The sequence below is a fragment of the Athene noctua genome, chromosome 3 (genome assembly GCF_965140245.1).
Source record: "Athene noctua chromosome 3, bAthNoc1.hap1.1, whole genome shotgun sequence".
In the NCBI taxonomy this organism is placed as follows: Eukaryota; Metazoa; Chordata; class Aves; order Strigiformes; family Strigidae; genus Athene; species Athene noctua.
Genome location: NC_134039.1, coordinates 60,810,214 through 60,952,472, shown reverse-complemented (window position 1 = coordinate 60,952,472; position 142,259 = coordinate 60,810,214). Strand labels below are relative to the sequence as shown.

General features: G+C 44.8%; 1 protein-coding gene and 2 long non-coding RNA genes across 7 annotated transcripts; all 3 read left to right on the top strand.

Annotated features, from left to right (window-relative positions):
• Positions 1-19,618: 19,618 nt before the first annotated feature.
• LOC141958694 (uncharacterized) lies at positions 19,619-23,217 on the top strand. Of its 2 annotated transcripts, XR_012633311.1 has the most exons (3): positions 20,476-20,576; positions 21,905-22,117; positions 22,337-23,217. It is a non-coding gene; the product is annotated as an uncharacterized LOC141958694 (long non-coding RNA). The 2 variants fall into 2 exon arrangements; XR_012633310.1 differs by lacking the exon at positions 22,337-23,217 and having other exon boundaries at positions 19,619-20,576; positions 21,905-22,182.
• Positions 23,218-46,861: 23,644 nt separating this feature from the next.
• Positions 46,862-50,460, top strand: LOC141958693 (uncharacterized). 2 transcript variants are annotated; one of them, XR_012633309.1, is made up of 3 exons: positions 47,719-47,819; positions 49,148-49,360; positions 49,580-50,460. It is a non-coding gene; the product is annotated as an uncharacterized LOC141958693 (long non-coding RNA). The 2 variants fall into 2 exon arrangements; XR_012633308.1 differs by lacking the exon at positions 49,580-50,460 and having other exon boundaries at positions 46,862-47,819; positions 49,148-49,425.
• Positions 50,461-73,772: 23,312 nt separating this feature from the next.
• ANKRD26 (ankyrin repeat domain containing 26) lies at positions 73,773-135,748 on the top strand. Of its 3 annotated transcripts, XR_012633430.1 has the most exons (39): positions 73,773-74,160; positions 78,155-78,269; positions 78,512-78,685; positions 78,792-78,898; positions 79,410-79,547; positions 80,324-80,472; positions 84,054-84,104; positions 87,767-87,800; positions 87,880-87,952; positions 89,224-89,284; positions 89,637-90,631; positions 91,361-91,502; positions 93,655-93,716; positions 94,822-94,933; positions 96,501-96,529; positions 96,631-96,697; positions 96,789-96,833; positions 101,943-102,028; positions 105,258-105,496; positions 106,391-106,540; positions 107,471-107,504; positions 107,714-107,852; positions 109,253-109,466; positions 111,574-111,757; positions 112,230-112,376; positions 113,589-114,542; positions 116,466-116,618; positions 117,579-117,754; positions 117,957-118,050; positions 119,127-119,201; positions 120,317-120,442; positions 120,611-120,723; positions 121,139-121,280; positions 122,810-123,091; positions 123,803-124,038; positions 124,807-125,053; positions 129,883-129,898; positions 132,663-132,708; positions 134,184-134,250. XR_012633430.1 is itself a non-coding variant. In XM_074903150.1 (38 exons), exons 1-38 carry the CDS (start codon positions 73,958-73,960, stop codon positions 134,330-134,332), a joined length of 6,543 nt encoding a protein of 2,180 aa, XP_074759251.1. In that variant the 5' UTR covers positions 73,773-73,957; the 3' UTR covers positions 134,333-135,748. The 3 variants fall into 3 exon arrangements, 1 of the variants encoding a protein (XP_074759251.1); XM_074903150.1 differs by lacking the exon at positions 129,883-129,898 and having other exon boundaries at positions 134,184-135,748; XR_012633431.1 differs by lacking the exons at positions 123,803-124,038; positions 124,807-125,053.
• Positions 135,749-142,259: the final 6,511 nt, after the last annotated feature.

Sequence of the window (142,259 nt, the reverse complement as noted above, 5' to 3'; positions counted from 1 at the left end):
AAATACCCGAAGGGAGGCCCCATAGCGTCTTTCAGTGATGCGCAGTGACAGGACGAGGGGCAATGGGCACAAACTGTAACACGGGAAGTTCCCTCTGAGCATCAGGAAACACGTTTTGACTGAGAGTGGCAGCACTGGCACCACTTGCCTGGGAAGGCTGGGGCATCTCCATGCTGGCAGATACTCAAAAGCTGGTTGGACGTTGTCCTGGAACACCGTTGCTAGGTAACCCTGCCCAAACAGAGGGCCTGGACAAAAGCTGGCTGGACGTTGTCCTGGAACACCGTTGCTAAGTAACCCTGCCCAAACAGAGGGCCTGGACAGAGGACCTTAGCCACTTTGTGGTTCTGTGCAGGGGGTGAGCAGCCGTCGCCAGCACGGTGAGACGGGACCCTCGATTTTCGCCACACTGCAGGAAATTCAGGCCGCCTTTTTGTCAGAGGCAAGCGCCAGGCAGGAGCAGCCAAGGCCCCTGCCTCGGGGCGCCCTGTCACTGTCCCTATTGGGGCACAGCCCCCTCTCCCCAGGGCCCCTGGGAGCCTTCCTCTTCCTCCTCCTCCTCCTCCTCCTCCTCCTCGTCCTCGCCCAGGGCTCGACAGAATCCACCAGGTGCCTCCGGCTGCCGGTCGCTCCCAGCGGTGCTGTGCCCACACTGCAGCATGTACCGCAGCGTGCACCACAGCGTGGAGAGGGTCGTGGGCCTCTTCAGCAAGAAGCGGCAGGAGTCGCCCTCCGGCAGCACTCTGCGGCAGCCCTGCGCCAGCGCCACCAGTGCCTATGAGCTCCAGGAGAAGGACCTGGGCAGGCTGCACCGCATGGCTGCCCGTGGTGACCTGGCCTGGCTGAGGCGGTGGCGCTGGTGGCTGAAGAGAGTTGGCTTCGACAGGCAAGACAAGGAGAATCGGTGAGGGCTGTGGGCTGCTGATGGGATGCCTTGGCTGCTTCTGGCAGGTGTGGCTACGGGAGGTTCTGAGCTACGCTCTGCCAGTCCTTGGCACCTCTCTCTCAAGCACAAGGAGTGTGTTAAAACGCAGAGCCTACTGATCCCACAGGAGCATCAGCATGGCGCAAACAACCCCCTCCCTCCCCTGGCAGCTTTTGGGTGCCACGTGGAAGCGTCCCCCCTTAAGGCTTTGTGCGGGATCCCATCCAAGCTCATGGCTTGGAAAGTGAGCTTTGCCCTGTCCACTGGGAGGGCGCACACCAGAGCTTTTTCATTGCTTGTAGCTGCCGGGTCAGCTCGAGTGCTGTTGGAAGTGCGTGCTACTGACTGACCTGCTGCTGGGTCATGGTCTCCCTGCAGGGTGGTTTTGCAGCTGTTCAGGTATCAGCAGTTCTCTTCTGCCCTGTGGGTGGTCACTGCAGGACTGCAGCAGCAGCAAGCGGGAGGAGCAGAGCCTGGGCAGAGGGTCCCCAGGGCTGGGTGGCGACACAGCTCTGGTTCTTTCATTGTCTCGTTTAAGCTTGTGTTTAATTTTTAGGACACCTCTGCATCTCGCTTGTGCAAACGGCCATGCAGATGTCGTCAGATTCCTAGTGCAAGAGAACTGCCAGCTGAACCTTGTTGACAATTTCGGGAGATCGCCACTGATGAAGGTATGTGGAATATGTTATGCTCTTGAAAGCAGGGCTTATCGACTGTCCAGTCAGTGAGAGGTGTCTGGCAGGATACTTTGCACGGACCTGTGTAGAAACAGGCATGTTGTGATCGACGTGGAATAGGCAAATGCTTGCTAGTCTTTGAAGATGCTCTTCTTTGCCAGCGTTCAGAAGCTAGGCGAGTTGTGGCAGAGTGAAACGTAAATGTTGGCAGTCTTTCCCTTTTTGTGTGTTGCTCCCAGGCAGCAGAGTGCCAGCAAGAAGAATGTGTGGCTATTCTACTAGAACATGGTGCCGACCCAAATGTGGCAGACGCTGACGGCAACACTGCCCTTCACCTGGCTGCTAATACAGCTGTAGCAGGGCTGCTACTTGAGTATCATGCCAATGCTGATGCTCAGAACCAGGTAACCTTGGCGTTTGGGTAAAGCTGCTCTTTCGAGAAGGTGCTGAACTTGGCAGTGTTTTTCTGACCAAGGTTCTTTCTCCTTTCAGGAGGGATATACCCCCCTTCATCTTGCTCTCTCCAAATACCAGGAGAAGGTGGAAAGGCTTCGTCAGAAAAAAGGAGCTGACGGGCATGCTCGAGAGCAGCGTGAAAGGTGAGGGCTTTGTCAAAACGGCACATAGGTCTCCCTAGTTGTCTGCAAGTGTGACTGATGAGAGGCGTGTGAATGAGTTTCGAAAAATAAGGAGCCAGCGGGGCTGAAGTGCTTCACAGATACCAATATGCATGTAGAGAATGAATGTGCCTGCAGCAAGTATTTCCTCGTGTAATAGCAGTGCACGAGTACCGCGACACGAGGGGTGTGTGGGGGTGGGTGTGTGTGTTACCATTTCTCAGTTGGCATCGAAAATGGAGAGGCTGGGAAAGGAATGGCTGTTGCTGTCCTAGTCAAGCGTGTATGCAAAGATGTGGTTGTTTTTACCGACTCTATCTCCTCTCTTTGTGTATATATCTTCAGCAAGCTACTGCTGGAAACAACGGATGGCAAAAACACGGAAGAATCTTCTGCAGGTGGTGCAGAAGACAAGTCAGTTCTCAGCAGCCCCTACCCTGTGAGGACTGTTGACCCTACCCGGGCTGCCCTTGCTCAGGACAGAGGAGGTAGGATCCTTAACTGTGGAAGAGACAGTGAGGAGAATTGCAATGACCTGTAGTAGAACCCTTCCCCGTCTTTTGGATGCTGGGCCTGGATGATGGGAAATAGCACAGTGAGGTAAACACTCACAGTGTGTCGCTTCTCCCCTCTTTTGTAGGTGCCATGCCAGCGGGACGGCCAGAGCGAGAGGAAGATGAAGAATCGTCTGGGGATTTTGAGGTCCTTTCTGTGAGAGATGCGGTGGGGTCCCCCTTGGTTCACTCCCCTTTGGGCTTACTTGCCTATGGGCTCGTTGACCTCTTCTGCCGCTCCCGCCACACATTTGTCACTGGGGGCCCTTGAAATGCTTGTGCTCTAGGCCACTTTTTCATTTAGGACGGGGACAAAGGCAGGTCAAGCTAATGACCTGGGTCTCACAGCGACTGGCCTCTGAGCTTCATTTCCCATATAGCACAGAAGCAGTGAAGTTGCCCCTGCTTCCCCTGTAGCCTGGAGGTGCTCAGCTGAGAAAGATGGACAGGGCTCATCAGTTTTGCAGGTGCCTGCTGGTGACGGGCAACATTTCTGTTCTTTGAATTCACCTGGAATGACCTAACTACGTAACCTGAGAAGTAAAAGCACACCTCATATTCTCATGTTCTCATCAAATTCTTTGCGCTCACGTATCAACATTTCTTTAGGACTGGGTCGCACGGCAGCAGCAGGAGCTTCCTGATGCTCTTGAAAATCAATCAGTGTCAGAAGCTTCCTTGGACGTTACTACACAGGGCTACAGTGGTCTGGAGGAAGACAACCTGCACTTGCAGAAGGAATTGGACAGAGTTAAAGCTGAGGTATGGAAAGCCTGTCACTATAGGAATAAACCTGTGGGTGACTGTTTCTTCCTGTACATCGTCAAAAAGGACAAAAGAGTATTCTGGGAGCCAGTAGCAAAGAGGTCTAAGGAAGTTAACAAGGATTGCCTGACATTGTTCATGCAGCCAGTGAAACCTTCAGGCCGGTGGCCTCGTCTTCCCCTTCCAGTGTGCAAGATAGTGTTACCTGAACCATCAAAAAAGCCGGCTGGCTTCTGTGGCAAGTAGGAGACAGTCTTGCTCCTCAAGCCCACAGCAGAAGCTCTTGTTCAGGCTCTGGGGTAGTATTGCAGCAATGTCCCTTCTCTTCCCTTCTTCCTCAACTCCCCTGGTGATAAACACAGCTGGCCCTTCGGGGAACTGCTCACAAGCTGGAGAGGCAAGGCGGTGTGTTAGGAGCAGCCTTCTGGTGGCTAGGTATGAACAGAGCAGTTTGTTCTCTCAGAAATCGCCTCTGCTCTGAGGCACGATTTCCCTGGTCAGGATATTGCATTCTTTCTTTATCGTGCCCTGTACACAACAGATGATCCTGAGTTGTAGCTTGCTAAATACGTGTGAGGTCATTGTCTCTGCTTTGGGTGCACAGTGTGTAGCACACTGGGGACCTTCTTCATGGTTGAAGGAACTTCTAAAGAGTTGTTAGGGTTTGGGTTTTGGGGGTTTTGAATAGTACAGGTGACAGAACCATCTGGATTGAACTAAGCAAGAAGCAGAGCTCATTTGCAGGTGAGATGTTTGCACTGTATATGCAAAGCAGCATCTCAGCATCTTTTTTCCCCCTTCCTTGGCCCTGCAGTTATTTGCCTGCCTTAAGCAGCTTTATTGCAAGTGGCCTGTAAGCTACTTTCTGAGGCGGGGACCACCTTTTGCAGTGTTCTTACAAAAACCGAAGTATAGAGGCCTCAGAGCTCAGAAAGAAAAATCATCTTCACCTCCCTGTGAGGGAGGCGGGAAGTCACCTTAGGAGAAGGATGAACTTTTTAATTTGTGTCTTCATGGAGGAGCAAACAGGTGGATACAAGGAGTGTCACGAGTCACTGAAAGGGTGGCAGGGCCGTGTCGGTGCTTAGAGCCGTGCTGTAGCGCCCACGGCAGGGATGGCAGAGGCCAGTATAAAGGCTGATGCAGTAACACAGTTTGTCTTCGTTTGCTAGTAGGAGTGAGGGTTTGAACGGACTTGAAATGATTGCATTACGTTGGGTTGCAGCTATGCACAGCTATATGCAGTACTTGAATTCTGCAGCAGCAGGTGACTCCTCTCTAGAAAAGCTCACCTCATGACTGCAGACTCCTGCTGTGATTTTACAGTTGCAGGAGCTGGAAGAACAGCATCTGCAGTCTGAGCATTTTGTTTGCGACTTGAAGACGGCCTTGGATAATAAGGAAAGGGAAGTCATCGCTTCTTCCCAGGAACTGCAGGACCTCCTGTTGGCATCTTCTAGGAATAATGCTACTATAAAACAACTGGAAGAGCATGTACAACGGTAAGAGAGTAGCGCAGTGAAGCAAGGTGTCTGTCGCTTTCTGGGATTGTGTGAGAGCGACAGGGTAGCCTTGTTGCCTCACAGCGAGTTAATACACGACTCTGAAGGATGCTTTTGTCTTAGATTATGTTATTTCACGCTGTTTTTTTCAGAACTGCTGCTCTGGTAGATTTCCACATTAAGACCTGTATTTCTTTTTAAGCCTAGAAATTGAAAATGCCAGGTTGGAAGCCACAGTCCAGCAAGAGAGCACTAGGATTGAAGCCCTTCAGAGAGACCTGCAAGCCTCTGCCTCAGTAAGCTGATCACAAGCTTCCCTTTTTGTCAGCCTAGTTACCTATTTCTGTGGGGAAATTTTAAGATGAGGTTTTCCAGGAGAGCCTCGGGGAACTTGGTTCCTGCGTCTCCTGAACATAGGCTGAAGCAGGCTGCTTTCCTGGCCCGTTCCCCGGCTTTCTGGTTTTGAGCGTTTTCCCACACTCCTATAGCAGCTTAATGCTCTAAAAGGTAAGGATCTGACACTAATACGCTGCTGTAACTACTGTCTGCTTTAGACCCGTCGTGACATCAGATGCTACTTCAGACACTTGTTGAGGTGTGATTTACACTCCGCATTAGCCTCACCTGCAGGTCTTGGACGGGGAGAGGAGAGCTCAGGCCTGTTTCCATTTCAGTTACTGCTTTCTACCGCAGCGCTGTCTTTCCGGTCACCTTAGCTTTTTCTTTTGCCACTGTTGCTTTCACAGATGCAAAAGCAAGCTGTGACATCCAAGGACTTGCACAGCATGTGGGAAGAGCAGTTGAAGTCAAGATCCCACCTTGAGGAGCGTGTTGCTCAGCTTGCCAGGGAAAAGGCTGAGCTCTTGGAACAGGTGAGCCCAGAAAACTCTCCAGGCACCTAGCCAATACCCAGGAGAAACGGGTCCACCTTTTTGTCGAGATGTACTGCAGCTTCTCTGTGGAGAACGCTAGATGCACGTACTGCATGGAGACACTGTTCCTATGCTCTCTGTGTCACCTATCTTTTCTGTTTTGAAAGTGTGAGAGTGAAAGAAAGAGAGTGAAGAAGCTGGTAGAGTTGAAACTCCCAGTCGAACTGCGTCTGGATCAAGAAATGAAAAGAAACACTGAACTGCAGAAGGACTGTAAGAGGTATGGCTGTTTAGTGTGGTGAAGAGGTATCCCTGAGCCCAAGCCAAGCTTTATTGCAGTTCAGTGTAAAACTAGGGGCACGTAACCCTGAGCAAATTCAAGCCCCCTGAATTAGTTCTTGCAAGGTGCTTCTGTACACACCTGTAGTTTTCAGTAGTGACTAAAGAACTGCAAATGCAGATTGCCCTGTGGCTTTCCTGGGAGGGAAGGAAGCCTTTTATTCCCCTTTTCAGGTGACATTTGGACCCTACAAGTGACTTGTGGTGTGGGAATACTGTTTTTTCTCAGTAATTCCTGGTGTGTCAAGCACATTAAAGATGAAGGCAGGCACGTCTGCACTGTTTACTTGAGAACATGTGAAACAGGCCCATTGTTCCTTTGCTTCATTGTTTTCTTGACCCATTTGCTGTGCAGGTTGAAGACGCTTCTGAACAGAGCTATGAAGAAACTCAGGGTGTATGAGGAGAGAGAGGCAGAGTCCCAGCTTCATTTGCAGGGAGAAATGAAGAACAGTGATTCTGAAACGGTCAATGAAATTGGTAGATTAAGAACAAAGGTGAGCACGGCTTTGTTTGAGGTTTGGCGGTGGTGGTGCTTTCTCTTTTGAAACCTGTGTTACTCTTTCCTTATACTTCTTTTCCTGTTGCTGATTTATTTTCTTGGCTGTATTTTGGAACTGACTGACCTTTCTGGATGCTCCTTCTACTGTCACCGTAGTAGATGACTATAACTCATCCTGGTGGGCATATCCTTACGGGCAAAGATGAAAACATTATGTGCAAAGCAGTATCTGTGCAGCGCACATCAAGGGCAAGCTGTCCTGTAGAGGAAGAGAGAGCCGAGAGTCGCAGCAAGGCTGGCGGGGTGCGTGACGTCACGGGCCAGGGAGCAGTCCCACAGGCCCTCTCCAAGAAGAGCAGAACAGGTCCGGTGACGGTGAGCGGGGTCAGCCAAGAGTGCAGATCACCAGGCCAGTCCATAGGGATGCGCAGGTCTGCTGTCGAACCAGGACATCGTGGCCATGCGGTGAGGGCCAGGGCTGAGAGCAACGTGGCCTGGCACGGGCCTGGCTGCAGCCTGAGGCAGTGGCAGCATCTTCTAGGGCCGACAGATGAATTCCTGCTCGGGAAGAGAGGGACGGAACACCGCCGTAACTCGGAACAACTGTACAAAGTTGGCTTTTGCCCAAGATCACCCCTTGAGCCCCACCTTGGGCGTGAGATGAGCAGGAGGCAGTGCAGGTTTTGCTTTTCTAAATGGTGTCGTTGCTTCCCAGGGCACGATGCAGTGAGGTGACGCAGAAAAACTGCTGTAACTTATTGTGGACTGGTATCTGTCTCAGCCCATCTTGACCTTGTCACGGGGACCCAGAAGGAGAGTTCCCAGCAGTGCTTTTGAGGTTGCTCTGGCTGTTCGGTAACCTTTAACTACTTCTCTGCTTGTTACTCAGCTTTGCTGCCAGAGCAGCCATGGTTCAGAGCTAGGTTCGTATTGAGAAGGTACTGTAGAATGAGTCAGATGCCTTTGCAGTGGCTCATCTTCGGTCCAGAAGTTAGTAGCGTTTTTTTGTTTCTGTTGGAAGAGTTATTCTGAATGATGGGGAAGCACGTTACATTTAGGTGGTTCTAAATCAGTCTAAAGTTTCTGCTTGCTGTTAGAGAGTTTTTCAAGTGCTTATTATGCTAGGTTCCTCCCTTTTCTTTTAATAAAAGACGGGACATGGTGGTTTATGTTCCACAGGTATAGAAAAGGTGTCTTTCTGGAGGGGGAAGAGGAGGACAGAGCTGTAGTGCCCACTGGGGCTTCATAAAAGTCTGATACTCCCTGCAAATTTTTGAAAATAAACTGCAGCTTTGATCTAGAGAAATCTGTGATCTAGAGAAAAAGGTGGTCTTCCTCCACCACTGCTGTAAACGCTGTGTTCTGCACCACTATTTACAAATCCTTCAACGTAATCTTTACAATGTAAGAGTATCTGTTTCTTACAGTTCTGTAATGAAGCTTTGACTGTGTTGACAGCGTGTACAAAATCCCGTCAAGCATGATACACGTGGTTTTGGATGAAACCAGAAGGTGGCTGGGTATGGGCATGTTTGATTTCCCGTGACCATAAGAGCAGCTCACCGAGGAATAGCCCTAGTGCTTTTCAGCCGAGCTCCATGGGTGAAATGCTGCTAGTTTGGTACCTCTTGGCCTGTGACCTACTGCGGAAGAACTGAGCAAGGCTGGAATCCTGAGGAATCCTATCAGAAAAGATGTCCAAGCTGTTCTTGTTTTAAAAGAAGAGCCTGGTTTCACTTTGGTTTTAATACTGAGTTAGCAGATGACAAATACGGTCTCCATGGCCAGCCCCTTGAAGGATTTTCACAGAATTGACTAATTTTAGATGCCTCTGAGTGCCTTTTAATATTTTTATTTTTCTGTCTGCAGGTTGGTGAACTTTCCCTGCAGCTGGAGATCGAGTCTAAAAAATGCATGGAGCTGGAAGCACAAAATCAGGTTTTGCGAGAAGAGTTGTCCACTATGCGTGGGAACCATGAAAAACTGGAGAAGAGCAAATGCCAGCTGAAAGAAGAGCTGGCTAATCTGAAACACCATTTGGAGACTAACATGGTGGATCATAGCCAAATAGAACAATATAAAAAAGAGATAGAAGAACGAGCTGGCCAAGAACTAAGACAAAAACTGCAAGAAGTCAATCTGATTTTGCAGGTAAGTGATTTTCTCATTTGTGTCTGTAGTGTCTGTCATATCCTTTTGTTATCGTCGTCATTTTCTCATATTTTGGTTTTGGTGCCTGATTCTGTGTGTTAGTGCTGTGCCTCTGACTTCCCTGAAGGGCAGCGGGAGAAGCGAATGTGGTTGGGCAGGAGCGCTTTCCCCTGGGTGTGTAATGTGCCTGCAGGTGCCCGAATCAAAAGCGTGCCCGAGGTAGATTTCCTTTTGCAGCTCTTGAGAGGTATCGCTGCCCGCTGGTCTTGTTCTCGCTGTTCACCCTTGCATGGGTGCTGCAACTTCATGTTTGTCATGGCCAGACATACAGTCCTGCTTTGTCATGGTACGGGGGAAAGCGCTCAGGACAAAGTCACTCAGGCTGCGGCGGGGGAGGTGGAGGGTGGCTGGAGGTGAGGGATCCTCATCATTTCTTTGAGGAATCCTTTTCTATATGCCCTGTCCCACAGACACAGTGTTCTTTCATTGGTAGCTCTGATGACTAAGAGGGCTAAGAGCGGGGTTCCTTCTGCATGAAGAGACTTATTTAACACAGTACTTCCAGGGTTCGGCCTTGATTGCTGATGGTGGTGAGGAGGCACAGTTGCCTCGCTGAGTAAAGCCGGGCCCTTGATATTGGGTATGTGCAAGTGACCGCCCCGAGAGTTCTCTTTTTCTCTGCCGTGGTTGAAAGTGCATTATCTGCTTCAGGCACAGGCAGCCTCCCAGGACAGACAGGAACAAATCAGAGCCAGTCATCATGCCTCCCTGACAAATGAGCTAAACCAAAGAATTCGAGATCTCGAATGTGAATTGGACAGGATACAAAACACCCAACAAGACAGTATTTTTCAGAAAGAATCCACACAGGCAGAAGCGGAAAGGTACAAAGAGCTGCATCTGGAGGAAGTAAAAATTAGAAGACGCCTAGAAGATAAACTGGAAAGGTAAGTCCATGCTTTTTTGGACTGGTAATAAGATACTACTTTTTCCTCATGCATTTTCCTCCTAAAATCCCTCTTCTGCATCTGGTCAGCATTATGTATGTAAGCATAAAATGGCATATTTGTGAGGAAAGGGCCTTAAGACCCTTCCGCTTCCTTAGAACTGTCTTCCTTTCTCTTTAGTGTTCCAGCAGCCGCAGCAGCACCACTAATCATGCCATTCATAGGGTATTTTTAAACTTGATGGTGTTTTAACAGGCAGCCTTTTTGCCCGTCTCTAATAATCTCCTCCTCTTGTTCTGCGTATGGCAGAAAAGATAAATTTCATGTCCTTTGCTGCTTGAATAAGGGTAGGCCCTTCAGAGAACACAACTCGATTCTGTGAAGCCAAAAAAAAAACCATCTTTGTTGGCTTCCATTTTAGCGGTGTGCCTGAAGTTTGCACTTTCCTTGGGAAAGGGAGGGTAGCCCAGAGTTCTTACGCAGGTGACGTACCTTTCAGAAGAGGCTAGGTAAACACATGGCACTCACAGATTGCTTTGGAGCCCTAATGCTGAGCAGTCCTAAGCGTTGCTAACGCCTGCTGCTCCCTGCAGGTAGGGTGACTTCTTAGAAACAGGCTCTCCAAAAAATACTCAGACCAAATTATGTTCTCATTTTGGATGCCCTTAATCCCTTCCACTTTCATAAGTCAGGTAACAGTCAAAGACCTGCAGGGTAACTATAAAACAACTGGAAGGGCACGTGCGACGGTAAGAGAGTAGCGCAGTGAAGCAAGGCGTCTGTCGCTTTCTGGGATTGTGTGAGAGCGACAGGGTAGCCTTGTTGCCTCACAGCGTGTTAATACACGACTCTGAAGGATGCTTTTGTCTTAGATTATGTTATTTCACGCTGATTTTTCAGAACTGCTGCTCTGGTAGATTTCCACATTAAGACCTGTATTTCTTTTTAAGCCTAGAAATTGAAAATGCCAGGTTGGAAGCCACAGTCCAGCAAGAGAGCACTAGGATTGAAGCCCTTCAGAGAGACCTGCAAGCCTCTGCCTCAGTAAGCTGATCACAAGCTTCCCTTTTTGTCAGCCTAGTTACCTATTTCTGTGGGGAAATTTTAAGATGAGGTTTTCCGGGAGAGCCTCGGGGAGCTTGGTTCCTGCGTTCTCCTGAACATAGCCTGAAGCAGGCTGCTTTCCTGGCCCGTTCCCCGGCTTTCTGGCTTTGAGCGTTTTCCCACACTCCTATAGCAGGTCCCACTTAATGCTCTAAAAGGTAAGGATCTGACACTAATACGCTGCTGTAACTACTGTCTGCTTTAGACCCGTCGTGACATCAGATGCTACTTCAGACGCTTGTTGCAATGTGTGTCATTAAAGGTATTCATCGAGTTAACTTGTGGAAAATCCACAGGGGATATTGATGCCAAGCGCTTCATGTTGGAGGCCGGTCTGGCATCATCAGGCTGGAGCAAAAACTCCACAGAGCCTTTGCTGTGCAGAATTGCTTTTCCTTTGGCCACTTGCTGTGTGATTGCTTTGGTGAAACAGTGAACAGGAATGTATGTGGTATCATTTGCAGCACTGAGTGTGAGCCTTGGAATTGCCACTGCCTCTGCGCAGTGGTTAATTTTGGCTCAGGTGAGGTGTTCGTCTGTGGCCTGTATGAAGCAAATTATTTTTGTATGGTAACCAGTGAACTAGGGTTCTTGTTATGACTGGAGTTGTTAATTAGTGCTGAAGAGATTTTGAAAATAACTCCATATGAAAGTTGAACTTTGATGTACTGACACCGACAAGAGAAGAGGGAAGGCAGTCACAGCGCTGGTCCTTCCCCTTTGCTTAACAGGCCATGGTTTTCAGGTGTACTGTGAAAAGCTGCTCCTTCCTGTTTCCATGGGAGATGCTTTGTATCCCGCATGGTGCTCTCTCTCCCTGAAATAAATGGCAGAGGGGATGATTGCTGACAATGTTGCAGTGGCATCAAACTAAGGCTGTTTTGATCATTGGTGCTGGGTGTAAATACTACAGGAATGAAGAGGTGAAGAAGCGTGTGTAATACTTATTTTTTGTAATGAGGTGTAAACTTCCATCTGGCAAGTCACAGTGCATCTTCTTGCTTTTTTCAATGCTTCTGTAGGTTCATAACCGCCTGGAAGACTTGATAACTGGCTTACGGACAACACAAGCAGCTGCAGAGGACCACCAGCAGCAGGTATGTCACTGGCTGCCGTGAATGACTGTTGTAGTCTTTGAATTTCTTGTGTGCAGGTAACTGATGAAAAGATCAGGTGGGCTGTGCAGGCACAGTTCAGCTGGCAAATACCTTTCTGGTTTTAGAGCAAGGTACCCTCAGGGGAAAAGACTGTAAATCTCCTTGTTCCCTGCTGCTGTGTTTTGTATCTGTGTGGTGGTGTACAAGATACTCGTGCTCATCAGCACCATTTGGCTGACAATTTCTCTCCCACATCCCACCGGGAAGGAGTGAGCAAGTGGCTGTGTGGTGCTTAGCTGTCTACTGGAGTTAAACCATGGCACACGATGGATGTTGTGGGCAGGAGGGAGGTCTGTGGCTGAAAGCTGAGAGAGGAGACCGGACTTGGGAGATCCGTGTTACCTTTGCAGCTTTGTCACAGCTTGCGCTTGAGACCGTGTTAGCTTCTGTTGTAAGACCCAGCGTTACACCTCCTCTGTAAGGACACTAGAGAAGGTTGTATAGCCCGAGGTGAGGATTTTTTGTCTAAGCCTTTGTCCTGAGGTTTTCATGACTTTCTGTAGATCTGTACAGAGTGCCACTAAAAACATCTAGTCACCTTGCATTCTTTGTACTTGAACAAAGTCAGCAAGTTCCGTTCCGCTCAGATCCATCTGTTAGGCAAGTCTTTGTCCCTTTGGGTAGAAGCATAAATAGTATTGCCGATTTGAAAACATTGCCTTGCTCTGAGGAGATGTACAGCTGTTACAGAGGCCGAGAGGGGAGGGTATCTTCTGTGGTGGGCACTGGAGGAATTTTTCTCAAGTACGTATCTTCATGACCTTCAGAGGACCTTTAGAAGAAAGCGGTAGGGTGGCTGTGTGTGTGCGTGTCATCTCCCAAAGGTTCAACCTCGTCTTGTTGCTTCTGGAGCGTTCATTCTTTCCACCAGCTTCAACTGCTGTTCTTGGTTGTGTTTCCTGAGGTGTGATTTACACTCCACATTAGCCTCACCTGCAGGTCTTGGACGGGGAGAGGAGAGCTCAGGCCTGTTTCCATTTCAGTTACTGCTTTCTACCGCAGCGCTGTCTTTCCGGTCACCTTAGCTTTTTCTTTTGCCACTGTTGCTTTCACAGATGCAAAAGCAAGCTGTGACATCCAAGGACTTGCACAGCATGTGGGAAGAGCAGTTGAAGTTCAGATCCCACCTTGAGGAGCGTGTTGCTCAGCTTGCCAGGGAAAAGGCTGAGCTCTTGGAACAGGTGAGCCCAGAAAACTCTCCAGGCACCTAGCCAATACCCAGGAGAAACGGGTCCACCTTTTTGTCAAGATGTACTTCAGCTTCTCTGTGGAGAACGCTAGATGCACGTACTGCATGGAGACACTGTTCCTATGCTCTCTGTGTCACCTATCTTTTCTGTTTTGAAAGTGTGAGAGTGAAAGAAAGAGAGTGAAGAAGCTGGTAGAGTTGAAACGCCCAGTCAAACTGCGTCTGGATCAAGAAATGAAAAGAAACATTAAACTGCAGAAGGACTGTAAGAGGTATGGCTGATTAGTGTGGTGAAGAGGCATCCCTGAGCCCAAGCCAAGCTTTATTGCAGTTCAGTGTAAAACTAGGGGCACGTAACCCTGAGCAAATTCAAGCCCCCTGAATTAGTTCTTGCAAGGTGCTTCTGTACACACCTGTAGTTTTCAGTAGTGACTAAAGAACTGCAAATGCAGATTGCCCTGTGGCTTTCCTGGGAGGGAAGGAAGCCTTTTATTCCCCTTTTCAGGTGACATTTGGACCCTACAAGTGACTTGTGGTGTGGGAATGCTGGTTTTTCTCAGTAATTCCTGGTGTGTCAAGCACATTAAAGATGAAGGCAGGCACGTCTGCACTGTTTACTTGAGAACATGTGAAACAGGCCCGTTGTTCCTTCATTGTTTTCTTGACCCATTTGCTGTGCAGGTTGAAGATGCTTCTGAACAGAGCTATGAAGAAACTCAGGGTGTATGAGGAGAGAGAGGCAGAGTCCCAGCTTCATTTGCAGGGAGAAATGATGAACAGATATTCTGAAACAGTCAATGAAATTGGTAGATTAAGAACAAAGGTGAGCACGGCTTTGTTTGAGGTTTGGCGGTGGTGGTGCTTTCTCTTTTGAAACCTGTGTTACTCTTTCCTTATACTTCTTTTCCTGTTGCTGATTTATTTTCTTGGCTGTATTTTGGAACTGACTGACCTTTCTGGATGCTCCTTCTACTGTCACCGTAGTAGATGACTATAACTCATCCTGGTGGGCATATCCTTACGGGCAAAGATGAAAACATTATGTGCAAAGCAGTATCTGTGCAGCGCACATCAAGGGCAAGCTGTCCTGTAGAGGAAGAGAGAGCCGAGAGTCGCAGCAAGGCTGGCGGGGTGCGTGACGTCACGGGCCAGGGAGCAGTCCCACAGGCCCTCTCCAAGAAGAGCAGAACAGGTCCGGTGACGGTGAGCGGGGTCAGCCAAGAGTGCAGATCACCAGGCCAGTCCATAGGGATGCGCAGGTCTGCTGTCGAACCAGGACATCATGGCCATGCGGTGAGGGCCAGGGCTGAGAGCAACGTGGCCTGGCACGGGCCTGGCTGCAGCCTGAGGCAGTGGCAGCATCTTCTAGGGCCGACAGATGAATTCCTGCTCGGGAAGAGAGGGACGGAACACCGCCGTAACTCGGAACAACTGTACAAAGTTGGCTTTTGCCCAAGATCACCCCTTGAGCCCCACCTTGGGCGTGAGATGAGCAGGAGGCAGTGCAGGTTTTGCTTTTCTAAATGGTGTCGTTGCTTCCCAGGGCACGATGCAGTGAGGTGACGCAGAAAAACTGCTGTAACTTATTGTGGACTGGTATCTGTCTCAGCCCATCTTGACCTTGTCACGGGGACCCAGAAGGAGAGTTCCCAGCAGTGCTTTTGAGGTTGCTCTGGCTGTTCGGTAACCTTTAACTACTTCTCTGCTTGTTACTCAGCTTTGCTGCCAGAGCAGCCATGGTTCAGAGCTAGGTTCGTATTGAGAAGGTACTGTAGAATGAGTCAGATGCCTTTGCAGTGGCTCATCTTCGGTCCAGAAGTTAGTAGCGTTTTTTTGTTTCTGTTGGAAGAGTTATTCTGAATGATGGGGAAGCGCGTTACATTTAGGTGGTTCTAAATCAGTCTAAAGTTTCTGCTTGCTGTTAGAGAGTTTTTCAAGTGCTTATTATGCTAGGTTCCTCCCTTTTCTTTTAATAAAAGACGGGACATGGTGGTTTATGTTCCACAGGTATAGAAAAGGTGTCTTTCTGGAGGGGGAAGAGGAGGACAGAGCTGTAGTGCCCACTGGGGCTTCATAAAAGTCTGATACTCCCTGCAAATTTTTGAAAATAAACTGCAGCTTTGATCTAGAGAAATCTGTGATCTAGAGAAAAAGTGGTCTTCCTCCACCACTGCTGTAAACGCTGTGTTCTGCACCACTATTTACAAATCCTTCAACGTAATCTTTACAATGTAAGAGTATCTGTTTCTTACAGTTCTGTAATGAAGCTTTGACTGTGTTGACAGCGTGTACAAAATCCCGTCAAGCATGATACACGTGGTTTTGGATGAAACCAGAAGGTGGCTGGGTATGGGCATGTTTGATTTCCCGTGACCATAAGAGCAGCTCACCGAGGAATAGCCCTAGTGCTTTTCAGCCGAGCTCCATGGGTGAAATGCTGCTAGTTTGGTACCTCTTGGCCTGTGACCTACTGCGGAAGAACTGAGCAAGGCTGGAATCCTGAGGAATCCTATCAGAAAAGATGTCCAAGCTGTTCTTGTTTTAAAAGAAGAGCCTGGTTTCACTTTGGTTTTAATACTGAGTTAGCAGATGACAAATACGGTCTCCATGGCCAGCCCCTTGAAGGATTTTCACAGAATTGACTCATTTTAGATGCTCTGAGTGCCTTTTAATATTTTTTTTTTTCCTGTCTGCAGGTTGGTGAACTTTCCCTGCAGCTGGAGATCGAGTCTAAAAAATGCATGGAGCTGGAAGCACAAAATCAGGTTTTGCGAGAAGAGTTGTCCACTATGCGTGGGAACCATGAAAAACTGGAGAAGAGCAAATGCCAGCTGAAAGAAGAGCTGGCTAATCTGAAACACCATTTGGAGACTAACATGGTGGATCATAGCCAAATAGAACAATATAAAAAAGAGATAGAAGAACGAGCTGGCCAAGAACTAAGACAAAAACTGCAAGAAGTCAATCTGATTTTGCAGGTAAGTGATTTTCTCATTTGTGTCTGTAGTGTCTGTCATATCCTTTTGTTATCGTCGTCATTTTCTCATATTTTGGTTTTGGTGCCTGATTCTGTGTGTTAGTGCTGTGCCTCTGACTTTCCTGAAGGGCAGCGGGAGAAGCGAATGTGGTTGGGCAGGAGCGCTTTCCCCTGGGTGTGTAATGTGCCTGCAGGTGCCCGAATCAAAAGCGTGCCCGAGGTAGATTTCCTTTTGCAGCTCTTGAGAGGTATCGCTGCCCGCTGGTCTTGTTCTCGCTGTTCACCCTTGCATGGGTGCTGCAACTTCATGTTTGTCATGGCCAGACATACAGTCCTGCTTTGTCATGGTACGGGGGAAAGCGCTCAGGACAAAGTCACTCAGGCTGCGGCGGGGGAGGTGGAGGGTGGCTGGAGGTGAGGGATCCTCATAATTTCTTTGAGGAATCCTTTTCTATATGCCCTGTCCCACAGACACAGTGTTCTTTCATTGGTAGCTCTGATGACTAAGAGGGCTAAGAGCGGGGTTCCTTCTGCATGAAGAGACTTATTTAACACAGTACTTCCAGGGTTCGGCCTTGATTGCTGATGGTGGTGAGGAGGCACAGTTGCCTCGCTGAGTAAAGCCGGGCCCTTGATATTGGGTATGTGCAAGTGACCGCCCCGAGAGTTCTCTTTTTCTCTGCCGTGGTTGAAAGTGCATTATCTGCTTCAGGCACAGGCAGCCTCCCAGGACAGACAGGAACAAATCAGAGCCAGTCATCATGCTTCTCTGAGAAACGAGCTAAAGCAAAGAATTCGAGATCTCGAATGTGAATTGGACAGGATAAAAAACACCCAACAAGAAAGTGTTTTTCAGAAAGAATCCACACAGGCAGAAGCGGAAAGGTACAAAGAGCTGTATCTGGAGGAAGTAAAAATTAGAAGACGCCTAGAAGATAAACTGGAAAGGTAAGTCCATGCTTTTTTGGACTGGTAATAAGATACTACTTTTTCCTCATGCATTTTCCTCCTAAAATCCCTCTTCTGCATCTGGTCAGCATTATGTATGTAAGCATAAAATGGCATATTTGTGAGGAAAGGGCCTTAAGACCCTTCCGCTTCCTTAGAACTGTCTTCCTTTCTCTTTAGTGTTCCAGCAGCCGCAGCAGCACCACTAATCATGCCATTCATAGGGTATTTTTAAACTTGATGGTGTTTTAACAGGCAGCCTTTTTGCCCGTCTCTAATAATCTCCTCCTCTTATTCTGCGTATGGCAGAAAAGATAAATTTCATGTCCTTTGCTGCTTGAATAAGGGTAGGCCCTTCAGAGAACACAACTCGATTCTGTGAAGCCAAAAAAAAAACCATCTTTGTTGGCTTCCATTTTAGCGGTGTGCCTGAAGTTTGCACTTTCCTTGGGAAAGGGAGGGTAGCCCAGAGTTCTTACGCAGGTGACGTACCTTTCAGAAGAGGCTAGGTAAACACATGGCACTCACAGATTGCTTTGGAGCCCTAATGCTGAGCAGTCCTAAGCGTTGCTAACGCCTGCTGCTCCTTGCAGGTAGGGTGACTTCTTAGAAACAGGCTCTCCAAAAAAAACTCAGACCTAATTATGTTCTCATTTTGGGTGCCCTTAATCCCTTCCACTTTCAGAAATCAGGTAAAAGACCTTCAGGATAGCTTTGCGAAAGTGCTACTACCAAAGGTAATTCTCTGTATGCTTCTGAACGTTTCAGAGCTAATGAGAGACTAGCAGAATCCAACGCTAAGCTCCTGCAGGAGCGCCACAGAAGCAAATCTTTAATCACCAACAGCACTGTCAGTGGAGGCCTGGCTGCAAGTCCAGTTCTGTATTCAACTGAACTGGGACAGCTTGGCAACAGTTTGGCACTGAACAGAAGTCTGAGCCTAGGAGGAAGCTGCCTAAGCCCAGCTGGGAACCCTTTATCATCAAGTAAAAGGGTTGAAGACTTTGTGGCTAAGGTAAGTGTTTTGAAATCCCCTTCTCAACTGCTGCTAAAGGGTATCCATGGAACTTTGTGCCTTTTTTAGCCTAAAGTTAGAATCCATACATCGCTCCAAACCATATGGTCTAACATGTCAAAGCAATTGCTAATCATCAAACCAGTACACAACTAGCTGAGGTACAGGTGAAGACTGCTGGTCATCGGGGTTGAACAAATTTCCAGGGTTCCATGACAAAAAGACCAAAAAATGCTGACATCTAAGTAATGAACTGTGTAATTGCGTTCTTCTACAAGAGAAACTCTTCCCTACAAAAGAACACCGTTCCCAGTTAAGGTCTTCATTAAATTTTAACGTACAGTACGTCTGGCCTATTTAAAAGGGCTAACTTTATGATGAATGCAAAGCTCCATCAGGCATCTTTGTTTGAGACACCTTTTCCTTCTTCACTGTTCCTCATTTTAGCAGTTTCTTCACTGCAACTTGTTTTAGTACATTCGTACCAACACAGGGATGCTTCAAAAATAGCATGATGTGAACGGGATCGCATTAACTTCTCACTTTATACTTCACTGAGGGACATACACTATGTGTAGGGGATTTGTTTTTGAGTTCCCGCTTGTGTGTTATTACGTGAAAAGCTAAGGTTAACTGCTCCTCAGGAACTCTTCACAGCTTTCAATTGCCCAGCAGTGCTGCAACCTCTGCATTACCTCTGGTCAAATTATGCCCTGTAATTAGCAGTTGGTGTGATAGCCCATCCCTCACCGAATGGTGAACATTGTAACGTTATACCATGAGATTTGGAAACCAGATGTCAGTAGTTGTGATCTGCTTCCCACCTAGCATAGGCCTGAGGCTTGGAGGAGCTTCTCTATTCAAGTCAGTGTTCTATCCCTCATGTATTCTGCTGGTTGAACAAAATGTGAGAAGGATTTGTTCACTTCTAAGTCCCTCATATGTCTCGCATTTTGTGACGGATCGCTGTGCTGGGGAATGCTTTTAGGTTTCGGTGCTGGTTTTTGAGGCCTCACTTTGAAGATCTGAAAAAACAGAACCAAAAAATACCCCTCAGCCTTGAGCAGGCTCTCAAGGAAGTTGAAGAACAATTAGGTTTGACATTGCCCCGGTCTCCAATTACGGATGTCAGCTGGGGTTTTGTTTGTAGTTTGGGGGCATTTTTATATACCTGCATTTCTCCTGCCTAGTGCAGTTTTGTCAGTAGGACTTAGTCCCCTCAAGTCCTCTCTGGTCTTGTTTACAACCGACAGAGACTTTTAGTTTGTTGTTGACAGAGAAGCAGAGGATAATTCACCCTTTTTCATGGATTTTACCAAGGTGAGAGAAGGTGCCAGGCTGGGAGACTCGACTCTATTCTCTACTCCAGTAAAGAAACAGTCGCAGCTCTCTCAGCCTTTCCACACAGCTCACGGGCTCCAAGCCCTTCAGCATCTTCGTGGCCATCACAGGCCTGGAAGATGTAAAGCATCTCTTTTGAAATTCACTTCTGTGGGTCACAGACTTGATGGAAAAAAACGTAGGAGTCACAAGTATCATCAAATGTGAACAGCAGCATATAGTGCTTGGACTTTGTAGTAATCTAAGCTGATTTCTGTTACGTAACAAAACCCACAGCACTTGCTGTGTAGCTGTTGCTATCTTTTCGTAGTCCAAAGTTTGCAAGAAAATACTGCGTGTGATTTTGTATTTTTATATACACGTGTCAGGGTATTTGCAATGACAAGAAAGAAAAGTCTTGGCGTGATCTGTAGGAGTTCTTTCAATTTTCCATCTTAAGGTGGAGGGGAAAATACTGGCGCAGGCTTTTTTCTATACAGTGGCGTATGTCAGTCCTGCAGTAGCTACTTCTGCACCTCTTCTCTTGTGACGCTGCAGAAGCCAGTCTCAGGTGGATTTGTCCCTATGAATGACATTTGTGTGTCGCAGCACGTAGCTGACATTCTGCTCATGTATTTGGCGAGGGACTTTAGCCATACCTTCACTGTAATAACTCCACTGTGCCTTCTTCCTGTGTAGTTTTAAATGCCCAGTTATAATCCAGCTGGTGAGTTACAGAGTGTTTTGGGCTACAGCTAATGCTGATCAGCCATAAGAATGTTACAGCCTGGCTGACCAGGAGTTTCTCTTCGTCAAAACTAAAACCCCAAACCAAGATGTCTCTATTTGGGATGGTGCCTTTAGATTTTGTCACATGCTCTGTGTGGGTTTTAAGAATGTTTTAGGCTTTTAATTTTACAAAAATGTAACTGTTGAAATATTAACTGTGTATTTTCTCTATAATTCTAGATACGGCGGGAACTGGATGAAAAAATCACAAAAGAACTTGAAGAGGGTAATGTGTCATTATGTTAGGAGCATTATTAAGGAAAAAGATGACTGTTCCTAGTTCGAAAACATCGACTCGAAAGCCGTCAAGTTCCTGTGCTAAGCGCAGGGTTTTTTCTGCTAGCTCTCCAGTTTAGACTCAGAAGCAAAAACTTCCTGCTTACCAAAACATTGTGGACAAGATTTTTATAGACCTCAGCCATTGCTTCTCCTCCCACCTACATCAACTGCATTCCACACTAGACCATACCACACACCTCCTCTATTGTTGGTTCTTCCTTTTGCTGTGTCTCATATTCATTGCTTGTATTTGTATCTGATATGTTGCAGTCGTCTTTGAATAAGCAAGAATCGAGTGGGTGACTAAAGATATCCCTTCTTTAGGAAAAGAGCATTCAGTAGTGTTTCGGCAAACATAAGATGAGTTGAATGCTTGTAATGCATAGCTTAAAGCATCTTCTAGAATATGAGGCCAGGTGTCCAAAGAGGAATTCCACCTGTTTCACCATCATCGTTCATCCACAGTCACTGCTTTGCCAGTGACTGGTGCTATTTCAAAGCAGGTAGCCCCTGGGAGCATTTCCTTCTGTTCCCTTATGCTTTTAACCGTACAGGGCGTTCAGCTGTAGCTTCATAGCTCTTTCCACGTGTCCAAAGGGACACAAGGCCGCTGCCCTGCCCCCACGCGCGTTTTGAACATAAGTGCGCATCTGCGAGGAGTCGTAGAGTCTGGTTGGTTTGGGGACCTTGTCTGGAAAAGGGTGGCTGGAGAAAGATGGCAAAGGTGGGTTTCCTTCCATTCAATACGTATTTTTATGGAGGTAAAAGGGTTATGCCAGGGTGAGAGAAGGTGCCAGGCTGGGAGACTTGTCCCGCCCTGACCGCAGTGCAAAGTGGGTTTGCCTCTTCACAGGCAGATTCCCTCAAAGTTTTCACAGCAAACGCAGAAGCTGGTTTTTAGGAGTGGTGTTCCAGCACATCACTGGTTTGAAGCTTAAGGAAAACAGACCCCTGAGGTTGAAGAGTTCTGCGGAGGGCTAAATTTAGCACTGGCGTAGGCAGGAGTCATTTGTGGGTTCCATGAAGATGTTCAATGGGTAGCCTCTGGAATGTCTTTCACTAGCTTTAGAAATACTGTTGCCTGATAAGCAAATGTGGAAAAAATGTGCTTCTTCCTTTGTGCCTAGCCCCTTCACTGTTCTGTTCCCTTGGAAGTTTTTCAATCTCTTTCTGGACTGTTGCCTCTCCAGCCACCCGTAATGTTTTTAACAGGGACTTATCTGGGCCTGTCTACTGTAAAAGTAACACCAGGAATCTTGTGTCTTTTCTCCCCAGCCACTGCTGGACTTGAAACTGGATCTGCCGGAGCTTCTCCCATGGTACCCACTGGTGGATCTTCAAAACATTTCCACGTTGACCAGGATCCCCTTAGCAGGGCAATACAGGAGTACCGTGACGTTTTAACCAAAAATTATCTGATTTGAATAAAAGGCTCTGGAAATTACTTTGTTCGTGTTGTACGTCAGTGGTTTCCCGTCCACGGTTCAGGTGTGAAAACATGTTCACTGAAGTCTGAATATAAATTCTAAGTCTATTAAAAGGATCTCTGAGCACATTGCACTTGCCTGTTGGTTTATTGATGCATAGTTGCTTTGTTTGGAGCTCACAGTTAGAACTTGTTACGGAGGCGCTCATATAAACAACCAAAAATTAAAAATTCATTATTAACACAATTAACAGAATTAACTAGCTCTCCATACATTACAGGTTTGAATGTCTGTGAGGTGAGAACAGAACAACGTCCTAGGGTTTAACGACAAACCAAAACGCTCTGCCACTCACCTGACAAGTGAGGGCTCTCAACCTCGTGGACCTGCTCAGGGCAGCATCCCAACCCAAGGCCCCTCGAGGAGTTTCCTTGGGCAACGTCCTGACCCAAGGGGAGACTCCTCGCTTGCAGCTGCTGCTCCAGGGGACGAACTCAAAATGGTTCCCCAGAGGACTCCATTTATACCCATGCCGAATCTGACCTGTAGTCAACAGTGGCTCCCATTGGACAAAGGCCCCAACTACCGTGAAGCCCCGAGAGCAAAGGCAGTCAGGAGCTGCTACACTTCAGCAGCCAAGAAGCCCTATTCTCATTGGGCGGTGTGAAGTGAGGAACCTTAACAAAATGGATGCAGGACACCTAAGAGAGATGCTGGACAGGCAGGATAATGCAATAAAAGGGTGGGCTCTCAGCAGGAGGGGCTCTCGAGATAAGGAAGGAGCTGCAACTCTTGAGTCCCAAGATAAGGAATTGGGACTCAACGAATGCTGAGTTGTCATGACTATGGAAATGCTGAAAAGACCTAACTGGGTGAAAAGTCATGAGAGGAAGAGGAGGAATCTCCAATCCTCATCCTGAAGACCCCCGCCCAAGACCACCAGGAGCCACTGCGCAGGCACAACAGAGAGGGACTTGGGGCGGGATTTATGTTAATGATTTCTCAAAACTGATTGTAATATCTCTCCCTATTCTCGAATTATAATGCATATGTAAACGCTTTGCACCATAGAAAGGAGCTGCTTTTTGTTCCAAGGTGTGCACGCTTGTGGAGGAGCGATCCCCCGTGCCACCAGTGCTGCAATAAAGAATGCCTGCTTTCTAATACTCTGATTCTGAGTCTTAGCGAGTTCTTCCTTGACCGGCTTTTCGGTATCAGGTGCACCTGCCACACAATCCACCCCGTGACTACAGTCACGATTCGGCTGGTTTCCTTCAAGTGGTGGTGCAGTCACCTCTTGCCTCCAAGGTTAAAAGGGAGTGCGGTCCCGGTGAGTCTCTATACTCGTGGACTGTCATTCTTAGATGATTATACAATCAAATCTTAAAAAAAACCCTCCAACCAGACAATGTATTACAATCAAAACTGAAGGAAGCTGATTGACCATTCTAACAACGAAGATTCAAACATACCCAGTTAACTAAGTCTGTTGCCACTTTCTTCAATGTTGACCTAAAGTGGCATTAACACAAAAGCACCAAGATCAATCACTTTCTTCTGAATGATGCCAGTTTCACAGGATTCATTTGCCACCGTGCTGTCGTCCAAGTCTTGGTTGTCCATACGGGTCACCATTGCCAATCAGGATGCCAGAGTCATCTGCTCTGCCAAGATCCTAACAAAACCAGAACTAGGCCTTGGATCAGAAGCCGGGCATCAAGTTAAAAATTAGCAATTATCCATTGGGCACTAATACAGTGAGTTTTTCCACCTTTGCCTAAGGCTTCCCAAGCATGTCGACAATGCCCATTAGCCTGAGAATAGTATGGGGTGTGCAAACCCACTGTATGCCTTGTGTGCCCACTCCTGGATCACCCTGGCAGTAAAGCGGCTCCCGCTCCCTGATTAAATTGTTTTGGGTGTTTCCTTCGCTACCTGCCGCGTGTGGCAATAATGATCCAACTGCACATAGCGCCTCCCTGCAGTTTCTCACTGCCAGACTGCGGCAGGAGGGGTGGGGGGCTGGGGGGTGTTTCCAGAGATCTTAACCCCTTCCTCGGGCGTGGTTTTAGCGAGCTTTGAGCAAGTGCATAGCAAGCAATTGCCTGCGAGTGCCGCCTTCCCACGTCGGAGCAAAGCGATCTCTCTTTGCTTCCGACAAAGGCCCCACAAAGAGCCCGTCCCAGACCTGGCCAGCGCACTCCTGCAGGGCTGCGCCCAGCCCAGACAGGCCCTGCAGCTGACAAAAGGCCCGGATGGGCATTCAGCCGCCCATAATCGCCTGTTAATTGCCAGCTTTTGTTTGGTTTGCCGGCTGGCCGCACCGGAGAACTGTAAGGGGAATGTGTAAGATTTATCATCTTTTTTCAGTATCATTAATCACCTCAAAAAGGCCCTGTTTGGCAGCAGTTGGCAAGGCATATTGAGAGACACAGGTTACCTTCTCTCCCCCTAACTGCAAAACTCCACACTCTGCATCTGGTAAACACCACTGTTGACCTGCCAAAACATCAAACCCCAGTATTTTTCCTTTGTTCTCCAGTTCTGCCCTCAGGGCGGAGTTTCAGCAACCAGATCCTGCAACACTTCTGCCGGCGTTAACACCTGCACGGGAAGGGCCGGGGCGGGGGGCGGTCCGCTGGCTGCAATCAATAGCTGTTTGCACCCTTTCTCTTAAGGGACTGGACATGTATCTTTGGGGCAGCCGGGAGCCCTCTAATAACAGCTCTAGGAAGGTGGCTGGGATCCATCCACCTGCGCAGCAAGCGCTATTCCTGTACCGCCTCCTCTCACCCATCGCCTGAACGCCAGCCTCCTTTTGTACTCCCTCCGCCAGCTCCGACAGTCCCTTCACCTTAACGGTAACAGGTTCCCCCCTCTCCTTAGGGTCCACCCCCCCTGCCCAGTAAGCCACTCGAGATGTTACCGACTGGTTACCGCTGCTCCGTCACTTAAAAACACTCCCGGAGCCCAGAATACTTTAATGAGTATTTAATTAATTTAATAAAGAATACTTAAATACTTAATAATTACACAAATACTCCGTTTCAGTTTCACCCGGCTTACGCGAATGTTTAACCTGAAGTTCACTAAGCTCAGGTCCTGTCCAGGGGGTTGTACGGACCGTGGTTCAGGGGTTCCCACCTTGTGGACCTCTTTGCCTTTCTGTTTTCATGAGAGATGGCACATTTCTTTCCCCCAATTCCTCTGTTTCCTCCAAGCCACTTTCATCAGACTCTCCCCAAATACCTCCAATGCCACCCCTCAAGATCTACACTTGTAATTCACTTTGGAACCTGAACCACACTAGGAGGCTTTTTTGCTTGTGCCAACATAATTTCCGTGTTTTATTTTCTAATAACCGCCTTCACTATCTTTCTGGTCACACTTCTGTCTTCAAATAATCAATTTCCCACCGCTCCTCTAAGGTATCTTTCTCCACTGCTATGAAATAATCCTGTGCTTGAATCAAGCAGGCACCTAAAATGGCGCACGGTCACGTACTAAATTAGCAGCTGCGGCTCGGGGCCTGTTGTTCAGGCCTCAGTACTGCAACACCTCAGCACTTTTTACGTCAGCAGAGGTGGTTTGTTACAACCTAGCACCACACCTACTAGCACAATGGTTATGGGTTATAAAATATACAGGATTCATCCCTAGGTCAGCTCTGGCTTGGGCCTGTTGTCCAGGCCTAGCACTGCAACCGCTGCAGCAGTACAATATTGAGAACGATTCCCAACTGTATCTGTATTACAATATCTATCCCAAAGCTGTGACCTGTCTTTTGACTTCTGTACCATGTTTTCGTACAGTCAGCGTGCGTGTGTTTGTACTCTTTCGTGGCGGTGCCAACTCCGCCACATTTACCGGAAAGTAACTTTCTGGTTCTGTCATGGGTAAGGCACGATGTCTGAGGTCCCCCCCCATCCCGTTTCCTACTACATAGACCCCTGCTGTTTGCTCCTTTGGCATCCATTCACCCAAGCCAAATAACAGCCCTCAAGCAGCACTGCTAAACAAACGAACACGAATTTCATCGGAGACTTCGAAAACGACACGAATTTCATCGGAGACTTATTTTGTCGGGAACTCTCTGACGAGATTTTCTCGTTCTGCACTAAATGCACTGGGTCTGCGCAATCTGCTTTCAGAGCAAACTATGCTGAGCTGAAAAGAAACCAACAGGGAGCCTCACAGAAGGAGCTATTTCTGTGTGACTTGTGAAGGCAGGTCTGGAGGTGGCTGCTGCCATAGCTCAGTGGACGCTTCCTGCATTGAGGATTGCAAGAAGGCACTGTCTGTGATGGCCCTTCTGTCAGGAAACGTGCCCTTAGCTCAGCAGCACTGCCTCAACTCAAAAAACCATCTCCCGCGTAGCAGCATAGTTTGTATGTAAGTGTTGTCTACGTGGAAGCTTTGTCTGATTCGATTGTTTTGATTGCCTTTCCCATGTTATTGTTGCTCTTAATGAAACTGCTTTTTCTTTCTTTCATTCTAAAGTAATGGGGGAAAATACTTTTTTTGGAGAGCAAGTAGGCATAACAATAATGACAGGGTCTGTGTGAAATGATGTTTTTCATATCAAATTTTTAATGTTTCAGAACCCCACTTATGACATACGGAAGTCCACGTGCCCTGACCGGATGCACTCATGGGTGCCAAGGGAACTGGCTGGTGTCATTGTGAAGCCACTCTCAATAATCTTTGCTCAGTCCTGGTGACTGACAGAAGTGCCCAAAGACGGAAGGAAAGAAAAGGTCACTCTCATCTTCAAGGGCGGCAAGAAGGAGGACCCAGGGAACTACAGGCCAATCAGCCTCATCTCCACCCCTGGGAAGGGGATGGAGCAGCTAATCCTGGAAAACTTTTCCAGGCACAGGACAGACAAGAAAAGCATCGGGAGTAGTCGGAATGGCTCCAACAAGGGGAAGACACGCTTGACGACTTGATAAACTTCTACAGCAAGGGAGGAGATACTTGCGCTCTACTCAGCCCTAGTGAGGGGAGTATGGTGTCCAGTTCTGGGCTCCTCACTACAAGGCAGACATGCCCATACAAGGACCACTAAGCTGATTAAGGGACTGGAACGTCTCACATGAGGAAAGGCTGAGAGAGCTGGGACTGGTCAGCCTGGAGAAGAGAAAGCTCACGGGAAATCTCATCAGTGTCCAGAAATACCCGAAGGGAGGCCCCATAGCGTCTTTCAGTGATGCGCAGTGACAGGACGAGGGGCAATGGGCACAAACTGTAACACGGGAAGTTCCCTCTGAGCATCAGGAAACACGTTTTGACTGAGAGTGGCAGCACTGGCACCACTTGCCTGGGAAGGCTGGGGCATCTCCATGCTGGCAGATACTCAAAAGCTGGTTGGACGTTGTCCTGGAACACCGTTGCTAGGTAACCCTGCCCAAACAGAGGGCCTGGACAAAAGCTGGCTGGACGTTGTCCTGGAACACCGTTGCTAAGTAACCCTGCCCAAACAGAGGGCCTGGACAGAGGACCTTAGCCACTTTGTGGTTCTGTGCAGGGGGTGAGCAGCCGTCGCCAGCACGGTGAGACGGGACCCTCGATTTTCGCCACACTGCAGGAAATTCAGGCTGCCTTTTTGTCAGAGGCAAGCGCCAGGCAGGAGCAGCCAAGGCCCCTGCCTCGGGGCGCCCTGTCACTGTCCCTATTGGGGCACAGCCCCCTCTCCCCAGGGCCCCTGGGAGCCTTCCTCTTCCTCCTCCTCCTCCTCCTCCTCCTCCTCGTCCTCGCCCAGGGCTCGACAGAATCCACCAGGTGCCTCCGGCTGCCGGTCGCTCCCAGCGGTGCTGTGCCCACACTGCAGCATGTACCGCAGCGTGCACCACAGCGTGGAGAGGGTCGTGGGCCTCTTCAACAAGAAGCGGCAGGAGTCGCCCTCCGGCAGCACTCTGCGGCAGCCCTGCGCCAGCGCCACCAGTGCCTATGAGCTCCAGGAGAAGGACCTGGGCAGGCTGCACCGCATGGCTGCCCGTGGTGACCTGGCCTGGCTGAGGCGGTGGCGCTGGTGGCTGAAGAGAGTTGGCTTCGACAGGCAAGACAAGGAGAATCGGTGAGGGCTGTGGGCTGCTGATGGGATGCCTTGGCTGCTTCTGGCAGGTGTGGCTACGGGAGGTTCTGAGCTACGCTCTGCCAGTCCTTGGCACCTCTCTCTCAAGCACAAGGAGTGTGTTAAAACGCAGAGCCTACTGATCCCACAGGAGCATCAGCATGGCGCAAACAACCCCCTCCCTCCCCTGGCAGCTTTTGGGTGCCACGTGGAAGCGTCCCCCCTTAAGGCTTTGTGCGGGATCCCATCCAAGCTCATGGCTTGGAAAGTGAGCTTTGCCCTGTCCACTGGGAGGGCGCACACCAGAGCTTTTTCATTGCTTGTAGCTGCCGGGTCAGCTCGAGTGCTGTTGGAAGTGCGTGCTACTGACTGACCTGCTGCTGGGTCATGGTCTCCCTGCAGGGTGGTTTTGCAGCTGTTCAGGTATCAGCAGTTCTCTTCTGCCCTGTGGGTGGTCACTGCAGGACTGCAGCAGCAGCAAGCGGGAGGAGCAGAGCCTGGGCAGAGGGTCCCCAGGGCTGGGTGGCGACACAGCTCTGGTTCTTTCATTGTCTCGTTTAAGCTTGTGTTTAATTTTTAGGACACCTCTGCATCTCGCTTGTGCAAACGGCCATGCAGATGTCGTCAGATTCCTAGTGCAAGAGAACTGCCAGCTGAACCTTGTTGACAATTTCGGGAGATCGCCACTGATGAAGGTATGTGGAATATGTTATGCTCTTGAAAGCAGGGCTTATCGACTGTCCAGTCAGTGAGAGGTGTCTGGCAGGATACTTTGCACGGACCTGTGTAGAAACAGGCATGTTGTGATCGACGTGGAATAGGCAAATGCTTGCTAGTCTTTGAAGATGCTCTTCTTTGCCAGCGTTCAGAAGCTAGGCGAGTTGTGGCAGAGTGAAACGTAAATGTTGGCAGTCTTTCCCTTTTTGTGTGTTGCTCCCAGGCAGCAGAGTGCCAGCAAGAAGAATGTGTGGCTATTCTACTAGAACATGGTGCCGACCCAAATGTGGCAGACGCTGACGGCAACACTGCCCTTCACCTGGCTGCTAATACAGCTGTAGCAGGGCTGCTACTTGAGTATCATGCCAATGCTGATGCTCAGAACCAGGTAACCTTGGCGTTTGGGTAAAGCTGCTCTTTCGAGAAGGTGCTGAACTTGGCAGTGTTTTTCTGACCAAGGTTCTTTCTCCTTTCAGGAGGGATATACCCCCCTTCATCTTGCTCTCTCCAAATACCAGGAGAAGGTGGAAAGGCTTCGTCAGAAAAAAGGAGCTGACGGGCATGCTCGAGAGCAGCGTGAAAGGTGAGGGCTTTGTCAAAACGGCACATAGGTCTCCCTAGTTGTCTGCAAGTGTGACTGATGAGAGGCGTGCGAATGAGTTTCGAAAAATAAGGAGCCAGCGGGGCTGAAGTGCTTCACAGATACCAATATGCATGTAGAGAATGAATGTGCCTGCAGCAAGTATTTCCTCGTGTAATAGCAGTGCACGAGTACCGCGACACGAGGGGTGTGTGGGGGTGGGTGTGTGTGTTACCATTTCTCAGTTGGCATCGAAAATGGAGAGGCTGGGAAAGGAATGGCTGTTGCTGTCCTAGTCAAGCGTGTATGCAAAGATGTGGTTGTTTTTACCGACTCTATCTCCTCTCTTTGTGTATATATCTTCAGCAAGCTACTGCTGGAAACAACGGATGGCAAAAACACGGAAGAATCTTCTGCAGGTGGTGCAGAAGACAAGTCAGTTCTCAGCAGCCCCTACCCTGTGAGGACTGTTGACCCTACCCGGGCTGCCCTTGCTCAGGACAGAGGAGGTAGGATCCTTAACTGTGGAAGAGACAGTGAGGAGAATTGCAATGACCTGTAGTAGAACCCTTCCCCGTCTTTTGGATGCTGGGCCTGGATGATGGGAAATAGCACAGTGAGGTAAACACTCACAGTGTGTCGCTTCTCCCCTCTTTTGTAGGTGCCATGCCAGCGGGACGGCCAGAGCGAGAGGAAGATGAAGAATCGTCTGGGGATTTTGAGGTCCTTTCTGTGAGAGATGCGGTGGGGTCCCCCTTGGTTCACTCCCCTTTGGGCTTACTTGCCTATGGGCTCGTTGACCTCTTCTGCCGCTCCCGCCACACATTTGTCACTGGGGGCCCTTGAAATGCTTGTGCTCTAGGCCACTTTTTCATTTAGGACGGGGACAAAGGCAGGTCAAGCTAATGACCTGGGTCTCACAGCGACTGGCCTCTGAGCTTCATTTCCCATATAGCACAGAAGCAGTGAAGTTGCCCCTGCTTCCCCTGTAGCCTGGAGGTGCTCAGCTGAGAAAGATGGACAGGGCTCATCAGTTTTGCAGGTGCCTGCTGGTGACGGGCAACATTTCTGTTCTTTGAATTCACCTGGAATGACCTAACTACGTAACCTGAGAAGTAAAAGCACACCTCATATTCTCATGTTCTCATCAAATTCTTTGCGCTCACGTATCAACATTTCTTTAGGACTGGGTCGCACGGCAGCAGCAGGAGCTTCCTGATGCTCTTGAAAATCAATCAGTGTCAGAAGCTTCCTTGGACGTTACTACACAGGGCTACAGTGGTCTGGAGGAAGACAACCTGCACTTGCAGAAGGAATTGGACAGAGTTAAAGCTGAGGTATGGAAAGCCTGTCACTATAGGAATAAACCTGTGGGTGACTGTTTCTTCCTGTACATCGTCAAAAAGGACAAAAGAGTATTCTGGGAGCCAGTAGCAAAGAGGTCTAAGGAAGTTAACAAGGATTGCCTGACATTGTTCATGCAGCCAGTGAAACCTTCAGGCCGGTGGCCTCGTCTTCCCCTTCCAGTGTGCAAGATAGTGTTACCTGAACCATCAAAAAAGCCGGCTGGCTTCTGTGGCAAGTAGGAGACAGTCTTGCTCCTCAAGCCCACAGCAGAAGCTCTTGTTCAGGCTCTGGGGTAGTATTGCAGCAATGTCCCTTCTCTTCCCTTCTTCCTCAACTCCCCTGGTGATAAACACAGCTGGCCCTTCGGGGAACTGCTCACAAGCTGGAGAGGCAAGGCGGTGTGTTAGGAGCAGCCTTCTGGTGGCTAGGTATGAACAGAGCAGTTTGTTCTCTCAGAAATCGCCTCTGCTCTGAGGCACGATTTCCCTGGTCAGGATATTGCATTCTTTCTTTATCGTGCCCTGTACACAACAGATGATCCTGAGTTGTAGCTTGCTAAATACGTGTGAGGTCATTGTCTCTGCTTTGGGTGCACAGTGTGTAGCACACTGGGGACCTTCTTCATGGTTGAAGGAACTTCTAAAGAGTTGTTAGGGTTTGGGTTTTGGGGGTTTTGAATAGTACAGGTGACAGAACCATCTGGATTGAACTAAGCAAGAAGCAGAGCTCATTTGCAGGTGAGATGTTTGCACTGTATATGCAAAGCAGCATCTCAGCATCTTTTTTCCCCCTTCCTTGGCCCTGCAGTTATTTGCCTGCCTTAAGCAGCTTTATTGCAAGTGGCCTGTAAGCTACTTTCTGAGGCGGGGACCACCTTTTGCAGTGTTCTTACAAAAACCGAAGTATAGAGGCCTCAGAGCTCAGAAAGAAAAATCATCTTCACCTCCCTGTGAGGGAGGCGGGAAGTCACCTTAGGAGAAGGATGAACTTTTTAATTTGTGTCTTCATGGAGGAGCAAACAGGTGGATACAAGGAGTGTCACGAGTCACTGAAAGGGTGGCAGGGCCGTGTCGGTGCTTAGAGCCGTGCTGTAGCGCCCACGGCAGGGATGGCAGAGGCCAGTATAAAGGCTGATGCAGTAACACAGTTTGTCTTCGTTTGCTAGTAGGAGTGAGGGTTTGAACGGACTTGAAATGATTGCATTACGTTGGGTTGCAGCTATGCACAGCTATATGCAGTACTTGAATTCTGCAGCAGCAGGTGACTCCTCTCTAGAAAAGCTCACCTCATGACTGCAGACTCCTGCTGTGATTTTACAGTTGCAGGAGCTGGAAGAACAGCATCTGCAGTCTGAGCATTTTGTTTGCGACTTGAAGACGGCCTTGGATAATAAGGAAAGGGAAGTCATCGCTTCTTCCCAGGAACTGCAGGACCTCCTGTTGGCATCTTCTAGGAATAATGCTACTATAAAACAACTGGAAGAGCATGTACAACGGTAAGAGAGTAGCGCAGTGAAGCAAGGTGTCTGTCGCTTTCTGGGATTGTGTGAGAGCGACAGGGTAGCCTTGTTGCCTCACAGCGAGTTAATACACGACTCTGAAGGATGCTTTTGTCTTAGATTATGTTATTTCACGCTGTTTTTTTCAGAACTGCTGCTCTGGTAGATTTCCACATTAAGACCTGTATTTCTTTTTAAGCCTAGAAATTGAAAATGCCAGGTTGGAAGCCACAGTCCAGCAAGAGAGCACTAAGATTGAAGCCCTTCAGAGAGACCTGCAAGCCTCTGCCTCAGTAAGCTGATCACAAGCTTCCCTTTTTGTCAGCCTAGTTACCTATTTCTGTGGGGAAATTTTAAGATGAGGTTTTCCGGGAGAGCCTCGGGGAACTTGGTTCCTGCGTCTCCTGAACATAGGCTGAAGCAGGCTGCTTTCCTGGCCCGTTCCCCGGCTTTCTGGTTTTGAGCATTTTCCCACATTCCTATAGCAGCTTAATGCTCTAAAAGGTAAGGATCTGACACTAATACGCTGCTGTAACTACTGTCTGCTTTAGACCCGTCGTGACATCAGATGCTACTTCAGACACTTGTTGAGGTGTGATTTACACTCCGCATTAGCCTCACCTGCAGGTCTTGGACGGGGAGAGGAGAGCTCAGGCCTGTTTCCATTTCAGTTACTGCTTTCTACCGCAGCGCTGTCTTTCCGGTCACCTTAGCTTTTTCTTTTGCCACTGTTGCTTTCACAGATGCAAAAGCAAGCTGTGACATCCAAGGACTTGCACAGCATGTGGGAAGAGCAGTTGAAGTCAAGATCCCACCTTGAGGAGCGTGTTGCTCAGCTTGCCAGGGAAAAGGCTGAGCTCTTGGAACAGGTGAGCCCAGAAAACTCTCCAGGCACCTAGCCAATACCCAGGAGAAACGGGTCCACCTTTTTGTCGAGATGTACTGCAGCTTCTCTGTGGAGAACGCTAGATGCACGTACTGCATGGAGACACTGTTCCTATGCTCTCTGTGTCACCTATCTTTTCTGTTTTGAAAGTGTGAGAGTGAAAGAAAGAGAGTGAAGAAGCTGGTAGAGTTGAAACTCCCAGTCGAACTGCGTCTGGATCAAGAAATGAAAAGAAACACTGAACTGCAGAAGGATTGTAAGAGGTATGGCTGTTTAGTGTGGTGAAGAGGTATCCCTGAGCCCAAGCCAAGCTTTATTGCAGTTCAGTGTAAAACTAGGGGCACGTAACCCTGAGCAAATTCAAGCCCCCTGAATTAGTTCTTGCAAGGTGCTTCTGTACACACCTGTAGTTTTCAGTAGTTGACAAAAGAACTGCAAATGCAGATTGCCCTGTGGCTTTCCTGGGAGGGAAGGAAGCCTTTTATTCCCCTTTTCAGGTGACATTTGGACCCTACAAGTGACTTGTGGTGTGGGAATGCTGGTTTGTCTCAGTAATTCCTGGTATGTCAAGCACATTAAAGATGAAGGCAGGCACGTCTGCACTGTTTACTTGAGAACATGTGAAACAGGCCCATTATTCCTTTGCTTCATTGTTTTCTTGACCCATTTGCTGTGCAGGTTGAAGACGCTTCTGGACAGAGCTATGAAGAAACTCAGGGTGTATGAGGAGAGAGAGGCAGAGTCCCAGCTTCATTTGCAGGGAGAAATGAAGAACGGCGATTCTGAAACGGTCAATGAAATTGGTAGATTAAGAACAAAGGTGAGCACGGCTTTGTTTGAGGTTTGGCGGTGGTGGTGCTTTCTCTTTTGAAACCTGTTATTCTATACTTCTTTTCCTGTTGCTGATTTATTTTCTTGGCTGTATTTTGGAACTGACTGACCTTTCTGGATGCTCCTTCTACTGTCACCGTAGCAGATGACTATAACTCATCCTGGTGGGCATATCCTTACGGGCAAAGATGAAAACATTATGTGCAAAGCAGTATCTGTGCAGCGCACATCAAGGGCAAGCTGTCCTGTAGAGGAAGAGAGAGCCGAGAGTCGCAGCAAGGCTGGCGGGGTGCGTGACATCACGGGCCAGGGAGCAGTCCCACAGGCCCTCTCCAAGAAGAGCAGAACAGGTCCGGTGACGGTGAGCGGCGTCAGCCAAGAGTGCAGATCACCAGGCCAGTCCATAGGGATGCGCAGGTCTGCTGTCGAACCAGGACATCGTGGCCATGCGGTGAGGGCCAGGGCTGAGAGCAACGTGGCCTGGCACGGGCCTGGCTGCAGCCTGAGGCAGTGGCAGCATCTTCTAGGGCCGACAGATGAATTCCTGCTCGGGAAGAGAGGGACGGAACACCGCCGTAACTCGGAACAACTGTACAAAGTTGGCTTTTGCCCAAGATCACCCCTTGAGCCCCACCTTGGGCGTGAGATGAGCAGGAGGCAGTGCAGGTTTTGCTTTTCTAAATGGTGTCGTTGCTTCCCAGGGCACGATGCAGTGAGGTGACGCAGAAAAACTGCTGTAACTTATTGTGGACTGGTATCTGTCTCAGCCCATCTTGACCTTGTCACGGGGACCCAGAAGGAGAGTTCCCAGCAGTGCTTTTGAGGTTGCTCTGGCTGTTCGGTAGCACGTAACCTTTTAACTACTTCTCTGCTTGTTACTCAGCTTTGCTGCCAGAGCAGCCATGGTTCAGAGCTAGGTTCGTATTGAGAAGGTACTGTAGAATGAGTCAGATGCCTTTGCAGTGGCTCATCTTCGGTCCAGAAGTTAGTAGCGTTTTTTTGTTTCTGTTGGAAGAGTTATTCTGAATGATGGGGAAGCGCGTTACATTTAGGTGGTTCTAAATCAGTCTAAAGTTTCTGCTTGCTGTTAGAGAGTTTTTCAAGTGCTTATTATGCTAGGTTCCTCCCTTTTCTTTTAATAAAAGACGGGACATGGTGGTTTATGTTCCACAGGTATAGAAAAGGTGTCTTTCTGGAGGGGGAAGAGGAGGACAGAGCTGTAGTGCCCACTGGGGCTTCATAAAAGTCTGATACTCCCTGCAAATTTTTGAAAATAAACTGCAGCTTTGATCTAGAGAAATCTGTGATCTAGAGAAAAAGGTGGTCTTCCTCCACCACTGCTGTAAACGCTGTGTTCTGCACCACTATTTACAAATCCTTCAACGTAATCTTTACAATGTAAGAGTATCTGTTTCTTACAGTTCTGTAATGAAGCTTTGACTGTGTTGACAGCGTGTACAAAATCCCGTCAAGCATGATACACGTGGTTTTGGATGAAACCAGAAGGTGGCTGGGTATGGGCATGTTTGATTTCCCGTGACCATAAGAGCAGCTCACCGAGGAATAGCCCTAGTGCTTTTCAGCCGAGCTCCATGGGTGAAATGCTGCTAGTTTGGTACCTCTTGGCCTGTGACCTACTGCGGAAGAACTGAGCAAGGCTGGAATCCTGAGGAATCCTATCAGAAAAGATGTCCAAGCTGTTCTTGTTTTAAAAGAAGAGCCTGGTTTCACTTTGGTTTTAATACTGAGTCAGCAGATGACAAATACGGTCTCCATGGCCAGCCCCTTGAAGGATTTTCACAGAATTGACTAATTTTAGATGCCTCTGAGTGCCTTTTAATATTTTTATTTTTCTGTCTGCAGGTTGGTGAACTTTCCCTGCAGCTGGAGATCGAGTCTAAAAAATGCATGGAGCTGGAAGCACAAAATCAGGTTTTGCGAGAAGAGTTGTCCACTATGCGTGGGAACCATGAAAAACTGGAGAAGAGCAAATGCCAGCTGAAAGAAGAGCTGGCTAATCTGAAACACCATTTGGAGACTAACATGGTGGATCATAGCCAAATAGAACAATATAAAAAAGAGATAGAAGAACGAGCTGGCCAAGAACTAAGACAAAAACTGCAAGAAGTCAATCTGATTTTGCAGGTAAGTGATTTTCTCATTTGTGTCTGTAGTGTCTGTCATATCCTTTTGTTATCGTCGTCATTTTCTCATATTTTGGTTTTGGTGCCTGATTCTGTGTGTTAGTGCTGTGCCTCTGACTTTCCTGAAGGGCAGCGGGAGAAGCGAATGTGGTTGGGCAGGAGCGCTTTCCCCTGGGTGTGTAATGTGCCTGCAGGTGCCCGAATCAAAAGCGTGCCCGAGGTAGATTTCCTTTTGCAGCTCTTGAGAGGTATCGCTGCCCGCTGGTCTTGTTCTCGCTGTTCACCCTTGCATGGGTGCTGCAACTTCATGTTTGTCATGGCCAGACATACAGTCCTGCTTTGTCATGGTACGGGGGAAAGCGCTCAGGACAAAGTCACTCAGGCTGCGGCGGGGGAGGTGGAGGGTGGCTGGAGGTGAGGGATCCTCATAATTTCTTTGAGGAATCCTTTTCTATATGCCCTGTCCCACAGACACAGTGTTCTTTCATTGGTAGCTCTGATGACTAAGAGGGCTAAGAGCGGGGTTCCTTCTGCATGAAGAGACTTATTTAACACAGTACTTCCAGGGTTCGGCCTTGATTGCTGATGGTGGTGAGGAGGCACAGTTGCCTCGCTGAGTAAAGCCGGGCCCTTGATATTGGGTATGTGCAAGTGACCGCCCCGAGAGTTCTCTTTTTCTCTGCCGTGGTTGAAAGTGCATTATCTGCTTCAGGCACAGGCAGCCTCCCAGGACAGACAGGAACAAATCAGAGCCAGTCATCATGCCTCCCTGACAAATGAGCTAAACCAAAGAATTCGAGATCTCGAATGTGAATTGGACAGGATACAAAACACCCAACAAGACAGTATTTTTCAGAAAGAATCCACACAGGCAGAAGCGGAAAGGTACAAAGAGCTGCATCTGGAGGAAGTAAAAATTAGAAGACGCCTAGAAGATAAACTGGAAAGGTAAGTCCATGCTTTTTTGGACTGGTAATAAGATACTACTTTTTCCTCATGCATTTTCCTCCTAAAATCCCTCTTCTGCATCTGGTCAGCATTATGTATGTAAGCATAAAATGGCATATTTGTGAGGAAAGGGCCTTAAGACCCTTCCGCTTCCTTAGAACTGTCTTCCTTTCTCTTTAGTGTTCCAGCAGCCGCAGCAGCACCACTAATCATGCCATTCATAGGGTATTTTTAAACTTGATGGTGTTTTAACAGGCAGCCTTTTTGCCCGTCTCTAATAATCTCCTCCTCTTGTTCTGCGTATGGCAGAAAAGATAAATTTCATGTCCTTTGCTGCTTGAATAAGGGTAGGCCCTTCAGAGAACACAACTCGATTCTGTGAAGCCAAAAAAAAAACCATCTTTGTTGGCTTCCATTTTAGCGGTGTGCCTGAAGTTTGCACTTTCCTTGGGAAAGGGAGGGTAGCCCAGAGTTCTTACGCAGGTGACGTACCTTTCAGAAGAGGCTAGGTAAACACATGGCACTCACAGATTGCTTTGGAGCCCTAATGCTGAGCAGTCCTAAGCGTTGCTAACGCCTGCTGCTCCCTGCAGGTAGGGTGACTTCTTAGAAACAGGCTCTCCAAAAAATACTCAGACCAAATTATGTTCTCATTTTGGATGCCCTTAATCCCTTCCACTTTCATAAGTCAGGTAACAGTCAAAGACCTGCAGGGTAACTATAAAACAACTGGAAGGGCACGTGCGACGGTAAGAGAGTAGCGCAGTGAAGCAAGGCGTCTGTCGCTTTCTGGGATTGTGTGAGAGCGACAGGGTAGCCTTGTTGCCTCACAGCGTGTTAATACACGACTCTGAAGGATGCTTTTGTCTTAGATTATGTTATTTCACGCTGATTTTTCAGAACTGCTGCTCTGGTAGATTTCCACATTAAGACCTGTATTTCTTTTTAAGCCTAGAAATTGAAAATGCCAGGTTGGAAGCCACAGTCCAGCAAGAGAGCACTAGGATTGAAGCCCTTCAGAGAGACCTGCAAGCCTCTGCCTCAGTAAGCTGATCACAAGCTTCCCTTTTTGTCAGCCTAGTTACCTATTTCTGTGGGGAAATTTTAAGATGAGGTTTTCCGGGAGAGCCTCGGGGAGCTTGGTTCCTGCGTTCTCCTGAACATAGCCTGAAGCAGGCTGCTTTCCTGGCCCGTTCCCCGGCTTTCTGGCTTTGAGCGTTTTCCCACACTCCTATAGCAGGTCCCACTTAATGCTCTAAAAGGTAAGGATCTGACACTAATACGCTGCTGTAACTACTGTCTGCTTTAGACCCGTCGTGACATCAGATGCTACTTCAGACGCTTGTTGCAATGTGTGTCATTAAAGGTATTCATCGAGTTAACTTGTGGAAAATCCACAGGGGATATTGATGCCAAGCGCTTCATGTTGGAGGCCGGTCTGGCATCATCAGGCTGGAGCAAAAACTCCACAGAGCCTTTGCTGTGCAGAATTGCTTTTCCTTTGGCCACTTGCTGTGTGATTGCTTTGGTGAAACAGTGAACAGGAATGTATGTGGTATCATTTGCAGCACTGAGTGTGAGCCTTGGAATTGCCACTGCCTCTGCGCAGTGGTTAATTTTGGCTCAGGTGAGGTGTTCGTCTGTGGCCTGTATGAAGCAAATTATTTTTGTATGGTAACCAGTGAACTAGGGTTCTTGTTATGACTGGAGTTGTTAATTAGTGCTGAAGAGATTTTGAAAATAACTCCATATGAAAGTTGAACTTTGATGTACTGACACCGACAAGAGAAGAGGGAAGGCAGTCACAGCGCTGGTCCTTCCCCTTTGCTTAACAGGCCATGGTTTTCAGGTGTACTGTGAAAAGCTGCTCCTTCCTGTTTCCATGGGAGATGCTTTGTATCCCGCATGGTGCTCTCTCTCCCTGAAATAAATGGCAGAGGGGATGATTGCTGACAATGTTGCAGTGGCATCAAACTAAGGCTGTTTTGATCATTGGTGCTGGGTGTAAATACTACAGGAATGAAGAGGTGAAGAAGCGTGTGTAATACTTATTTTTTGTAATGAGGTGTAAACTTCCATCTGGCAAGTCACAGTGCATCTTCTTGCTTTTTTCAATGCTTCTGTAGGTTCATAACCGCCTGGAAGACTTGATAACTGGCTTACGGACAACACAAGCAGCTGCAGAGGACCACCAGCAGCAGGTATGTCACTGGCTGCCGTGAATGACTGTTGTAGTCTTTGAATTTCTTGTGTGCAGGTAACTGATGAAAAGATCAGGTGGGCTGTGCAGGCACAGTTCAGCTGGCAAATACCTTTCTGGTTTTAGAGCAAGGTACCCTCAGGGGAAAAGACTGTAAATCTCCTTGTTCCCTGCTGCTGTGTTTTGTATCTGTGTGGTGGTGTACAAGATACTCGTGCTCATCAGCACCATTTGGCTGACAATTTCTCTCCCACATCCCACCGGGAAGGAGTGAGCAAGTGGCTGTGTGGTGCTTAGCTGTCTACTGGAGTTAAACCATGGCACACGATGGATGTTGTGGGCAGGAGGGAGGTCTGTGGCTGAAAGCTGAGAGAGGAGACCGGACTTGGGAGATCCGTGTTACCTTTGCAGCTTTGTCACAGCTTGCGCTTGAGACCGTGTTAGCTTCTGTTGTAAGACCCAGCGTTACACCTCCTCTGTAAGGACACTAGAGAAGGTTGTATAGCCCGAGGTGAGGATTTTTTGTCTAAGCCTTTGTCCTGAGGTTTTCATGACTTTCTGTAGATCTGTACAGAGTGCCACTAAAAACATCTAGTCACCTTGCATTCTTTGTACTTGAACAAAGTCAGCAAGTTCCGTTCCGCTCAGATCCATCTGTTAGGCAAGTCTTTGTCCCTTTGGGTAGAAGCATAAATAGTATTGCCGATTTGAAAACATTGCCTTGCTCTGAGGAGATGTACAGCTGTTACAGAGGCCGAGAGGGGAGGGTATCTTCTGTGGTGGGCACTGGAGGAATTTTTCTCAAGTACGTATCTTCATGACCTTCAGAGGACCTTTAGAAGAAAGCGGTAGGGTGGCTGTGTGTGTGCGTGTCATCTCCCAAAGGTTCAACCTCGTCTTGTTGCTTCTGGAGCGTTCATTCTTTCCACCAGCTTCAACTGCTGTTCTTGGTTGTGTTTCCTGAGGTGTGATTTACACTCCACATTAGCCTCACCTGCAGGTCTTGGACGGGGAGAGGAGAGCTCAGGCCTGTTTCCATTTCAGTTACTGCTTTCTACCGCAGCGCTGTCTTTCCGGTCACCTTAGCTTTTTCTTTTGCCACTGTTGCTTTCACAGATGCAAAAGCAAGCTGTGACATCCAAGGACTTGCACAGCATGTGGGAAGAGCAGTTGAAGTCAAGATCCCACCTTGAGGAGCGTGTTGCTCAGCTTGCCAGGGAAAAGGCTGAGCTCTTGGAACAGGTGAGCCCAGAAAACTCTCCAGGCACCTAGCCAATACCCAGGAGAAACGGGTCCACCTTTTTGTCAAGATGTACTTCAGCTTCTCTGTGGAGAACGCTAGATGCACGTACTGCATGGAGACACTGTTCCTATGCTCTCTGTGTCACCTATCTTTTCTGTTTTGAAAGTGTGAGAGTGAAAGAAAGAGAGTGAAGAAGCTGGTAGAGTTGAAACGCCCAGTCAAACTGCGTCTGGATCAAGAAATGAAAAGAAACATTAAACTGCAGAAGGACTGTAAGAGGTATGGCTGATTAGTGTGGTGAAGAGGCATCCCTGAGCCCAAGCCAAGCTTTATTGCAGTTCAGTGTAAAACTAGGGGCACGTAACCCTGAGCAAATTCAAGCCCCCTGAATTAGTTCTTGCAAGGTGCTTCTGTACACACCTGTAGTTTTCAGTAGTGACTAAAGAACTGCAAATGCAGATTGCCCTGTGGCTTTCCTGGGAGGGAAGGAAGCCTTTTATTCCCCTTTTCAGGTGACATTTGGACCCTACAAGTGACTTGTGGTGTGGGAATGCTGGTTTGTCTCAGTAATTCCTGGTGTGTCAAGCACATTAAAGATGAAGGCAGGCACGTCTGCACTGTTTACTTGAGAACATGTGAAACAGGCCCATTGTTCCTTTGCTTCATTGTTTTCTTGACCCATTTGCTGTGCAGGTTGAAGATGCTTCTGAACAGAGCTATGAAGAAACTCAGGGTGTATGAGGAGAGAGAGGCAGAGTCCCAGCTTCATTTGCAGGGAGAAATGATGAACAGATATTCTGAAACAGTCAATGAAATTGGTAGATTAAGAACAAAGGTGAGCACGGCTTTGTTTGAGGTTTGGCGGTGGTGGTGCTTTCTCTTTTGAAACCTGTGTTACTCTTTCCTTATACTTCTTTTCCTGTTGCTGATTTATTTTCTTGGCTGTATTTTGGAACTGACTGACCTTTCTGGATGCTCCTTCTACTGTCACCGTAGTAGATGACTATAACTCATCCTGGTGGGCATATCCTTACGGGCAAAGATGAAAACATTATGTGCAAAGCAGTATCTGTGCAGCGCACATCAAGGGCAAGCTGTCCTGTAGAGGAAGAGAGAGCCGAGAGTCGCAGCAAGGCTGGCGGGGTGCGTGACGTCACGGGCCAGGGAGCAGTCCCACAGGCCCTCTCCAAGAAGAGCAGAACAGGTCCGGTGACGGTGAGCGGGGTCAGCCAAGAGTGCAGATCACCAGGCCAGTCCATAGGGATGCGCAGGTCTGCTGTCGAACCAGGACATCGTGGCCATGCGGTGAGGGCCAGGGCTGAGAGCAACGTGGCCTGGCACGGGCCTGGCTGCAGCCTGAGGCAGTGGCAGCATCTTCTAGGGCCGACAGATGAATTCCTGCTCGGGAAGAGAGGGACGGAACACCGCCGTAACTCGGAACAACTGTACGAAGTTGGCTTTTGCCCAAGATCACCCCTTGAGCCCCACCTTGGGCGTGAGATGAGCAGGAGGCAGTGCAGGTTTTGCTTTTCTAAATGGTGTCGTTGCTTCCCAGGGCACGATGCAGTGAGGTGACGCAGAAAAACTGCTGTAACTTATTGTGGACTGGTATCTGTCTCAGCCCATCTTGACCTTGTTACGGGGACCCAGAAGGAGGGTTCCCAGCAGTGCTTTTGAGGTTGCTCTGGCTGTTCGGTAGCACGTAACCTTTTAACTACTTCTCTGCTTGTTACTCAGCTTTGCTGCCAGAGCAGCCATGGTTCAGAGCTAGGTTCGTATTGAGAAGGTACTGTAGAATGAGTCAGATGCCTTTGCAGTGGCTCATCTTCGGTCCAGAAGTTAGTAGCGTTTTTTTGTTTCTGTTGGAAGAGTTATTCTGAATGATGGGGAAGCGCGTTACATTTAGGTGGTTCTAAATCAGTCTAAAGTTTCTGCTTGCTGTTAGAGAGTTTTTCAAGAGTTTATTATGCTAGGTTCCTCCCTTTTCTTTTAATAAAAGACGGGACATGGTGGTTTATGTTCCACAGGTATAGAAAAGGTGTCTTTCTGGAGGGGGAAGAGGAGGACAGAGCTGTAGTGCCCACTGGGGCTTCATAAAAGTCTGATACTCCCTGCAAATTTTTGAAAATAAACTGCAGCTTTGATCTAGAGAAATCTGTGATCTAGAGAAAAAGGTGGTCTTCCTCCACCACTGCTGTAAACGCTGTGTTCTGCACCACTATTTACAAATCCTTCAACGTAATCTTTACAATGTAAGAGTATCTGTTTCTTACAGTTCTGTAATGAAGCTTTGACTGTGTTGACAGCGTGTACAAAATCCCGTCAAGCATGATACACGTGGTTTTGGATGAAACCAGAAGGTGGCTGGGTATGGGCATGTTTGATTTCCCGTGACCATAAGAGCAGCTCACCGAGGAATAGCCCTAGTGCTTTTCAGCCGAGCTCCATGGGTGAAATGCTGCTAGTTTGGTACCTCTTGGCCTGTGACCTACTGCGGAAGAACTGAGCAAGGCTGGAATCCTGAGGAATCCTATCAGAAAAGATGTCCAAGCTGTTCTTGTTTTAAAAGAAGAGCCTGGTTTCACTTTGGTTTTAATACTGAGTCAGCAGATGACAAATACGGTCTCCATGGCCAGCCCCTTGAAGGATTTTCACAGAATTGACTAATTTTAGATGCCTCTGAGTGCCTTTTAATATTTTTATTTTTCTGTCTGCAGGTTGGTGAACTTTCCCTGCAGCTGGAGATCGAGTCTAAAAAATGCATGGAGCTGGAAGCACAAAATCAGGTTTTGCGAGAAGAGTTGTCCACTATGCGTGGGAACCATGAAAAACTGGAGAAGAGCAAATGCCAGCTGAAAGAAGAGCTGGCTAATCTGAAACACCATTTGGAGACTAACATGGTGGATCATAGCCAAATAGAACAATATAAAAAAGAGATAGAAGAACGAGCTGGCCAAGAACTAAGACAAAAACTGCAAGAAGTCAATCTGATTTTGCAGGTAAGTGATTTTCTCATTTGTGTCTGTAGTGTCTGTCATATCCTTTTGTTATCGTCGTCATTTTCTCATATTTTGGTTTTGGTGCCTGATTCTGTGTGTTAGTGCTGTGCCTCTGACTTTCCTGAAGGGCAGCGGGAGAAGCGAATGTGGTTGGGCAGGAGCGCTTTCCCCTGGGTGTGTAATGTGCCTGCAGGTGCCCGAATCAAAAGCGTGCCCGAGGTAGATTTCCTTTTGCAGCTCTTGAGAGGTATCGCTGCCCGCTGGTCTTGTTCTCGCTGTTCACCCTTGCATGGGTGCTGCAACTTCATGTTTGTCATGGCCAGACATACAGTCCTGCTTTGTCATGGTACGGGGGAAAGCGCTCAGGACAAAGTCACTCAGGCTGCGGCGGGGGAGGTGGAGGGTGGCTGGAGGTGAGGGATCCTCATAATTTCTTTGAGGAATCCTTTTCTAAATGCCCTGTCCCACAGACACAGTGTTCTTTCATTGGTAGCTCTGATGACTAAGAGGGCTAAGAGCGGGGTTCCTTCTGCATGAAGAGACTTATTTAACACAGTACTTCCAGGGTTCGGCCTTGATTGCTGATGGTGGTGAGGAGGCACAGTTGCCTCGCTGAGTAAAGCCGGGCCCTTGATATTGGGTATGTGCAAGTGACCGCCCCGAGAGTTCTCTTTTTCTCTGCCGTGGTTGAAAGTGCATTATCTGCTTCAGGCACAGGCAGCCTCCCAGGACAGACAGGAACAAATCAGAGCCAGTCATCATGCTTCTCTGAGAAACGAGCTAAAGCGAAGAATTCGAGATCTCGAATGTGAATTGGACAGGATAAAAAACACCCAACAAGAAAGTGTTTTTCAGAAAGAATCCACACAGGCAGAAGCGGAAAGGTACAAAGAGCTGCATCTGGAGGAAGTAAAAATTAGAAGACGCCTAGAAGATAAACTGGAAAGGTAAGTCCATGCTTTTTTGGACTGGTAATAAGATACTACTTTTTCCTCATGCATTTTCCTCCTAAAATCCCTCTTCTGCATCTGGTCAGCATTATGTATGTAAGCATAAAATGGCATATTTGTGAGGAAAGGGCCTTAAGACCCTTCCGCTTCCTTAGAACTGTCTTCCTTTCTCTTTAGTGTTCCAGCAGCCGCAGCAGCACCACTAATCATGCCATTCATAGGGTATTTTTAAACTTGATGGTGTTTTAACAGGCAGCCTTTTTGCCCGTCTCTAATAATCTCCTCCTCTTGTTCTGCGTATGGCAGAAAAGATAAATTTCATGTCCTTTGCTGCTTGAATAAGGGTAGGCCCTTCAGAGAACACAACTCGATTCTGTGAAGCCAAAAAAAAAACCATCTTTGTTGGCTTCCATTTTAGCGGTGTGCCTGAAGTTTGCACTTTCCTTGGGAAAGGGAGGGTAGCCCAGAGTTCTTACGCAGGTGACGTACCTTTCAGAAGAGGCTAGGTAAACACATGGCACTCACAGATTGCTTTGGAGCCCTAATGCTGAGCAGTCCTAAGCGTTGCTAACGCCTGCTGCTCCTTGCAGGTAGGGTGACTTCTTAGAAACAGGCTCTCCAAAAAAAACTCAGACCTAATTATGTTCTCATTTTGGATGCCCTTAATCCCTTCCACTTTCAGAAATCAGGTAAAAGACCTTCAGGATAGCTTTGCGAAAGTGCTACTACCAAAGGTAATTCTCTGTATGCTTCTGAACGTTTCAGAGCTAATGAGAGACTAGCAGAATCCAACGCTAAGCTCCTGCAGGAGCGCCACAGAAGCAAATCTTTAATCACCAACAGCACTGTCAGTGGAGGCCTGGCTGCAAGTCCAGTTCTGTATTCAACTGAACTGGGACAGCTTGGCAACAGTTTGGCACTGAACAGAAGTCTGAGCCTAGGAGGAAGCTGCCTAAGCCCAGCTGGGAACCCTTTATCATCAAGTAAAAGGGTTGAAGACTTTGTGGCTAAGGTAAGTGTTTTGAAATCCCCTTCTCAACTGCTGCTAAAGGGTATCCATGGAACTTTGTGCCTTTTTTAGCCTAAAGTTAGAATCCATACATCGCTCCAAACCATATGGTCTAACATGTCAAAGCAATTGCTAATCATCAAACCAGTACACAACTAGCTGAGGTACAGGTGAAGACTGCTGGTCATCGGGGTTGAACAAATTTCCAGGGTTCCATGACAAAAAGACCAAAAAATGCTGACATCTAAGTAATGAACTGTGTAATTGCGTTCTTCTACAAGAGAAACTCTTCCCTACAAAAGAACACCGTTCCCAGTTAAGGTCTTCATTAAATTTTAACGTACAGTACGTCTGGCCTATTTAAAAGGGCTAACTTTATGATGAATGCAAAGCTCCATCAGGCATCTTTGTTTGAGACACCTTTTCCTTCTTCACTGTTCCTCATTTTAGCAGTTTCTTCACTGCAACTTGTTTTAGTACATTCGTACCAACACAGGGATGCTTCAAAAATAGCATGATGTGAACGGGATCGCATTAACTTCTCACTTTATACTTCACTGAGGGACATACACTATGTGTAGGGGATTTGTTTTTGAGTTCCCGCTTGTGTGTTATTACGTGAAAAGCTAAGGTTAACTGCTCCTCAGGAACTCTTCACAGCTTTCAATTGCCCAGCAGTGCTGCAACCTCTGCATTACCTCTGGTCAAATTATGCCCTGTAATTAGCAGTTGGTGTGATAGCCCATCCCTCACCGAATGGTGAACATTGTAACGTTATACCATGAGATTTGGAAACCAGATGTCAGTAGTTGTGATCTGCTTCCCACCTAGCATAGGCCTGAGGCTTGGAGGAGCTTCTCTATTCAAGTCAGTGTTCTATCCCTCATGTATTCTGCTGGTTGAACAAAATGTGAGAAGGATTTGTTCACTTCTAAGTCCCTCATATGTCTCGCATTTTGTGACGGATCGCTGTGCTGGGGAATGCTTTTAGGTTTCGGTGCTGTTTTTTGAGGCCTCACTTTGAAGATCTGAAAAAACAGAACCAAAAAATACCCCTCAGCCTTGAGCAGGCTCTCAAGGAAGTTGAAGAACAATTAGGTTTGACATTGCCCCGGTCTCCAATTACGGATGTCAGCTGGGGTTTTGTTTGTAGTTTGGGGGCATTTTTATATACCTGCATTTCTCCTGCCTAGTGCAGTTTTGTCAGTAGGACTTAGTCCCCTCAAGTCCTCTCTGGTCTTGTTTACAACCGACAGAGACTTTTAGTTTGTTGTTGACAGAGAAGCAGAGGATAATTCACCCTTTTTCATGGATTTTACCAAGGTGAGAGAAGGTGCCAGGCTGGGAGACTCGACTCTATTCTCTACTCCAGTAAAGAAACAGTCGCAGCTCTCTCAGCCTTTCCACACAGCTCACGGGCTCCAAGCCCTTCAGCATCTTCGTGGCCATCACAGGCCTGGAAGATGTAAAGCATCTCTTTTGAAATTCACTTCTGTGGGTCACAGACTTGATGGAAAAAAACGTAGGAGTCACAAGTATCATCAAATGTGAACAGCAGCATATAGTGCTTGGACTTTGTAGTAATCTAAGCTGATTTCTGTTACGTAACAAAACCCACAGCACTTGCTGTGTAGCTGTTGCTATCTTTTCGTAGTCCAAAGTTTGCAAGAAAATACTGCGTGTGATTTTGTATTTTTATATACACGTGTCAGGGTATTTGCAATGACAAGAAAGAAAAGTCTTGGCGTGATCTGTAGGAGCTCTTTCAATTTTCCATCTTAAGGTGGAGGGGAAAATACTGGCGCAGGCTTTTTTCTATACAGTGGCGTATGTCAGTCCTGCAGTAGCTACTTCTGCACCTCTTCTCTTGTGACGCTGCAGAAGCCAGTCTCAGGTGGATTTGTCCCTATGAATGACATTTGTGTGTCGCAGCACGTAGCTGACATTCTGCTCATGTATTTGGCGAGGGACTTTAGCCATACCTTCACTGTAATAACTCCACTGTGCCTTCTTCCTGTGTAGTTTTAAATGCCCAGTTATAATCCAGCTGGTGAGTTACAGAGTGTTTTGGGCTACAGCTAATGCTGATCAGCCATAAGAATGTTACAGCCTGGCTGACCAGGAGTTTCTCTTCGTCAAAACTAAAACCCCAAACCAAGATGTCTCTATTTGGGATGGTGCCTTTAGATTTTGTCACATGCTCTGTGTGGGTTTTAAGAATGTTTTAGGCTTTTAATTTTACAAAAATGTAACTGTTGAAATATTAACTGTGTATTTTCTCTATAATTCTAGATACGGCGGGAACTGGATGAAAAAATCACAAAAGAACTTGAAGAGGGTAATGTGTCATTATGTTAGGAGCATTATTAAGGAAAAAGATGACTGTTCCTAGTTCGAAAACATCGACTCGAAAGCCGTCAAGTTCCTGTGCTAAGCGCAGGGTTTTTTCTGCTAGCTCTCCAGTTTAGACTCAGAAGCAAAAACTTCCTGCTTACCAAAACATTGTGGACAAGATTTTTATAGACCTCAGCCATTGCTTCTCCTCCCACCTACATCAACTGCATTCCACACTAGACCATACCACACACCTCCTCTATTGTTGGTTCTTCCTTTTGCTGTGTCTCATATTCATTGCTTGTATTTGTATCTGGTATGTTGCAGTCGTCTTTGAATAAGCAAGAATCGAGTGGGTGACTAAAGATATCCCTTCTTTAGGAAAAGAGCATTCAGTAGTGTTTCGGCAAACATAAGATGAGTTGAATGCTTGTAATGCATAGCTTAAAGCATCTTCTAGAATATGAGGCCAGGTGTCCAAAGAGGAATTCCACCTGTTTCACCATCATCGTTCATCCACAGTCACTGCTTTGCCAGTGACTGGTGCTATTTCAAAGCAGGTAGCCCCTGGGAGCATTTCCTTCTGTTCCCTTATGCTTTTAACCGTACAGGGCGTTCAGCTGTAGCTTCATAGCTCTTTCCACGTGTCCAAAGGGACACAAGGCCGCTGCCCTGCCCCCACGCGCGTTTTGAACATAAGTGCGCATCTGCGAGGAGTCGTAGAGTCTGGTTGGTTTGGGGACCTTGTCTGGAAAAGGGTGGCTGGAGAAAGATGGCAAAGGTGGGTTTCCTTCCATTCAATACGTATTTTTATGGAGGTAAAAGGGTTATGCCAGGGTGAGAGAAGGTGCCAGGCTGGGAGACTTGTCCCGCCCTGACCGCAGTGCAAAGTGGGTTTGCCTCTTCACAGGCAGATTCCCTCAAAGTTTTCACAGCAAATGCAGAAGCTGGTTTTTAGGAGTGGTGTTCCAGCACATCACTGGTTTGAAGCTTAAGGAAAACAGACCCCTGAGGTTGAAGAGTTCTGCGGAGGACTAAATTTAGCACTGGCGTAGGCAGGAGTCATTTGTGGGTTCCATGAAGATGTTCAATGGGTAGCCTCTGGAATGTCTTTCACTAGCTTTAGAAATACTGTTGCCTGATAAGCAAATGTGGAAAAAATGTGCTTCTTCCTTTGTGCCTAGCCCCTTCACTGTTCTGTTCCCTTGGAAGTTTTTCAATCTCTTTCTGGACTGTTGCCTCTCCAGCCACCCGTAATGTTTTTAACAGGGACTTATCTGGGCCTGTCTACTGTAAAAGTAACACCAGGAATCTTGTGTCTTTTCTCCCCAGCCACTGCTGGACTTGAAACTGGATCTGCCGGAGCTTCTCCCATGGTACCCACTGGTGGATCTTCAAAACATTTCCACGTTGACCAGGATCCCCTTAGCAGGGCAATACAGGAGTACCGTGACGTTTTAACCAAAAATTATCTGATTTGAATAAAAGGCTCTGGAAATTACTTTGTTCGTGTTGTACGTCAGTGGTTTCCCGTCCACGGTTCAGGTGTGAAAACATGTTCACTGAAGTCTGAATATAAATTCTAAGTCTATTAAAAGGATCTCTGAGCACATTGCACTTGCCTGTTGGTTTATTGATGCATAGTTGCTTTGTTTGGAGCTCACAGTTAGAACTTGTTACGGAGGCGCTCATATAAACAACCAAAAATTAAAAATTCATTATTAACACAATTAACAGAATTAACTAGCTCTCCATACATTACAGGTTTGAATGTCTGTGAGGTGAGAACAGAACAACGTCCTAGGGTTTAACGACAAACCAAAACGCTCTGCCACTCACCTGACAAGTGAGGGCTCTCAACCTCGTGGACCTGCTCAGGGCAGCATCCCAACCCAAGGCCCCTCGAGGAGTTTCCTTGGGCAACGTCCTGACCCAAGGGGAGACTCCTCGCTTGCAGCTGCTGCTCCAGGGGACGAACTCAAAATGGTTCCCCAGAGGACTCCATTTATACCCATGCCGAATCTGACCTGTAGTCAACAGTGGCTCCCATTGGACAAAGGCCCCAACTACCGTGAAGCCCCGGGAGCAAAGGCAGTCAGGAGCTGCTACACTTCAGCAGCCAAGAAGCCCTATTCTCATTGGGCGGTGTGAAGTGAGGAACCTTAACAAAATGGATGCAGGACACCTAAGAGAGATGCTGGACAGGCAGGATAATGCAATAAAAGGGTGGGCTCTCAGCAGGAGGGGCTCTCGAGATAAGGAAGGAGCTGCAACTCTTGAGTCCCAAGATAAGGAATTGGGACTCAACGAATGCTGAGTTGTCATGACTATGGAAATGCTGAAAAGACCTAACTGGGTGAAAAGTCATGAGAGGAAGAGGAGGAATCTTCAATCCTCATCCTGAAGACCCCCGCCCAAGACCACCAGGAGCCACTGCGCAGGCACAACAGAGAGGGACTTGGGGCGGGATTTATGTTAATGATTTCTCAAAACTGATTGTAATATCTCTCCCTATTCTCGAATTATAATGCATATGTAAACGCTTTGCACCATAGAAAGGAGCTGCTTTTTGTTCCAAGGTGTGCACGCTTGTGGAGGAGCGATCCCCCGTGCCACCAGTGCTGCAATAAAGAATGCCTGCTTTCTAATACTCTGATTCTGAGTCTTAGCGAGTTCTTCCTTGACCGGCTTTTCGGTATCAGGTGCACCTGCCACACAATCCACCCCGTGACTACAGTCACGATTCGGCTGGTTTCCTTCAAGTGGTGGTGCAGTCACCTCTTGCCTCCAAGGTTAAAAGGGAGTGCGGTCCCGGTGAGTCTCTATACTCGTGGACTGTCATTCTTAGATGATTATACAATCAAATCTTAAAAAAAACCCTCCAACCAGACAATGTATTACAATCAAAACTGAAGGAAGCTGATTGACCATTCTAACAACGAAGATTCAAACATACCCAGTTAACTAAGTCTGTTGCCACTTTCTTCAATGTTGACCTAAAGTGGCATTAACACAAAAGCACCAAGATCAATCACTTTCTTCTGAATGATGCCAGTTTCACAGGATTCATTTGCCACCGTGCTGTCGTCCAAGTCTTGGTTGTCCATACGGGTCACCATTGCCAATCAGGATGCCAGAGTCATCTGCTCTGCCAAGATCCTAACAAAACCAGAACTAGGCCTTGGATCAGAAGCCGGGCATCAAGTTAAAAATTAGCAATTATCCATTGGGCACTAATACAGTGAGTTTTTCCACCTTTGCCTAAGGCTTCCCAAGCATGTCGACAATGCCCATTAGCCTGAGAATAGTATGGGGTGTGCAAACCCACTGTATGCCTTGTGTGCCCACTCCTGGATCACCCTGGCAGTAAAGCGGCTCCCGCTCCCTGATTAAATTGTTTTGGGTGTTTCCTTCGCTACCTGCCGCGTGTGGCAATAATGATCCAACTGCACATAGCGCCTCCCTGCAGTTTCTCACTGCCAGACTGCGGCAGGAGGGGTGGGGGGCTGGGGGGTGTTTCCAGAGATCTTAACCCCTTCCTCGGGCGTGGTTTTAGCGAGCTTTGAGCAAGTGCATAGCAAGCAATTGCCTGCGAGTGCCGCCTTCCCACGTCGGAGCAAAGCGATCTCTCTTTGCTTCCGACAAAGGCCCCACAAAGAGCCCGTCCCAGACCTGGCCAGCGCACTCCTGCAGGGCTGCGCCCAGCCCAGACAGGCCCTGCAGCTGACAAAAGGCCCGGATGGGCATTCAGCCGCCCATAATCGCCTGTTAATTGCCAGCTTTTGTTTGGTTTGCCGGCTGGCCGCACCGGAGAACTGTAAGGGGAATGTGTAAGATTTATCATCTTTTTTCAGTATCATTAATCACCTCAAAAAGGCCCTGTTTGGCAGCAGTTGGCAAGGCATATTGAGAGACACAGGTTACCTTCTCTCCCCCTAACTGCAAAACTCCACACTCTGCATCTGGTAAACACCACTGTTGACCTGCCAAAACATCAAACCCCAGTATTTTTCCTTTGTTCTCCAGTTCTGCCCTCAGGGCGGAGTTTCAGCAACCAGATCCTGCAACACTTCTGCCGGCGTTAACACCTGCACGGGAAGGGCCGGGGCGGGGGGCGGTCCGCTGGCTGCAATCAATAGCTGTTTGCACCCTTTCTCTTAAGGGACTGGACATGTATCTTTGGGGCAGCCGGGAGCCCTCTAATAACAGCTCTAGGAAGGTGGCTGGGATCCATCCACCTGCGCAGCAAGCGCTATTCCTGTACCGCCTCCTCTCACCCATCGCCTGAACGCCAGCCTCCTTTTGTACTCCCTCCGCCAGCTCCGACAGTCCCTTCACCTTAACGGTAACAGGTTCCCCCCTCTCCTTAGGGTCCACCCCCCCTGCCCAGTAAGCCACTCGAGATGTTACCGACTGGTTACCGCTGCTCCGTCACTTAAAAACACTCCCGGAGCCCAGAATACTTTAATGAGTATTTAATTAATTTAATAAAGAATACTTAAATACTTAATAATTACACAAATACTCCGTTTCAGTTTCACCCGGCTTACGCGAATGTTTAACCTGAAGTTCACTAAGCTCAGGTCCTGTCCAGGGGGTTGTACGGACCGTGGTTCAGGGGTTCCCACCTTGTGGACCTCTTTGCCTTTCTGTTTTCATGAGAGATGGCACATTTCTTTCCCCCAATTCCTCTGTTTCCTCCAAGCCACTTTCATCAGACTCTCCCCAAATACCTCCAATGCCACCCCTCAAGATCTACACTTGTAATTCACTTTGGAACCTGAACCACACTAGGAGGCTTTTTTGCTTGTGCCAACATAATTTCCGTGTTTTATTTTCTAATAACCGCCTTCACTATCTTTCTGGTCACACTTCTGTCTTCAAATAATCAATTTCCCACCGCTCCTCTAAGGTATCTTTCTCCACTGCTATGAAATAATCCTGTGCTTGAATCAAGCAGGCACCTAAAATGGCGCACGGTCACGTACTAAATTAGCAGCTGCGGCTCGGGGCCTGTTGTTCAGGCCTCAGTACTGCAACACCTCAGCACTTTTTACGTCAGCAGAGGTGGTTTGTTACAACCTAGCACCACACCTACTAGCACAATGGTTATGGGTTATAAAATATACAGGATTCATCCCTAGGTCAGCTCTGGCTTGGGCCTGTTGTCCAGGCCTAGCACTGCAACCGCTGCAGCAGTACAATATTGAGAACGATTCCCAACTGTATCTGTATTACAATATCTATCCCAAAGCTGTGACCTGTCTTTTGACTTCTGTACCATGTTTTCGTACAGTCAGCGTGCGTGTGTTTGTACTCTTTCGTGGCGGTGCCAACTCCGCCACATTTACCGGAAAGTAACTTTCTGGTTCTGTCATGGGTAAGGCACGATGTCTGAGGTCCCCCCCCATCCCGTTTCCTACTACATAGACCCCTGCTGTTTGCTCCTTTGGCATCCATTCACCCAAGCCAAATAACAGCCCTCAAGCAGCACTGCTAAACAAACGAACACGAATTTCATCGGAGACTTCGAAAACGACACGAATTTCATCGGAGACTTATTTTGTCGGGAACTCTCTGACGAGATTTTCTCGTTCTGCACTAAATGCACTGGGTCTGCGCAATCTGCTTTCAGAGCAAACTATGCTGAGCTGAAAAGAAACCAACAGGGAGCCTCACAGAAGGAGCTATTTCTGTGTGACTTGTGAAGGCAGGTCTGGAGGTGGCTGCTGCCATAGCTCAGTGGACGCTTCCTGCATTGAGGATTGCAAGAAGGCACTGTCTGTGATGGCCCTTCTGTCAGGAAACGTGCCCTTAGCTCAGCAGCACTGCCTCAACTCAAAAAACCATCTCCCGCGTAGCAGCATAGTTTGTATGTAAGTGTTGTCTACGTGGAAGCTTTGTCTGATTCGATTGTTTTGATTGCCTTTCCCATGTTATTGTTGCTCTTAATGAAACTGCTTTTTCTTTCTTTCATTCTAAAGTAATGGGGGAAAATACTTTTTTTGGAGAGCAAGTAGGCATAACAATAATGACAGGGTCTGTGTGAAATGATGTTTTTCATATCAAATTTTTAATGTTTCAGAACCCCACTTATGACATACGGAAGTCCACGTGCCCTGACCGGATGCACTCATGGGTGCCAAGGGAACTGGCTGGTGTCATTGTGAAGCCACTCTCAATAATCTTTGCTCAGTCCTGGTGACTGACAGAAGTGCCCAAAGACGGAAGGAAAGAAAAGGTCACTCTCATCTTCAAGGGCGGCAAGAAGGAGGACCCAGGGAACTACAGGCCAATCAGCCTCATCTCCACCCCTGGGAAGGGGATGGAGCAGCTAATCCTGGAAAACTTTTCCAGGCACAGGACAGACAAGAAAAGCATCGGGAGTAGTCGGAATGGCTCCAACAAGGGGAAGACACGCTTGACGACTTGATAAACTTCTACAGCAAGGGAGGAGATACTTGCGCTCTACTCAGCCCTAGTGAGGGGAGTATGGTGTCCAGTTCTGGGCTCCTCACTACAAGGCAGACATGCCCATACAAGGACCACTAAGCTGATTAAGGGACTGGAACGTCTCACATGAGGAAAGGCTGAGAGAGCTGGGACTGGTCAGCCTGGAGAAGAGAAAGCTCACGGGAAATCTCATCAGTGTCCAGAAATACCCGAAGGGAGGCCCCATAGCGTCTTTCAGTGATGCGCAGTGACAGGACGAGGGGCAATGGGCACAAACTGTAACACGGGAAGTTCCCTCTGAGCATCAGGAAACACGTTTTGACTGAGAGTGGCAGCACTGGCACCACTTGCCTGGGAAGGCTGGGGCATCTCCATGCTGGCAGATACTCAAAAGCTGGTTGGACGTTGTCCTGGAACACCGTTGCTAGGTAACCCTGCCCAAACAGAGGGCCTGGACAAAAGCTGGCTGGACGTTGTCCTGGAACACCGTTGCTAAGTAACCCTGCCCAAACAGAGGGCCTGGACAGAGGACCTTAGCCACTTTGTGGTTCTGTGCAGGGGGTGAGCAGCCGTCGCCAGCACGGTGAGACGGGACCCTCGATTTTCGCCACACTGCAGGAAATTCAGGCCGCCTTTTTGTCAGAGGCAAGCGCCAGGCAGGAGCAGCCAAGGCCCCTGCCTCGGGGCGCCCTGTCACTGTCCCTATTGGGGCACAGCCCCCTCTCCCCAGGGCCCCTGGGAGCCTTCCTCTTCCTCCTCCTCCTCCTCCTCCTCCTCCTCGTCCTCGCCCAGGGCTCGACAGAATCCACCAGGTGCCTCCGGCTGCCGGTCGCTCCCAGCGGTGCTGTGCCCACACTGCAGCATGTACCGCAGCGTGCACCACAGCGTGGAGAGGGTCGTGGGCCTCTTCAACAAGAAGCGGCAGGAGTCACCCTCCGGCAGCACTCTGCGGCAGCCCTGCGCCAGCGCCACCAGTGCCTATGAGCTCCAGGAGAAGGACCTGGGCAGGCTGCACCGCATGGCTGCCCGTGGTGACCTGGCCTGGCTGAGGCGGTGGCGCTGGTGGCTGAAGAGAGTTGGCTTCGACAGGCAAGACAAGGAGAATCGGTGAGGGCTGTGGGCTGCTGATGGGATGCCTTGGCTGCTTCTGGCAGGTGTGGCTACGGGAGGTTCTGAGCTACGCTCTGCCAGTCCTTGGCACCTCTCTCTCAAGCACAAGGAGTGTGTTAAAACGCAGAGCCTACTGATCCCACAGGAGCATCAGCATGGCGCAAACAACCCCCTCCCTCCCCTGGCAGCTTTTGGGTGCCACGTGGAAGCGTCCCCCCTTAAGGCTTTGTGCGGGATCCCATCCAAGCTCATGGCTTGGAAAGTGAGCTTTGCCCTGTCCACTGGGAGGGCGCACACCAGAGCTTTTTCATTGCTTGTAGCTGCCGGGTCAGCTCGAGTGCTGTTGGAAGTGCGTGCTACTGACTGACCTGCTGCTGGGTCATGGTCTCCCTGCAGGGTGGTTTTGCAGCTGTTCAGGTATCAGCAGTTCTCTTCTGCCCTGTGGGTGGTCACTGCAGGACTGCAGCAGCAGCAAGCGGGAGGAGCAGAGCCTGGGCAGAGGGTCCCCAGGGCTGGGTGGCGACACAGCTCTGGTTCTTTCATTGTCTCGTTTAAGCTTGTGTTTAATTTTTAGGACACCTCTGCATCTCGCTTGTGCAAACGGCCATGCAGATGTCGTCAGATTCCTAGTGCAAGAGAACTGCCAGCTGAACCTTGTTGACAATTTCGGGAGATCGCCACTGATGAAGGTATGTGGAATATGTTATGCTCTTGAAAGCAGGGCTTATCGACTGTCCAGTCAGTGAGAGGTGTCTGGCAGGATACTTTGCACGGACCTGTGTAGAAACAGGCATGTTGTGATCGACGTGGAATAGGCAAATGCTTGCTAGTCTTTGAAGATGCTCTTCTTTGCCAGCGTTCAGAAGCTAGGCGAGTTGTGGCAGAGTGAAACGTAAATGTTGGCAGTCTTTCCCTTTTTGTGTGTTGCTCCCAGGCAGCAGAGTGCCAGCAAGAAGAATGTGTGGCTATTCTACTAGAACATGGTGCCGACCCAAATGTGGCAGACGCTGACGGCAACACTGCCCTTCACCTGGCTGCTAATACAGCTGTAGCAGGGCTGCTACTTGAGTATCATGCCAATGCTGATGCTCAGAACCAGGTAACCTTGGCGTTTGGGTAAAGCTGCTCTTTCGAGAAGGTGCTGAACTTGGCAGTGTTTTTCTGACCAAGGTTCTTTCTCCTTTCAGGAGGGATATACCCCCCTTCATCTTGCTCTCTCCAAATACCAGGAGAAGGTGGAAAGGCTTCGTCAGAAAAAAGGAGCTGACGGGCATGCTCGAGAGCAGCGTGAAAGGTGAGGGCTTTGTCAAAACGGCACATAGGTCTCCCTAGTTGTCTGCAAGTGTGACTGATGAGAGGCGTGCGAATGAGTTTCGAAAAATAAGGAGCCAGCGGGGCTGAAGTGCTTCACAGATACCAATATGCATGTAGAGAATGAATGTGCCTGCAGCAAGTATTTCCTCGTGTAATAGCAGTGCACGAGTACCGCGACACGAGGGGTGTGTGGGGGTGGGTGTGTGTGTTACCATTTCTCAGTTGGCATCGAAAATGGAGAGGCTGGGAAAGGAATGGCTGTTGCTGTCCTAGTCAAGCGTGTATGCAAAGATGTGGTTGTTTTTACCGACTCTATCTCCTCTCTTTGTGTATATATCTTCAGCAAGCTACTGCTGGAAACAACGGATGGCAAAAACACGGAAGAATCTTCTGCAGGTGGTGCAGAAGACAAGTCAGTTCTCAGCAGCCCCTACCCTGTGAGGACTGTTGACCCTACCCGGGCTGCCCTTGCTCAGGACAGAGGAGGTAGGATCCTTAACTGTGGAAGAGACAGTGAGGAGAATTGCAATGACCTGTAGTAGAACCCTTCCCCGTCTTTTGGATGCTGGGCCTGGATGATGGGAAATAGCACAGTGAGGTAAACACTCACAGTGTGTCGCTTCTCCCCTCTTTTGTAGGTGCCATGCCAGCGGGACGGCCAGAGCGAGAGGAAGATGAAGAATCGTCTGGGGATTTTGAGGTCCTTTCTGTGAGAGATGCGGTGGGGTCCCCCTTGGTTCACTCCCCTTTGGGCTTACTTGCCTATGGGCTCGTTGACCTCTTCTGCCGCTCCCGCCACACATTTGTCACTGGGGGCCCTTGAAATGCTTGTGCTCTAGGCCACTTTTTCATTTAGGACGGGGACAAAGGCAGGTCAAGCTAATGACCTGGGTCTCACAGCGACTGGCCTCTGAGCTTCATTTCCCATATAGCACAGAAGCAGTGAAGTTGCCCCTGCTTCCCCTGTAGCCTGGAGGTGCTCAGCTGAGAAAGATGGACAGGGCTCATCAGTTTTGCAGGTGCCTGCTGGTGACGGGCAACATTTCTGTTCTTTGAATTCACCTGGAATGACCTAACTACGTAACCTGAGAAGTAAAAGCACACCTCATATTCTCATGTTCTCATCAAATTCTTTGCGCTCACGTATCAACATTTCTTTAGGACTGGGTCGCACGGCAGCAGCAGGAGCTTCCTGATGCTCTTGAAAATCAATCAGTGTCAGAAGCTTCCTTGGACGTTACTACACAGGGCTACAGTGGTCTGGAGGAAGACAACCTGCACTTGCAGAAGGAATTGGACAGAGTTAAAGCTGAGGTATGGAAAGCCTGTCACTATAGGAATAAACCTGTGGGTGACTGTTTCTTCCTGTACATCGTCAAAAAGGACAAAAGAGTATTCTGGGAGCCAGTAGCAAAGAGGTCTAAGGAAGTTAACAAGGATTGCCTGACATTGTTCATGCAGCCAGTGAAACCTTCAGGCCGGTGGCCTCGTCTTCCCCTTCCAGTGTGCAAGATAGTGTTACCTGAACCATCAAAAAAGCCGGCTGGCTTCTGTGGCAAGTAGGAGACAGTCTTGCTCCTCAAGCCCACAGCAGAAGCTCTTGTTCAGGCTCTGGGGTAGTATTGCAGCAATGTCCCTTCTCTTCCCTTCTTCCTCAACTCCCCTGGTGATAAACACAGCTGGCCCTTCGGGGAACTGCTCACAAGCTGGAGAGGCAAGGCGGTGTGTTAGGAGCAGCCTTCTGGTGGCTAGGTATGAACAGAGCAGTTTGTTCTCTCAGAAATCGCCTCTGCTCTGAGGCACGATTTCCCTGGTCAGGATATTGCATTCTTTCTTTATCGTGCCCTGTACACAACAGATGATCCTGAGTTGTAGCTTGCTAAATACGTGTGAGGTCATTGTCTCTGCTTTGGGTGCACAGTGTGTAGCACACTGGGGACCTTCTTCATGGTTGAAGGAACTTCTAAAGAGTTGTTAGGGTTTGGGTTTTGGGGGTTTTGAATAGTACAGGTGACAGAACCATCTGGATTGAACTAAGCAAGAAGCAGAGCTCATTTGCAGGTGAGATGTTTGCACTGTATATGCAAAGCAGCATCTCAGCATCTTTTTTCCCCCTTCCTTGGCCCTGCAGTTATTTGCCTGCCTTAAGCAGCTTTATTGCAAGTGGCCTGTAAGCTACTTTCTGAGGCGGGGACCACCTTTTGCAGTGTTCTTACAAAAACCGAAGTATAGAGGCCTCAGAGCTCAGAAAGAAAAATCATCTTCACCTCCCTGTGAGGGAGGCGGGAAGTCACCTTAGGAGAAGGATGAACTTTTTAATTTGTGTCTTCATGGAGGAGCAAACAGGTGGATACAAGGAGTGTCACGAGTCACTGAAAGGGTGGCAGGGCCGTGTCGGTGCTTAGAGCCGTGCTGTAGCGCCCACGGCAGGGATGGCAGAGGCCAGTATAAAGGCTGATGCAGTAACACAGTTTGTCTTCGTTTGCTAGTAGGAGTGAGGGTTTGAACGGACTTGAAATGATTGCATTACGTTGGGTTGCAGCTATGCACAGCTATATGCAGTACTTGAATTCTGCAGCAGCAGGTGACTCCTCTCTAGAAAAGCTCACCTCATGACTGCAGACTCCTGCTGTGATTTTACAGTTGCAGGAGCTGGAAGAACAGCATCTGCAGTCTGAGCATTTTGTTTGCGACTTGAAGACGGCCTTGGATAATAAGGAAAGGGAAGTCATTGCTTCTTCCCAGGAACTGCAGGACCTCCTGTTGGCATCTTCTAGGAATAATGCTACTATAAAACAACTGGAAGAGCATGTACAACGGTAAGAGAGTAGCGCAGTGAAGCAAGGTGTCTGTCGCTTTCTGGGATTGTGTGAGAGCGACAGGGTAGCCTTGTTGCCTCACAGCGAGTTAATACACGACTCTGAAGGATGCTTTTGTCTTAGATTATGTTATTTCACGCTGTTTTTTTCAGAACTGCTGCTCTGGTAGATTTCCACATTAAGACCTGTATTTCTTTTTAAGCCTAGAAATTGAAAATGCCAGGTTGGAAGCCACAGTCCAGCAAGAGAGCACTAAGATTGAAGCCCTTCAGAGAGACCTGCAAGCCTCTGCCTCAGTAAGCTGATCACAAGCTTCCCTTTTTGTCAGCCTAGTTACCTATTTCTGTGGGGAAATTTTAAGATGAGGTTTTCCGGGAGAGCCTCGGGGAACTTGGTTCCTGCGTCTCCTGAACATAGGCTGAAGCAGGCTGCTTTCCTGGCCCGTTCCCCGGCTTTCTGGTTTTGAGCGTTTTCCCACACTCCTATAGCAGCTTAATGCTCTAAAAGGTAAGGATCTGACACTAATACGCTGCTGTAACTACTGTCTGCTTTAGACCCGTCGTGACATCAGATGCTACTTCAGACACTTGTTGAGGTGTGATTTACACTCCGCATTAGCCTCACCTGCAGGTCTTGGACGGGGAGAGGAGAGCTCAGGCCTGTTTCCATTTCAGTTACTGCTTTCTACCGCAGCGCTGTCTTTCCGGTCACCTTAGCTTTTTCTTTTGCCACTGTTGCTTTCACAGATGCAAAAGCAAGCTGTGACATCCAAGGACTTGCACAGCATGTGGGAAGAGCAGTTGAAGTCAAGATCCCACCTTGAGGAGCGTGTTGCTCAGCTTGCCAGGGAAAAGGCTGAGCTCTTGGAACAGGTGAGCCCAGAAAACTCTCCAGGCACCTAGCCAATACCCAGGAGAAACGGGTCCACCTTTTTGTCGAGATGTACTGCAGCTTCTCTGTGGAGAACGCTAGATGCACGTACTGCATGGAGACACTGTTCCTATGCTCTCTGTGTCACCTATCTTTTCTGTTTTGAAAGTGTGAGAGTGAAAGAAAGAAAGTGAAGAAGCTGGTAGAGTTGAAACGACCAGTCGAACTGCGTCTGGATCAAGAAATGAAAAGAAACACTGAACTGCAGAAGGATTGTAAGAGGTATGGCTGTTTAGTGTGGTGAAGAGGTATCCCTGAGCCCAAGCCAAGCTTTATTGCAGTTCAGTGTAAAACTAGGGGCACGTAACCCTGAGCAAATTCAAGCCCCCTGAATTAGTTCTTGCAAGGTGCTTCTGTACACACCTGTAGTTTTCAGTAGTTGACAAAAGAACTGCAAATGCAGATTGCCCTGTGGCTTTCCTGGGAGGGAAGGAAGCCTTTTATTCCCCTTTTCAGGTGACATTTGGACCCTACAAGTGACTTGTGGTGTGGGAATGCTGGTTTGTCTCAGTAATTCCTGGTATGTCAAGCACATTAAAGATGAAGGCAGGCACGTCTGCACTGTTTACTTGAGAACATGTGAAACAGGCCCATTATTCCTTTGCTTCATTGTTTTCTTGACCCATTTGCTGTGCAGGTTGAAGACGCTTCTGGACAGAGCTATGAAGAAACTCAGGGTGTATGAGGAGAGAGAGGCAGAGTCCCAGCTTCATTTGCAGGGAGAAATGAAGAACGGTGATTCTGAAACGGTCAATGAAATTGGTAGATTAAGAACAAAGGTGAGCACGGCTTTGTTTGAGGTTTGGCGGTGGTGGTGCTTTCTCTTTTGAAACCTGTTATTCTATACTTCTTTTCCTGTTGCTGATTTATTTTCTTGGCTGTATTTTGGAACTGACTGACCTTTCTGGATGCTCCTTCTACTGTTACCGTAGCAGATGACTATAACTCATCCTGGTGGGCATATCCTTACGGGCAAAGATGAAAACATTATGTGCAAAGCAGTATCTGTGCAGCGCACATCAAGGGCAAGCTGTCCTGTAGAGGAAGAGAGAGCCAAGAGTCGCAGCAAGGCTGGCGGGGTGCGTGACATCACGGGCCAGGGAGCAGTCCCACAGGCCCTCTCCAAGAAGAGCAGAACAGGTCCGGTGACGGTGAGCGGGGTCAGCCAAGAGTGCAGATCACCAGGCCAGTCCATAGGGATGCGCAGGTCTGCTGTCTAACCAGGACATCATGGCCATGCGGTGAGGGCCAGGGCTGAGAGCAACGTGGCCTGGCACGGGCCTGGCTGCAGCCTGAGGCAGTGGCAGCATCTTCTAGGGCCGACAGATGAATTCCTTCTCGGGAAGAGAGGGACGGAACACCGCCGTAACTCGGAACAACTGTACGAAGTTGGCTTTTGCCCAAGATCACCCCTTGAGCCCCACCTTGGGCGTGAGATGAGCAGGAGGCAGTGCAGATTTTGCTTTTCTAAATGGTGTCGTTGCTTCCCAGGGCACGATGCAGTGAGGTGACGCAGAAAAACTGCTGTAACTTATTGTGGACTGGTATCTGTCTCAGCCCATCTTGACCTTGTCACGGGGACCCAGAAGGAGAGTTCCCAGCAGTGCTTTTGAGGTTGCTCTGGCTGTTCGGTAACCTTTAACTACTTCTCTGCTTGTTACTCAGCTTTGCTGCCAGAGCAGCCATGGTTCAGAGCTAGGTTCGTATTGAGAAGGTACTGTAGAATGAGTCAGATGCCTTTGCAGTGGCTCATCTTCGGTCCAGAAGTTAGTAGTGTTTTTTTGTTTCTGTTGGAAGAGTTATTCTGAATGATGGGGAAGCGCGTTACATTTAGGTGGTTCTAAATCAGTCTAAAGTTTCTGCTTGCTGTTAGAGAGTTTTTCAAGTGTTTATTATGCTAGGTTCCTCCCTTTTTTTCTAATAAAAGACGGGACATGGTGGTTTATGTTCCACAGGTATAGAAAAGGTGTCTTTCTGGAGGGGGAAGAGGAGGACAGAGCTGTAGTGCCCACTGGGGCTTCATAAAAGTCTGATACTCCCTGCAAATTTTTGAAAATAAACTGCAGCTTTGATCTAGAGAAATCTGTGATCTAGAGAAAAAGGTGGTCTTCCTCCACCACTGCTGTAAACGCTGTGTTCTGCACCACTATTTACAAATCCTTCAACGTAATCTTTACAATGTAAGAGTATCTGTTTCTTACAGTTCTGTAATGAAGCTTTGACTGTGTTGACAGCGTGTACAAAATCCCGTCAAGCATGATACACGTGGTTTTGGATGAAACCAGAAGGTGGCTGGGTATGGGCATGTTTGATTTCCCGTGACCATAAGAGCAGCTCACCGAGGAATAGCCCTAGTGCTTTTCAGCCGAGCTCCATGGGTGAAATGCTGCTAGTTTGGTACCTCTTGGCCTGTGACCTACTGCGGAAGAACTGAGCAAGGCTGGAATCCTGAGGGATCCTATCAGAAAAGATGTCCAAGCTGTTCTTGTTTTAAAAGAAGAGCCTGGTTTCACTTTGGTTTTAATACTGAGTCAGCAGATGACAAATACGGTCTCCATGGCCAGCCCCTTGAAGGATTTTCACAGAATTGACTCATTTTAGATGCTCTGAGTGCCTTTTAATATTTTTATTTTTCTGTCTGCAGGTTGGTGAACTTTCCCAGCAGCTGGAGATCGAGTCTAAAAAATGCATGGAGCTGGAAGCACAAAATCAGATTTTGCAAGAAGAGTTGTCCACTATGCGTGGGAACCATGAAAAACTGGAGAAGAGCAAATGCCAGCTGAAAGAAGAGCTGGCTAATCTGAAACACCATTTGGAGACTAACATGGTGGATCATAGCCAAATAGAACAATATAAAAAAGAGATAGAAGAACGAGCTGGCCAAGAAATAAGACAAAAACTGCAAGAAGTCAATCTGATTTTGCAGGTAAGTGATTTTCTCATTTGTGTCTGTAGTGTCTGTCATATCCTTTTGTTATCATCGTCATTTTCTCATATTTTGGTTTTGGTGCCTGATTCTGTGTGTTAGTGCTGTGCCTCTGACTTTCCTGAAGGGCAGCGGGAGAAGCGAATGTGGTTGGGCAGGAGCGCTTTCCCCTGGGTGTGTAATGTGCCTGCAGGTGCCCGAATCAAAAGCGTGCCCGAGGTAGATTTCCTTTTGCAGCTCTTGAGAGGTATCGCTGCCCGCTGGTCTTGTTCTCGCTGTTCACCCTTGCATGGGTGCTGCAACTTCATGTTTGTCATGGCCAGACATACAGTCCTGCTTTGTCATGGTACGGGGGAAAGCGCTCAGGACAAAGTCACTCAGGCTGCGGTGGGGGAGGTGGAGGGTGGCTGGAGGTGAGGGATCCTCATAATTTCTTTGAGGAATCCTTTTCTAAATGCCCTGTCCCACAGACACAGTGTTCTTTCATTGGTAGCTCTGATGACTAAGAGGGCTAAGAGCGGGGTTCCTTCTGCATGAAGAGACTTATTTAACACAGTACTTCCAGGGTTCGGCCTTGATTGCTGATGGTGGTGAGGAGGCACAGTTGCCTCGCTGAGTAAAGCCGGGCCCTTGATATTGGGTATGTGCAAGTGACTGCCCGAGAGTTCTCTTTTTCTCTGCCGTGGTTGAAAGTGCATTATCTGCTTCAGGCACAGGCAGCCTCCCAGGACAGACAGGAACAAATCAGAGCCAGTCATCATGCCTCCCTGACAAACGAGCTAAACCAAAGAATTCGAGATCTCGAATGTGAATTGGACAGGATAAAAAACACCCAACAAGACAGTATTTTTCAGAAAGAAAATACACAGGCAGTAGAGGAAATGTACAAAGAGCTGCATCTGAAGGAAGTAAAAATTAGAAGACGCCTAGAAGATAAACTGGAAAGGTAAGTCCATTCTTTTTTGGACTGGTAATAAGATACTACTTTTTCCTCAGGCATTTTCCTCCTAAAATCCCTCTTCTGCATCTGGTCAGCATTATGTATGTAAGCATAAAATGGCATATTTGTGAGGAAAGGACCTTAAGACCCTTCCGCTTCCTTAGAACTGTCTTCCTTTCTCTTTAGTGTTCCAGCAGCCGCAGCAGCACCACTAATCATGCCATTCATAGGGTATTTTTAAACTTGATGGTGTTTTAACAGGCAGCCTTTTTGCCCGTCTCTAATAATCTCCTCCTCTTGTTCTGCGTATGGCAGAAAAGATGTCCTTTGCTGCTTGAATAAGGGTAGGCCCTTCAGAGAACACAACTCGATTCTGTGAAGCCAAAAAAAAAACCATCTTTGTTGGCTTCCATTTTAGCGGTGTGCCTGAAGTTTGCACTTTCCTTGGGAAAGGGAGGGTAGCCCAGAGTTCTTACGCAGGTGACGTACCTTTCAGAAGAGGCTAGGTAAACACATGGCACTCACAGATTGCTTTGGAGCCCTAATGCTGAGCAGTCCTAAGCGTTGCTAACGCCTGCTGCTCCTTGCAGGTAGGGTGACTTCTTAGAAACAGGCTCTCCAAAAAAAACTCAGACCTAATTATATTCTCATTTTGGATGCCCTTAATCCCTTCCACTTTCAGAAATCAGGTAAAAGACCTTCAGGATAGCTTTGCGAAAGTGCTACTACCAAAGGTAATTCTCTGTATGCTTCTGACCGTTTCAGAGCTAATGAGAGACTAGCAGAATCCAACGCTAAGCTCCTGCGGGAGCGCCACAGAAGCAAATCTTTAATCACCAACAGCATTGTCAGTGGAGGCCTGGCTGCAAGTCCAGTTCTGTATTCAACTGAACTGGGACAGCTTGGCAACAGTTTGGCACTGAACAGAAGTCTGAGCCTAGGAGGAAGCTGCCTAAGCCCAGCCGGGAACCCTTTATCATCACAAAAAAGGGTTGAAGCCTTTGTGGCTAAGGTAAGTGTTTTGAAATCCCCTTCTCAACTGCTGCTAAAGGGTATCCATGGAACTTTGTGCCTTTTTTAGCCTAAAGTTAGAATCCATACATCGCTCCAAACCATATGGTCTAACATGTCAAAGCAATTGCTAATCATCAAACCAGTACACAACTAGCTGAGGTAGGGGTGAAGACTGCTGGTCATCGGGGTTGTACAAATTTCCAGGAGTGCTCAAAGACCAAAAAATGCTGACATCTAAGTAATGAACTGTGTAATTGCGTTCTTCTACAAGAGAAACTTCCCTACAAAAGAACACCGTTCCCAGTTACGGTCTTCATTAAATTTTAACGTACAGTACGTCTGGCCTATTTAAAAGGGCTAACTTTATGATGAATGCAAAGCTCCATCAGGCATCTTTGTTTGAGACACCTTTTCCTTCTTCACTGTTCCTCATTTTAGCAGTTTCTTCACTGCAACTTGTTTTAGTACATTCGTACCAACACAGGGATGCTTCAAAAATAGCATGATGTGAACGGGATCGCATTAACTTCTCACTTTATACTTCACTGAGGGACATACACTATGTGTAGGGGATTTGTTTTTGAGTTCCCGCTTGTGTGTTATTACGTGAAAAGCTAAGGTTAACTGCTCCTCAGGAACTCTTCACAGCTTTCAATTGCCCAGCAGTGCTGCAACCTCTGCATTACCTCTGGTCAAATTATGCCCTGTAATTAGCAGTTGGTGTGATAGCCCATCCCTCACCGAATGGTGAACATTGTAACGTTATACCATGAGATTTGGAAACCAGATGTCAGTAGTTGTGATCTGCTTCCCACCTAGCATAGGCCTGAGGCTTGGAGGAGCTTCTCTATTCAAGTCAGTGTTCTATCCCTCATGTATTCTGCTGGTTGAACAAAATGTGAGAAGGATTTGTTCACTTCTAAGTCCCTCATATGTCTCGCATTTTGTGACGGATCGCTGTGCTGGGGAATGCTTTTAGGTTTCGGTGCTGGTTTTTGAGGCCTCACTTTGAAGATCTGAAAAAACAGAACCAAAAAATACCCCTCAGCCTTGAGCAGGCTCTCAAGGAAGTTGAAGAACAATTAGGTTTGACATTGCCCCGGTCTCCAATTACGGATGTCAGCTGGGGTTTTGTTTGTAGTTTGGGGGCATTTTTATATACCTGCATTTCTCCTGCCTAGTGCAGTTTTGTCAGTAGGACTTAGTCCCCTCAAGTCCTCTCTGGTCTTGTTTACAACCGACAGAGACTTTTAGTTTGTTGTTGACAGAGAAGCAGAGGATAATTCACCCTTTTTCGTGGATTTTACCAAGGTGAGAGAAGGTGCCAGGCTGGGAGACTCGACTCTATTCTCTACTCCAGTAAAGAAACAGTCGCAGCTCTCTCAGCCTTTCCACACAGCTCACGGGCTCCAAGCCCTTCAGCATCTTCGTGGCCATCACAGGCCTGGAAGATGTAAAGCATCTCTTTTGAAATTCACTTCTGTGGGTCACAGACTTGATGGAAAAAAACGTAGGAGTCACAAGTATCATCAAATGTGAACAGCAGCATATAGTGCTTGGACTTTGTAGTAATCTAAGCTGATTTCTGTTACGTAACAAAACCCACAGCACTTGCTGTGTAGCTGTTGCTATCTTTTCGTAGTCCAAAGTTTGCAAGAAAATACTGCGTGTGATTTTGTATTTTTATATACACGTGTCAGGGTATTTGCAATGACAAGAAAGAAAAGTCTTGGCGTGATCTGTAGGAGCTCTTTCAATTTTCCATCTTAAGGTGGAGGGGAAAATACTGGCGCAGGCTTTTTTCTATACAGTGGCGTGTGTCAGTCCTGCAGTAGCTACTTCTGCACCTCTTCTCTTGTGACGCTGCAGAAGCCAGTCTCAGGTGGATTTGTCCCTATGAATGACATTTGTGTGTCGCAGCACGTAGCTGACATTCTGCTCATGTATTTGGCGAGGGACTTTAGCCATACCTTCACTGTAATAACTCCACTGTGCCTTCTTCCTGTGTAGTTTTAAATGCCCAGTTATAATCCAGCTGGTGAGTTACAGAGTGTTTTGGGCTACAGCTAATGCTGATCAGCCATAAGAATGTTACAGCCTGGCTGACCAGGAGTTTCTCTTCGTCAAAACTAAAACCCCAAACCAAGATGTCTCTATTTGGGATGGTGCCTTTAGATTTTGTCACACGCTCTGTGTGGGTTTTAAGAATGTTTTAGGCTTTTAATTTTACAAAAATGTAACATTATTAACTGTGTATTTTCTCTATAATTCTAGATACGGCGGGAACTGGATGAAAAAATCACAAAAAAACTTCAAGAGGGTAATGTGTCATTATGTTAGGAGCATTATTAAGGAAAAAAATGACTGTTCCTAGTTCGAAAACCATCAAGTTCCTGTGCTAAGCGCAGGGTTTTTTCTGCTAGCTCTCCAGTTTAGACTCAGAAGCAAAAACTTCCTGCTTACCAAAACATTGTGGAGCATGTTATGCAGTTGCCTGAAAATAGCCAGGCACAAAGAAAACTAACCCATTTCCCCCACAGAGATACACTTGGCTTAAGCTGAAGTCACCTTTCATGAGAGTTAATCCTCAGGCACAAACATCAAACATAAAAGAAGCCCTGAGACAAGATTTTTATAGACCTCAGCCATTGCTTCTCCTCCCACCTACATCAACTGCATTCCACACTAGACCATACCACACACCTCCTCTATTGTTGGTTCTTCCTTTTGCTGTGTCTCATATTCATTGCTTGTATTTGTATCTGATATGTTGCAGTCGTCTTTGAATAAGCAAGAATCGAGTGGGTGACTAAAGATATCCCTTCTTTAGGAAAAGAGCATTCAGTAGTGTTTCGGCAAACATAAGATGAGTTGAATGCTTGTAATGCATAGCTTAAAGCATCTTCTAGAATATGAGGCCAGGTGTCCAAAGAGGAATTCCACCTGTTTCACCATCATCGTTCATCCACAGTCACTGCTTTGCCAGTGACTGGTGCTATTTCAAAGCAGGTAGCCCCTGGGAGCATTTCCTTCTGTTCCCTTATGCTTTTAACCGTACAGGGCGTTCAGCTGTAGCTTCATAGCTCTTTCCACGTGTCCAAAGGGACACAAGGCCACTGCCCTGCCCCCACGCGCGTTTTGAACATAAGTGCGCATCTGCGAGGAGTCGTAGAGTCTGGTTGGTTTGGGGACCTTGTCTGGAAAAGGGTGGCTGGAGAAAGATGGCAAAGGTGGGTTTCCTTCCATTCAATACGTATTTTTATGGAGGTAAAAGGGTTATGCCAGGGTGAGAGAAGGTGCCAGGCTGGGAGACTTGTCCCGCCCTGACCGCAGTGCAAAGTGGGTTTGCCTCTTCACAGGCAGATTCCCTCAAAGTTTTCACAGCAAACGCAGAAGCTGGTTTTTAGGAGTGGTGTTCCAGCACATCACTGGTTTGAAGCTTAAGGAAAACAGACCCCTGAGGTTGAAGAGTTCTGCGGAGGGCTAAATTTAGCACTGGCGTAGGCAGGAGTCATTTGTGGGTTCCATGAAGATGTTCAATGGGTAGCCTCTGGAATGTCTTTCACTAGCTTTAGAAATACTGTTGCCTGATAAGCAAATGTGGAAAAAATGTGCTTCTTCCTTTGTGCCTAGCCCCTTCACTGTTCTGTTCCCTTGGAAGTTTTTCAATCTCTTTCTGGACTGTTGCCTCTCCAGCCACCCGTAATGTTTTTAACAGGGACTTATCTGGGCCTGTCTACTGTAAAAGTAACACCAGGAATCTTGTGTCTTTTCTCCCCAGCCACTGCTGGACTTGAAACTGGATCTGCCGGAGCTTCTCCCATGGTACCCACTGGTGGATCTTCAAAACATTTCCACGTTGACCAGGATCCCCTTAGCAGGGCAATACAGGAGTACCGTGACGTTTTAACCAAAAATTATCTGATTTGAATAAAAGGCTCTGGAAATTACTTTGTTCGTGTTGTACGTCAGTGGTTTCCCGTCCACGGTTCAGGTGTGAAAACATGTTCACTGAAGTCTGAATATAAATTCTAAGTCTATTAAAAGGATCTCTGAGCACATTGCACTTGCCTGTTGGTTTATTGATGCATAGTTGCTTTGTTTGGAGCTCACAGTTAGAACTTGTTACGGAGGCGCTCATATAAACAACCAAAAATTAAAAATTCATTATTAACACAATTAACAGAATTAACTAGCTCTCCATACATTACAGGTTTGAATGTCTGTGAGGTGAGAACAGAACAACGTCCTAGGGTTTAACGACAAACCAAAACGCTCTGCCACTCACCTGACAAGTGAGGGCTCTCAACCTCGTGGACCTGCTCAGGGCAGCATCCCAACCCAAGGCCCCTCGAGGAGTTTCCTTGGGCAACGTCCTGACCCAAGGGGAGACTCCTCGCTTGCAGCTGCTGCTCCAGGGGACGAACTCAAAATGGTTCCCCAGAGGACTCCATTTATACCCATGCCGAATCTGACCTGTAGTCAACAGTGGCTCCCATTGGACAAAGGCCCCAACTACCGTGAAGCCCCGAGAGCAAAGGCAGTCAGGAGCTGCTACACTTCAGCAGCCAAGAAGCCCTATTCTCATTGGGCGGTGTGAAGTGAGGAACCTTAACAAAATGGATGCAGGACACCTAAGAGAGATGCTGGACAGGCAGGATAATGCAATAAAAGGGTGGGCTCTCAGCAGGAGGGGCTCTCGAGATAAGGAAGGAGCTGCAACTCTTGAGTCCCAAGATAAGGAATTGGGACTCAACGAATGCTGAGTTGTCATGACTATGGAAATGCTGAAAAGACCTAACTGGGTGAAAAGTCATGAGAGGAAGAGGAGGAATCTCCAATCCTCATCCTGAAGACCCCCGCCCAAGACCACCAGGAGCCACTGCGCAGGCACAACAGAGAGGGACTTGGGGCGGGATTTATGTTAATGATTTCTCAAAACTGATTGTAATATCTCTCCCTATTCTCGAATTATAATGCATATGTAAACGCTTTGCACCATAGAAAGGAGCTGCTTTTTGTTCCAAGGTGTGCACGCTTGTGGAGGAGCGATCCCCCGTGCCACCAGTGCTGCAATAAAGAATGCCTGCTTTCTAATACTCTGATTCTGAGTCTTAGCGAGTTCTTCCTTGACCGGCTTTTCGGTATCAGGTGCACCTGCCACACAATCCACCCCGTGACTACAGTCACGATTCGGCTGGTTTCCTTCAAGTGGTGGTGCAGTCACCTCTTGCCTCCAAGGTTAAAAGGGAGTGCGGTCCCGGTGAGTCTCTATACTCGTGGACTGTCATTCTTAGATGATTATACAATCAAATCTTAAAAAAAACCCTCCAACCAGACAATGTATTACAATCAAAACTGAAGGAAGCTGATTGACCATTCTAACAACGAAGATTCAAACATACCCAGTTAACTAAGTCTGTTGCCACTTTCTTCAATGTTGACCTAAAGTGGCATTAACACAAAAGCACCAAGATCAATCACTTTCTTCTGAATGATGCCAGTTTCACAGGATTCATTTGCCACCGTGCTGTCGTCCAAGTCTTGGTTGTCCATACGGGTCACCATTGCCAATCAGGATGCCAGAGTCATCTGCTCTGCCAAGATCCTAACAAAACCAGAACTAGGCCTTGGATCAGAAGCCGGGCATCAAGTTAAAAATTAGCAATTATCCATTGGGCACTAATACAGTGAGTTTTTCCACCTTTGCCTAAGGCTTCCCAAGCATGTCGACAATGCCCATTAGCCTGAGAATAGTATGGGGTGTGCAAACCCACTGTATGCCTTGTGTGCCCACTCCTGGATCACCCTGGCAGTAAAGCGGCTCCCGCTCCCTGATTAAATTGTTTTGGGTGTTTCCTTCGCTACCTGCCGCGTGTGGCAATAATGATCCAACTGCACATAGCGCCTCCCTGCAGTTTCTCACTGCCAGACTGCGGCAGGAGGGGTGGGGGGCTGGGGGGTGTTTCCAGAGATCTTAACCCCTTCCTCGGGCGTGGTTTTAGCGAGCTTTGAGCAAGTGCATAGCAAGCAATTGCCTGCGAGTGCCGCCTTCCCACGTCGGAGCAAAGCGATCTCTCTTTGCTTCCGACAAAGGCCCCACAAAGAGCCCGTCCCAGACCTGGCCAGCGCACTCCTGCAGGGCTGCGCCCAGCCCAGACAGGCCCTGCAGCTGACAAAAGGCCCGGATGGGCATTCAGCCGCCCATAATCGCCTGTTAATTGCCAGCTTTTGTTTGGTTTGCCGGCTGGCCGCACCGGAGAACTGTAAGGGGAATGTGTAAGATTTATCATCTTTTTTCAGTATCATTAATCACCTCAAAAAGGCCCTGTTTGGCAGCAGTTGGCAAGGCATATTGAGAGACACAGGTTACCTTCTCTCCCCCTAACTGCAAAACTCCACACTCTGCATCTGGTAAACACCACTGTTGACCTGCCAAAACATCAAACCCCAGTATTTTTCCTTTGTTCTCCAGTTCTGCCCTCAGGGCGGAGTTTCAGCAACCAGATCCTGCAACACTTCTGCCGGCGTTAACACCTGCACGGGAAGGGCCGGGGCGGGGGGCGGTCCGCTGGCTGCAATCAATAGCTGTTTGCACCCTTTCTCTTAAGGGACTGGACATGTATCTTTGGGGCAGCCGGGAGCCCTCTAATAACAGCTCTAGGAAGGTGGCTGGGATCCATCCACCTGCGCAGCAAGCGCTATTCCTGTACCGCCTCCTCTCACCCATCGCCTGAACGCCAGCCTCCTTTTGTACTCCCTCCGCCAGCTCCGACAGTCCCTTCACCTTAACGGTAACAGGTTCCCCCCTCTCCTTAGGGTCCACCCCCCCTGCCCAGTAAGCCACTCGAGATGTTACCGACTGGTTACCGCTGCTCCGTCACTTAAAAACACTCCCGGAGCCCAGAATACTTTAATGAGTATTTAATTAATTTAATAAAGAATACTTAAATACTTAATAATTACACAAATACTCCGTTTCAGTTTCACCCGGCTTACGCGAATGTTTAACCTGAAGTTCACTAAGCTCAGGTCCTGTCCAGGGGGTTGTACGGACCGTGGTTCAGGGGTTCCCACCTTGTGGACCTCTTTGCCTTTCTGTTTTCATGAGAGATGGCACATTTCTTTCCCCCAATTCCTCTGTTTCCTCCAAGCCACTTTCATCAGACTCTCCCCAAATACCTCCAATGCCACCCCTCAAGATCTACACTTGTAATTCACTTTGGAACCTGAACCACACTAGGAGGCTTTTTTGCTTGTGCCAACATAATTTCCGTATTTTATTTTCTAATAACCGCCTTCACTATCTTTCTGGTCACACTTCTGTCTTCAAATAATCAATTTCCCACCGCTCCTCTAAGGTATCTTTCTCCACTGCTATGAAATAATCCTGTGCTTGAATCAAGCAGGCACCTAAAATGGCGCACGGTCGCGTACTAAATTAGCAGCTGCGGCTCGGGGCCTGTTGTTCAGGCCTCAGTACTGCAACACCTCAGCACTTTTTACGTCAGCAGAGGTGGTTTGTTACAACCTAGCACCACACCTACTAGCACAATGGTTATGGGTTATAAAATATACAGGATTCATCCCTAGGTCAGCTCTGGCTTGGGCCTGTTGTCCAGGCCTAGCACTGCAACCGCTGCAGCAGTACAATATTGAGAACGATTCCCAACTGTATCTGTATTACAATATCTATCCCAAAGCTGTGACCTGTCTTTTGACTTCTGTACCATGTTTTCGTACAGTCAGCGTGCGTGCGTTTGTACTCTTTCGTGGCGGTGCCAACTCCGCCACATTTACCGGAAAGTAACTTTCTGGTTCTGTCATGGGTAAGGCACGATGTCTGAGGTCCCCCCCCATCCCGTTTCCTACTACATAGACCCCTGCTGTTTGCTCCTTTGGCATCCATTCACCCAAGCCAAATAACAGCCCTCAAGCAGCACTGCTAAACAAACGAACACGAATTTCATCGGAGACTTCGAAAACGACACGAATTTCATCGGAGACTTATTTTGTCGGGAACTCTCTGACGAGATTTTCTCGTTCTGCACTAAATGCACTGGGTCTGCGCAATCTGCTTTCAGAGCAAACTATACCGAGCCGCCCCATGCTCTGCCAGCGTAAAGTGCTGCTGACAGGTTCATGAGCGCCCCACGAGGCTCCCACGGCGACCCGCGGGCGCTCTGGGGATGCGCTGTCCCCTTCGACACCCGCAGGGGCTGTCGCTGCTCCCACCCGTTCCGCCGAGCCGCACCCAGTCACCCGAGGGGCAGAGAGCCACCTCGCTCACGCCCGGCAGCCCCCTCGCCCCACGCACGCTCACGCCGGCCGACCAGGACTGCCGCCGCAGCACCGCGTAACCGCGACCCGCCCTCCCTTGGGCGCGCATGCGCGAGCCCGCCCCCGCTTCCCGGACGGGGCGGGTCTGCCCCCGCCCGTCGCCGCCCCGCCGCGATTGCGGTCCTGCGGCTGCCGCCGTCACCGGGGAGCCAGCCGCTGCCCTCGGGCTCCCGGGCCGCTGGCGGCTCGCTCCGCAGCGGCCGTACCGCGCTGAGGCCGCGGCCTGACAGATCCCGCAGTGTGCCTCCCGCCGTCGCTCCCCCGAGGCGGGACTGTGCCCGCGACCCCGCCGCGGGATGAAGAGAATCTTCGGGTTCGGGAGGAAGAGGAAGGGGCAGCCGCTCTCCGGCAGCGCCTCCCTGCCCTGCCCGGCCGGTGCCTACGAGCTCCGGCAGAAGGACCTGGGCAAGCTGCACCGTGCGGCCGCCAGCGGCGACCTGGCCCAGGTGCGGCAGGGACTGAAGAAATACGGCGTCGACAGGCGGGACAAGGCGGAGCGGTAGGCGGGCGAGCAGCGCCGAGCGGGCGCGGAGGCGGGGGGGGGCGGTCCCGGCTGCAGCCCCCGGCAGCTCAGCGGCCGCGTTGCTGCGGGGGGCGGGGAGGCTGGTTCCCAGTCGCTCTCCGCCCTCGGCTGGGTTCGGGCGTCGGGCTTGTGCTGCCAGAAACCCTTGAATTCGGCCTGGCATCCAGCTGTCGCCTTACCCTTTTCGCTCCGGCCTCCTCAGCGCCTGGAGTCGCATCTCCTTGCCTGGGGGCGCAGGAGTAGCAGGGAACTGGCAGCAGCCTGGCAAAGGTGGGCTGCTGAAGGGGCCTCACGGCCATTCTCCAGCCACGCCCAGTGCAGTCGCCTGTATCTCGGGCTTCTCAGAGGGCTCAGCGTGCAGGCTTAGTAGTTAAGCTGGGAAAGCTGCACTGCCTCAGCTGAGAGTAACTGAAGGAGAGGTAAACATTGCAGTTAGGAAAGAGTTACAGCACAGAATAAACGCGATGTTTATTGATGCTGCATGCGCAGTTGCCTTATGTGCCTTTTGGGACTGTGATGTGGCAGCCAAAGCAACGCTCTGCTCTTAGGTGGCAGCTAGTTAGTTGCTTGGTCTGAGGCTTTGGTACTGCTAATCATTACTTTGGATTGTAAGATCTGGGCAGTGACTTTCAGGAGAAGCTGCTGCTTCTGGGAGGTGTTCTTGTGGGGGTTTCTGAGTCAAGCACAGCAAGTATGTGGCAATTATATCTGAAGAAGCAGACCTGGGCTGCAGCATAGCTCATAGTGATCCATCACAAGCATAAGGGAATCAGCTGAAGTTTTTGGGTCTTACGTGTGTCAACACTTCAGTGCCTTTCCTAAAAAGACTTGGAGTCAAAACCTTCATGATATTCTGAAGAGATGCTGGTTTTCTTAGAGTAGCTCAGCTTCCTGGGCTGTCTGTCCTGAAGACTGGACTTCTGCCAGCCAGCTAGTTTATTGCCCTAAAAACACCTAAGACCACCGACATTTGTAGGAGAAGCAAGGAAGACCACAGTAAGTGCGCACTTTAGTAATGCGGGCTGTGTGCCTGAGTTTTACCAGTCAGTATTTGTTTATATGACTGGAGATGGGGGATGCAATTTAAGGTGGGTTGAGGGCATTTTGTGCATGCTTCATCTGCCTGGATCAAGGTGCCCAGTGGCATTTATGGAAAAAGCTGCTGAATGTTTCTTATTTTTTCTTCTTAATCATTGATCTTTTACTGTGGCTGATTCAGTTAATCATCAGGTCTTAGCAGACCCTGGTATGAAATTTGTCAAGATTTTGCATTTTAAGTTCATCTTGTCTAGAAAGCTTTGTTTCCTCTGGAAAGGCATCCTTCTGTGTGTTATGCTATTATCAGTGTTGTAACTGGACAAATAAAGTAACAGACTGTAAAAAAATAAACCAGGAGACGAGTCAGTGTACATACAATAGTGCACTACGATGGTTTTGGCATGACAGTGCCCCGTGCTGTAGAGCTTTCCTGAGAGGTATTCAGTGGACAGTCTGCCTGCTTGCTGCAGCCTCTGTACGCTATACCAGCCATCAAGGTTGCAGGCCCACCTCTGCCCTCTTAGTGCCTGTGGAATTGATGTGTGTCCTGAGTGACCACCAGATGCAGTTATGTTTCAGAGCTTCATTGTGTCCTCCAGGGACTGGAAAAGTTGACATCGTTGGAAATAGAAGTGAAGAATAGGAAATGTGGGAAGTAATGGTTGTGTGCATTGTTCGTATGAATATCTGAGTTCTGCTCCTCAGGATTTCCAGAAGAAAGATCCTGCACCAGGGACATGGCAAGTATCATGTCTACAGGCTCCTGTAGCTGATAGGACCTCCCAAAAATGCACTTGGAGCAGTATCCGTTGGGAACATACAGTTTTTCAGAGGTGGCCTGGCAAAGCCTTCAGCCTTGCTGGAAGAGATCGGCAAAACTCAGCGCAGAGTTGGAAGCACTGTAGGTGTGATGCTGACTAGTCATGAATCCTGGGTCAGAGCTAATCACTGAGAGAGATTTACCCCATCAGCAACCTGTCAGAGTGAACTCTAGAGCTTTTCATGGATTAGCTTGTACCTGCCTGGTTGTCAGTTCAAGTGCTGTTGAAAGTGGTTGCCACCAACCTGCTGTTTCCCTGTGGTCTCCCAGTGAGGTTGTTCTGCAGCTGCTCAGGCATCAGCAGTTCTCTTCTACCCCATTGTGGATCAGGGTGGGATTGCAGCCGCAGCAGCAGGAGCGGAGTCTGGGCAGGGTCCCCAGGGCTGGGTGGCAGAACAGCTTTAGTATTACTGGAGGCCTCTTGTGGGGACAGGCAACTGTGAACACTCTGATGTTCTTTGCCAGCCTGTTGCCTCAAGTGAATCTTCTGTGGATCAGCAGGCCATGCTCCAAGCAAAGCCAGATCCTTTTCTGTTGGCAGACTGAGAGGCTTCGTTGAGGAGGGCAGCAATGTGTCTGCAGGTTTTTTGAAGGCTGAAAACTGTTTGCAGAGTTGATAGTGACTCCTTCAGCTTTGTCACGTTTCCAAGCGCTTGGTAGTCGCAGCTTTTAGGTGATTGTGGAGTCTTTCATAACCAGTCCTGGTTAGCTTTCAGAGAATCTCAGTCATTTCGTCACAGATGAAGGATCCTGCATACTTATATGGGAATTTCTCAAAAAGTGTTAGTAGTTGCTCTTGAGGGACTCTTCTGTTGGTGCTTCAGTCTGTTCCCTGTCTGTAGCAAGACATTGCAAGTTCTTTGAAATTTTGTTTTTCTTGTCATCATCCTTGTTGCCCTGGAGGAGGCTCATCAGCTGCCCTGTAACAAGAAGTGTTTGCATTACAAATTGCTGTGTTTCTCATCACGTGCCACTGCATTTGTGTACCTTTTCCCTTCCCACCATCCAGTGAGCCCTTCTGCTCCCTGTCTCTCAGCAAGGTACCAAAACAATTGCAAGGTTAGTTGGGCTTTCCTAAATACAGAGAAGGACCTACCCACAGTGGTTTGTCTCAAAACTAGTACTGGCATTCCCCTTGACTCTTGAGGCACCAAAGGATTTTTATTGCATCACCTTCAAGGGAGGAAGGTCCCAGCTGTTTTCAAGCCTGTCTCCTGCTCTGTTGGGACAGACGTGCCTTGTGCACAAAGTGAAGCTTGTGCTGGTTTGTGCCTGTGATTTAGGGGGAAACACATTCAAAGACTTTATGGGTGATTGTGTCTTTGGATGTAAGAAGGCTGGTTAATTCACGTCAGATCAAAGATGTTCTGTGGTTTGAAGGAGCCCTTTTCATTCTGGCAAGGCTTTAACTTGAAGGAAATGTTTTACTTTCTTATGCTGACCTGTATTGCGGAAATAGAGTATTCCCTCCTCTGAGAGGACTTCCTCTGTAGTAGGTATTTTATGACAATGATAGTTATACATGTCAGGAAGGTCAAATATTACTTTCCTGTAGCCAGGATTACAGCATTCTGTTGTCTGGTTTGCTACATGTTATCAGTGGCACCTTGGTGCAGGTGTGTCCATGTTTTTGCTGCAGTAGTAAGCAAACTAGAGAAAAAGCAGAAATTCTCAAAGTACCGGGAAACACGAATATTCTTGCTATAAAACCCATCTCCTACATCTCTGATACACTTCTGGCACATGAATGAACACAGAAGAATATAAGGATTTGCCTGCCATAGTCCTCAGATTCCCAAGCTTTGGTCTCTGTTGCTGCGCCATTTGTGTAGTCCTGCTGGAGGCAGTGCCCAGGCACAGGCACAGGAATCTGTTTGTGCAGATTCACTTCTACAGTTGAAGGAAATGTCACCTTGCCAAGCAGAGGTAATGGAGGGGTTTTGCTGGCCAACCTCAGGCATTTGGTGTGCAACTGCTGTTACTGGTAATGGAATGGGAAATCTTTTCTTAACCTTGCTTTTTGCAAAGTGAAACTTGTGGTCATATATCACAGCCTGAAATGATTTCTTTAGTCATCTGACTGTTCTCTAATTTAATATATTTAATTTTTAGGACACCTCTGCATCTTGCTTGTGCAAATGGCCATGTGGATGTCGTTACATATCTAGTAGAAAACAAGTGTAAGCTGAATCTTTTTGACAGCGATAACAGATCACCATTGATGAAGGTATGTGGAATGTGTTATGTTCTCGTAAGTGGGGATTACTCATTATGCACTTAATTATGTAATTGCAGGATTCTTTACATAGATCTGTGTAGAAACATGCATATTGTCGTTGGCGTGGCATAGACATATGTTAGGTAGTCTTTGAAGATGCTCTTATTTTCCAGCATTGGGAAGCTGGTGGAATTGTAACAGAGTGAAATGTAACATCTGGAAGTATTTCCCTTTTTGTGTGTTGTTCCCAGGCAGCACAGTGCCAGCAAGAAAAATGTGTGGCTATTCTGCTAGAGCATGATGCTGACCCAAATCTGGCAGACACTGATGGCAACACTGCCCTTCACCTGGCAGTCCTGGCTGCTAATACAGCTGTAGTGGGGCTGCTACTTGAGCATAATGCCAGTATTGATGCCCAGAATAAGGTAAATTTTTGTACTTGTTAAGGAAGTTCTTTCAAAAAGTTTTACTAAAAATCCTCTGTTTTTTTTAATTTGATTTTTAACTTGATTTATTTATCTGCCCTTTCAGGAGGGATATACCCCGCTTCTTCTTGCTGTCTCTGAACATCATGAAGAGATAGTAGAGTTTCTCCTTAAAAAAGGAGCTGACGTGCATGCTCGAGATCAGTGTGAAAGGTGAGGAGTTTGTCAAAAATCTGCATGGGATCTTTAGTATTCTTTAGGTTACATTGATGAGGGGCATGGGAATCAGCTCTGAAAAAAAACAACAGGGAGCCTCACAGAAGGAGCTATTTCTGTGTGACTTGTGAAGGCAGGTCTGGAGGTGGCTGCTGCCATAGCTCAGTGGACGCTTCCTGCATTGAGGATTGCAAGAAGGCACTGTCTGTGATGGCCCTTCTGTCAGGAAACGTGCCCTTAGCTCAGCAGCACTGCCTCAACTCAAAAAACCATCTCCCGCGTAGCAGCATAGTTTGTATGTAAGTGTTGTCTACGTGGAAGCTTTGTCTGATTCGATTGTTTTGATTGCCTTTCCCATGTTATTGTTGCTTTTAATGAAAACTGCTTTTTCTTTCTTTCATTTTAAAGTAATGGGGAAAATACTTTTTTTGGAGAGCAAGTAGGCATAACAATAATGACAGGGTCTGTGTGAAATGATGTTTTTCAAATCAAATTTTTAATGTTTCAGAACCCCACTTATGACTGCTGCTTCTGGCGGGGAGCTTAATTTGATAAAAGTTCTTCTTCGCTATGGTGCTGATGTTTCCCATAAAGACACTAATGGTTGGACAGCTGAGGATTATGCTGTTATTCATGGATATTCTAGGTAAATTTCTCACTTTATTTTTAGAATAAGTTGTCAGTTATCAGTGTGACTTTTGAACATTTTTGGTAACAGTACTGAGGTTTAATGGTGTGTTGAGACCTGTCTTGAAGTTGTATGCAGTTACATCTTCTGATAGGTATTGTTCCTGTGCCTAGTGTTAATTTGGACATTGAGGAAAATTTTCTCTCGGATTTCTCTGTTAGATTTCAAGTTTTGTTGCCAAGCTCACATCTGCCTAATATAAACTCCAAAAGGTGTCTGAATCCTATAGTTATCCAGAGGGGCAATTTGGCAGACTGAAACGTATTTAAACCCTCTCCACAGACCAGCACCATTGTCCTTACTGACCTCCACTACAATGTCCAGGAACTGCCAGCCTTTTGTTTCAGAGGAGATCTAACTGATACCCGTTTGTTAAAATCTTAAGCAGTATTACTCCTCTTACACATAGCTTTATACCTGTGGGTGTTCCTTCTCTAAGGTGGTTATGTGTGCTTAAAAGCTAGGTTGGAAAAAATGTAGCAAGCAAGAGTTAATATCTTTGTAGGTATGAATATGCATCTATAGAATGAACATGACTGTATTGAAATGTGTAAACAGTCATGCAGTAAGTTCTGTGTGTATTACCCTTTGTGAATCAATATGGGTATATGAATTCATATGGCTATGAATATGTATGGGATGGATAATAAGTGGCTGTTAACTATTCTATTAAATGGTTTAGGGAAGCACATGGTTATTTTTACTAAATATATTTCCTCTCTTTCTCTGTATAGTCTTAGTAAACAACTGGCAGAATACGCAGACTGGGAAAACACAGGAGAAGCTTCTGCAGGTGGTGCACAAGGCATCACAGTACTTAGCACTCCTCACCGGGCAGGAGCTGCTGGCTTTACACTGGGTGCACCTGCTGTGGACAGAGGAGGTAGGATCCTTCAACCGTGGAGGAGGTCATGAGGAAAATTAGTGGCCTTTTCTTTAGGTGGTTTGTGTTGACACTTCCTATGTTCACCATTGACTATAGTGGGAGGCATCAGATGGAGTAGCACAAGAAGTTTTGTGAATGTATTTGTTGCTAGTTGGAGGTGCTTCTTGTCAGGCTGTGAAGGCAGTTGGGATTTGTGTGCTACATGCCCACTTATAGGGTTGTTGCCTTCTGCCTGTCAGATTGCCATCTATGTAAGTTTTCCTATAGAGAGAGAGAAAGGGGACAGAGAAGGAATTAGGGAAAAGTTTTTTTTGTTCTTCAGGTGTGTACTTTTACCTATAGATGGCCATTCAGACTGTGAAAATCCATTTGCAAAACCAGTAGGTTCCTCCTGAGTAGTTTTTCATCTTTCTGTAGTTGAGGAGCAAGGGATGAGTTAGCATGAAGATTCATGTCTTGTTGATTTCCACTGAGTTTGTTTAATATCAGTAGTTTCACCTGCACTAAGCTCTTTGTAGTGAGTCGTCTTGTTTCTCAGCATCAGTTACAATTCCTTCTGTGAACGTGCTGTAGAGACATATTTAGGAAAAATTGTCTTGGAAAAGTAACTTTGTAACAACAACAATGCAGTGTCTATGTATACTGTATCTTCTTGGACATAGTTTGATATACAATAAAAATAATTATTTTCTTCCACTTTCAATAATTTTATGAAATAAACTTTAAAAAAATCCATCTTACCTTGTGATCCAGAAAAACTATTAAATTGCCTTGTGATCAAAAAATTAACTCCTTCAGTGAGTTTTTAAAATCCAGTCTGTGCTTATGAGCTCGCATAGCACTAGAGGAATTTTATAAAATTAATATTTTAATATAAATGAAATCGTTTGTCCTGTACTTTATATCTCAGGCTCTACAGTGGGAGGTTTTATTCTTTCTGGTTTCTTAAGGGTGTTCTCATAACACCATGTGGCAAATGGGCAGCAGTGTTCAAACACAGTTCATTACTTCTTTTTTAAATATGTTATGAATATGAGCAAAACGTGGGATATTTTTCCTCATTGACTTGTCCCAGACATGGGAACTTAATTTAGAGCCAAAATTTCTTCCTTTGACTTGATAACAGTTACTTTGGTCTAGTTGGAGATTTGTAAAGTTAATTGACAGATCGAAGGAAGAGAGTTGTTTGGTTTTGGGGTTTTTTTTGCATGTGTGTTTGAAAGGGTTGGGTACAGATAGTTTAATCAGCAAAATGTTGCTTTCACCCAAACAGCACTCTCTGTTACTGCCTCCTGTGCATGTAGAGAATTGCTGGGGTACCACATTAGAATGAGTTACTTTAAAACATATGACTTGGAATCACACAACAGTATTATTCTTCAAAACTGACATACCCTCAGGGAAACAGAACCAAATAATTTGCCCCATTCCTTGAAAACTATACTAGTGCTAATGTAAGTCCCAAACATTATGGGAAATCTTTACTTCTCTTCATTTGAAGAGTAAGTGTGAAGAGAATGTTATGTGGCTTAAGGACCTGGGAGAAGAAAGAGTATACTCTGTTCTGTCTGTTTCTAGGAGGACTTGTGTTTCTTCTCAGTAGTATGAATCCCTTTCTCCTTATGCTCAGTCTCTTAAAAGATGACCCCAGCGTGTTGAACAAAGGAGATCAGTAGCATACAGGGAACATTTATTGGCATTAATTCTGTAGTCTCTGGCTTGCACCCACAAAGCACAGGTCTGGCATCATGAGAGTCCCTTTGATACGATGCAGTAACAGGCTTTGAAGCCTCTGGTAGAGGAGAAGCTGGGATGATCTTGAGAGACCAGAGAAACACTCACCAAGGAAATCTTTTCTTTTTTGCTCTTCTGTACTATTTTTCTGTGATCTTCAATGTTGTCCTTATTCCTTTTGCTGCTTTTGCATTTGTTGAACATTTCTTCAAAATATTCTTCTCTAATGAGCAAGACAGCATATGTAAGGAAGTTGGCTCGTGCTTATTTGAATGTTTACTATTTGTCAGAACATGAGCCTTTTTATTAATCACAACCAAGTTTGCAAAACCTCCAAAGGAATGTTTTCCAGCCCTAGCATATTGAATGACAGACTTCAGATGTGAAGTTGAAATTTCTTTGGCAAAAAATAATAATTATACAATTTTTCTAAAGGCAAAGATTCGGGTTTATGGTATGTCTGCAGTGGCAGCTTTTTTTTGGCTACTGCACTGCATATTAGTGTATTGTTCCTTCAGTGTTTCCCTGAGTCCTTACAGAAACTGTTGGTTTTTCATTGTAAAGCTCTTAGAAAATAAATGAGTGCTTCAGTGTGATTTACATCTCCTGAGGTCAGAAAAAGTTGTCATTTATCACCTTTTAAGAAACCTGGGAAATAGAGAAGGGTTGAGAAACCATCTTGAGGTCCTTTCTTAACTCTGTAAATGTATGTTTTTGATAGGAGTCCTTTTGCCATATCTATTCCATGTATTTATGGTAAAATCAATATAAGCAGGACTACCTTATGCTCTGAGACAAGTATTATGGCCTTGTCACAAAGAAATTTGATGTCTGGTAGCTGCAGTTAACAGAACCACACCATTCATAGACTTAAAATATAAAATTTTGTAAGTAGAGTGGGTAGAGCAGATAGATAGTGATTTATATTCTAAAACTTCTGTTCCACAATACACAGATGTGCATACACACCTAAAACACGTTCATGACTCTCACACCAGTCAGTGCACCCGTTTTGGTCCAGTTGGCCTCCCTTATAGCCTTGAGGGAACAGGGTACTCATTCTGACTGCTTGTCACGTCTGTGTTCTGTCTGGTGGCATACCTTCTGTATGTGAACAGTTCAGCATGGTCAAATCAGTATAAGCAGGACCCCCTTATCTTCAAACTGAGGTGGAAGGGGCCTGTGTTTGTATCTGAGACCAACTGACAACTTTTAAAGTGAGCTGGTTTAAGGCAACAGTTTCTGAGTTGCTTTTTTAGTAAGTGATAACAAACATGCTAAAACTGTAACTTGAGATGAGCAAGTGTAAATAACATAGTGGCTCAAAGTTGCATGGAGGTGTGAGCACTGAGAACGAAGACTTCCTGCAAAATTTCTGGATAGCATATCTCCAAAGTTTAGTTGTTGGCAGCTAAGAATTTTTGGGATGGTTAGAGGGAGGGTTTTTAAGTGTGCTGTATGTATAAAGCACTCTACAAATATGAAGGAATTGCATTTGCAGTCTCTGTTAGATGAGGACTAGTCCAGTTGAGGGAAATATCAAGTTGGCAGTAAATACCCGATAATCTGTTTCAGTATTTCACAGTGGTGGAATATGGGTATTTTACATGGAGCGAGTAGATTAAGTTACACTGTTTGACACTGTCCCTTGAGCATAGAGTTCTGTAGATTGTGATTGGGTTTGTTTCTAGCACTTATAACTGTAGAGTAGGCTGATAGTACAGTCCCTCATTCTTATAGCTTTGTTGGTGTATGGTTATGTTTTCCGAATTTCTGGGAATTCAGATTTATTCTGATGTCATTTTTCGTCTGTCCTTTCCATGCCTTTTCATAAATGGATATAGGAATGCAACAATCTCCTAACCAGACATCAAGAACAGGAAAATCAAGGAAAGGTATTCTATATAGCATTTCAAATATGAGATATGTTGTACAATGTACAAATATTAACACATCTATGATGTTCATTATCCTGGAGGTCCCTATTTGGATAGTTTTGGTTTTATAAATTAGAGAGCAGGCTGTGGGCACTTTTCGTTTGCATGTTTTTCATGGGTCCTTTATTATTAGATTGTTTGCTTCATGGCATTAGTGATAGGAATTTTATTTTTTTTTTAATACGCTCTTCTGTTACTCCAAAATGGAAATGCACTTCAATTAAAGTGAAAACAAACAATCTCCAGAGACTGCTTTTCTAGATCCTGTTTCTATGGTAGGGCATCAAAGTCTGTCTGAAAGCTAGCTCATGAACTTTCTCTTTTGCCTTCTAAAGGACAATGTGACCTGGTTCTGATTATTGCTTCCAGAATCACAGAATCAACTAGGTTGGAAAAGACTTTGAAGATCATTTAATCCAACCGTTAACCTAGCACTGACAGTTCCCAACTACACCATATCCCTCAGCGCTATGTCGACCCAACTCTTAAACACCTCCAGGGATGGGGACTCCACCACCTCCCTGGGCAGCCCATTCAATGCCTAACAACCCGTTCTGTAAAGAAATACTTCCTAATATCTAGTCCAAACCTTCCCTGGCGCAACCTGAGGCCATTCCCTCTTGTCCTATCGCTTGTTCCTTGGTCAAAGAGGCTCATCCCCAGCTCTCTGCACCCTCCTTTCAGGTAGCTGTAGAGGGCAATGAGGTCTCCCCTCAGCCTCCTCTTCTCCAGACTAAACACCCCCAGTTCCCTCAGCCGCTCCTCGTACGACCTGTGCTCCAGACCCTGCGCCAGCTTCGTTGCCCTTCTCTGGACACGCTTGAGTCATTCAGTGTCCTTGTTGTAGTGAGGGGCCCAAAACTGAACACAGGAATCGAGGGGCGGCCTCACCAGTGCCGAGTCCAGGGGTCAGATCCCTTCCCTGTCCCTGCTGGCCACGTTATTGCTGACACAAGCCAGGATGCCATTGGCCTTCTTGGCCACCTGGGCACACTGCTGGCTCCTGTTTAGCCGGCTGTCAATCAACACCCCCAGGTCCCTCTCTGACTGGCAGCTCTCCAGCCACTCCTCCCCAAGCCTGTAGCGCTGCTGGGGGTTGTTGTGGCCCAAGGGCAGCATTTGGCCTTATGGAAACTCCCCCAGTTGGCCTCAGCCCATGGCTCCAGCCTGTCCAGGTCTCTCTGCAGAGCCTCCCTACCCTCGAGCAGATCAACACTCCTACCCAAAAGTTACTATACATTGAAAGCAAAAGTTCAGATAACTTACTCAGTTCGTTTGATTAATTATAACTGTACTAATTGAAAATATATCTGAAGTCACCTGTCAGAAGTTTATAACTGACTGCTCCACGCTATCCACTGAGTCTGAAGAGACAAATTTTTATTCAGCTTGGAAGGTTAGCAGGTAGATTAGACTGCTGGTAATGAGCGAGTTAACAGAATACTGTGGTATGTAAAGCTAATTAATATTTTTAAATCTTATGGGTTTGTAATAAGAAACATTAAAAATCAGTGACTGTTGGTATTTTAACTGTTTTAGCTTGTCCTCACACTAGAAGTTTCAAGCCTCTAGGTTTTGTCTACATGATGTGTCTACACTGAACATGTACACTATGTTTCATTGTCTGAAAGCCCAGTTCAGGTCAGGAGATGTACTCATCAAAGTTCCCACATAAACCTTGTCTTTAGGATAGACAAAATTTCCATACTCATTTGTGGTTTACTGGTAGTAGAGGAGATGTCTTCAGGCATGATATGCCTTTGTTTTCTTTTCCCTTTAATGATTTTGTCCAAGACCTCTGGTTGTCATCATGCAACTGTATGGAAGGTCACCAATCTCCTGTTTATAAGCATCTTCATTTTGTTATGATAATTAATAAGAATTAGTTATCGAGAACTTGAAGAATGCTGAAATAGCTACTATGTGGAGGTTATATTTGTTTGTTTGTTCCCTTCTCTCTTGGGAATTGGAGAGCCCTTTTATTTCATCTTAGTTGTTGATAGTTGAGAGGTTTTAGCACTTTTGAAGCTGGATTCCTAGAGTTTAGATTTCTTTAGTACATAAATGATGTGCTAGAGTGCACTCTCATCAAGTTTGCAAATAGCCCCAAACTGGGGAGATCAGTGGATATGCTTCAGAGCAGTCCTGCCATTCAGAGGGACCTTGACAAGCTACGTAAATGGACTGTCAGGCGTGTTTTATGAAACTCGGCAAGGGCAAATGCTAAGTTATGCACATAGAAAGGAGCAACCACTTGCTACAAAGCATGCTGGGACTGCCTGGCTGGAGAGCTGCTTTGCTGAGAAGGCACAAAGGGTCTTGGCAGAGAGTGAGCTGAGAGTGAGCCAGCACGGTGCCCTGGCAACTAAGAAGGTCAACAGTATTGTGGGCTGTATTAAGAGCAGCATAGCCAAGAGATTGAGGAAAGTGATTGTCCACCCCTACTTGGCACTCACTGCATTGTATCCAGCCCCCTGGGTATAACTTTAAGCCCCTAGTGCAAGAGAGATTGGTCTTTCAACAGGGAGCAGGTTCTGTGGAGCACTATCAAGCTCATGAGGGTCAGAAGTACTTGCCCTTTGAGAAGAGACTGAGGAAACTGCTTGTTCAGCCTAGAGAAGACATGACTTTGAAGGGGGCCTAGCAGCAGCTTCCATTACGTATTGAGGAGAAGACAAAGCCAGGTGCTTGCTAGTGGTGCATGACAGGAGGCAAAAGTACAAGAGGCATAAATGGAAACTGAGGTTTCTAATTGGATGTGAGAAACTTCACCGCAATAAGGACAGTAGAACAGAGAGGTTGTACAGTCTCCCTCCTTGGAGGTATTCAAGACCAGACTGAATAAAGTCCTAAGCAACCTTATCTGACCTCATCACTGAGCCTGCTTTGAGGAGGCAGTTTTGCTAAGAGGCTTCCTGAGGTCCCTTCTGACCTGAATTACCCTGTGAACCTATGTGCAAGTTGCCTTCGTAACAATGATTGAAGCTGGAAGTGTAGTATAGAATGCCCTGGTTATGACCCTTTTGTCTGTTGAATACCCTTTTTGGTGCAGTGTAGAGAACTGATGGTGATTCTTCTACCTGAGGACAAGCTTTAGATATTGATTATGCTTTTTGATTTTTCTTTACCTTTTCAGAATAATCTGTAACTGGGTAGAACAGCAGATAGTGTAATATATAGTATAATGTTATACATAAAATTACATAAAATAGTAAATTCTCTGCATATGATAGGTACTTGTGTGTGTAATATGAGTACTCCAGAGTACTCATATTTACTTACTGTCTTGCTAAACCACCACCATTTTGTTAACTGTTTACTATCGTAGCATATTCATATTATGCTATTTTTTTCGTTTAGAGGTTTTTTTCTTAAAATTCTAGGTATAAGAGTCCAAAGGAGATATAACTCTGGTCCTTTTTCGTTTTGGTTTTTTTTTTTAATTTCATGTAGATTGCAAAAGCAGTTTTGGAAATGCATTCACTCATGCTGTCTTTTGTTGAATTGACTACCCAAAGTTTCATTCTGTATGACCTGTAGAGCTGTCTGTGTTAAACATGTACTGGTTCATTTTTAGCATGCCGAATCTAATTTCAACATGTCAATTAATGTTTGAACAGCAATAGATGACTTTTCCCAAGGAGACTCAATAAGGTGAGGCTTAAAAAATATTTAATACTTACTTGAGGAATGATTTGAGAGACACAGTACTCATTTTGCTTTGCATTTTAAGAAGCTCTGAGAAGGATGGGAGTGATGACAGTTGGCATACTTCTGAGGAAGAAGAACTTGATTTTACCCCCAAGGTATGGTGCATTTACAAGAAAAATGTCTTGTAAAAATAAGTCATTTAAAGGCAGGTTTTCTGTGGGATTGAAAGAAACCGCAGTTCCAACCAATACTGTTTTCTCCTTAGAAGCAGTCTCTGTCCTGCCAGCCTTTCTTCTGCTCTGAGTTTTTCCTAAAAGACTTGTAGCTGTGGCAGAGCATGCAGTAGATTTGTGGTTTGAGGCAAAAGAGCAATAGGTGACGAGACAAATAACCACATTGTTTTGTTTGTTCTTGTTCATTTGAATCAGATTTGCAGACCCTGAAAGTTTGTAATTTACTATTATAACCTGTTCTGTTTTTTTCCAAACACTGTTATTGTTTCATGTAAATTTGGTGATAGAATCCTAACTGATAAAGAAAAAGGGCATTCATTTATCAAGATCGACTGAAATCTTTCATCACCTAGTTCTCCTTTCCTCCTCCTCAGATTCCTCAAGAGTGCTCAGTGGATGAGTTGCTCAAATAGGTTGTCTTTTTTCTTCTATGAGATGACATTCTGTGCTTGTATCTAATCTCACGCTGCATGTTTTCCCTCTTTTGAATGCTGCAGTAGTATTCTTTTTGTCAGCTATGAGCTCTTGCATCTACTGGTTTTACTAATGGTATGAAGAATTATTGAATTCTGCAGTGATGTCTGGAGCATCTATTCTGTTGCACTGGGATTCTGCAGTGATGAGGAACCTGAGTGTGGTAGTTCAATCCACTCTCTAATGCTGGAGGTGTAATCATGTTTAGGTTTAACATGATCTCCTTTTCTTGCACTGATTTAAATAGAAGTGATTAATTTCTCTGGCATGACTTTGAAAAGTAGGGATATTTTGGTAAGTGTATTTGCAGGGACTAATTTATGCATTAAGTCTAGGGATCTTAACAGTTACTCATGTTGTGCACATTTGCAAGTAAGCATCCTGAAACTGTGATCTTAAATATAGGTGAATTTTGCTTAAGTGTTACAAATTTTAAAACCAGATTTTTGGAACTATTATGCGTGTAGATGTAGTTTTGGAAACAGTTTGCAGAAGGATGCCTGCACAGTGTTTTGAGGTGAAATACTCACTGAATTGCATATGTGAGGAGTGTTTGTGTGGTTAGAAGTATAGGATGGAGCCAGCACCTGAGCACTATCAAAAGGACAGCCTGGGTATATTTACTGTTCAAGATTTGATGTGAACAAAAGATTTGTTGCAGTTGTTGTTATTGTAAAAAAAATATAATTTTTTTTGCTTAAATAAATCTTTATTTACAGAAGCTGCAGAAGCCAAACTTGACACTGTTAATGAATGCTTCACAGCAGTTCAGGAAAAAGAGTAAGCTATTTGGAAAAAATTGCATGATATACTGATACATAAAAGTAGACTTGCTAAATATTTTTTAATAATTTTTTTTCTATAGTAAATAAGAAAAGTAGCATTGTGAAAACACAGCACTTAGTCATTTAAAAAAAAAAAAAAGTTATTTCATTAAAATGAAGATATTAATCCCCTCGTAAGCTTCTATTCCTGCTCAAGTCCTTCCTCTATCCTGCCCATTCCTTACCTGGTTCCTTTTCCAGACATTCCCAGATGACTTCTCTCCTATGCATTAATCTGGTAGCATGCCTATTACTATTTATGTAACTCCTTTTGTTTACATGCAATTTTCCTTTTTTTGTGCTTTAAGATGATGGTGGTGGTTCTAGAACTGAAAGTCCTAAGTCCCCGAAGAAAAGCCTCAAACAAAGAACCCCATCAGTTGTGAATCTGAACAAAGGAGAATGTGAAGAATTGTTGAATCAAGATGTCTCGGATGCAAGCAACCTGGAGGAAGAAGAATCAGAGGAGGAGGAGGAAGATGATGAAAATGACAGTGGAGATGAGGAGGGAGAGGAAGAGGGAGAGGAAGAGGAGAATGAAGATCTGACTCAAGATGAAAAGGAGGAGGAAGATCTGGAAGATGAAGAAACTCAGTCTAATGACATACTGGAGGAGGAGCAGGGGAAGAGAACAGAACCTAAAGGGGAAATTAATCAGATACTGGAATATTTTAGTAATGCTAAGTATGAAGGGGAATCTCAGTGTGGAACTGGAGATGTCTGTGATGATAAAATAAGTAAAGAACTTGATGAAAAGGTGGCAGAATCTGAGGATACTCCTGTGTCTTTTATAGCTGGGTGTTATGAAAGGATGCAGGAAAATATAACTGCCATGTCTCCAAAGATAATGAATAATGAAGTATCTTGCAAGTCAGTACCAAAACAAGCTGTTTTTCAAAATCTAAATAATTTGCAAGGTGAAAGTTGGAACAGGAAAAGCATGATTCAGGAGAAGTTTCACAAAAATGCTGACTCCTGTTTTGCAGACTCTGAAATGACAGACTGGAAAAAAGAGACACCTCAGCCTTTTGCAGATAGTTGTGGTCTTAAGGAGAAAAAGTCAAGTCTCGGTGATGGCTTTGGAAGTGGTAACAATTCTTGGTCAGCTACAAAAAACCCGAGGCTTGAAAGTCGAAGACCAAACTCTGTTGTTCTTGAACATGTGAGTGATGAAGATACTGAAGAAGAGCAATATGAAGAAGTAGATGATAAAGTCTGTGAAACACCAAAACAAGAATGTGCAAACTTGCGCTTAAATAGACATGAAGAAAATTTAAGGACAGCATCTCACTCAAGCACCAAAGTAAGTATATAGGGATGAATGAATCACAAGGGTATTTTCTAAGGGTAGTATAGGTAAGAAACAAATGGTAAACTGGATTTCTGTTAACACTTATTCTTCACATATATCCATCTTTTGATCATCCTTTTTTGATAATAGAAAATGTCTGTCTTCTAGCCAAAGCAGTTTCTTAGGTATAAGAATAGCATCAGGCAGTATTTTCAATATTTTTTTTCTATTAGTTGCATTGGTTTTGCAGGAAAAACAATAGGCATTAGAGGTCTTCTCGAATCAATTAAATTTTTCTCAGTTGTATGTACAGATTTTATCTGTGAAGATTTACTGCCAGTTAGTAAAATTCATGGGGTGATGGCTGAAAGTAGTGTTTCCTCACAATCAAAGAAGTTTGAATAAGATTGAGAGCAGAAAGCTAGTGATTTTTGTTGGAGAAAAGTAGGGGAAAAGAAGAAATGTGTTTCAGAATGATGTAACTTAAATGAAGCTAGACTTAGATGGACATGAGGAAGTACTGCTCAGGGGCTTTGGAGAACCAGAGGTGAGACTTAGAACATTAGGTATTGCCCTCTAATCATACAGATTCCCATGGAAAAACTGAAGGCCATGTAAAACAAAGCTCAAAAAAGCCTCTACTTTTTCTCGTACAAGAAAAGTATTTTTCAAGTTGTCGATAGATAGTGAAGAAAGTGCTTGTTTCCGCTCTTTCCAGCTGTTTTGGTCAATCTCCTTTAGGAAGAATCACCTGAACGGGAAGAGGAGGAGCAGGAGAAGGGAGACACTGGTGAAGACCTACAAACTGCGGTTGTTGAGGGTGTGAAAAATTCTGTTTGTAATGACAGCTATCAAGTCCACAATGCTTCAAAAAACAGTGCTGGTGAGAGAAATGAGTTAGTAAATACTGATCCAAGTTCTTCCTCCATAAATATTAATGCACAGTAAATGAACCAAAATGGTGATTGACTTCCAAGAAGAAATTTTTCCCTTGCTTGTGAACCCTAGTGGGTACTGGCAAAGAAAGCAAGCAGCTTCTGTTCCTTTTCATTCATTCTTGAAGAACTGCAATTGTGGCATTGGATTCCAAACTATGCTGTATGAAGCAAGTGTCAGTCTTGCTTTTGTTGCTGTGTTCTTCCTGAAGTGATCTGAACAAAATGTGCAGATGAAAAAGAGGAGGACTAAAGTATCTTGGGTGTGACAGTAGTATTCCCCTTTCTGGCCCATACTGTTGGATTGAAAAGCTGTGATTGGTCTTGGCTGAAACCTGGGAAAATTTTGAGTCAAACTGAGAAAAAGGTGTTCTGTCCTAGTGCCTCACCTTGTCCAGTTTTTAAATGTAGAAGGTCTATCTGATGCCACACGTGTGTGCTTGAAAGCATTACCAGCTCACAGCTGAGCATGTTGGTACTCACCGCAGGTCTTGGAGCAGGAGGAGAAAGCACTGTTTCTACTGTCTGTCTCCAGAGAGTAGCTTGATGTTGTAGATGTTACCAGAGCACATGTAGCTGCTTATCAAATGCTACACAGAGGTGCCTGGCAGAACCTGCTGTATTGAAGTGTTGTGCCTATACATGATCTTCTGTCTCTGTGCACATTACCCTAAGTATGCATTTAGCATAGGGTAAATAGAGCTGAGGCTGGAATCAGCAGCTGCCTTCTTCTGGGGTAGATACCTGTTTTGTTGATTAAGGATACCAGTTAAACTCGGCACACCAGACTGAAAAGAGTAGGCGTATTTTAGTGGGGATGACTAAATAATGTAACAGAGTAGTACAGAAAACATGCAGTAAGAAAAGGCAGAATAACGGACTTAAAGCAAACGAATAGGAAAATACAGGGTAACGCTCAAATGAGCAAGAGAATTGTGGATAATAAAGACACATCACCACTTGCACACGTTACCATCATCCAGCCCCGCAGTGGCTGGGCAGCCCCGGTTACAGCGAGGGTTTGGAGAGCCTGTCCCGGCAAGGGGGAAGTCTTACATGGTGCGTCCATCTGTAGGTGAGGCTGACAAAGTCCTTGCAAGCGGGTCCAGCCTTATATACTGAAAGTCAGCAAGCCAGAATAACTGGCACCTTTGTTTTGAGCAGAAACATCTGGTTTCAGTCTCACATTAGATTTTCCCGGAGCCTGGCCAGTGCTCAAGGAGGAAGCTAAGAGAAACTTATAAAATATACAGGATTCATCTATAGGTCAGCTCTGTCTTGGGCTTGTTGTCCAAGCCTTAGCACTTCAATGCCCTACTGATCTCTGGCTCCTTTCCCCCTTCTTTGTGTGCACGTCTCCACGTGAGTGAATCCTGAAACAGTTTTACCTAATGGAGTAGCTTAAAACAGAGAAATGAATTTAGTCTAATCTGGCCAGGAACCCATTGAGACCAAGCCTTATGTTCATCTGGTAGAGAAGAGATTTGGATGTTAACCTCCTGAGATAGGAATGGCTTTTGCTGTTTTGAGTGTTTGAGCTGTGAGACTCTACTGCATTTTTAAATGGCAGTGCTTAAGTGTCTAGTTTCTGGGAAGGTGCAGAGTTAACAACTCTGTGCCAAAGAAGATATTTCCTGGTAGCTCTACAGAAGGAGCAGTGTTTCTTGGTGATTTTAGTGATGTTAGTGTGAGGATGTTTTGGATAGTGTTTTTATGGTACCTCCAGTACAGTGGAAGGTGGTAGTAAATGCCAAATTCTGGAGCTGTAGTCTGAAGAGCAGGTGGCCTAAACTCTGTGTACCACAGAACTGCAGCATGCTGGAGTTTCTTCCTGAATGTTACCCAGATGTGTTTGGTGTTGCTTATAGCTGTGTCGGCTGTTGTGCATAGCCATCTCCTGCTGGAAAGGAGGCAAGAGGAGGCAAATGTAAAGGAATTAATATGGTGTGGCTGAGTGTGAAGAAACACTTGAATAACACTACTTAGTTTGTCCTCAGGAATCAAATCACTGTGCATCTTTTGCATGCAGGGCTTGATTGATGGGGAAAAAGCAGAGTGAAATATAAACACTCAGTGTCTCACTTCTTACCTTGTTTGTAGGTGCCCTACCAGCATTGGGAGCAGAGGAAGGGGACGATGCTGAATCTCCCTGGGATTCTGAGGTACCTTCTGTGAAGGACACAGGGGAGCATGGCACAAGTAGGAGTAAGATCCAAAAGCAGTGGAGAGCTCGCTTTTGACTTGTGCCCTACTGTTGAAGCTTGCTTACTCTTTTCATGCTTCTGACATGTTTGTAACTGGGGGCCCTTGAAATAATTCAGCTCTAGGCTAATTGTTCAGTTGGAACTGGGATGAAGTTAGGCCAAGCTATCGACTTAGGTCTCATAATAACTGGTCATTAAGTTTTGTTTCTAATATAGTGTTGAAGCTGTTAAGTTTCTTGCTGCTTAAAATACTCAGAGCTTTTCACAGGGGGTGGCAGTGTTGTTGCTTTTTCACCATACAGCTGTATTCTGCTGACCTGGTCAGTGGTTGCCCTTAGGGTCTACAACCTAGATGGTTCACTGCTTCTGAATAGATCCTCTCCACCTTTTGTAGGTGTACTTTGGCCATTTTTGAAAGTCATGTTCAGTAGAGATACCACACATGCTGGCTGTGTTTGCCCTTTTTAGTTCTGTCTGTAGTAATGGGCCAGAAGAAAATGAGCAGGGTCTGTAGCTAACCCCCTCTGTTTTTTCTTGTGAGGAAAAACAAACTCTTCCCCACCCTCTTCTTAAGAATTTGAGAATAAAATACTAGGATTTTTTTAGATAGCCTTTGTTTCTGTAAGCTTTGCCTTGCTAGTCTTTGTTCAAACCAAATCAGCCCTGTGATTGGGAGTAGTGGTGTGTTCACTCACCACTGCAGGATACATGCCTAGAGAACACAAGCACAAACTTGAATGTCAAGTACTAGTTCAACACAGAAGCTGGGTTGCCGCAGACCTGCAGTTACTGATTCACAATCTGCATCTTGAGTTACTATGTTAATTCTCTCTTGTGGCTGTCTAGTTTGTCAAGGTTTACCAGCGTGGCAGAATAGTTTAGATGAATTGTGAGGTTTCTGCCTAAGATCTAAAAGCACACACAACTGTGATTTTTCCAATATACTATGTCTTATATCTCTAATATACTTGATACCATGCTATGCAAGTTGGCTTAGCAGGAACTTTTTGCATAGAAATTAGTCAAAAATATATTTGTACCAATTCTCATGCATGTGTTTTAGATTATACAGACGGATTCTGAAAGTCTAAGAAAAGTATCATCTGGTGTGTTGCTTCCAGCTGCAGACAGATGTGGAGCATGCTCACAGATTGTTTCAGGGGAACGCGACAATGGTAACTTCCTGGTGGACTAAATGTTTGTCAGTAAGCATTTATAGGCTAAAGTGAATTTATATCAGCATCTGTCTTAGGAATGCTGTTATGTGGGTGTACACTGTAGCAATAAAGTGCTTAGTATTTGTTAACTAACAGTAGTTAATCACAGCGCTTGCTAGCCAGTTTGTAAAGGAAGTTGTTTAGTTTGCATTATGTGTGTCCTTTGGATGTGTATGTATTTTTTTGGATTTGGGTTCTTGTTGCATAGTGGTGAAAGTGTATGTGGTTTAGGACTGACTTGTCTGAACATTTAATCGTTCCTGGATGATAACGTAGCAGAAGGAAAGCTATGATGTGGCTAAGCATTTTTTTTCTCCTAGCTTAATTTTTTGATATCTTTCCGTTGTGCTTTGCCTAGGAGCTAAAATAAGACTAAAAGTTCAGGTTTTCTTGCTAAGGGTTTCTGCCTGTAGTTTGTGACACTGTCTCTTGGGCGTAGGATGACAGGGAAGTTTTGCTGTTGGGGTAGAACTCTTTTCTGAAGGATTTCTCCTTTCACAAATTGTTTGTAGTCCTGCTTGTAGTATAGGTACAATAGAATAGCTGAAGAAGCTAATCCAGTTTTAGATTAGTAAAATGGAAGCAAAACTTTACAAACTCTTTGGATCTTGTAAATCTACTGGTTTAGTAGCTTTCATGGAAGTCTGCTTTGTATGATTCTACAAGAAATTTTAAAATCAGTGTGAAAGGTGATTATGGTAATTGTTCTAAGGTATTTCCATATTGCTAGACCACCAAGTTTATTTAAATAAATTTTGCTGTGGAGCCATTTTTAGTATCCATTTGTCATCTTCTCTCATGAGAGGGCTCAAACTGTAAGATGACTCAAGCAGAAGATTTGAGAAATCTAAGCAGGCCGGTAGATTGTGTGGGTTTGGAAATGATTTATGTTAGACAAAAATTAAAAAAAAAAAAAAGTATTTGGAACTATGCTATATATGCAGATTACAACCAAACAACATTTGTTTCTTTTGTTTCCTTGAAAGCTAAACCAAAATAATCTAATGAGAACTAGCTTGATTTTTACTTCATTGAATAAGATGCGTATGAGTTTTCCGTGTCTGCACCTGTGCTTTCCATCCCATCAATAGAAAGGAAAATGACATTAAACATTTGTAGGATAATCAGAGTCATAGTGCTATTGGACTGCTTTATGATCATTCACTACAGCAGACCAGCTTTGGCTTTTGAAATAATCCTTTTAGAAAGAAGGATTTAGCTCTTCAGAAGGACTAAATATTTGGATCCTTGTTCTGCTAACAAGCATGACCTTATTGCTTCACACAAATTGTCATAGTTCTATGATGATTATTTTTTAAAGCCAAGGTGCACAATAGGAACTGTGTATTGTCCATTTCTTGTATACTAATACAAATGCTATACGATGAGGTAAATTGAATGTTAGTTATCATACTCTTGATGAAATAATGCTTGCAACTAATAGTTGTAGAAACTACTAATGTTGGAGTAAAAGATATCTTCAATTAAATAAAATAACACTTCCAAAAACATTTTTTTTCTCCAGGCTTTTCGGAGAAACCCAACAATTCCCAGGTAAGTGTTTGTTCATGTCAGACTAACTACTTGTTCTGCTCGTTAAATAGTATGTAGTTACTTTTGAATTTGGTTTTGTATCATTGAATTTTCTTTCATAGCTGAAGACTCCTGAATCTGTTTTGGAAATGAATGAAACCTCTCCTACAAAAAGGCAGCAGAAATCAGGTAATGTTCACTTCATGTGTTTCTGGGTTTAGCTTCATAATCTTTCTGGATAGGAGTATTTAATAAAGCATCTGATTCATTTGTTTTGCAGATCTATTGGAGGAATTTGGTGTAGGAGATACAGAGGATATTGAAGGTATTCATAACAGCCTCTTTGTAGTATTCTTTTTATGGATAAACACACTGTACTTCCAAATTTTTTCCTAATAATAAATTGATGGTTCTAGCAAGGTGTTCTGGGAGCAGAAGGTCTACTGAAATGTGCCTCTCTATGCATGTGTGTGCTTCCTCTTCTAGTCTGCCATACAACACTAAGTACCCTTCCATGATGTAGGCTTCCTCCACCATACCTGCCATCATCTCCCCTTTTCAGGCAGTCCTGAAGTTTGCTTTCCTTCCCATTTCTCAGAAAAACCCTTCCTGATATTCCTGGTTCTCTGAGCATGTGCTGTGGCTGATTCCAGGCTAGGTTTCTGCAAGCTAAGCTGTCCAGGAGCTGCAGGTGAGATAGGGTAATTTTTGAGCTTGTGCTGTAGCTGTACTTAGAAGGAATTATTACTTGCCTGGCTTTTCTCTACCTGTCTGGCAGTTGTTTTGAAATAAGTACCAAATACATTCCTCTGAGGGTTCCCCCTCTTACTTTGTGGAAACTGACCAGCAGGTTTAGAGGTAGGGGAAGGAAGTGGGGAAGAGAGACAAGGTGGGAGGGAATGGCAGTGTCAGCATGTTGTCAGGAATTCTTTTTTCTTTGGAAACAAGGCTAAAAGTGAAGCCACTAGCTGGTCCACTATACATTGGAGAGAGGATATATGACAATTTTTTTTAGTTCCTTTGTTCTAATGTGTATTGATTTGCCTATTTGTTAATGAGATGAGAAACAATTCCCCAATCAAGTTTTAGAGTTTATACAATCAACTACTGAAAATACAAACCAGAGACAGGTGATCAGATACATAGGCAAGTGAGTATTAGATACGTAGGCAAGTATAGAATACAAATAGCTCCAGGTAATTCAGCATCCTTGTTTTAGGGGGGAAAAAAAGTACTGTTGTTCTTCTGACAGTAATAGTGATTAAATTTCTCTCTAGGAAAAAATATCTCTTTCCTCCTCTCGCTCGTCTCCTCCTTCTCCTCCTCTTCCTCTCGCTCGTCTCCTCCTCCTCCTCCTCCTCCTCTCGCTCCTCTCTTGTGTATTTGCAGTGGGTAAGCGATAATAGATCCTCTTTTACCCCTTATTTTGTGAGGGTAGTGTTTTTGTAAGATGCATAGAGGTTTTTAAAAGTTGCTTGGTTAAAACATGAGTTTTGGTTTTGTCAGTGTCACACAGTAATGTGAAGTGTAGACCCATAGTGGACCAGTATGTTACAATATTACAAAGACAGAAAGGAAAGACTGCTTTTTCATAGCTGATTTCATATCAGCTATTTTTCCTGTGTGCCTGTATTCCTTTGTGTCATGTTAGGTTTTATCCATGTGTTATCTTGAAGATCAGATGTTAAGAAGTACATGTGAAAATTTCTTTCAGACTTTTATGTTTGGATTTAGGTTTAAGCAATTTAGGTTGCTTCAGCAAAGCATTGTGATGCCTGCAGCACAAATATTTCTAACTCTGAAAGGGTTGAATGCCATCCTTCACAAGTTTATTTCATAAATCTAGAGGACAGGAACATATCTTGCCCAATTAAATGTTGAATTGGAGATTAAATTTCCCATTCTTTTTACTTTGTTATGGACTCATAGTAATAACTTCTTAAAATCTGTTTTTTAGGTCAAAATTAAGTAGTGGTGTTCTCATGTTTTCTGTACAGAAGATTAGCTGCTTTGCACAATAATCTGCAAAAAGTCAATATGTAAGACAATTTATGAGGAGGAAAGTTTTGGAAGAGAGAGGAAAGGTAAAGGCTAATTGGAAAGAACACTAAAAGTCATCTTTTGATGCCAGCTAGAGAACTGGCTGAGTAAAAGGTGGGGGATTAGCATCTTTTGCATGCGCAGGGATTTCTGTGTATTTATATATTAGGCACAAAGTCAGATTCATCTAACACCACTGCAGGTATCCATTAATAAAAATACATGCTAGTAATAACTGACTGGCAAAAATACTGGAATTTAATTTACTCTTGAATTTTTTTTATATACATTTCATTTAAATGGCAGGCTCTTCAGAAGCTCCAGACTAGGGTTTTGTCAGTGTTTTAACTAAAAAATTTTCCCTGTGCTAAAAGTGAAAAACTCTTGATGATAAGGATCATCCCTCTTTCACAATGCTAAGAGAAGCCAATAATACAGAAAATAGACTTATGAATTACTGCTCCAAGAAGAGAAGAAACTTTACTTACAACACCTAATGGGAGAAGTCCTTATTTTTTTCCTTTATGTTTTTGACTAGAATTTCAGACACCCTAAGAACTGGAATTTTGCAGACGGAAGAACATTGCTGCCTTTCATTTCTCTTGGCCTTTTTCCCTGTTCTGTGCCCATTGTACACAAATGTCAAGATTAATTAAACTGTACGGAAAAGAAATCTTATGGGCTCCAAAGTTCCTAAGATCTTATCTAAAGGCTGAGACTTCACACTTGAGTAGCTGCTACTGAAGACTGTACTGCTTACCATGGTGGGCAAGACTGATCAGTAGTTCAGGTTGCTTTTCATTATAGCAGTATGGCACCTAATTTTAAAGTGTCTGGACTCTGAAACAGGACCAAAATATTAAGACACCTACATACTCTTAACAGAGAATGTAAATTGCATGTTTAGAAGTCCAGTACAAAACTCTGGGTGCTGGCAGGTCTGCTTTTATCCAGCTTTCAGACACATGCAGTTGACCAGAAAAGCCTATTCAGTCTGTGTTGTGCAGTATTCTTCAGGAAAGGTGTCACAGCTCTCCTGCATCCACAAAATAGTCTTATCTTTTAAGGAAAACTATGGTGCCCATGTTACATGGTGGGAGTGATCACATATATCAAGTTGTATGGTAGGAAGCTGCATGTGTGGTTGCAGTTTGACCTGAATGAATATTGATGAAGTGACAGAAGAAATCTGGTAAGCATACTTTATGGAAATGGTGTAGGAGCTGTCCCATCTGTCTGAGGGGTTGACCACCCCGTGCTGTATTTGGGGTGGAGAGTCTTCTAGGAATAGTAGAAACTCCAAGCACACTGATGTGTCTAGACTCTTCTCATTCTAGGCAGTACTGTTACTGCCCAGAAGGCTTATGTGCAAATTATCAGCATACTGGGTGCCTGTCTGTGCCTAGTTGTACTCTCGTGAGTTCTTTTCCTTCTGTTTTGTTAAAGAATCCTACAAATCAGTGTGACGTCTGTGCGGTTACTTCTCTTGGATTTAATCAGGCTCCAATGCTTCTGGCCACTATGTCCAGTTGGCAGTTCCAGAACTGTACAGCCAGCAGGGGAGGGACTTGCTGATGCAAATTATCCAGTCATATGACAATTCTAGTAAGAAGGACAAGAACCCATCTACAAAAACTGTGCTTAACTGTTGGAGGAAAGGAAGATGTTGATCTCCAAATTGTGGAGGTTATTCCAGGCATCTTGGTATTGATTATATGACACTCTCTACAAATGTTCTTTGACCACCAGCACATCTGTCCTCTATTTCTAATGATGGTTGCAGCTTGCATCTGCACCAGCAGACAGCTTGGTATTAGGATATCTACAAGCATCAGTAAAGGCTAAGTCTACTCTGTGATCTTGAAAAACAAGAAAAAGGGAAAAATGCCTAGTTTTCTTATAGAGTGTTATCCTTAGATAATCATTAATTAATGTTGTTATTACTATGTATAATGTCTGAAATGTGTCATAATCATCAATAGATCATCATAACCTGTGAAATAAGGGCTGTCAGCCCACTAATGACTAATGTGTGTTGGGAAATGCCTTGTGCTGAAATACCCCAAAAACAAATTTACAAAAAATCTAAAAAATTTTACCCACCAGTGGTTGAAGTGGGAGAAATTTGTTATTATATTTCACACTCTGTAACAAGGTTAAACGACCTCTGGAGACCTGTATGACTGACTGAGGAGCTTAGGTTCCCGGTTCAGATGTACAAGTTGTAACTCTAAGCTTGTATCTAATGTAATCCCCTTCAAGAAGTGAAAGCTTGCAATAGGAGCTACCTAAATCAGAAAATGCCAGAAATTAGGTTGGCCCTGTGACATTATTATTTTGACCCTTTTGTATTTTTATGATGATACCTATTTTCTTCCTGTCTTGCTCACTTTTTCTTGTAGGAAGAATATTGTGTCCCTCTTTAGCCTTTTTTTGTGTATAGAAAGAGAATTGTGTAGAAACCATAGAAATATGGAGCAGGAAAGGAGGTGCAGAGTGATGAAAGTGAAAAGCCTCCATCTCTCTTTTTAGATAACACACCTGAGCTGCTGGGACTTGTTTCTTTTTGAATACTTGATACTTCAGGGTGTTCAGTATGCCCTCCACACAAACTATGACAATGAGTTGCTGCTTCTAAGTTGTATCTGGGACTATCTAGAGTCCAATTCTCAGATGTAACAGAGATTCAAGGTAGGCACCCCATAATGGGGAGCCCAGACTGAGCGGCTGCTTCTGAGGAATTTGTGACCTGTCCAATATGACTTAGAAATTCTGAGAGAGGAAAGGGTGAAATCTAGTTTTTGACAGTACAAAACTGAAATGTCCAGATCATGGGCTATTTCTCAACATTCCACAAGCCTGTCTCATTCAGTGACCCCTCCATATCTTTTGCAACAGATGTAGCAGCAGTTTGACTGAAATACTCCATCCAGGTCCATGTCTAGAGACAGATTTGTTTCATGCATGTATTAAAGCTGAGACCTTAAAAGATTTCAAGCCTGTGATTTTGTTGTTCATGATTTTCTGTGCACAGCACATAAGGAAATTAAAATTGCTGGAGCAGTGTAGCTAGTTACTGCATGGCACACAGTGTCTCAGAGAAAGAGAGGTTGCACACCTTTAAGAAATGGGAATGTTTTATTTGTGACCATTTATAGTAATTTTCAGAAAGTTTCCTTTGTACGTTAAAAAGTAAAATGCCCTGGAAGAAAGGAATTCACACAGATGCATCTTAAATCTGTATTATGATAATTTTCTCCCTAGGAGCTCACAAATGTGAGGGGACGTGTTATTTTGTGTTAAGATTTTGTCACAAATATGATTCAAGATGCAGTTTACGTGTAAATAAGTGATATTAAGTCATGCTGGTTATAAAATGTGCTATTCACTGTAGGTGAATATTCAGGATCTACCTTTCATATGTCGTCATCAGCTGAAAAAGAAGACATCAAGGATGGCATTGAAAACTGTGGGGTGCAGGTATGTAATCCCAAATACTTTAAATTAGTCTGAATTGGTAAAATGCACGTTCAAGTGAAGAGGCAGATTTGTCTGTAATATGCTAATCTGTTTGATTAAACATGCCTGGTCTTGCTCTTTGTAAGAGAAAGATCAAACAAAACCCCCTGAAGTTTAGTGACCTTTCTGATGCTTTCCCTTCCTCTGCAAAATATGTGCTTGTTTGGCCATGTTAATCAGTGTTTGAAAAGGTGGTTTTTTTTTTCCGGAGGGTGTTCTAGAGGGGAATAAGGCAGCCATCATGTTTGTGTTGGGCACACAGGACAAGGCTGGATAGAGGGGTCTGGAGTCTTCCGTAGCACCTCGTCGTAAATTATTTCCACCTAACACCCAATCACCATGAAAGAGGGACAGGCTTAATTTTAACAGACAGAGCCCAGAACGCAAGCCTATTGGAAGGTGGTAGTAGTTGGGCAATGAACTTGGGAATGGAGAGGCTGAGACAGATGGTGGCTGACTGATGTGATTCTTCGCTGTTCTGAAAGGAGAGATTTTTGCAGAGGGAGAAAAGGGCTTGGCTAATGAAAAAGGATTGCGAGGAGTTGGGTTGTCATAGCCCCCTGGGACACCAAGGCTGCAGTCCCTATTTAGAAGGGACCATGAGCTGAGGGAGCATGTTTGGAGGAGTGTGACACGTGACAGTAGCAGTCAGAACTGTTGTGGAACAGAGCATGGGATCAGGGACATGAGGAGAGTGGATGCAGATGAGGCATGATGCAGTTTTCGTGTGAGCCTGGGCTCCTGATTTTTTGGGGATAAGGGAAGGAATGGACAGATTTCTCTAATAAGTGCTTTTCTTCAGAGGTTGGAGTGGAATTTAATATTTCTGAGTCTTGGGTGAAGAAATAATCCTAACATGGCCAATTCTTCTTGTGTTGGACAGTAAAAGCTTGTCACGTTCATTCACATTGTATTAGCTCAGCTGGCAGTGGACTGTAAAATGCCTGACAGCAGAGAATGATGGAAGAAGGAGAGTGCAAAAATGTAGACAGTTTTAATGAAAAAAGGTGAAAATGTGAAAAAATAAATAGCTTTGTGACAAATGCCACTAGTTACAGAAAGCAGGCAGGCTAAAAGGTAAAAGCAACCTTAATGTTCAGACAAATCTAATCCAAGAAAAACTTCTTCCTCAAGTAGGTCCTTCTGTTTTTAAGAAAATGATTCAGTGAACCTTTAATTTAATATCCCTTGATTTTTATTATAAACAATTGCTTTCAAAATGTCTTATTTCTGTTATTTTTGTTATATGATAAAATGAGTTTGCAACAGAAACTACCTAGATTAACTGTAACTTCCTTTTTCTTGGTAAACTTTCTGTCTGTACCTGTTCACTTAAGGATAAATATATTTTAGAAACTACCAACTTGATAGAAAAAACAGCACATGAAAATCAGAGTGACAAAGCAGAAATTTCACATCAGGAAGCCCTAGCAGTAAACAAGGAATCACACAGTGCTGACAAGCAGTTAAGCCCAAAACCTTGGGAAGAAAGATATGAAAGAATGTGGGTTGAAAATGAGAAAAGGGAATTGAAAACAAACTTTAAAAACATTACAGCAGAGCTGAAGCAGCTGTTTGGTGAAATTCATGAAACTGGGGAAACTACTTTATTTGTGGAAGAAATGTCGAAAGATGGCTTCAGTGAAGAATTGAAGAGTTCCCGTGTTGTATCATCGTGTGCGACTGAATCAAGTAGTAAGTTGGAAACTAAAGGTGATTTTGAAGATACTAAACTTATGCTAGGTGGAAAAGAACCCAAAATGAAAATTGTAGTTCCAAGTCTTGGTGTCTTTCCTGTTCAAAATAACTTAAATGCAAACATGGAAGATACCCGGAGTACACATGAAGAAGATAGCACAGATGATACAGATAATACCAAGATGCCATTAGCAAAAGGAGAGGAAAAGAAAATGCATACTATGGAAATGGAAGAGAATGAAAATGGAATTAGTAGAAATGGAGAGGGAAGTCCTGAATATTCCCCAAGACATAGCTTAAAAACAAGTATTTTGAATGATGTTTCTAATACTCTTCCTGAAGTAAGACCTGTTTATACAAGTGATGAAAATTCACTTTTTGTAACAGAAAGAAAACTTGGTAAAGACTCTGAATTTAATGGTCATGTTCCCAGGGACTGCCTTATCAACAATAATAAAATAGGAGAAACAGAGATTGACAGTCTTTTTGCAAATGCTCAGCAATCGTGTGGCATGCTGAAAAGGAATCTCGATGAAGAATTAAGAAAAGATATGGAAAGATTTAAAAGTAAGGTAGGAATGCTGCAAATAACATTCCTGGCTTTGGAGAAAGAGAAGGTACAGCTGCAAAAAGAGGTAGAAGTTCACCTGCTACTCCTTATTCTTTAGTCTTTCCCCATATCAATGGTCCTGTTCACTGTAGCTATTCATCATTAAGGGAAGATGCTTTGTGCAAATTGGTTTTTGTTTTATTGGAAATCCATTACTTATGAATAAAGAGAGCGGTGGAGTCTTGTCCTTTCCCCATTATGTAATTAGTTTTTTGGAAAACAGAATGCATTATTGTTCCAGTTTAACAATAGGTGGTACTCAGTTCCAGTGTAAGTAGTTATCAGTTCATTACCATAAAAAAATTCACACACGATTACATCAGTTCTGATTCTGAATCAAAGAATGAAAATAGCTTCTGAACAGGGTCTTGACTAATTATCCATTTGCTGTGATTTCTGCATGGTGTGTCTTCATTGCCCTTCAGTAAAATTCCTGTTTGCTGTGAAACCATTTCTGCTTGTGGGTTTGGGATCTTCCTACTGCCACCCCCACCCCCTCCACCCCCCCATTAAGGAAGCAATAACCCAGCACGCTTCTACTTGATTTTTTTTTTCTGTTTTTACAACTAACATTGTGCAGTCCTAACTCTTTGTCCATCAGTAATGCTGTCACTTTTTTGTTGTTCGTGTTCTAAGATACATTATTGTCTTCTTTCTAAGGGCAGTGGTTTTATTACATCTTTAATCATGAGTGAATTCAAAGTACTTTCAATGGCTTGATACACTTTGTAGTGTAATTTTGTGAAAATGCTTCTCTGTATGATTTTTTTTTTTTTCCCCATGGTTTCAGAAGTAAACCCTGAATTAGTCGATCTTGGATATGGTGTTTCTCTCTTCTATAAAGACTGAGAAATAGATGAAGCTTAACTTTTGTTTTTGTAGGTTGAGAATGAAAGAGGCAAGCAAAGGTGTTCCAAAATGCAGATGGTGGCAAAACAGGAAGATCTTGATAAGTTACACACACCGGCAGGCAACGTTACCGATCAGCAAATGAAACAAAGGTTTACCCTAAAGAAGAATGACTGTTTGAAAGTAGAGAATGAAAACACTATAGAAGAAAAAGACAAGGAGAATTTTTTATCTAAGGAGAGATCGACATTGATTAAGTTGCCGATGAAAGGGTAAACTTAAGGAAGTTATTTCTTATTTGTAGTACTACTTAAGTATCTTTCAGGTTTTCTGATATTGTAGTAGTTGCAGTAGTTTCCTACATGCTGAAAGCCATACTGTGAGTAGTCCACTGCTTCTCAAAGATTTAAGAAAAAGAATTTTTTCTAGAAAAAACTAAGCTTATAATGGAGGTTAAAATTTATTGCCCACTTATAAAAAAAAAAAAGGGGGGGGGGGGGGGGGGGAACAGGACAGGACCGACACGGACGACGACACAGAAACCAAATACCTGTGGATCTCCTCGTCCAGACCGAGGCAAAATGCATCTTCAGAACCAAAGTTGAAGACTGCAAAACCCAGCTATTTTTATAGGAAATGGCCATTTAGAAAAGAAAAGTAGAAACTTGCAGTTTACTTTGCTTCCTCCCTTTTCTAGGTGATTTTAGTAATTTCCATGCAGCTGGTGTTTTCCTTAAGTTCAGATTCTCTTTGTCAGGAAAAAGGGAAAGGTGATACTACCAAAACAATCTCAGAAGTTTGAAGAAGGCAGATATTTTCTGTAACCCTAAGCAGGAGTTTTTCCCTGTCTCCTTCAGGGAAATCTCTGCTTTAGGTATTTCCTCTGATGGGGATATTGGATGTGTTCCAGTTTACCTCAATCTACCTCAGATTCCATGTTCCGCCCCCCCCCCCCCCCCCTTCTTTATTCCTAGGGGAAGGTTTTTAAATACTTGGGTATCTTCCATGATCTTTGGAGTTGAGTGTGTGTTTTGTAATAGATATTTTTTGTCTGTTGTTTCTGGACATCATCTTAGGTATGTTTGTTTCACAGAAATATTTCATGTAAAGCTACTCAATTGATGGTCTGGGTTGTTTTTTGTTTTTTTCCTTTCTGTTTAATGTAGTAAATTTGCACTGAATGCCAAAGTTCCAAAGAAAAATAAAAGACAGACTTCAAAGCAAAACGCTAATCAGCAGATGAGCTCTTCTAGTGGCAATAATTTTCAAGTACTGGATGATGGTACTTCGAGTGAAACATCTCAAGATGAAGGAAGGTACTGAATATAAGGAATGTTATAAATAAAATTTACTTAATAATAAAAATCGATCTGAAGGCTAAAGGTAAGTTTTGTCTACCTGATGTGTATAATGATTCTTATTCTTTCATGTGAAAATACTACCTTTGTGTTCAAACCACTTTATTTTTGCTTAGATTTCTCTGAACATACTGGCAAAGTTAATGTTAAGGTCAGATATGCACAAATTCTGAATTACCAGAGTGTGTGCATGCATGTAAATACATAAATTTTTCAAAAAGGGAGAGGAAAAACTTTATGAAAGGGCAAAATTACTCTTTCACTGAAGGCATCTCAGTTTTTTCTGCTTGCTTTCCACACACCACCCCTCCCACCCCACTGGCCCCCAGTTCTGTCCCTTCCCAAGTTCTTGTCCACCCTGTATATACTTGTATAAGCACTGTTCAGCAATAACTAAAACATTGGTGTGTTATCAACGCTGTTTTGGTCAGAAATCTAACACACAGCACCCTGTGGGCTGCTGTGAAGAAAGGTAACTCCATCCTAACCAGATACAGTATACTAGAGAATTCAAAATTATGGTTCTTTGATTTTTGAGAGAAGGATTGTCTATACTGAAGAAGGCTAAAACTCTAGTATTAAACAGGGAATGCACATAATTGTATATCTGTATATCCACATAACTGTCACTGTAAGATTCCTATCATTTTGAGTCAAGCGCAGAGAATGGTTATTTCAACTATTTGCTTAATATCTTGTGGAAAAAGCAGCTTTCCAATAGACATATTAGTACACACATTTTTTTTTCAGTTTTCAACTACACCTTACAATTGTTATATTAAATTTTAGTTTAATTAATTTCTGAAATTAAGTTTTCAGAGCAACTTTAGATGTTGTTCATAATGCAATATAAGCATTCCAGTACTGAAATATATTTCTGTTTTCCAGACCTGCAACAAAAACAGGCAGTGAAAAGAACAAGGTACTGTAAAATTCGTTTCTTAATAATCACTTAGATGGGAATAGCATTTATGTAGTGATCAACCAGATGCACAAATTGCTGTTAGTATGCAACTTCATCATAATTTTAGCCAAATCTGTTGGCTGTGACTGAGAGAATGAATCATTCATGCATTTGTAATATCTGTAATACTGTGTAGTTGTATATAGAAAATACTCCATTGTTTGTAGGTCAGTATACAGATGGATGTAACTGATGACCTTGACTTAACTCAGTCATCTGACACAACTTCAGAGGATGTTGAATTGCCAACTTCAACCTACAAAGAGGCTATGTTGCTATTAGAACAGCTTAGTGTGGATCATACAGGTGAGTTTTCACGTCACTTTGACTTCAGCTGTTATAAGTTCTTTTAAAACATGATTTCTTTGTGTGCACTCCTAGCTATCTTAGTTTTCTATTTTGATCTAATATTTCTTTATGATCAGAGGTCTCCCTCAAGATGTAAAATTCATCTCACCTAACCTCAGATGTCTATCTGTATTCTCAGCAAACATGCTTTACTTTATCATTGGTTCTCTGTCTAGTCAGAGCTGGAGAAGTAGGTTCTTGCAAAGTACAGTCCAGCTCCTTCTAATGTAGTCATCAAAAGTTAGTAAGATAGATCTTCTTTTTCCTCTTTGTATCCCCTCGATAGGTAATGACAAATACTGCAGCAGAATAATAGCTTTGCTTAAAAATAGATATATGATCAACTGTCATAAGATGCTCACATAAAGGCACATAACATTATATAAACATACTTACTATGTATATTAAACTATGCTAAAATTTCATTAGGCAAATGTGGGTTAACCTGGACTAAGGCCAAGCTCCCACCCAGCTGCCCTGTCACTGCCCCTCCTCAACAGGACAAAATAGGATGAAAAAGCTTGAGGATCAATATAAAAATAGAGCTGTCACTTACCAGTTACTGCCACAGGCAAAACAGACTCCACTTGAGGAACCTTAACTTAAGTTGTTACCAGTTAAAATAGATTTGGATACTGAGAAACAAAGACAAAAACCGACAAGAACACTTCCCACCACCCCCATCCCAGGCTCAACTTTACTCCTGACTTCCCAAACAGCACAGGGAGTATGGGGTCTGCAGTCAGGACACAGCAGTTTCTCTCTGCCATTCCTTCTTCTCACACCTTTCCTCTGCTCCAGCTTGAGTTCTTCCATGGGCTGCAGTCCTTCAGTGAAAATCTGCTCCAGCCTGGCATCTCTGTGGGTCAGAGATCCTTCAGGAAATATCCACCTACTCTGGCATGGGGTCCTCCACAGCACTGCATTGTGGATATTGCTCTGGCATGGTCCTCTGCAGGGGCTGCAGGGCAATACCTGCTTCACTGTGGCGTCTCCATGGGCTGCAGGGGAATCTCTGCTCTAGCACCTGGAGCACCTCTTTCCCCTCCTTCACTAACCATGATGTTCGCAGGGCTGTTTCTCACACTTTTCTCCCCTCCTCCTCTCTTCTTTTGCACTTTTTTCTAAAAAGTTTTCCCTGAGGTGCTGCCAGCGTGGCTGAGAGGCTCAGCTCTACCCTGCAGTGGGTCCATTGGAACTGGCTGTGTCTGTCACAGGGCAGCCCTGGCTTCTTCTCACACAGACCTCCCCACTACCTGAAGTCTTCCCACTACCAGAACCTTAAGCATTAAATAATTTGTACATTGGGAAGTGTTTGTGCATATGTGTAGCTTTGTGTCTTTTCTATTTCAAAATAGGTTCTGCTATTTTGTTGAAAATTCAAAACGTACTTCTTGAATATGAACAGATAATAGAACATGAGAAAAATCGGTATACAGCTCTCTGGAAAGAAGTAAGAAAACTGGAAAGTGAAAAGGAGGAGTCACAGTTAATAGCAGAAGAGACTCAGGATTTGAAATCCGTATTGGCTCACCAAGAAGTGGAATGGAAAAGTGATATTCAAAGCCTTAAGTATGTAACCTTGCATTCTGGTAATGTACATTATCCTGTAGGTGTTCATGCTGCAGAAGATGCTGATGGTACAGGTGATAGGATAAGTTTCTAGACTTTTGGGTTTTTTGAATCCCATAGGCAGGCCATGCTCTAAAGGCCATAATGTCAAGGGGGGAAAAAAATGCCTGCATACTAGCTCCGTAGATTTCAGTTTAACTCATTTTTTTCAATAGTAAGAGAACAAAGAGTAGGTATGGGGAAAATGAGATTTGTAAGAATCCATAAGATTTGGATTTTGTGGATTTTGTCTTTGCAGCTTCTGTATAATATTAGGAACCCTGGTAACTCCATGGAATGCAACTCAAAACAGAGCTTAGAGCGTTTGTTTGTTTGATTGTTTGTCTCTTTGAAAGTCAAATTTTGGATTGCCTCTTTCCCCGTACTCCTGAGCTAAATCTGGATTGTGTGAGGTTTTTTACTCACTTTTTACATCACTTCAGACAAGAATGGCCAGCAGGCACCAAAAGAAACTCAGCAGGAATAAATGCAAAGCCCTGCACTTGGGAAGGAGGATTCCTTGAAATGATGTACCATGGGATGTTCTGGCTTGGGGAGCTTGCCAAGAAGGCCATGGTGGTCTTAGCAGAGAGCAAGCTCAACGTGAGCCAGCATCGTAGCTGAAAAGGCCAATAGCATTCTGGTCTGCATTAAGAGCAGCAAAACCAGGAGATTGAGGGGTGTGATTGTCTGCCCTTACTCAGCACTTGCTGAACTGTGTCTAGAGCACTGAGTCCAATTTTTGGCCTCCCAGTACAAGAGAGATCTTAATCGGTATGTATGAGTTCAGCAGAGAGCTACCAAGCTGGTCAGGGAACAGGAGCACTAGCCCTGTGAGGAGAGGCTGAGGGAACTGAGCTTCAAGGAATCATGCTTTCTGGTATGTGGAAGGAAATTATGAGGAAGACAAAGTCATTGGCCTGTATTTGACTCCAACTGTTTTCCAAAATTCTCAAATATCTATCGATTACAAAGAATTAATATTTTCATTCTAAATAAGTTCTCAAAGCAATATTATAAGAGCTATACTTCTTGTGAAATCACACAAAAAAATTATATGTAAAGCTTTTTCCTTGCAATATAAACCATTAAAATACAAATGTTAGTGTCAGACTTTTGAATAATTTATTAGTGGTTGCTGATACTTGTTTTGCAAAATTGCAAAAGCAAATGTTCAACTGGCAGTTCTTATATTAACACTTGATTTATATTTTTTTCTTGTTGACCATTGCAAAGATAGCAGAAAAAATATTCAAAATAATTGTAAAACATAAAACTGCTTTCTTGTTTGGGTACAATGGACCCACCACAGACCAGTTTTACCATGTTGGTGCTTACTGCTGATTGTTTCATTTAGTTAAATTGCCATTCCCTAAGGTTTTTACTATGTTACCTTCAAAACTAAATTACTGTTGTTTCTCCCAGATGCAGATCCACTGAGTTTTAAAACTATTTTTAATCATATTAAGCTGAAACCCTATGCATTTGTAAATCTATTTTTGAAACACTTGACCTCATTCTTGAGTAAGTAGAAACTGTTTGCTCTTCCTACGGTCAGCAGTTGGTTTAGACTTACAGAAGGCTTGCTGAACAATTGGTGGGTCTTCTGTCATAGGTAAATGTTGTGCTGCTTCATCAGTATTACTTGCAATCACTGAATCCGTAATATGTAGGCAATGCTCAGCATAATAAGAAAATATATATTAATCACAGTACAAGTTTATGATGCTTTGATCTGTTAAGACAACAAACTCCTTTTGAATTAAATGTCTATAATATGAATATAAAAATATTTTTTAACGATTACAGAAATGCGCATACTACTGTATATTACCTATGTAAACTTGGAAATAAATAATAAATCACTCAGTGGTTTATTTCTGCATCTTGTATAACTGATACCATAGATAATGGAATGAAGTTAGAGTTCTTTAAAAAGTTAAAGTAAAATGAAATCGGAAAAGATTTAACATTTTTATAGTGTAAGTTGTCTCTGCAAGTTCGTAATGTAGAATATCTACTTTTTATATCAGTGCTTTAGTTTCTTAAATATTCTGTTAAATCCCAGATTTACTTTGAAACAAGAAGAGGAAAAGAGGCACAGAGTAGAAATGCTATATGAGAAAACAAAAGAAAAACTGAGAAGGAAAGAAGATCAATATTGTAAAGATATGGAGGAGAAACAGAAACTTGAGTTACACTCAAGGAATTCAGAAATGGAGTTAATAACACTGAGAAAGCTCTTGAAACAGGTATATTAAAAAATGAGTTAAACACTTTTCTTCTTATTTTCTGATTCTTTTTAACTGACATTGTATTCCGGCATGTCTAAAGAAGGAAGTACTTTCTTCATGGAAGAGGTGTTGGGTAACTATTTCCAAATTTTTGAGGACAGTTGAGAACAGCTGGTTCACAAGTGGTCTGGGTTTGCTTTTGATTTTTCTTTTAATTTGCAAGTTTATGATTCCTTTTTTCATTTTCCAAAATTTAGATTTCATTTGTATTTCAGGCAAAGCCTGACTTTGAGTTATTTTTCTGAAGTACTACAAAACATTCTGTATTTCTTCTTAATTTTTCAGGAGAAAATTAAAATCTGTTTTGATAGGTGGATTATCATAACTATGGGGAAGCAAAAATATTTGAAAGAATACAAAGGAGAATGGGATGATATTGCTAGCTCTTGATTTTTCTCCAGATGCAAGTAGTTTCATTGTATTACTGTAGGTTGAAGAAGAGCGTGATGAAACACAAAGACAGCTCTCTCAGGAAAAGAGTGCTAGAGTCCTTCAAGAAGGAATTTTGAACAACCACCTTTGGAGACAGAAGGAACTAGAAGAAGAAACAAGAAGAACTATAGAAAAAAATTCAGAGGTAAGCAGATGTTTTTTCTGATTAATTAAATTTCACCATGCTTGTTCTAAACTCATATTAAATCTTACATAATTTTTTGTGCTTCATGCTGCATTCTTTACAGTTTACCAACATAACTCTGTAAATACCCTTTCTCTTTCCCCTTATGTCTTTAAATGTGCTGGAAAGCAGCATCAGTCCTATATGTACCTGATTTGCATGTGCAAGTAGGAAACTAAAAGAAGATATAATTTACCCTCTTTCTTAAGTGATCTGTTATTTTTCATTTCATAAACATTATCATCACTTTTTAAGGCTTCTATGAGTGAAACACCTGGTTATGTCAAAGGTTGACCAGGAAGAAGGTTGTTTGACGCTTACTTGTGTTCCCATTACTTGTTTTTTTTTAAATTACTTATTCCCTTATCAAACTTACTTCAGGTTTACCTTTCTTTTCCACCTCCACATACTGAAATTTTATGAAGGAATATCAGCAATGAGTTAAACTCTCTGTAGGAGTTGGAATAATTGGAGGAGAAAAAGCAATTATAAACACTGTATAAAAAAAAAAATAATCTTGAAAAGGCTTTCTGAATTTACTAAGAATGTCCAGTGCTTGGAAGAACTATTTGTTCTTGGCTGTGCTGCCCAATAAATGTAGGGTGAATATGTTTATGTGGGAAAGAAGTCATATAACAAACAGGAAATATACAAGACTTGCATTCCAGGGATGATTAAGTTGTATAGCTAACTTTCAGTAATAGAAAATAATAAGGGTTAAAAAGACATTTGACAACTGATGCAAGATGAAAGGTAACACAAGAAGGAAAATACCCTTTTTAGCTTTGTTTTTTACCAGATTTGTAACACAGCTAAATTAATGGGAGTATTTTAAAGGCATGTCCGTGCAACAAAGCACTGTCATTTTAAAAGCTTTATACTTAAGGTATTTTCAGTAATTTTATTATTTGGTTGCTGGCTTAAGAAGAAAAAAAAAGGCATTGTATAGTTGGGATTTTCATTTATGTTTTAAGGGTATGTTACACTTCCAGTGTGTGCAAACATTGTACTCATGCATGGGTTCACAGAGTAGCTTAAGCATTACCTGAAATTTCACTCTTGTCTTTGAAATCATGCTTCAGTATTAGAAATGTTAAAACGCAGTTTGATGCTGAAGTGTTTATGTAGACTCGTTTCCCAACTGCCTATTTATTCATGTTCTCTATCATTCAGGAATCCAACACAGAGAGAGAGAAGGATCTATTGTACAAAAATCAGCTACTACAAGATGAGATTGCTATGCTAAGACTAGAACTTGATCAAGTAAGACTTAGGCACCAAGAGGAAGAAGGAAAGTATTTAGAGGAAAATGAGACCTTGAAAGAAAAAAATGAAGATCTCAAAAAGGAACTTAAACTGAATGAGGAAGCCTTAACAGAAACAGTTTTTCAGTACAATGGACAGCTGAACTTATTAAAGACAGAATCTGCAGTGTTAACTTCCAAACTTGAGCAGACAAAAGAAAGCAAAGACAAACTAGAAACAGAAATTGAATCATTTCGTTGCCGCCTGAACACTACTGTTCAAGAACTTGAACGTCATCAGTCATCAAAAAGTGATGCTGAACGATCATTTCAGAGGGAACGCGATGAATGGCTTCGCTTGCAAGACAAGCTCCATCATGATCTCTCTGATGTACAAGAAACCAACAAGACCTTGTCTCAGCAGCTGAGTAAAGCTGAAAGCAAAGCTAATAGTCTAGAAAATGAGCTTCACCAGTTGAAACAAACGCTTAGAGAAAAAACATTGCTGTTAGAAATGACACAAAAAGAATTAAGTCAAGCCCAGTGTCAGGCAAAGGAATGCGATCATGCTCGACAACTTGAGAAAGATCAAGTAAGCAAATTTATAATAAAGCAGGAATCCATGCAGGAGCGACTGGCCCAGCTTCAGAGTGAAAACCTTTTACTCCGTCAGCAAATGGAAGATATGCAGAACAAGGGGATCATCAAAGAAAAAGTAGTGAATGATGTGCAGGACCGGTTTAATGATATTTTCAACAAACTTAGAGCTGATACCGAAAAGCAAGTTTACCTAGTGGAAGAGAGAAACAAAGAATTAAATGCCAAGTGTACTGATTTAAGAGAACAAGTCTTTAAATATGAGACTGATAAAGTAGAAAGAGAGGTAAAGTACAGACTTGGAAAGAACAATTTAAAGTTTGTCCGTTCTTGAAATTATTTTATGTTTCTAAAATGTACCAGGTATAAGTTACGTGCATGGGACTAATTAATGCTGATTTTTTTTCTGGCTTGTCATGTTTCCCTTGGACTTGTGGAAGGTTTTGGCAAACAGGGTGTTACTGCTGAGATCTGAGCAGAGAACAGAAAAAAGATATCCAAGTCTAAGCTTTGATCAAGAAAAGTGATTCTTCTCTAGAATTTTCTTCATCGCTTTTCATTAGTCTGTTCTATTCCATATAGAATGGTTTTATGTATTTGATGGTTTTTATATATGTATTGCACTGATGACTCAAACAAGAGTGGTGTAAAAGGCAGAACCATGCAATATGCAAGGGTTGAGAAATGAAGGTGCAAACAAGTTAAGTGATGGGGAATGGATTTATATTAAGCTCCTATAGAGAAAAAAAAATTGCTTCTCTATAAGTTGCTATCAGAATTGAAGAGTATTATGGTAGTGTCCAGGTGTTAATTTATGTATGTGTTTTGGGGGTTCTGCAGGGCCTGCCTGTTCCTCATGAAGTTCATTTCAGATTCTGACCTAAGCTTTCACTTCTCTATTTTGTGATGTGGAGCCACATTCAAATGTGTTCTTTTATTTTTTTCCGGTTCTGTGAAAGACTAATTAGCTGGACAGAAGGCTAATTAGGAAATCAGTTAAACTGTCTTTCTGCAAATTGACACAGTACATGAGTATGAAATATGCTCCTATGCAGAGCACTAGTATAATTTCTATATTGCTCAAACATGCATGAACCAAGTATTGCTTCCATTTTAGCATGTACATGATTTTTGTCAAGAAAACAGCGTGGAAAGAAAAAAAAGGTGGGGGTAGGAGTGAGGAATAAGTAGACAGTTGAAAAAGCTATAGGTAATGGGAGAATGCACTATATATGTTCATAGGAGTAGGTAGGGTCTTCTCTATTGATAAAGTATTTCACCAATTCCGGTAGAGCAATGATTTAAAAGTTGCCTTACCCATTTTGTTTCATCTTCCTTGACTTTTGGGAAAATAGGAACTAATCACATTCAGTATTTAGACACTCTGATGTAAGGTTTGTCTCCCTTAATGGTTTGAACAGTGATTTAAAATTACATTTCCTTTGTCATAACAAATCCAGAATCTTTGAGTGAGGTAAATATCTGCATGTGTCAGATACTCACAAATGAAGAATAAGGTGGTTTACTTCAAGGGAGGGGGGGAGAACTCCAGCTGTGCTGTCAGTCATTTTAATCTGAATTGCTTTGTATTCTTACTACCAAAATAACAGGTTGCTTTTGAAGGCACTAGATAGATAGATAGATATGATCTATCCTAATTTTTATTAACCTAATCTGTCAGTATAAAGGTAGTTGTTATTCTAAAATGAACTTAGTAAGAAGTCTCCCAAGAGGATGTGATTCAACATAAAGTGTATCTCAGAAGACCTTTCAGATACATGTATTCATTGAATTATATTTATATAATGGAGGAATAGAACAAAGAACACTATAATATAAAGTCTTGAGTTTTGTCATCAGAGTAGTCAAACTAGGGCTCTTGCATCACCACAGATTTCTTTGGCTTTTGTTAGAAAAAAATAGATGATTGCAGTGTGTGCTTCTGTGTGGTTCTGAGAAAAAAGGTACTTGAGGCTTTTTTTATGTATTAGGAAAGAGAAATCCTCATGAAGAGCTGCTGATAGTTTGGAGGTGCTCAGCTGAGCAAGATGAAGAGAGGACATCATCTATACAGATACCTGCTGGTGGCAGGCAAAATTTCATACCTTTGAGTTCAATCCAAAGACAGTTCTGTTAATCAAATAAGTTTAACATAAAGGCACATTTCATGTTCATACAATTTTCTTCATGCTAATTTAACTTTCATTAGGGCATGGTCAGACAGCTGCAGCAGGAGCTTGCTGATGCTCTTAAAAAACAATCTATGTCGGAAGCTTCACTTGAAGTTACTACGCGCTACCGCAGTGACCTGGAGGAAGACAAATTGCGCTTGCAAAAAGAATTGGAAAACGTTAAAACCAAGGTACATAATGTCTATATCAATGAATCTGAGGATAGTCATTGAAAGTAGGAGAAAATGTTGTCCTAAAACCCTAGAAGAAACTTCAGCAGGATAGATTTAATGCTGTGTGAATCAGTTCCACTGTTTTATAAAGCTGATGTCCATGATGAGAAGGTCTGTGACATGATGACACTATGTCCTTACTTGGACAAAGGTGTCTCTTTGCAAAGGTCCTTTGATGTGTCTATATCTTACTGCATTTGGTTGGGCCAAGCAGGTTGTTTAATTTCTGAAGAACAGTAGAAGTAATGGACTGCTGCCTTTGGGCTTTTTTATGCTGTCTGTGCTTCCCCTGCCCCACTCCTACCCCCCTGCCATCAGGTAACATTTTTTCAATTCTGAAGGCTTTTGCAACTTATTCTGCAAATATAATTTTCCAATTTTTTTGCCCCCTTCCTTGGCCCTGCAGTTATTTGCCATCCTTAGGAAGATTTCTTGCAAGTGGCCTGTAAGCTACTTTCTGAAGCGGGAACCACCTTTTGCAGTGTTCTTACAAAAACCGAAGTATAGAGGCCTCAGAGCTCAGAAAGAAAAATCATCTTCACCTCCCTGTGAGGGAGGCGGGAAGTCACCTTAGGAGAAGGATGAACTTTTTAATTTGTGTCTTCATGGAGGAGCAAACAGGTGGATACAAGGAGTGTCACGAGTCACTGAAAGGGTGGCAGGGCCGTGTCGGTGCTTAGAGCCGTGCTGTAGCGCCCACGGCAGGGATGGCAGAGGCCAGTATAAAGGCTGATGCAGTAACACAGTTTGTCTTCGTTTGCTAGTAGGAGTGAGGGTTTAAATGGACTTGAAATGATTGCAGTTCGTTGGGTTGCAGCTATGCACAGCTATATGCAGTACTTGAATTCTGCAGCAGCAGGTGACTCCTCTCTAGAAAAGCTCACCTCATGACTGCAGACTCCTGCTGTGATTTTACAGTTGCAGGAGCTGGAAGAACAGCATCTGCAGTCTGAGCATTGTGTTCGCGACTTGAAGACGGCCTTGGATAATAAGGAAAGGGAAGCCATCGCTTCTTCCCAGAAACTGCAGGACCTCCTGTTGGCATCTTCTAGGAATAATGCTACTATAAAACAACTGGAAGAGCATGTACAACGGTAAGAGAGTAGCACAGTGAAGCAAGGTGTCTGTCGCTTTCTGGGATTGTGTGAGAGCGACAGGGTAGCCTTGTTGCCTCACAGCGAGTTAATACACGACTCTGAAGGATGCTTTTGTCTTAGATTATGTTATTTCATGCTGTTTGTTTCAGAACTGCTGCTCTGGTAGATTTCCACATTAAGACCTGTATTTCTTTTTAAGCCTAGAAATTGAAAATGCCAGGTTGGAAGCCACAGTCCAGCAAGAGAGCACTAGGATTGAAGCCCTTCAGAGAGATCTGCAAGCCTCTGCCTCAGTAAGCTGATCACAAGCTTCCCTTTTTGTCAGCCTAGTTACCTATTTCTGTGGGGAAATTTTAAGATGAGGTTTTCCGGGAGAGCCTCGGGGAACTTGGTTCCTGCGTTCTCCTGAACATAGCCTGAAGCAGGCTGCTTTCCTGGCCCGTTCCCCGGCTTTCTGGTTTTGAGTGTTTTCCCACACTCCTATAGCAGCTTAATGCTCTAAAAGGTAAGGATCTGACACTAATACGCTGCTGTAACTACTGTCTGCTTTAGACCCGTCGTGACATCAGATGCTACTTCAGACGCTTGTTGCAATGTGTGTCATTAAAGGTATTCATCGAGTTAACTTGTGGAAAATCCACAGGGGATATTGATGCCAAGCGCTTCATGTTGGAGGCCGGTCTGGCATCATCAGGCTGGAGCAAAAACTCCACAGAGCCTTTGCTGTGCAGAATTGCTTTTCCTTTGGCCACTTGCTGTGTGATTGCTTTGGTGAAACAGTGAACAGGAATGTATGTGGTATCATTTGCAGCACTGAGTGTGAGCCTTGGAATTGCCACTGCCTCTGCGCAGTGGTTAATTTTGGCTCAGGTGAGGTGTTCGTCTGTGGCCTGTATGAAGCAAATTATTTTTGTATGGTAACCAGTGAACTAGGGTTCTTGTTATGACTGGAGTTGTTAATTAGTGCTGAAGAGATTTTGAAAATAACTCCATATGAAAGTTGAACTTTGATGTACTGACACCGACAAGAGAAGAGGGAAGGCAGTCACAGCGCTGGTCCTTCCCCTTTGCTTAACAGGCCATGGTTTTCAGGTGTACTGTGAAAAGCTGCTCCTTCCTGTTTCCATGGGAGATGCTTTGTATCCCGCATGGTGCTCTCTCTCCCTGAAATAAATGGCAGAGGGGATGATTGCTGACAATGTTGCAGTGGCATCAAACTAAGGCTGTTTTGATCATTGGTGCTGGGTGTAAATACTACAGGAATGAAGAGGTGAAGAAGCGTGTGTAATACTTATTTTTTGTAATGAGGTGTAAACTTCCATCTGGCAAGTCACAGTGCATCTTCTTGCTTTTTTCAATGCTTCTGTAGGTTCATAACCGCCTGGAAGACTTGATAACTGGCTTACGGACAACACAAGCAGCTGCAGAGGACCACCAGCAGCAGGTATGTCACTGGCTGCCGTGAATGACTGTTGTAGTCTTTGAATTTCTTGTGTGCAGGTAACTGATGAAAAGATCAGGTGGGCTGTGCAGGCACAGTTCAGCTGGCAAATACCTTTCTGGTTTTAGAGCAAGGTACCCTCAGGGGAAAAGACTGTAAATCTCCTTGTTCCCTGCTGCTGTGTTTTGTATCTGTGTGGTGGTGTACAAGATACTCGTGCTCATCAGCACCATTTGGCTGACAATTTCTCTCCCACATCCCACCGGGAAGGAGTGAGCAAGTGGCTGTGTGGTGCTTAGCTGTCTACTGGAGTTAAACCATGGCACACGATGGATGTTGTGGGCAGGAGGGAGGTCTGTGGCTGAAAGCTGAGAGAGGAGACCGGACTTGGGAGATCCGTGTTACCTTTGCAGCTTTGTCACAGCTTGCGCTTGAGACCGTGTTAGCTTCTGTTGTAAGACCCAGCGTTACACCTCCTCTGTAAGGACACTAGAGAAGGTTGTATAGCCCGAGGTGAGGATTTTTTGTCTAAGCCTTTGTCCTGAGGTTTTCATGACTTTCTGTAGATCTGTACAGAGTGCCACTAAAAACATCTAGTCACCTTGCATTCTTTGTACTTGAACAAAGTCAGCAAGTTCCGTTCCGCTCAGATCCATCTGTTAGGCAAGTCTTTGTCCCTTTGGGTAGAAGCATAAATAGTATTGCCGATTTGAAAACATTGCCTTGCTCTGAGGAGATGTACAGCTGTTACAGAGGCCGAGAGGGGAGGGTATCTTCTGTGGTGGGCACTGGAGGAATTATTATCAAGTACGTATCTTCATGACCTTCAGAGGACCTTTAGAAGAAAGCGGTAGGGTGGCTGTGTGTGTGCATGTCATATCCCAAAGCTTCAACCTCGTCTTGTTGCTTCTGGAGCGTTCATTCTTTCCACCAGCTTCAACTGCTGTTCTTGGTTGTGTTTCCTGAGGTGTGATTTACACTCCACGTTAGCCTCACCTGCAGGTCTTGGACGGGGAGAGGAGAGCTCAGGCCTGTTTCCATTTCAGTTACTGCTTTCTACTGCAGCGCTGTCTTTCTGGTCACCTTAGCTTTTTCTTTTGCCACTGTTGCTTTCACAGATGCAAAAGCAAGCTGTGACATCCAAGGACTTGCACAGCATGTGGGAAGAGCAGTTGAAGTTCAGATCCCACCTTGAGGAGCGTGTTGCTCAGCTTGCCAGGGAAAAGGCTGAGCTCTTGGAACAGGTGAGCCCAGAAAACTCTCCAGGCACCTAGCCAATACCCAGGAGAAACGGGTCCACCTTTTTGTCGAGATGTACTGCAGCTTCTCTGTGGAGAACGCTAGATGCACATACTGCATGGAGACACTCTTCCTATGCTCTCTGTGTCACGTTATCTTTTCTGTTTTGAAAGTGTGAGAGTGAAAGAAAGAAAGTGAAGAAGCTGGTAGAGTTGAAACGACCAGTCGAACTGCGTCTGGATCAAGAAATGAAAAGAAACATTGAACTGCAGAAAGACTGTAAGAGGTATGGCTGTTTAGTGTGGTGAAGAGGTATCCCTGAGCCCAAGTCAAGCTTTATTGCAGTTCAGTGTAAAACTAGGGGCACGTAACCCTGAGAAAATTCAAGCCCCCTGAATTAGTTCTTGCAAGGTGCTTCTGTACACACCTGTAGTTTTCAGTAGTTGACAAAAGAACTGCAAATGCAGATTGCCCTGTGGCTTTCCTGGGAGGGAAGGAAGCCTTTTATTCCCCTTTTCAGGTGACATTTGGACCCTACAAGTGACTTGTGGTGTGGGAATGCTGGTTTTTCTCAGTAATTCCTGGTATGTCAAGCACATTAAAGATGAAGGCAGGCACGTCTGCACTGTTTACTTGAGAACATGTGAAACAGGCCCATTGTTCCTTTGCTTCATTGTTTTCTTGACCCATTTGCTGTGCAGGTTGAAGAGGCTTCTGAATAGAGCTATGAAGAAACTCAGGGTGTATGAGGAGAGAGAGACAGAGTCCCAGCTTCATTTGCAGGGAGAAATGAAGAACAGATATTCTGAAACGGTCAATGAAATTGGTAGATTAAGAACAAAGGTGAGCACGGCTTTGTTTGAGGTTTGGCGGTGGTGGTGCTTTCTCTTTTGAAACCTGTGTTACTCTTTCCTTATACTTCTTTTCCTGTTGCTGATTTATTTTCTTGGCTGTATTTTGGAACTGACTGACCTTTCTGGATGCTCCTTCTACTGTTACCGTAGTAGATGACTATAACTCATCCTGGTGGGCATATCCTTACGGGCAAAGATGAAAACATTATGTGCAAAGAAGAGAGGGATGGAACACCGCCGTAACTCGGAACAACTGTACGAAGTTGGCTTTTGCCCAAGATCACCCCTTGAGCCCCACCTTGGGCGTGAGATGAGCAGGAGGCAGTGCAGATTTTGCTTTTCTAAATGGTGTCGTTGCTTCCCACGGCAGGATGCAGTGAGGTGGTGCAGAAAAACTGCTGTAACTTATTGTGGACTGGTATCTGTCTCAGCCCATCTTGACCTTGTCACAGGGACCCAGAAGGAGAGTTCCCAGCAGTGCTTTTGAGGTTGCTCTGGCTGTTCGGTAACCTTTAACTACTTCTCTGCTTGTTACTCAGCTTTGCTGCCAGAGCAGCCATGGTTCAGAGCTAGGTTCGTATTGAGAAGGTACTGTAGAATGAGTCAGATGCCTCTGCAGTGGCTCATCTTCGGTCCAGAAGTTAGTAGCGTTTTTTTGTTTCTGTTGGAAGAGTTATTCTGAATGATGGGGAAGCGCGTTACATTTAGGTGGTTCTAAATCAGTCTAAAGTTTCTGCTTGCTGTTAGAGAGTTTTTCAAGTGCTTATTATGCTAGGTTCCTCCCTTTTTTTTTAATAAAAGACGGGACATGGTGGTTTATGTTCCACAGGTATAGAAAAGGTGTCTTTCTGGAGGGGGAAGAGGAGGACAGAGCTGTAGTGCCCACTGGGGCTTCATAAAAGTCTGATACTCCCTGCAAATTTTTGAAAATAAACTGCAGCTTTGATCTAGAGAAATCTGTGATCTAGAGAAAAAGTGGTCTTCCTCCACCACTGCTGTAAACGCTGTGTTCTGCACCACTATTTACAAATCCTTCAACGTAATCTTTACAGTGTAGGAGTATCTATTTCTTACAGTTCTGTAATGAAGCTTTGACTGTGTTGACAGCATGTACAAAATCCCATCAAGCATGATACACGTGGTTTTGGATGAAACCAGAAGGTGGCTGGGTATGGGCATGTTTGATTTCCCGTGACCATAAGAGCAGCTCACCGAGGAATAGCCCTAGTGCTTTTCAGCCGAGCTCCATGGGTGAAATGCTGCTAGTTTGGTACCTCTTGGCCTGTGACCTACTGCGGAAGAACTGAGCAAGGCTGGAATCCTGAGGAATCCTATCAGAAAAGATGTCCAAGCTGTTCTTGTTTTAAAAGAAGAGCCTGGTTTCACTTTGGTTTTAATACTGAGTCAGCAGATGACAAATACGGTCTCCATGGCCAACCCCTTGAAGGATTTTCACAGAATTGACTAATTTTAGATGCCTCTGAGTGCCTTATAATATTTTTATTTTCCTGTCTGCAGGTTGGTGAACTTTCCCGGCAGCTGGAGATCGAGTCTAAAAAATGCATGGAGCTGGAAGCACAAAATCAAGATTTGCGAGAAGAGTTGTCCACTATGAGTGGGAACCATGAAAAACTGGAGAAGAGCAAATGCCAGCTGAAAGAAGAGCTGGCTAATCTGAAACACCATTTGGAGACTAACATGGTGGATCATAGCCAAATAGAACAATATAAAAAAGAGATAGAAGAACGAGCTGGCCAAGAAATAAGACAAAAACTACAAGAAGTCAATCTGTTTTTGCAGGTAAGTGTTTTTCGCAGTTGTGCCTGTAGTGTCTGTCATATCCTTTTGTTATCATTGTCATTTCCTCATATTTTGGTTTTGGTGCCTGATTCTGTGTGTTAGTGCTGTGCCTCTGACTTTCCTGAAGGGCAGCGGGAGAAGCGAATGTGGTTGGGCAGGAGCGCTTTCCCCTGGGTGTGTAATGTGCCTGCAGGTGCCCGAATCAAAAGCGTGCCCGAGGTAGATTTCCTTTTGCAGCTCTTGAGAGGTATCGCTGCCCGCTGGTCTTGTTCTCACTGTTCACCCTTGCATGGGTGCTGCAACTTCATGTTTGTCATGGCCAGACATACAGTCCTGCTTTGTCATGGTACGGGGGAAAGCGCTCAGGACAAAGTCACTCAGGCTGCGGCGGGGGAGGTGGAGGGTGGCTGGAGGTGAGGGATCCTCATCATTTCTTTGAGGAATCCTTTTCTATATGCCCTGTCCCACAGACACAGTGTTCTTTCATTGGTAGCTCTGATGACTAAGAGGGCTAAGAGCGGGGTTCCTTCTGCATGAAGAGACTTATTTAACACAGTACTTCCAGGGTTCGGCCTTGATTGCTGATGGTGGTGAGGAGGCACAGTTGCCTCGCTGAGTAAAGCCGGGCCCTTGATATTGGGTATGTGCAAGTGACCGCCCCGAGAGTTCTCTTTTTCTCTGCCGTGGTTGAAAGTGCATTATCTGCTTCAGGCACAGGCAGCCTCCCAGGACAGACTTGAACAAATCAGAGCCAGTCATCATGCTTCTCTTAGAAACCAGCTAAAACACAGAATTCGAGATCTTGAATGTGAATTGGACAGGATAAAAAACACCCAACAAGACAGTATTTTTCAGAAAGAATCCACACAGGCAGAAGCAGAAAAGTACAAAGAGCTGTATCTGGAGGAAGTAAAAATTAGAAGATGCCTAGCAAATAAACTGGAAAGGTAAGTCCATGCTTTTTTGGACTGCTAATAAGATACTACTTTTTCCTCATGCATTTTCCTCCTAAAATCCCTCTTCTGCATCTGGTCAGCATTATGTATGTAAGCATAAAATGGCATATTTGTGAGGAAAGGACCTTAAGACCCTTCCGCTTCCTTAGAACTGTCTTCCTTTCTCTTTAGTGTTCCAGCAGCCGCAGCAGCACCACTAATCATGCCATTCATAGGGTATTTTTAAACTTGATGGTGTTTTAACAGGCAGCCTTCTTGCCCGTCTCTAATAATCTCCTCCTCTTGTTCTGCGTATGGCAGAAAAGATAAATTTCATGTCCTTTGCTGCTTGAATAAGGGTAGGCCCTTCAGAGAACACAACTCGATTCTGTGAAGCCAAAAAAAAAACCATCTTTGTTGGCTTCCATTTTAGCGGTGTGCCTGAAGTTTGCACTTTCCTTGGGAAAGGGAGGGTAGCCCAGAGTTCTTACGCAGGTGACGTACCTTTCAGAAGAGGCTAGGTAAACACATGGCACTCACAGATTGCTTTGGAGCCCTAATGCTGAGCAGTCCTAAGCGTTGCTAACGCCTGCTGCTCCTTGCAGGTAGGGTGACTTCTTAGAAACAGGCTCTCCAAAAAAAACTCAGACCAAATTATGTTCTCATTTTGGATGCCCTTAATCCCTTCCACTTTCAGAAATCAGGTAAAAGACCTTCAGGATAGCTTTGCGAAAGTGCTACTACCAAAGGTAATTCTCTGTATACTTCTGAACGTTTCAGAGCTAATGAGAGACTAGCAGAATCCAACGCTAAGCTCCTGCAGGAGCGCCACAGAAGCAAATCTTTAATCACCAACAGCATTGTCAGTGGAGGCCTGGCTGCAAGTCCAGTTCTGTATTCAACTGAACTGGGACAGCTTGGCAACAGTTTGGCACTGAACAGAAGTCTGAGCCTAGGAGGAAGCTTCCTAAGCCCAGCTGGCAACGCTTTATCATCACGAACAAGGGTTGAAGCCTTTGTGGCTAAGGTAAGCGTTTTGAAATCCCCTTCTCAACTGCTGCTAAAGGGTATCCATAGGGAAGGTTGTGCCTTTTTTAGCCTAAAGTTAGAATCCATACATCGCTCCAAACCATATGGTCTAACATGTCAAAGCAATTGCTAATCATCAAACCAGTACACAACTAGCTGAGGTAGGGGTGAAGACTGCTGGTCATCGGGGTTGTACAAATTTCCAGGAGTGCTCAAAGACCAAAAAATGCTGACATCTAAGTAATGAACTGTGTAATTGCATTCTTCTACAAGAGAAACTCTTCCCTACAAAAGAACACCGTTCCCAGTTATGGTCTTCATTAAATTTTAACGTACAGTACGTCTGGCCTATTTAAAAGGGCTAACTTTATGATGAATGCAAAGCTCCATCAGGCATCTTTGTTTGAGACACCTTTTCCTTCTTCACTGTTCCTCATTTTAGCAGTTTCTTCACTGCAACTTGTTTTAGTACATTCGTACCAACACAGGGATGCTTCAAAAATAGCATGATGTGAACGGGATCGCATTAACTTCTCACTTTATACTTCACTGAGGGACAGACACTATGTGTAGGGGATTTGTTTTTGCAGTTCCCGCTTGTGTGTTATTACGTGAAAAGCTAAGGTTAACTGCTCCTCAGGAACTCTTCACAGCTTTCAATTGCCCAGCAGTGCTGCAACCTCTGCATTACCTCTGGTCAAATTATGCCCTGTAATTAGCAGTTGGTGTGATAGCCCATCCCTCACCGAATGGTGAACATTGTAACGTTATATCATGAGATTTGGAAACCAGATGTCAGTAGTTGGGATCCGCTTCCCACCTAGCATAGGCCTGAGGCATGGACGAGCTTCTCTATTCAGTCAGCGTTCTATCCCTCGCGTATTCTGCTGGTTGAACAAAATGTGAGAAGGATTTGTTCACTTCTAAGTCCCTCTCCGTTCAGTGGTCCCACCCACATTGGAAACAACCCATTTCAACAATATGTCTGCATGCTGCACCTGGTTTAAGGGAAAAAAACAAAACCAGACAAAGCAGGGTAGGCAATGCATAGCGGTGGCAGTTAGAGAGATTAACTTCTCTGTTTCACCATGACTGTGCTTTTCAGGTCAGAGTGGACGTGTATTACAGAAAGAGCTCGGGAGGCAATTACTACTGTACCATCTGCAGGGGCTATTCTGCATGCAGGTGGTAGAAAGGAGGCAAAACTCAGGGACCCACTGCAAAAGTGAAATAAGGAGAAGGCCAGGACAAGGGAATGAGACCAGGAGGGAGCAGGGGAGAAGTGAGGAAAAGGAAGGAGAGTTGGGAGCAAGGTGTTAAAAGAAGGAAAAGGCAAAGGAGGAACCCAACCCACTTCTAGGGAAAAAAGCTGCCCTAGTTTAAAAGAAAAGGGTGCACAGCTGTTCACCTGTTTCAAAGAAGAAACAGGAAGAAAGATGGTGAAGGGAAAGAAAGCGGGAGTACTCGCATCTTCTTAACTGAATTGCAGCAACATTCTTTGGGTACTTTCCATTTTAATTTTCCAGAAGAAACTTGAACTCTCTGACAAAACTTTGAGATGACCAGTATCCAGAGAGATTCCTTTACTAATTTACTAGCTTCCCTGAAGTATATTACAGAAATTCAAGATTCTAAAAGGCTATTTCATAGCTCACCGGTTTTATCCAGTTGCTAATGTATTCAAATACCTATTTCAAATCCTTATATAGGCTGCTTCAGCATTTTGTGAAAAATGGCTCCCAAATTTACTTGTGAAAAACACTTGAGGTAACTGCAAGAAAAGCTTGCCTTGGATCTGAGAGTGGTGTTGCTGTTCTCGCTCAGTGCCCTGACTTCCACAGAAGCCATAAGGTTTCTTTTCAGAGCGTATGTCTCACATTTTGTGACGGATCGCTGTGCTGGGGAATGCTTTTAGGTTTCGGTGCTGTTTTTTGAGGCCTCACTTTGAAGATCTGAAAAAACAGAACCAAAAAATACCCCTCAGCCTTGAGCAGGCTCTCAAGGAAGTTGAAGAACAATTAGGTTTGACATTGCCCCGGTCTCCAATTACGGATGTCAGCTGGGGTTTTGTTTGTAGTTTGGGGGCATTTTTATATACCTGCATTTCTCCTGCCTAGTGCAGTTTTGTCAGTAGGACTTAGTCCCCTCAAGTCCTCTCTGGCCCCATTTACAACCAACAGAGACTTTTAGTTTGTTGCCAACAGAGGATTCTTCGCTCTTGCTCTACAGAGATTGTCTTCTTGGGATTAGCTTTTAAGTCTAATACAGTATTAGATATTCTCAAATTCTCTTCCTGGAATGAAGGTGAATAAAACCATTGCTAAATCCTCAGAGAATTTACCAATTTCTTACCCTTTCTACCAGGTTATCTTAAGAAGAAGCTGTAAATCTCAGCATGCCTGTTTTCCCTCTTTCAAAGCAGAAGGCTGGTTTCCAAGACTCAGAGTTAGTGCTGTGATTTTATCCTTCCTGTTAGGAAATCCAGCTGCACATCCTTCTGTGATACTGCTTCCTCCTGTTAATCACCACTCAGGGAACAAGTGAGACTAATTTTAATGTCACTGTCTGTAACCTGAGTCACTCAGTGTTCAATGTATTCAGGATCGTCTAAAGCCTGGTGTTCTCTTTCAGAGTTCTTCAGTAACAAAAAAGTGTGTTCTCGGAGGTGCGGTAGTTGCTGGAGGACATGTATCTAAGCGAGTTTTTCACTCAGAACTGGTGGCTTAAGTTTCCTCAGCTGGGTGCAGTTAACAGTCTTTGAATCCATACTGTATCTCTGAGGAACTGAAAGTAAGGATTGCTGACGTGTGTTTAAAAAAAAAAAAAAGGGATTGAATTGGAAAATAGGGCTTTAAGTTAGGAGGTAACAAAAGAGAAAAAGTGCATGTATCCCTTTGCGTACAACAATGGGTGGTGAATTGCAATCTGTTTCCAAATGCAGAATTACCAGATGCACTGTCTGTGCTGTCATTTCTGCAGGAGTCCAGTGCCATTCCAGAAACAAGTTGGAGCATGAGGGAAGAATTCAGAGATGACAGTTGTAGTCTTTTTTGAAGTGCTTTGTCGGTTGTCCTGCTCAGTACTCTGCCTGTTCACCAGTTTATTTAAAGGCAGAAGAGTTTCTGTGTCTCTAAGCCTTTTTTTCACTCCACTGTTTGCTTCAGTTATGCCTCAGACTTTTTCCCAGTAACCTGGTTCCCATCTGCAGAATTTGTCTTGCCTTTAAATTCAATCTGAGCAGTGCCTTCTTGACCGGAGATTACAAGTGCTCCTGCACTAAAGCTTATAATGACAGGGAGTTAAAGAGCTTAAGTTGCAGTGTGCCTCGGGTAGTCGTCTTGCGGTTCTTTTTTTAGTCCAAACTCTCTGTGCAGATTTGGTGTTTCTCACAGTAGCTTCCTCAAGGTGAAAAGGGCTATTTGAAGTAGAGGACATGCCATTCTTAAGAGGAAGATGTTTATGTAAAATCTGGTTTGTGCAGAAGCTTTGGAGGAGCTTCAGGGCAAGGAAGTGAAAATAACTTCACACTGATATTATTGAAAATGTTGGTATTAATTCTTTGTCTATGTAACTGTTGGAACAAAATTGGTAAATGATGCTGATTACAGACAAGAGGAAAAAGTGCTCCTTTGGTAAGTGGACGCAGTTGCTTCTTTTAGACATAATGAAAGAATTTGGAGTTTAAAGGCTTGAAGGGTTTCGCAGTTTTCCAACACTGCTTAACATGAGACACAAATGTCAGTGATTATGCATATTTTGCAGATGTTCATGTTGCAAGCTCAGAAAAAAAATGAGTATTTTATTCTTATTAAAAAAATAAAGAAATGTGTTCCATTACAGTATAGACCCTTCCCCCTTATCAAATATATATATGCTGCAGAAATTAATAACCTTGAAATGGAAGTGCAAAAATATCTTGAAAAAACCAAAAAAGTTCATACTGACACAAGCTCATTAGTCAGTAAAATCCCAATCACATGCAAATGCCTGTGGGGTTTTTTGGTAGTTTTTATTTTCATTAGAGCTCCAGTAATAAGGAATAAATTACAAGTACTTGAAAAATTCTGTGCATCTACTTACAGTGACTGTAGCAACTAGCAGTTCATTAAGGAGGAAGGAGGTTGGCTGAAATTTGTTTGATAGTAGGACTTGTGTCATAAGAAGGATGTACATGTGTATTGCCTGTCTTTTACAGGAGTAAAGAGATCTTGGATGGGGTCTGTCTTTTTATAATTTGGTCTACTGATTCCCAAACTGCTCATGAATTGACATGTCACTATCCAGAACTAAATTGAATCAAGCAGTTGAAACACAAACATGAGGTACCATTAGTGGTGTCTTAGTACCTCTTACTACTGTTGTCTTAGTCCATAGACTAAGGCAAGGAATATCTGCTGCAAGTGCTGCAAGGAGATTTTGGGACTGGAGTCCTGTTGTTAGGTCTATCAAATGTCAAGCTGAAATCCCAACAGCTGTGCTAAAGGCGGGTCAAAATGAATGTTAGTGTCTTGACATAAAAAATAATAGTGAACTGTGCTAGCAGCAACCAGTGTGAATTAGTGGATTTATGAAACCAGTTTTCCTACATAATGTGAAAAAGAGAATGTTTGCTTCCTACTCTGTCTCTCAATTTCTGTTCCTTTCTGATTTCATTTTCCATCTGCACTCTTGTATTGTAGCAGCCTTTCTGTTGTTAGATTTTTTTTTACTTACTTCACTTAGAAGTAAGCCATGTTCTTATTTCTCACTGAAGACCTTTGAATTAAGGCTGTTTTTCCCTCTTCTTCAGCTCCTTAATCACAAATCTGTTCTTTCTCTTCCCTGCAGCCAGATACATGACAAGGTTTGTAGCCCCTATCGTTTAATGTTGGGTGGTATTTTATACTGGAGATGTTTTGTCTATTTATGCTGTTAGGTTTGATTAACACTTACTGATGAATTCACATTTTCCTGATACTGCAAATATTTAGAACTTGTTAGTTTGTCCCAGTGAAAGAATGACTGCTGCACAGTACTTCCATGCTTTATGTATTTGTAGTAGTATGGCTTCTGTGGTATCTAACTGTCTGTAGGATGACAGTGTATGGATTGCATCTGCTATAATGGAACTTCTTTAAACTCTAGAAGTAAGCTGGTTTACCCTCCTTGCCAGTTCTGACATTCAAAAAGTTCTTGGTAGTAACAGCAGTACGTCTGGAGCACTAGTGCTGTTCTGAAGTTGAGTTCCTAGACTCTTTAAGTATCATCTCATGGAGTCTTACAGCTTCCAACTTACTCTGTGCTCAGGCAACCTATGTGGGTAAGTAGCAAATCAACACTGCTTTCTGAAAAAGAATTATTGAGAAGGTGACTGCTGCAAGGGAACCCAGTATGTTACTGCCTAAAGAGATGTCCAGTTAGATGAGAAATACCTGCTCAGGAGGTTTGGGATAGTCAGCTGTGATGCCTTTTCTAGGGGTTTGAGGAGAAAGAGAACACTGGAGGCAAGTTATAGTCCTCAAAGGTGTATTTTGCCTGGCTCTTCATTCCCTTTTCAGAAATCTATGTTGGCTTTTTTTCCACCTGTTTTTCTTTCCTCAGGCATAGATGAGAATCACTAAGATGTTAATGCAATGACTAAGAGGAAGAGAAGATATTTTTCTTCTCTTGATTCATCCACAGATGTTGCAGAGGGTCCTGTGGACCTTCTGGTCATTGTGAAGGCTCCAGAAAGCAGAGAAAGTGGTTTCCTCTAACACCTCAACTACTACTGCTTTGATAAGGATTGGCCCTGGTTTTGGGTCATCTTTTCATCCAAGCATTAGTTTTCCTTTTATTTTTGTTTTGTTTTGTTACCTATGTCTCATTTCATGTGTTAGAGGGTCCCTTCTCCCCCTTCTCCCATGGATTTTGCTGCCACATGTACGTGCTTGAAAAAAAAAAAAAGATTTTGGGGGTCCTTTTCCATTGTTCTTTCAGCTCTACTCACCTCACCTAGCTTTGAACGCACAGGCTATAGCATCGAAGCACCACTGGGTGGTGTTTTTCCTGGAGGAGCTGGTAAATTTGGTCATAGCTATCCCTGTAGTCCTGGAGAGAGGGCCCTTCCCTCCACTTTGCTGGTTTATGGCCTCACGTCTTTGGCCCTTGGAGTTACTGCCTGTTACTGTTCCTCTTGTGAGGGTATGCAGAGTGCTTCCCTTCCAAATGCTTTGGCTCCCTCCGGCCTGTTGAGGACATTGTACAGTGTTTCAGGTTTGGGGGTTCTTTTGTTAGTATGTTAGGTGAGCCTGCTCATTGCAGAAAATAAATACTTATGCCCCAGGGATTCAGTACTAAAATCAAAGACCATACGAGGGTGGAAGGGCCTCTGAAGATCATCTAGTTCAACTCCATCCCTGCTGAAAGCAGGGTCAGCTGGAGCAGGTTGCTTAGGGTTATGTCCAGTCAGGTTTTCTATATCGCCAGTGATGGATACTCCACAACTTCTCCTGGGCAACTTTTTCCAGTGTTTGACCATGCCTGTAATTTTAAAAAGAAATAAAAATCCCTTATGTTAAAATGAAATGTCCTCTATTTCAGTCTGTGATCATTCTTCTTCTTCTTTTACTTAGCACCACTGATAAGAGTCTGGCTCCACCATCTTTACTCCCCCCACCATGTATTTATACACATAGATAAGGACTCCCTGAGCTTTCTCTACTCCAGTAAAGAAACAGTCGCAGCTCTCTCAGCCTTTCCACACAGCTCACGGGCTCCAAGCCCTTCAGCATCTTCGTGGCCATCACAGGCCTGGAAGATGTAAAGCATCTCTTTTGAAATTCACTTCTGTGGGTCACAGACTTGATGGAAAAAAACGTAGGAGTCACAAGTATCATCAAATGTGAACAGCAGCATATAGTGCTTGGACTTTGTAGTAATCTAAGCTGATTTCTGTTACGTAACAAAACCCACAGCACTTGCTGTGTAGCTGTTGCTATCTTTTCGTAGTCCAAAGTTTGCAAGAAAATACTGCGTGTGATTTTGTATTTTTATATACACGTGTCAGGGTATTTGCAATGACAAGAAAGAAAAGTCTTGGCGTGATCTGTAGGAGCTCTTTCAATTTTCCATCTTAAGGTGGAGGGGAAAATACTGGCGCAGGCTTTTTTCTATACAGTGGCGTATGTCAGTCCTGCAGTAGCTACTTCTGCACCTCTTCTCTTGTGACGCTGCAGAAGCCAGTCTCAGGTGGATTTGTCCCTATGAATGACATTTGTGTGTCGCAGCACGTAGCTGACATTCTGCTCATGTATTTGGCGAGGGACTTTAGCCATACCTTCACTGTAATAACTCCACTGTGCCTTCTTCCTGTGTAGTTTTAAATGCCCAGTTATAATCCAGCTGGTGAGTTACAGAGTGTTTTGGGCTACAGCTAATGCTGATCAGCCATAAGAATGTTACAGCCTGGCTGACCAGGAGTTTCTCTTCGTCAAAACTAAAACCCCAAACCAAGATGTCTCTATTTGGGATGGTGCCTTTAGATTTTGTCACACGCTCTGTGTGGGTTTTAAGAATGTTTTAGGCTTTTAATTTTACAAAAATGTAACTGTTGAAATATTAACTGTGTATTTTCTCTATAATTCTAGATACGGCGGGAACTGGATGAAAAAATCACAAAAGAACTTGAAGAGGGTAATGTGTCATTATGTTAGGAGCATTATTAAGGAAAAAGATGACTGTTCCTAGTTCGAAAACATCGCCTCGAAAGCCGTCAAGTTCCTGTGCTAAGCGCAGGGTTTTTTCTGCTAGCTCTCCAGTTTAGACTCAGAAGCAAAAACTTCCTGCTTACCAAAACATTGTGGAGCATGTTATGCAGTTGCCTGAAAATAGCCAGGCACAAAGAAAACTAACCTGTTTCCCCCACACAGATACACTTGGCTTAAGCTGAAGTCACCTTTCATGAGAGTTAATCCTCAGGCACAAACATCAAACATAAAAGAAGCCCTGAGACAAGATTTTTATAGACCTCAGCCATTGCTTCTCCTCCCACCTACATCAACTGCATTCCACACTAGACCATACCACACACCTCCTCTATTGTTGGTTCTTCCTTTTGCTGTGTCTCATATTCATTGCTTGTATTTGTATCTGATATGTTGCAGTCTTCTTTGAATAAGCAAGAATCGAGTGGGTGACTAAAGATATCCCTTCTTTAGGAAAAGAGCATTCAGTAGTGTTTCGGCAAACATAAGATGAGTTGAATGCTTGTAATGCATAGCTTAAAGCATCTTCTAGAATATGAGGCCAGGTGTCCAAAGAGGAATTCCACCTGTTTCACCATCATCGTTCATCCACAGTCACTGCTTTGCCAGTGACTGGTGCTATTTCAAAGCAGGTAGCCCCTGGGAGCATTTCCTTCTGTTCCCTTATGCTTTTAACCGTACAGGGCGTTCAGCTGTAGCTTCATAGCTCTTTCCACGTGTCCAAAGGGACACAAGGCCGCTGCCCTGCCCCCACGCGCGTTTTGAACATAAGTGCGCATCTGCGAGGAGTCGTAGAGTCTGGTTGGTTTGGGGACCTTGTCTGGAAAAGGGTGGCTGGAGAAAGATGGCAAAGGTGGGTTTCCTTCCATTCAATACGTATTTTTATGGAGGTAAAAGGGTTATGCCAGGGTGAGAGAAGGTGCCAGGCTGGGAGACTTGTCCCGCCCTGACCGCAGTGCAAAGTGGGTTTGCCTCTTCACAGGCAGATTCCCTCAAAGTTTTCACAGCAAACGCAGAAGCTGGTTTTTAGGAGTGGTGTTCCAGCACATCACTGGTTTGAAGCTTAAGGAAAACAGACCCCTGAGGTTGAAGAGTTCTGCGGAGGGCTAAATTTAGCACTGGCGTAGGCAGGAGTCATTTGTGGGTTCCATGAAGATGTTCAATGGGTAGCCTCTGGAATGTCTTTCACTAGCTTTAGAAATACTGTTGCCTGATAAGCAAATGTGGAAAAAATGTGCTTCTTCCTTTGTGCCTAGCCCCTTCACTGTTCTGTTCCCTTGGAAGTTTTTCAATCTTTTTCTGGACTGTTGCCTCTCCAGCCACCCGTAATGTTTTTAACAGGGACTTATCTGGGCCTGTCTACTGTAAAAGTAACACCAGGAATCTTGTGTCTTTTCTCCCCAGCCACTGCTGAACTTGAAACTGGATCTGCCGGAGCTTCTCCCATGGTACCCACTGGTGGATCTTCAAAACATTTCCACGTTGACCAGGATCCCCTTAGCAGGGCAATACAGGAGTACCGTGACGTTTTAACCAAAAATTATCTGATTTGAACAAAAGGCTAGGGAAAGGCTCTGGAAATTACTTTGTTCGTGTTGTACATCAGTGGTTTCCCATCCACGGTTCACGTGTGAAAACATGTTCATTACAGCCTGAATATAAATTTTATTAAGTGGATGTCAAGCACATTGCACTTGCCTATTGGTTTATTGTTGCATAGTTCTTTTGATGCTCACAGTAAGAACCATATCTATTCTTTCTGACTGGCAGATTTACTAAACTTGGTTCTTGAGCTTGACGGAACTGCCCCAATGCCACTTACTACGGTAGATGCATTAATTTGCTCCACTCACATTCTGTGTTTTAACAAAAACATTCCCTTTGTTTTATCTTTTCACTCTATTTTTAATGTTTCCAGTGTTCTTTTCATGATTAGCAAATTATTTAATGCGCTTTGAGCCTGCTGCTTCAGTCCTGATGCAGTGAATATTTCTGCTGATAAAGTGGAAGTTTTACCAGTGTTTAAGCTGGAGAATAGGGCACTTTACATTGCTGTCACTTTATGCATCTTAGGTCAAAAATCACTGTGAGTGTGTAGTAGTGCCAAGAAAGTTGTTATGTGGTCTTTTTGGTATGTTTGTTTTGTGTCACAGAACTACAGGATGGTGAGGTTGGAAGGGACTTGTGGAGGTCAGCTGGTCCAGCCCCCCTGCCCAACGAGGACCACCCAGAGCTGGTTGCCCAGGTCCCTGCTGGCTTTTGAGTATCTCCAAGGACGGAGACTCCATGGCCTCCAGTGGGCAGCCTGTGCCAGTGCTCGGTCACCCTCACAGTAAAAATGTGTTTCTTAATGTTCAGAGGGAACCTTCTGTGTTTCAGTTTGTGCCTGTTGCCCCTCATGGATTTCATGTTAATTTTTCTATTCCAAATTGCTGCAGCTTTAGACATTTGCAGTTCCTACATCAATACCTGTGGTACACCTGAAACACTTCACAGAGGGGGAAAAAAGGCATGTTAATGTGTCAACTTTCAGTCTCCTCTACTTTCCAAAACTTGGCTGACAGGAGAGCTAATGCTTTTGTTGCTGCCGGCAGCAGATGCAGCTGATACGGTCAATGAAGTAAGCAGTTTTATATATTGCAGGGAGTTAGTTACCTGTTGTCACTGAAGATCTGCCTTTGTTGTTTCCTAGCTGCAAAAGTCACTAGCAATCAGAAGATTATAGAACAAAGCCCCAATTCTGGAAAAGTAAGGATGGTTGTAGTGAGATGAATTAAGACTGGAAAAATTGAGAGGTTCGGGGGTTCTGTCCACTAATTCAAGGACTTGAGTTAACAGGTAGTGAGAAAAGCAATGAATGCTGCTGTGACAGTTCTTTTTTATATGAATACATTTATGTGAAGCTAATATACTGTGTTCCAGATATTCAATTTCAACTTTATATTTAATAAACATTGTAATTTAGGACATGTCTTTGTTTTATTGTTTCCCTTCCCTGACCATATAACTCTCTAGAGCTCTCCTCTGCGCCCTTCAGCTCTGTTCACGGTTGTATCTTCAGCCTGTCCTGGAGGCCGGGCAAATGGCCAGCATGAGTCTGTGTCCTTTTCCTCTGGGTAGGCTTGAAGCACAACTGGGTTAGGATCATGGACTGGACTTGAGGTATTGCTAATACTCAATTCCCAGACTCTTCCTGTATTTTAGAGCAATCCTTCTTGTGGTCTGGGCAGAAGGTAGTGGGTGAGCTTCTGGTAGCCATGAAACACCGGCAAATCCCACAGGTTTGGTTCCCCTTGGAAGCTGATCGATTTGTAGCCCACAAAGGAAAAGGTGTTAAGAAATTTTTCTGTCCTGCACCAGAACAGCCACAGAGAAGTTCAGCTTTTGGTACTTTCTAGTGTCTCTCCATGGAGAAAGCTGTTGTGGAACATCTTGGCCTTCATTTTGTGTTGTCATTGTGATAAACTCGGACATGACCTCTTTTCAAGTTTGTTCCTGTGTTGGTTTAAGCCCTGCCGGGACCAGAGACCACGTTGCCATTATCCCTCCCTCACCCTCGGACACAAGTAGGGCACAAACCCTGGGTTGAAATATGAAGAAATTTAATACAACAGTGTAATAAACAATCTGAACAACAACAATAGCAATGATAACAACATTAAACAGTAATAACAGTAAATACAGAGAAATACCACAGCGAACACAGCCTGCTGCTGCTGCGCGCAGGACCTGACATCAGCATGGTATGAATAACCCGGCTGGAGATCCCTTCCCCCTCTCTGCTGGGGAAACTTAACCCTATCCTAGCTGAACCAGGACAGTTCCTAACCTGCTCTGTGCTGCTGGTTGTCAGTGAGCGAGAAAGCTCTTGGCTGGTGGAGCAGCAGAATGGAAATTCAGCATTGGCATCTGGCATAACAGGAGTTGATAGCAGTTATAATGGGGTGGGGGCTGAGGAGGTAAAGAGAAGTCCCATCAATTCCTTCACTTTCAAGTCCCATCTCCAGTGTCACTGTGCGGGGGGGACACTTGATGGTCTTGGTGAGGCCATGGCAGTCATTTCCTTTCAGCATTCTCCTTTGTAATGCAAAACACAGTCACCAGTTGCTTCTATCTCACGCTTTTGGCTGCAGCCATTGTCTGCTTTTCAGCGTATTATATAATTTTATTCATATTATTGTTCCTGTCTTCTCATCTTTCTAAATGAAGGAATTTCTTTCACATGCCTGATGTCTTACATGGTATTAGTAAAAAGAGATTAACAGTCTGGATTCAGTCCTGAATGGTCAAATTACATTGTTGGTGAAACTGGAGTCTGAGACCATTCCAGATAGATATACAGGGGGAAAAAAAAAATCTTTCCTTTCTTAGTCTGCCATCACCAGAGAAAGCCTTGATGCTGAGCAGTTATGGCTTTTATACTGGAATTGCAGCATGAGGTTTCATAACAGCAGTGAATCCTAGTTCTGTGTTTTACGCCACTCCAGCTGCTCTGGAGCATCAGAGCTACAAAAAAAGGGAAAGACCATGTGAAAACTGCATTCTTTAAAGCCCTGAATGCACCAGTACATGTCTATGTGTAGCCTTCAGTGCCCTCCAATGTTATTAAAACTAGGGATCTTATTTCGGTAACACATAATATGGTGGGTTTTTTTGTAGCAAGCTATTGTTCATGCTATATTATTCAGTTTATATAGAGGCAGAATGATGTTTGCATGTCTTGCAGCCAGCCAGCCCCTGCTGCAGTCTCAGCAGCTTTGGTGTCTTCAAGTTTGTCATGGAGAAATTGGCTAAATGATACTTGAAAACAGAATGCAGAGATATGATTATAATGGCATGCTGAAGTGCTTGCCAGTTTTCAGTGCTGATACACTATCAATAGGAAGCCAAGGATGTCAACTGAAAAAACAGCTAGAGATGGGGATCTTTGGGGTACTTCTTGCCAAAGGCTGACCATCCCGCCATGAGGCAACCTCTGTCTGTGAAGGGGTCTGTGCAGACATAATCTGTTCTGCACACAAAGCTGAAGTGCAGGTCTGCATATCTGTTGCCTTGGCATAGGTGCCAATTGCTTTGAATGTACAGTTGTGCACCTAGAGTGAATCTTGTGAAGCAAAAGAAGCCCTGTTGCAGCCACAGCTTTAGCTCTGAAGGCCTGGAAAATATACTTGATGGTGGCTTCTGGGACTGGGATCACTCAGGTCTGGCCTAGAGGTACCTCCCAAGCACTGAGCTGCAGCCGCAACCATGAGCAGTGATGGAGCTGTGGGAACAGAGGCATTGCCAGCTGGAGCTCAGTCCCACCCCTCCAGAGCAAGGGAAGCAGGGTGGACCTGAAGATTGTCACCAGGTCCAACCACGAGCGCAGATTACCAGGCAAATTCCTAGTAACAAGTCTAGTGGGAAGTCTGTCCTCAGGTAAAGGTCAGCATCAAGATCAGGCCTTGTGAGGGTGACCAGGGTCAGACATGGCCCCGGGGCCATGGGGATGGGCAAGGCCGGGACATCAGCCTCAGGTCCTCAGTGCTCACGAGGCCCAGGCTTGATACAGTGCCAAACCAACAGTGAGAGTCAATCAGCTTCTCTCTTCAGCCACACCAACTCATCCAGTCACCCAGGATTCCTGTCACAAACCTCATTTCTTACTGCCTTGAATTCTTGATTTTGGTACACTGTTCTGCAAGAAGACCAAGCACAACAGCAGACCTGTTAGGGGCTCTTGTCCTTTAATCTGGAAGATAATTTATTTGTTTACAGTTTATCCTAATGGGGCAATCCCAGTACTTATTGTAAATTGCCAAATTCAGTAGCCTCATGGGGATGGGATGATACAAAGATATGTATAGCTATAGATACAAAGATACAATTATGCATATAGATATGTCTGCAAACATAGATATCTAGATATAGTTATGCACAGTGTGGATCCCTCCAGCAGTCAAGGACAGACACAAAGTCTGCCCTGCAGCTGAGCTGTTAGCTCATCTTGATGGTTTCACACCTCAACCATGAGGCTATGGCTCTCTTGGGGCAGCCCTGGCAGGGACCTGGACAGCAAGTCCCTTCCTCTGAGTCACTAATTTGGGTTCCTACCTGCCCTTGGCCCTCTTTGCTCCCCTGGGCTGGTGCAGATGTACATTTGATGGGCTGATGGCTCCTGTAAGGGGGCCTGGCTGCAGCAGGGTATTACTCCAGTGTCCTTCTGTACCACCACTGCCACCCACCATGGTGTCTGCCTTCTTTGTGGGGGGCAAGCAGAAGAGCTTTTATCACATAACCCAACACTTAACTCCTCAGTGCCTCCGGCATGTACATGGGCCAGGTTTTTCACCACAGTGTCACTTACACCCTTTACTTACTCATAAAACCCCAAGTAATTGGCAAGAAGACCTTTGCTGGTGTCAAGTTACACGCTTTGTGGCTGTCACAAGCTTTCCTTATACCAGTGTCTGTTAACATTGCTGTTTGCTCACTGATTTAATTTCTAAAACAGAATGTGCTGCTTTTGGCTGGGATAGAGTTAATTTTCTTCACAGTATCTAGTATGAGACTATGATTTGGATTTGTGCTGAAAACAACGTTGATAACACAGGATATTTTCCATAGTGCTGAGCAGCACTTACACGTCAAGGCCTTTTCTGCTTCTCACCCCACCCCACCAGTGCGGAGGCTGGGGGTGCACAAGAACCTGGAAGGGGACACAGCCGGGACAGCTGACAGGGGGGATATTGAGTGATGGTGTTTGTCTTCCCAAGTAACTGTTAAGCATACTGGAGCCCTGCTTTCCTGGAGATGGCTGAACACCTGCCTGGCCATGGGAAGTGGTGAATGAATTCCTTGTTTCGCTTCACTTGTGTGTGCGGATTTTGCCTTTACCTATGAAACTGTCTATCTCAACCCACGAGTTTTCTCACTTCTACTCTTCTGCTTATCTCCCTCATCCCACGAGGGGCAGTGAGCAAGTGGCTGGGTTAAACCATGACAAAGCTTAACAGTGTAAGGATACTTAAAGAAATAGCAGTGTGAAGGACTTAAGCTCATTATAATTGCAATGTCTTTGCATGCCTCTTCCTAGTACAGCTAGTTTGAGAAGACTATGGAAATCACCATTACAATAGACCTCTTCTAAATGACAGCCAGAAGCATGCCAGCACAATGTGCAGGAGTGCTGTGAGGCATCAGGATACCTAGAAAAGGCACTTAGGACAAGGGGTTGAAAACCAGTTAACCAGGTTTTACTGTACCATCAGCTTGACATATGCCTCCTCTCACCCTTCGGTTACAAGTTGCCAGGAGCAGATGGTGTTCACTGTTTCACCTGGAAATCAAATTGATAACTATTTCTTGACACTGTCAACCTTGAATATGCAAATTTTCACTGATAGCACCACCTTTCCCTAAGCTTAAGCACTACATTAGCTGAGATTACTGTAATAGCTGACCATTCTACTACCTATTACCTATAATGAATTTTTAATCATTAATTATTACTATTAATTTAATCACTGCCACAAGCTATAAGCACAAGGACAGTGACTGTTACACAGGCAAGCAACATAGTCCATGTTTTATTCAGGTTAATGTCGACCACACTGGGCTTATGAGCACAACTGTGTACCACAAACAACAAGGACAATTTTAACTTTTTATATTCTCTTGACATTTCTGTTTTAACTGTAGAAATGGAATACAAATTCTGCTCCCACCTCCTAGGCCCACCCGCAGACATCTATAGCAGTGCCTCTATGTAGAATAGAGCTCTATTATAAACAACAACAAAAAAATGCCTCCATATTTCTGAACACTTGTGGCATCTACATGAACACCACTGCCAGTCACTTTCTTACTGATGAAATAACCAGTTGCCACAGCCTTAGAGAAAAGTAACTTTTTATCTCCACTTGTAGTACCAAAACCCCATGCATATAACTTGTTTCAAGAATGAAGACATTATTATTCAACACAAATGCTCCTCTTTAATGGCTTTTCATGAAACAGGATAATGTTTACCTATCGAGCATCGAGGCAAAATTAATCCAGTACAAAGCTAACAGTCCCTACACAGCAGCTAGGTAGCCACACCAGAAATTATTTACCAAGAAATTTCTTGGCATCCACAATGGAGCTGAGCCAACTTCCATCAAGAAAAGGACATATCTGGGCTTTTTTTCCCCCCCATCTATTTTGGAGCAAGGGAGAAGTTACTTTGAACACGGGCTGAAATTAATCTTTCTATAAAGAACTGGCTGTATTACTTTCCAACTAAAACAAAATCCTGCACCTGCATTTTGCCATCCGTCATACAAGGGACCCAAGTCACTGTGAAAAAAATCAGCTTTCATTTTGGACATGGAAGACAAGATGTCTAGATATGCTGGGCATGCAGCAAACAGAGAAAAATATGTACCAGAAGTGCAGGGGAAAATGATACATCACTGTACTTCCTTATCTCTAGGTTATCTTCACTGATTAAGCCTTTCTTGGTGCTGCAGTAAAATCTCTGTCATCTTAGAAGTTTCTTGCTTCATTAAATTACTAAGGCTCAGGAGGCACATGGCAGAGTACATGGAAACTTCGGTGCTTTCATAAATAATGGTGAGCTGGTTAAAGTCCCACAACGATGAAGGGCATTGCTCTGGGTACACGTGTGTGTGTAAGCGTGGCATTTGCGGTAGGGTAACCTGGCAATTCCCTTTCAGCTAAGGGCAATTCTGCTAGCATCTGTGCTTTGCTGTTGAAACTCGGAAAAAGCATAATTAGAACCAAACCCAAAACTACTGACATACACAATGTGGTTGTAGAGCATCATACATGTTTTATCCACAAATAAAATGTTATGACTCCCAGACTGAAGTTTGTCTTATTGCTTTCTGCACTAGCTAGACTTCTGAAAAATGGTGGAATCAGAAGTTAGAGCATAAAACTCAAAATTACTTGACGGATGTTATAAACTTTGTAAGATGTTAAAGTAGCCTCTAAATAAAAATAGAAAACTGTCCTGTTCATCCCCAAAATAATCATCTCTTAAATTATAACAATATATTTTCATTCTGTTCTATTTCTCATCAGAGACTGTTTCCACTCAGATCCTGACAATTTTAACTGAATACGACTGACAACTTTTCAGTGAAGCAGTCTTTAAAATCAGAAGCGCAATTCCAGAGTGCAATCCTACCCCATTATAGTTACACAAAAGAATCTTAAGCCTGGTTTTTCAAAGACCTAGAGTATTTGCACTCCTAGATTTAAACTGAGTTTAAGCCTGACTTTCATATCCAGGATGAGTTAGGGCAAGCAGTAGAAGAAACATGGCAAAAAGCAAGAAGGCTGCTTCTGTTCAGCGTTGATGAGCACACACTTTCACGCACTTTGCACTTGCGATTTAATCATGGAAATCATTCTGCACACTCCTACTGCTAATGATCTGATTGTTAAGAGAAAGGCATGCCCCAGACCTATTGACCATTTACATCTTAATGT

What these genes read in the sequence shown, in the direction of transcription:
- ANKRD26 (XM_074903150.1), top strand. Translation starts at nt 73,958, where the DNA reads ATGAAGAGAATCTTCGGGTTCGGGAGGAAGAGGAAGGGGCAGCCGCTC. An exon ending in AGAAACCCAACAATTCCCAG is followed by an intron (nt 96,530 to 96,630) that starts GTAAGTGTTTGT and finishes TTTCTTTCATAG; the next exon opens with CTGAAGACTCCTGAATCTGT. An exon ending in CAGGCAGTGAAAAGAACAAG is followed by an intron (nt 107,505 to 107,713) that starts GTACTGTAAAAT and finishes CATTGTTTGTAG; the next exon opens with GTCAGTATACAGATGGATGT.